The sequence below is a fragment of the Oncorhynchus masou genome, chromosome 3 (assembly GCF_036934945.1).
Source record: "Oncorhynchus masou masou isolate Uvic2021 chromosome 3, UVic_Omas_1.1, whole genome shotgun sequence".
Lineage (NCBI taxonomy): Eukaryota > Metazoa > Chordata > Actinopteri > Salmoniformes > Salmonidae > Oncorhynchus > Oncorhynchus masou.
The window spans coordinates 20,998,125-21,112,646 of record NC_088214.1 but is presented as its reverse complement, the minus strand read 5'-3'; the positions used below and the strand labels follow the sequence as shown (position 1 = coordinate 21,112,646).

Genomic DNA, 114,522 nt, shown 5'->3' with positions numbered 1-114,522 from the left:
GTGTTCCACAATGGTCCAGATTCACTACATCCATCAGACAGCGCCGTAACAGTAACTTTGCTTATCACTTCAACCCGAAGTCCCTCTTGGTAAAGAACGCACAACCACCAGAACACCACTGGATCGAAGCTAAATCTACGTGCGCATTTTTGCTATAGTGGTCACCAGCTCCTCCCAGCGTCAGATGAGTTAGTCTCAGGCGGGACCACCGGGTCCTTCAAACTATTGGTGCTTCTCCTCGCCACCCTCATCTTCTGGGCCATCCATCTGCAGAAAGACGATGTAAGTAGCCTACAGTGCGACGACGACTACTTTTATGTACTGGTATTCGAAGCGGGCCAACCAGCCAGACAGGCAGAATTTAGTCTTTAAATGTGTATTTCAATATCCTTACAGACAATTGTGCATTTTTTCCTACAGGATAAATTCTATAACGAGATTGGCTTGTGAGTTTCCTCTGTCATAATTCATTGTGAATTCAAAGTGATGTTTCACGTGCATAAAAAAACAACATTGATAACCATTGAATAATTCAGAATTTAAACCCAAATAGCACCCTATTCCACCCACAGTGCACCAATTCTGATGAGGGTGCCATTTGGGACAGATCACCAGTCTTATCTTCTTAGGCTACTCAATTGTAATTGGTTTTATTTGTTAAGCATGTTGAACAGCATTTGTTGTAAGAAATTGTATCTTGCAGAGACCTGGTAAACAAGTTCACAGAGGGTGTCAGCCTCAACTACAAATACCTCCAGCGCTGGAGAGGCGGTTGGGCATGAAGAAGCTTCAGTTAGACATCCTGACCACTGAGGGGAACCTCGCCTACAGCTCTGGTTCTACTGACTCAGACTCCTGCTCTGGGAGGTCCTCCTGTAGCTACATCTCTGACTTCCCCGGGAACATCTAGAACTAAAACACTTTCTAGGACACATTCTAGAACTTCTAGACATTATACACTGCTCAAAAAAATAAAGGGAACACTAAAATAACACCTCCTAGATCTGAATGAATGAAATATTCTTATTAAATACTTTTTTCTTTACATAGTTGAATGTGCTGACAACAAAATCACACAAAAATTATCAATGGAAATCAAATTTATCAACCCATGGAGGTCTGGATTTGGAGTCACATAGCATCAATGCCTTCCTTTTGCAGGAACTGCTGACACACTCAAGCCACATGATGTCGAGCATTGTCTTGCATTAGGAGGAACCCAGGGCCAACCACACCAGCATATGGTCTCACAAGGGTTCTGAGGATCTCATCTCGGTACCTTATGGCAGTCAGGCTACCTCTGGCGAGCACATGGAAGGCTGTGCGGCCCCCCCCAAAGAAATGCCACCCAACACCATGACTGACCCACCGCCAAACCGGTCATGCTGGAGGATGTTGCAGGCAGCAGAACGTTCTCCACGGCGTCTCCAGACTCTGTCACGTCTGTCACCTGCTTTCATCTGTGAAGAGCACAGGGCGCCAGTGGCGAATTTGCCAATCTTGGTGTTCTCTGGCAAATGCCAAACGTCCTGCACGGTGTTGGGCTGTAAGCACAACCCCCATCTGTGGATGTCGGGCCCTCATACCACCCTCATGGAGTCTGTTTCTGACCGTTTGGGCAGACACATACATATTTGTGGCCTGCTGGAGGTCATTTTGCAGGGCTCTGGCAGTGCTCCTCCTTGCACAAAGGCGGAGGTAGCGGTCCTGCTGCTGGGTTGTTGCCCTCCTACGGCCTCCTCCACGTCTCCTGATGTACTGGCCTGTCTCCTGGTAGTGCCACCATGCTCTGGACACTACGTTGATGTAACAGTATAAGACGGTCTAAAGTTATACTGTTACACTGACAAACACAGCAAACCTTCTTGCCACAGCTCGCATTGATGTTCCATCCTGGATGAGCTGCACTACCTGAGCCACTTGTGTGGGTTGTAGACTCCATCTCATGCTACCACTAGAGTGAAAGCACCGCCAGCATTCAAAAGTGACCAAAACATCATAGGAACTGAGAAGTGGTCTGTGGTCACCACCTGCAGAACCACTCCTTTGTTGGGGGTGTCTTGCTAATTGCCTATAATTTCCACCTGTTGTCTATTCCATTTGCACAACAGCATGTGACATTTATTGTCAATCAGTGTTGCTTCCTAAGTGGACAGTTTGATTTCGCAGAAGTGTGATTGACTTGGAGTTACATTGTATTGTTTAAGTGTTCCCTTTATTTTTTTGAGCAGTCTATATCTTCTAGGTCCTCCAGATCTAGTGACAGACACTGTAACAAACGACAGAAACGACCGCTGCAGCCTGACAGGTTGAAGATCCTGGGCGGTAGTCTGGATAGTCCCTACACCATTGGATAGTCCACCTGTTATCTCCAGGCAACCAGCTAGTCCTAGCCCACCAGCCACACTGAAGCCAAGGCCATGTCTCCAGCTACCAGGAGGTGATAAGGGTGATGGCAGACACCATAGTTCCACACACGTCTCCTGCTACTCCTCCCCCATCTCCTTGAGGTTCAAGACTCGTTCTGCTTCTGGAATACTAGCTCTGCCCTCGTCTGCCTGCTATTGGTAATTACAAAACAGGCAAGATGGAGGACAAAGTGGGGTCTGTGACTGTTTCCATGGCTGCTTCGACTGTCACATCTTCACCTGACTGAAAACACGACATCAACAGCTCCAACTCCACTGTCCACTCCAAGACTCCAATTTCAGACCGCGTAGACCATTCCAACACTGATGAAAGTGAGAAAGATTACTATGGTGAGAGAGCTGTTTGAGGTCGTGCCGGGGAAAGGTGACCCTCCCATCCTGCACCGCTGGCAGAAACGACACCTGGAGGACAATGTGTAACAGAAGGTCTGTACAAATTACCAGGCCCATAAAGAATGGCTATGGTCAAAAGTAGTGCACTATATAGGGAATTAGTGTGCCATTTTGGACGTACGCCTTGTCATGATTTGTGGGGTTTGGTGGTAATCTAATATAAAGTCATGTATTCTAAACCAAGGTCCCCCTTAAACGCTGGAGGATTGCCGTGTTGATGATCTCCATCATCAGGATGCTGCTGCCAGCGAGACTGATGGGCAGAGGCACCCCCGCCTCCGGCTACGGCAAGATGGGGAAAATCACAGGCAAGAACATGAGCGACTATGTTGGACGAGGACAGCAAAACACAGAGTTGTGTTTCAGGCTGAGTGACAAGACAAGACCAGGGGAGGAGAGAGAGAAGACTCAGGCCATGAGCCTTGCAGACACTGACCCAGCCAAACCCAAGGACAGCTCCCCTGACAATAGACCTGTGGAGAAGACTCCCACCAGCAGCAACACTAGCACTATTCCCCAGCCAGCCAAGTCTCACGGTACCAAACCCACCCAGACCAGCTCCTCTCTGGACCAGTCCCCCCTCCACATGCCCTCGACCCCGGTGACCCCGACCTGGAAGAGACACCAGCAGGAGATGCGTGTAAGGATGATGTTTCTGGAGGTCCAATCATACCACGCCGCCCTTGCCTCAGCAACCTCCCATCCAGGAGGCAGCCCCGCCCCTCTGAAACACCCCCTTCCACTGAGGTGGAGGGATATGTGTCATCTATGGACTCTGATGCGACACATATGGACCTTCCAGGGACCCTCCAGGGTGCGACTACCTCTTCGGCCCCCTCAGCCCACACTCACAGCCCAGCTCTGATCAGCCAGCCTCTGATTCTCTCGGCCTACCCTCACAGCCAGCCTCTGGTCTTCTTGACCGACACAGTCTTAGGAATCCACACTGCATCCATCACCAAACGGCTAGTGCAGTGATGGAGGCGTCACTCGAAGGCTATTTGTATAGATCAACATGGAGTATTTGTTTTGGTACCAAAGTATTCAGAACTAATACATATTCTATGGGGGCATAGTCATGGTAGTAAAAATAATGGCCTGCCCAGCATTTTTATACATGACCCTAAGCATGATTGGATGTTAACTGCTTAATTAACTCAGGAACCACACCTGTGTGAAAGCACCTGCCTTCAATATACTTCGTATCCCTCATTTACTCGGGTTTCCATTATTTTAGCAGTTATCTATAGCTGGCCTATACTTGGTTATGAGGTGTGCTGAAATGTATACCGCGAAGTTGCTAACTGTATCTGAATGTCATGTAAGCTTAGCTAGCAAGAAATCTCAACATCAGGTGACAAGTTCAAATGGGTTGATTCTTACTGCTCTCTGCTTTTGTACTCTCTTTGAGAACTATCACTGTTGTAGTGGGGTGGCAGTGTAGCCTAGTGGTTAGAGCGTTGGACTAGTAACCGGAAGGTTGCGAGTTCAAACCCCCGAACTGACAAGGTACAAATCTGTCGTTCTGCCCCTGAACAGGCAGTTAACCCACTGTTCTTAACTGTCTTGCCTGGTAAAATAAAAAAAAGTAGTCTTGCTGCTTGGCAAGGCCTGCTGCTCACTCTAATCTAACTTCATTGTGAATAAACATAACACACTGTATTATGCACAAACAATTCTATGAGGATTGTCAATTGATTGAATTTCAATGAGTATACTCCTTTGTCCGCAACAAGATGGTCAACAATGTGCAAAGAATAGGCCTATTTAACCGTATTACACAGATGGTCTACTTTCTCATCTGAGATGTATTTGTCTTATTGATATCCGCCACCAGGTGGCAGACTTGTTATACTCGTATCAATCTCATGAAGCAACAATGAGTATGGGGATGAAAAGGAGGCACCAATATGGAAATTCTGGGTTAACCAATATTGAGCCATCCAATATTTTCTTTTCCATTTCCAGTAGATAATTACTGCCCAAGGAGCAGTTGTTAAATCTCATTCAAATATATTTTGAAAGATTATATAATACAGTGTGAAGTAGACTTCAATCAAAGAAGAGTATTTGTGCTGTAAGGCATTGCCAACATACTACTTTACATCTGAGAATCACACAACCATTTAAAAAGTTTTATTTCTACCATACACAAACTGTACAGCACAGCGCATATCTGCTTATGAAATAGTAAAAGTAATAGGAACTTTCGATTTACAAACTACTTGAACTGAAAAAACAACATTTGAAAGAAAATGTCCAATACAGTTTCATCATACTAATATCATTCCACAAAAATCCAGTTCACATTACAAAACATCAAATACTAAACAGAGAAAAATAAATATTCTTCACAAAACTTCCTGAGCAAACAATGTGTGGTATGTTAATTAAATATTATGAATGATAAATTAACACAATTATTAAGTTAAACAAACCGTCAATGATTACATTTTTAAAGATTACAATTCTTTAGAATGAGTTGAGTATTTGGATAAAATAAAGTATTTTCCTCAACAAGTGTCCTAAATTTGGCTTTGTTTTGCAGATATGCACTTCCTCCTCAGGAAATGTGTAGCAGGCCAAGTCAAACTCAATTTATTGTAACTTGATAAGACTATCCACCCATGCAAACGTCAAAATAATAACATTTTCCTGTGACATCAAGAGCAATGCTTACAAACAAAGAAAGCTTCATCTTTTCCTGGAACCCCAGGGCAATAGAACTAATCTGAAATACAAAATAAAAAAGTGCAACTGATTCACAACTCAATTTAAAAATAAATAATAAACAATTGAAAATAAACAGTTAAGAACTAACAATATCATTGTTTGTTTGTCTCTTTTTGCTTCATAATAGTGATGAACTGAACATTTATATTGACAGTTGTCCATTATTGACAATATGGCCTTGATTTACCAAGGTGCAAACGCTTATTGAATCTGGCCCTAAAGAACCTGCAGTGATATTTACGCCACCAAGAGCTTTGGGGGGATATTTTAAAATTGATGTGACATACATAAACTGAAATGCCACTGACCACCATTAAGTATATATTAGCTAACATTTTATGTATGTAAGGATGTCAGAATAGCTTAAACCAGAGTAAATGTTTGTATGGTGGTGTTACATTTCTTCGAGCAACTTCTGCTTTCCCACGCTGAAGAGATGTAACAAGTAGAAAAGCACTAACACTTCCTACCCTGTGAAACTTCAAGACCTGACTTTGAGATTACAGCTACAGTACCGAGACGATGCTTAAAGATTTGAAATGGCATATAAACATTAAGAACATTTTCTCCTTTGAAAAGTGTACTGTACAATAAATTAGACACCAGCCACATAACTGTCCTACCACAAAACAGAGTACCGTATATTTTATGTATTCATTTACATGTAGGCACATATATGCACACACAGCATGTGCACAGAAGGCAGTTTAATATCTATATCATTTAAGAAAAAAGTTGGTGGATTTTTCCATTTTCTTAGTGCTGTCAGTTGCTCTATTCGAGCGACACACTCAAGTTGAATCTGACATTCATTTCATTGAATGAAATAAAATAATGTTGCATTTTGCGAACAGCTGAAAGCAATTCCCCTAATTGCAGTCAACTTAACATATTGTTGAATTAAGAGATGTACACTAACATTGCATTTTAGATCATACCATACATTCAGTGTTGAATATTAAATAGAAAGCAAAAGCAACAATTAAAAAACATGTTGATTCTGGATTATTCTGGTAGAGTTCTCCACCTTCATGGGAGATACAAATGATTGTATTATGACTTGATCTGATATATAAATAAACCACCACTAGATGACGAAAGAGAGCTATGGTTGAAACTGGAACGTGCTTCAATGTCATTTACAATGTGCAGAATTAGTCAAAAGATTAAATATTTAGCATTTTACAATGATAGAAATAAATACAAATGTGTGGAAATAAATACATTGATGAATAAGGATTATAAATAATAATAATATAAAAAAGACAAAAAATAAATAGATTTAAATCAAGCAAACCATTCAAAAGAATTAAGTGCAAGGGGGGTAGAAATCTCACCAGAAGAAACATGTCAAGTGAATACAGAAGCGTTAAAAAACAATACAAATGATTTTTGGCTGGTAATTGTCTCAGTACAATGTATTCAACGGTGAAATGTTGACCCATTTCCCAAAGCCTTGTCTTATACATGCAACTAAGCCAGCACTGCACACAGCCATCCAGTGCCATTATCCCAACTCAAAGATACCTCCTCTTGATGGCTCGACAGCTTAAACGTGGATTCCCTTCATAGCCTGTTTGATATTATCCAAGAGAGCCTTACACTCGGGAGAGTAGTCATGCTCAGAGCTGTTGTACATATCTGTTAATGTGTTTACATAGGCTTCGAAATTATGCTCGCTGATGGGCCCCTGAAACACAAACATTTTCAAATATTAGTTCACAAACTGAAGCTTATACTGACAATAATAATTTAATGTCACTATAGATATAGACAGTCCAATCTAGAATTATTGCCACTCTTGATAAAGATTAGCAAAAAATACTGTGTAAAATAATACAATACTGAGCTATATTCTCAAAAACATTCAAAAATGATATTATTTTAGACTTACATAATTGCTCAGATAAAGAGATGTTGTTTAAAATGTCATTTGTTTTTCTCAAAAAGATAGGGGTCAACATGTCTGGCATCCCTGTTATCAATACCTCACCTTGCAGGCAGAATGGCACTGAGCCGTTCCTAAAATGTTTGAAGAAATTGAAGGACACATTTGGAAGGATCTTAGACCATTCCTCCACACTCCAGGCATTTACATTGTAGGATGACATGAAAATAGAGCTCTTTGGCCCAGTACACCAGTGGTGGGTTTGGCATAGAAATAGATATACATTAGCAGAAAATACCCCCAAACATATTGTAAAATATGGTGGTGAATCTTTGATGTTATGGGGCTTTCCACTGGTCCTGGGGCCCTTGTTAAGGTCAACGGCATAATCAACTTTACCCAGTTCCAGGGCTGTGTCCAAATACCTATACTTACGTCCTAAATAGTAGCCATTTTGGGTATGCGAAAATAGGCAGTTTTATAGTGTGTGACATTTTGATGTTGTATGCTTTAAATGCCAGGATGTCATACTCATTTGGGTTTCTCATCTAGAATTCACTGCACACTATTGAGGAAGACAATCATCTTTTCACAGCTGAAAACAGCTGATAATCAGAATAGGGGACACACTTTACAAAAATGATGGAATGGTAGGGAACAAGGGCGAATGGGCATTAGATGACGCCTTATCAATATGAATGAGTATTATGTTGATATTTGTTGCTTACAGCATACCTTTTTACTAGGCAGTACGTTCTAAATAGTATGTAGTATGATTAGTACACAGTATGTCGTTTATGTAACTAGTAGGCAAGCCAGATTTCAGACACAGCCCAGGAAATTTTAGCCAAAAACCAGGTTGCCTCTGCCAGGAGGCTGAATCTTGGCTGCAAGTGGATCTTCCAGCAAGACAATAACTACAAGCACACATCAAAATCCACAAAGAAATTGTTACTTGACCACAAAATCAACATTTTAAAATGGCCACCTCAGTGTCCGGACTTGAACCCCATTAAAAACCTGTGGTTTGAATTTGAGGGCAGTCCATAAGAGCAGAAGACTGATATCAAGGATCTGGAAAGATGTGGATGAATGGTCTAAACTCTCTCCAAATCTGTTCTCCAATCTCAAAACATTTTAGAAAAAGTCTCAGTGCCATTATCCTAGCACGGTGAGGCATTTAAAGGTATTGAAAACAGGAGTGCCAATAATTTTGACCCCTATCTTTCTGAGAAAATAAATTATTACCTGTTAAATAAAATAATTTTATTAGCATACAATATAGCTCAGTATTTGTATTTATTTGATAAAAGCTGCATGTGCACGTGAAGAGGTTCGTATGAGGCCCACTGTACCATTTGAGGCAGTTGGATGTCTGTGAGACTGTTGATGAGAGCTTGGCTGAGGCGAGCTAACTCCTTCAGAAGGCTGTCGTTGTGCTGTTCAATCATCTTGTTCTCCTCCTCAATTGTCTTCAGGTTACATTCCATCGATGAAATCTGCTTTCAGGGGAGAGGGAAACTTATCAACCTGAACCGGGCATGAATCCTTTAAAAAATATATCACAGTTGTGGATAGTTACTTGGGTCTGCAGTTGCATCATGTCAGCTTCTATTTTCAGGTTGGATTCATTCAGTTCTTTGATTTCATGATCCAAGTGTTGCACGTCATTGTTGTTGTCGACTCCTGTTTGAAAATAGGAAATACTCGCATGAAAATCAAGCTAAACCTGCTGCTTCAGTGAACTAGCAGGGGGACTAAACATACTTTGATGGTACTGAGATGAAATTTCCATAACATACATTATCCTGCCAAAGCATACATGTACAGTCCACCAGCACAAACAGAACATGTTTGTAAACCATATATTAATGCCTTACCACTGCTGGCTTGAAGTTTAATAGTCATCATCTCCTCTCCTGTCATCTTCTTCTTAATACTCTGAGCATTAAGAGGGCATCCAGACAAACTATTTACAAATAAAATGAAAAAGTAATGAGAAACTTCACTTACAAACTTTAAAATAAACTTGTTTCATTAGTATTGTATGGGACACAGTGAATGGAGTGAATGCAGGCTAACCTTCTATGGGTGACAAACACGTTATTGGCGTGTCCAAGGCCATTGCAACCAGGCAGGGGACAGTGGGGCAGTTCCTGTTTGCAGGCCTTATTCCAGGGGAAGGGGAGGCCATTGATGGATGACTCTTTATGCCTCTTGGCAGCAAGGGGGCAGCTCCCTGCACTGCGGTGAGATGTGTACTTCCCTGATGTGTGGCCCTGGCCATCACAACCCATCACTGGACACCTAGCAGGGAGACAAACAAGGGGTTCGTTAAGGAGGGTGATACATTTCTATCTGAACGTTTTGTAATGTATCGTATAGAACAGATATGCTTATATCAGGTCTATTCATTCTATTTCAGCAACATTCAGAAGGTTTAACATGACTGAATACACCCCAGGAGTCAGGTTTATTACTACCTGGTGTCCCCTTGTACTGCTACTGTAGTGGAGGGAGTCATGTTGTAACACAGACTGTTGACAATGTTCTGAGTGCCCCTGTGAGAGATGCCTATTCTCATTCAGATGAGGCAGAGGAGAAAGATTGTCACCAGTAAGCTGTTTTTTCCTCAGAAAAGTTTTGCAGTTGAAACCATTTGATATGACAGAGGTAGTAAATACCGTATGATCTGAGATATGTCAATATATCGCTGTTCACAGTTTCGGTACAATGGAAATGTAAGTAGATCAAAATGCTGTCGAACTGAGTTGAGACGACTTTACTTAACCTCTTAAACCATACATAATAACTGCATATATACTCAAACAAATCATTTTCACAGTTCATAAACATCCCTCACTTACTAGACCGGAAGATTTGTCAAACCATTATGTTGATTAATCCAGTAAAATGCTGATTAAAAATGTAGTCAACAAACCTGACAACAGGCTCAAATATTCGTAGCAACCAAGTTGTTAATCCACAAAAACGTAGGAATAATTTACACATTCAGATTGAAATAAACTACATAAACAAAACATCTTGTTGAATATTATTAAGAGTTAGAAGGGTAATTACATTTCCCAGGTCAGTAATGGAGTGACATGAATTACACATACTTGTCATGTAGGGTTTCCGACCCCTTCCCTTATTGGTAAAGGTGAAAGGAAGTCTGAGATGGTACATAGAACTAGTGTACAAACAGAACAGAGTGCTACTGTAACAAAGATTGTTGCACTCTGTTGTTCAGTAGAGCACCAGTAGCACTTAGAGGACAAAACAACCCCGACCACATTCATCCATACACTACAGGTATATGTAGACTCCTAGGGAAAAATGCTATTTAGAACCTAAAAGGGTTCTTTGGCTGTCCCCATAGGAGGACCCTTTGAAGAACCATTTTTTTGTTCCAGGAAGAGCCCCTTTGGTTCCAAGAAGAACCCTTTTGAGTTTCATGTAGAACCCATTCAACAGATGGTTCAACATGGAACCCAAAATTACACCTGGAACCACAAAGGTTTATCCTTTGGGGACAGCTGAAAACCCTTTTGGAACCCTTTTTCTAAGAGTATAAGGCATCGGGACAATGGAATAATGCCATATGGCCTACAATTTACAATCATCTACTAACCTTACAGATGCACTACATGTAGGTTCTCTCACCCACCCTCTTGTGCATGAGATATATTCCAGTCTAACTCCTAACGTTTTGGCCCGGCATTAGTATCTCAAAAGAAGGGTAAATCTGTCCAGATGTAGAAGTAAACAAGGTCTCATACATCTGAGCTTGGATTTAAGCAGTAATCAAGTACATCATTTCCCCCCCAATAATACTTTTTTACCAGTGGTGGAAAAAGTACCAAATGTCATACTTGAGTAAAAGTATAGATACCTTAATAGAAAGTTACTCAAGTAAAAGTGAAAGTCAGACATTAAAATACTACTTGAGTAAAAGTATTTGGTTTTAAATATACTTAAGTCTCAAAAGTACATGTAATTGCTAAAATATACTTAAGTATAAAAAGTAAAAGTATAAATCATTTAATATCCTTATATTAAGCAAAGCAGACGGCAGCATTTTCTTGTTTTTAAGATGTATGAATAGCCAGTGTACACTCCAACATTATTTACAAAAGATGCATGTGTTTATTAAGTCCGCCAGTCCAGGGGCAGTAGGGATAACCACGTGTTCTCTTGACAAGTGCTTGAATTTGACAGTTTTCCTGTCTTGCTAAACATTCAAAATGTAACGGGTACTTTTGGTTGTCGGAGAAAATGTATGGAGTAAAAAGTACATTGTTTTCTTTCGTCAGGTAAAAGTTAAAGTAGTCAAAAATATAAATAGTAAAGTACAGATACCCAAAAAAACTACTGAGGTAGTACTTTAATATTTTTACTTAAGTATTTTACATAACTGCTTTTTACAGAGACAACTGCATCTAGAATAATTAAGCTTTGATCACATCCCATAGTATGGTGGACCTTAAATAAACAATACAAGAACACAATGCACACAAGAGCATGATAAGCCAGATGTTCTATTAAGACAACAAAAAATATTGCAACATTTGAAACATGTTAACTTTGTTAATCCTTGAAAGATAGTTTTCCTGTTCATAATTTACTAAAACTATTTCCTTTTTGTCTTTCTGGTATAATGACCTCTTTACAACACGATACAGTACTTTCATTCACATAGGCATGCATGCCAGCACTAGAATAGTTAACAAGAAAATTAAAAAACTAAAACAACAAATATGAAACAGAAATCATATCTTACTTTATTTCTTGGTCGTCTTTTTCATCTCTGTTTGGTGTGAGCTTCAAGCCTCCCTTTCTGGCACGTGGACATCCTGACAAACTACAAATGTTTAGAGACAATATGGTTTAACAATAATGAACACTACTTTAGGGCTAAAATAAAACAAACTCTTTCATCAGTGATAAGATGATGTTCTCACATAGCCTGTCATTGGAAACAACATGAAGCAACAACAAGACTCAATCAGTTAAATCGCAGTTTATTAATTGTCTAAAATGTATAAACTAATCAAAAATAAATACCTAGACAATGAGATTCAAACACATCCCTATTCATCTACTCAGTAATTTGTGTGATCCAGTCTAGACTACCTTCTGTGTGAAGAATAATTCCCTGTCACATGTCCAGATCCATCACAACTAGGTGTTGGGCACCTGCAGGCGGAGAGACCGACAGAACAGGCAAAGCTCAGTGCCACGTTGTCTGGGACAATGATATCATATTTAAATGCATGAATTTAAACAAATAAACGTATGAGGTCAGTAGATACCCAGTACATCGCATAATGTATATGTATGCAGCCTGATCACATGAATTGGAGAAAAGTCCATATTCACTATAGTCAATGTACGACTAAAACGACATGAGACCAGGTGGAATGTATAATGCAAACAAATAAAACAGCACAAAGTTGAATCAGTGAACCCACACAGGTGAATGACATGTCTATAAACAGTGGTAAGATGATGACTGACAGGACAACACGTACTTTAGTTCCTGAGAGTTGGCTGCCATCAGTGATTTGAGAGTCTTGTCAGCCAGGGGACACCCTGATACACTACAGACAGAGGATCCACACCAGAGTTATCACAATGCTATTTGAAAAAAAAAAATCCCTTTCATTTTCAGCAGCATATAATACCGATCAATATGAAACAGTCAACATAGTTCCTCTGAACCAGGCCGTACAGTATTTACTAGCTGGTGTTAAGTGTCTAATTACCTTCGATGTGATGCATAATTTCCTGTAACATGGCCACTACCGTCACAGCCAGGGGTAGGACAGCTGCAGAGAACACAACACTTAGTTAGACCATACTCTACAATACATGGACTTCTGATACAGTGTATTAACCTTTTTAACATGACGTTGAATTGCATTAGTGGAAGCGGAAGTTAGTACAGAAGGAAATTTAGTAATTTCAATGTTTATTTTCAATGTTTATTTGGTGTGGCAAAAGTTGTTCGTAAATCCCTTGGCCGATCTAATGGTTTTCTGTAAACTACTCAATCATACCTTACCATAGAGTGGATACTAATTCCATAGAACATGCAGTCTAACTACAAAGTCAAGAGTGGTAAGCTCATTTTGAGGACATACGGACATGTAAAAACTCACTTTTAACAAGATACATTCTTCACATGAACCTGCAGACATACCAGTCACAACAACATGTAATATATAATAGGTAACAATATAAGAGCTAATAACAGGAAAGATTGTGTCCAGCGCATCTCACTGGGCGTGTATTCATTCACCCCAATTATAATGCCCTATTTAAACAGGTCTGGTTTGGGAATTACACTTTTGTTATTAATACTGACCATCTGTCAGCTGACCTTTTTAGAGGGAAATGCACATGATACACAGAAGACTGAGCAAAGAAGCAGCAAGATGTCAATTTCTCCCTTCCCTGGACCTCCAGAATGAGCAGACCCAACGTTAAACATGATATACCTCATCAGCTCTTTCTTAGAGTCTCTTAAGAGCATATCGGTCTTGGGGCTGAACATGCTTGCGTCTCCAGAGTAGCCCTGGTCCTCCAGAGAAGCGTCATCAAAATCTTCCTGCTGAGACATAGGTACGTTTGAAATGGAACTTTCTCACTATATAGTGAACTACTTTTTAACAGAACCCTATGGGCCCTGGTTAAAAGTAGTGCATTACATAGGGAATAGGGTGCCATTACTGATGCAGTCTTAATAATAGTATCCTTAAAAATAATAATAGTGTCCTTAAAAATCTCCTTAACCCCATTACTTCTTGTGTCAGTCTTAAGTCTTGAACATGATATAAAAGTGAATTATCAATGAAAACACCCCACTTAAAAAAACTCTTAAAACACAAGCATAGGAGTTGGGGGGTAAGTCTGAGTGATTACGCTTAAGAATACTTACAGTAAACCATACATCCATTTAAAGTTGGATAATCCACATGGATGTTATTTATATGGATATGTAATGTAAAACATTTGGATTTACTTTCTCAAAGATTCTGTGTTCAGCACCAGATGTTGTCTGTCAGTGAATTATTTACAGGACAAATGTCAACAACAACCAGGAATACCAGCTATGAAGTACATGCTCTTTAACATGAGATTTATTAGGAACATACACTGTGTTCACAATTATCTATCATTATATATTATATTGTATGCCCATATCACCCTTATAGATCAGGGACCTGTTGGTATGTTAATGTCGTTCTGCCCCTGAACAGGCAGTTAACCCACTGTTCCTAGGCCGTCATTGAAAATAAGAATTTGTTCTTAACTGACTTGCCTGGTTAAATAAAGGTAAAAAAAAAAAAATCATATGTTTATCAATTAGCTATATTTTCTCTTCTTCAACAAATTTAACAAAACAAGCTTTCTTCTTCTGTTTCATAGGTACCTTATACAGTATTTCCTGTGTATTTAAAAGGAGGAACAGCAAAGTTGTAATTTTTTACCTCTCTGTCGTGCATTATTTGTTGCTGTGCTTTGCTGAAGTTGAGAGGGGTGTCCCAGGTGTCTCTCTCGCACAGGGCCTGGTAGAAGGCAGGGCTGATGTGCACACTTCCGGCCTGCTTGGACAGAGTGGACTCAGGAGGGGACTGGGTAGCGTCTCCCAAAGGCACCTGTGGTGGGGCTTTCATCTCCCGACCCTTCTTCATACTCAGGTCCAGAGTGCCGTTCTCATCCACTTCTATGGGCATGTCCTAAAGGAGAATAAATTCACAAGGTAAACTCAGTTATAGTCATAAGGTTACAATGAAGTCCCTTTTATTAAATAGTCAACAGTTCACAAAAAAGGAGAGCCTGATGTCAGTCGGTATTGGAATGAGAAATGAGAGTTACTGTACTGAAATGAATACACCACTATGATAAGCCCTTTTAACCTAACGCAATACTTTAACGGTATACCTTCCTAAAAATAACAACGTGTATAATTCCTGTGAGAAATAACTTCAATTGCCCCTCAAATATACATTTACATGAAAATAAGACATGTCGTGATTATCTAACACCAGGGTAAAGTATGGTGTTAAGCCAGCATTAATTCTGTTGAGCAAAATAATAATCGCTCCTTGGTGTATAGTTTGTCAGTGACAGCTGTGTCATCGGTCTGGTTTCTAGGACACAATACCAAGATGGCAGCTGTGGGTGCTGGTTTTAGGTCATCACCATTAAAACAAAAATGAAAAGCTTAATGTAGCATAAGTTCTCTCATTGACAGATGTGTTACTCATTCTGTCAAACGCTATGTGCACTTGTGGCTTATTAGGTTTTATAGTATTAGAAGTTTTACCTCATTAAATGCTGAAATGTGGCCTACATCTGGCATATGTCCCAATATACCTATGTTCAATTATTTGTTTTATTTTTATTTTTCTACATAAGACAGCCTTTCAAATGAATGCATTTGAATGCATATAATTGTCATGGACATTGCATGTGTGGCTATCCATTTGAATGATGTGTGTGATGATGACGTTTGAATGATGCGTGTGATGGTGATGTGGGTAGACGTGTGCGGTAACATCTCTATCGCAGGAGAGATAGATGAGCATTCCACATTGAGTTGTGATGCTTTTCTTGCCTTTGCATTACTGGTAGCCTACAGAGGTACAGACACATAGGAGTTGCATGGCCCCATACGGAGTATGCTACATAAGTCTTCTGCAAAAGAGGACAGATGATTAACTTGTTAACACTGTTTTATTCATTCAGTGGGTTGGTACCTGGTACAAGGCCACATTATCAGCTCACCAAGCTGGGTCCTGTACTGTGTAGGTGTTGGAAACCTTGAATCATCTATCTATCCATCTATCTATCATTATTCTGACATTAATTACATACTGTAGAGAGGCCTTGTTTGGGTTTTCAGACATTCATCGTCATGCAGTTAAACTTAATGCATAGGAAGGCCATGTTTCAGTTCAGTTGAGAGGATCACAGTTTTCTGCCTAGTGGACAGGGTAGTTGGGGGTTTTCCCACTAGAGATTATATAGGATGTGCACAAAGGGGTCAAATTGTAAACTAAACTGGTGCACATTTAATAAAATCGGGGCGATTTTGATTTTGTGAGAATAAAATATTTCAGCTAATGAGTTCTTCAGCTGTTGTATAGGCCATCTGATTTTGGCAGAGCTTATCCTGGATAATATATTACTAAGCTAAATATCTTACGCCATCTGCAGCATGCAAGACACACTTTCATACAGTTATTCTTTTTCCCCCTCTCTCTCTTTGTCTATTACCATGAAAGTAGAAATTAAATGCATGACCACATGTTTTACAGGAACTACAGACTCTTACTGTAATTGTCATTTCTTCTTATGATGTGATTACACAAATGTTATTTTGTGTACATTAATGCTTTACGGAGGGGGACCTCTTTTATCACCGCCACCAGAGACAACGTTTCCTTTGTCAAAAACTGTACTTTTGATGTTTCACCCTTTTTATAAACAAATCAGAGTTGCTTTAAAATGCCCACATTAAATAATTGGTCTAATTTGACTACCTTTGTGGAGGACGCCAGGGGCCGACCCGAGATGGACTCCATGTTGCTTCGGTAGCGGGTGGAGAGGTTGAGGATGGCAGTGGTGGCAGTGGTGGCTTGGAGCCCCTCACCTCCAGGTTTGTAATGGCTGGGTGGGCTGTGGCGTTCAGGGCCTGGCGTGGGCAGGCGGTTGGCAGGGGCGCCCAGAAAGCCAGTGTACTTTAGAGCTGTTGGATAACAGAACTCAGATACAGAAACTTTCACAAAGATGTGGGAACACGTGATTATACCCCCTACATTATAACATACAGTATGGTACATGTCATCAGCACGTTAAGTTTTACACTGTGGTTGCAGTGGGATCAGTCTGTGCTTGAATAGAAAAGGTCTGTGTTGATAAAAAATATATATATATTAAACAAGCATGAATATCTTGTTTACAGGAACCTTGTAAGTGTGTTGCATACTCTTAGTTGGGTTGTTGTCTGATCATGTATTTACATAGTGTCCTACTGAGCTGCACATTTGTGGCAGAAGATGAGCAACGCTTGCACATTAAATCCCTTTAATGTGGCTTGACACGCTGTTATGGTACAGCCAATCTCCCTCCGCCCCCCTTTGAATCAAATCAAATGTGCGAAACTCACAGTCAGGGAAGTGTGAAGAAGAGATTTCTTGGTCCTGGTTGGGTGCCATCAGAGGTTGCTTGCCGAAGACCTGTGCATCAAAGCTGGCGTAATCAAAGCGGATCTTGCTGTACTTGTCCATGTCCTTGGTGAGGTTGGCTTGCAAGGCGGCGGTGACAGGATGGTGATGGGCGAACCTGTAGTTATACTGATTCAACTCCAACTTCTTCATGAGGGGGCCGAGAGGCCTGGTTGGAGAAGAATCCAAGAAGACGAGGTGTTGTTGGATTTGATGAGGAAAGTGGCTACTGTATGTGTCAAATAAAATGCATGTAAGGATCCAGGAAATTGACACATGCACACAAGTGGGCAGGAAAGTGGCTACAGTGTCAAATAAAATGCATAGGATATGATATTGACACATGAATGCACATTATGCATGGGCTGTGGAAGAGGTGGTGATGATTTTGGAAGTAATCTACATTATAGTGTGAATAATATCCATATGAGGTGGCTGTGAAGTAATGGACACAGTGTTGTTTGAATAATATCAATGTCCTCCTCCTGGATGTGGGATTTGATCTGTATTGTAGACGCACACACAGGCATGTTACCCAACTAATTCATTTTGTATGGGTTGGCAGTCTGCCTGTGATTTTTCTACAGGGAACAAAGAGTTGTGATGCTCTGTGTCCCTAATAGGGAGAATCTCATGGGACCTTAAACCATTGCTTAAGAACAAGTGATAGTGAGAAACCATGTCTGTGAAGTTTTGATAGGCTATGTATTGTAATTCCTTTTACAATACACTGAATAAATAAACTGGATACGATACTGTAAATGTTAACCAACATACCTCCTGATTTTATATGATATTGCAATTGACACACTTTGTTTTGTATCAAAGGGACTATGCTCTCTCCGAACTTCAATCAATTAGTTTCATAGTATAGCTTTCAATGTCTCAATGGTTTACTGTCATCATAATGTATGCGCACATACACATCGATAATTGTCAACAGTCAAAATGACAATATTGCAAAATGACAGCTATAACACATTATAACATACATTCTCCCCTCGTAATTTTACCTGGACAATCGTTCAGGTGCTTGTCTGCATTTGGGGCTCTCCTCTTGAGGTTTGGAGACTTTCACTGCAGCAGCAATGGGGCAACCTGAGAGACTGGGGGAGGAGGAGTAGGAGGAGATCAAACCCATTGAACCTGTCTATGTACAGTATGTCATGTTTAATGGGTTAGACCTGCAGGATGTACCTCCGGTGGGTGCTACGGTTGCTGTTTACATGGCCCCTTCCTGTGCACCCGGGAGTAGGACACTTGAGGACGTTTTCATGCATGGCCAGGACTGGAGACAGACAGGAGAGGGACAGTAGGTGAAACAGTAGGCTCAGTAGAAGGAGAGATTTACTATACAATCAGTGGTGACGAATATACTGTGTCAGTGGTGACGAATAAACTGCGTCAGTGGTGACGAATAAACTGCGTCTTTGGTGACTAATATACTGTGTCAGTGGTGATGAATAAACTGCGTCAGTGGTGACTAATATACTGCGTCAGTGGTGACGAATAAACTGCGTCAGTGGTGACTAATATACTGCGTCAGTGGTGACTAATATACTGCGTCAGTGGTGACGAATAAACTGCGTCAGTGGTGACTAATATACTGCGTCAGTGGTGACTAATATACTGCGTCAGTGGTGACGAATAAACTGCGTCAGTGGTGACTAATATACTGCGTCAGTGGTGACGAATAAACTGCGTCAGTGGTGACGAATAAACTGCGTCAGTGGTGACGAATAAACTGCGTAAGTGGTGACGAATAAACTGCGTCAGTGGTGACGAATAAACTGTGTCAGTGGTGACGAATAAACTGCGTCAGTGATGACGAATAAACTGCGTAAGTGGTGACGAATAAACTGCGTCAGTGGTGACTAATATACTGTGTCAGTGGTGACGAATAAACTGCGTCAGTGGTGACTAATATACTGCGTCAGTGGTGAGGAATAAACTGCGTCAGTGGTGACTAATATACTGCGTCAGTGGTGACTAATATACTGCGTCAGTGGTGACTAATATACTGTGTCAGTGGTGACTAATATACTGCGTCAGTGGTGACTAATAAACTGCGTCAGTGGTGACTAATATACTGCGTCAGTGGTGACGAATAAACTGCGTCAGTGGTGACGACTATACTGCGTCAGTGGTGACGAATAAACTGCGTCAGTGGTGACGAATATACTGCGTCAGTGGTGACTAATATACTGCGTCAGTGGTGACTAATATACTGCGTCAGTGGTGACTAATATACTGCGTCAGTGGTGATGAATAAACTGTGTCAGTGGTGACTAATATACTGCGTCAGTGGTGACGAATAAACTGCGTCAGTGGTGACTAATATACTGCGTCAGTAGTGAGGAATATACTGTGTCAGTGGTGACGAATAAACTGCGTCAGTAGTGACTAATATACTGTGTCAGTGGTGACGAATAAACTGCGTCAGTGGTGACGAATATACTGCGTCAGTGGTGACGAATAAACTGCGATGGTGAGTGAATATACTGTGTCAGTGGTGACGAATAAACTGCGTCTTTGGTGAGGAATATACTGTGTCAGTGGTGACGAATAAACTGCGTCAGTAGTGAGGAATATACTGTGTCAGTGGTGACGAATAAACTGCGTCAGTAGTGAGGAATATACTGCGTCAGTGGTGACTAATATACTGCGTCAGTAGTGAGGAATATACTGTGTCAGTGGTGACTAATATACTGTGTCAGTGGTGACGAATAAACTGCGTCAGTGGTGAGGAATAAACTGTGTCAGTGGTGACTAATATACTGTGTCAGTGGTGACGAATAAACTGCGTCAGTAGTGACTAATATACTGTGTCAGTGGTGACGAATAAACTGCGTCAGTAGTGAGGAATATACTGTGTCAGTGGTGAGGAATAAACTGCGTCAGTAGTGAGGAATATACTGTGTCAGTGGTGAGGAATAAACTGCGTCAGTAGTGAGGAATATACTGCGTCAGTAGTGAGGAATATACTGTGTCAGTGGTGAGGAATAAACTGCGTCAGTAGTGAGGAATATACTGCGTCAGTGGTGACCGAGTTCATGGGGGGATCAAGAGTTAACACAATAACAGAGCACAAAAAGACAATACTGGAAAATAATAATGTATCCAGAGTGATCAAGGTAAACTAAAGGCATACAGTCTGCTTGTTCATTTATAGATACATCAATTCTATTCACACGTTCTTTGTACTGACATCAGAGAAAAACCAAGAGCACAGATCCTTAGAAAAGTCATACAATTATGGACACAAGCATATCTAACTAACACTGTTCCCATTGTCAGTGCACTGTGTGTTGGTCGCATAATATAAATACCTTAGTAGCAATAAAAATAGAACAAAAAGCACTATGTCATCACGCACAGCCTTTTATCCACCATTTGATGGAAACATCTCTGGTGGGGAAAAGCTCATATGATTTCATGCAGATGTTTAAATATTCACATGAAAATCTGTGGCCAATTGGATGGAAACCTACCTAGAGTTGGAGTTCTACTCTGTGTCCTTGGGAACTTTTCTCTTCTGTACATATTTTCCAATTAGTTTGCAGGAGTTGTCTATTTATTTTTGAATACGGCATTAGCAACCACTTTGATTTGCAAACATTGCTTCTGGTCTAAGAGCACATGCTTTCATATTGAAAAAAGTTAATTACTTTTTCTGTTCCTTTTGTAACATTACTGTTTAATGTTGGATGCTTGTTATGTTACATTGAAATGACTAAACCACAGCCAATAAAAAACCTTTACAATATTCAGAAATTACAAGAAAACTGTAGGTGACAACAAGTCTCACTTCATTATTCTATAAATGTAGAATGAATGCCCCTCACTCAGTTTCTGGAACCACTTGATAACTTTGAAGGTTTTATTTAAACATCAGTAAAAAAGCATCACTTGCTATTCTATACATATGTAGGATCTTAATTTCACCTATATTGTCAGAGAAAAATAATCCTGCAGCAACATGATGTGAACATTTAGTCGATAATGTTGCTTGATCGGTGGTTAGGGCATTAGCTGTCCTAAAGTAGGCTACAGGGAAATTACAATTCTGTTAATCTATAATGTATGTACATCACGAAGCTCATCTCCATTTACAGCTGTGCAGGAAAGTTCTCAGCAAGAAAATAGTGATCAAATTAAGATCCTACACCTGTATGTACATGTAGATGTAAGTGAAGATACATTGGTTTTGTCCTGACATTCAAGAATACTTAATGTACATACATGTATGTGTATGTCTGAGTGACTTACTCTCTGGGGGGACTCTGACTTTGTGGGGACAGCCAGACAGACTCCTGTGGTGGGGGTACAGACCAGTGACATGGCCAGTGCCATCACAACCAGGGGTAGGACACCTTATATCCTTCTTATCTGGTCGTGGAGAGTCTGGGAGGAGGAAAATAACAGGAGTGCTTAGATTAATACATAGACAATCACATAAACATTCCATAACAATCTTATGACACCTTTAAGAGTGTTGCAGTATCATTCTTAACATGCTTTGTAACCTTCATTACCCACACAAGCAAAGAGTGCAACAAAGGTAATAGCTTTTGGTAAAATTCTAATGAACTTGAGTTTGATTTTTCATTAAACTTGTAAAGAGTTGCTTGCATGAATGTTCCTCGAAACTATTTTAAGTGAGATTCTGAGAAATGCTAGAATTAATCTGTATGTACATAGAAACAAATAGATTAAAGTACAGTATCATGCATAGAGCCAGACACTTTTTGCAAAATGCTTCTATATTAATCTGTCCTTTTAGTTAAGGCTTCCAGTTCAACACATGGCATTGACTTCTTAATGCCCATCCATCGAAAGATTACATTTGGGATTACACATTAGGCTGCAGTCATTTGAAGAATCAGTGGAAAACATGAGGGGTACTTTGGGCGGATTTAAGACTTATGGTCATGGTTAAATATCCAGTTGATTCCTATCAAAATCCAATATTCTGGGAAGTAGCAATTCCATCAGAAGATTTTGTTATTTTTTTTATTTTAGTCTGGTTATTTATTACTTCAATTGTTGCCAAAATGTGTTTCGTACTTAAGAGGATTTCCCCCGCTGAATATGATTCTTTATTATTTTGACATTTCGAAGCATCTCATCATTGAAATCACAAGTGGTCTAATTCATACTAGATAAACATGCATAATCATGTCTGCTGCATACTTATTTTATGCCCACTACTCTTCATTAGAATAAGTGCAATATTCACTGTATGTAGTTCTATTGTTCTCAGGTGGCCTTAATAGTACACATACAAAAACAAAGGATGGACTTAAAAGGGTCCTCACTGTCATTACGTTGATAAAAAGCTGTTATAAAATAAAACATCTAGAATCTTGAATTAACAAAGAAATAAGATATTTTCAAATGAAGTATTTGTACCTTTGCATCCATGATAGCCCACCCTGGTGTCCACATCCAGTAGCCGTTGGTGCCTCCTCTCATTGGTCATCTGCTCCAGTAGGAACCTGTCCATCTCCCTGTAGGCATTGTGGAGGACCTGCCTCTGCTCTGACTGCAATGCCATGGCCTGTTCCAGGAGACTCAGGTTCACCCTCCCTCTGTCCCAGTCTCTGTCTCCTCTGTCTCCTCTGTCCATCTCCAGGCTCAGGGGTCTCTCCATCTCCTGCAGGCCCAGAGCCCAGGCCTCCAGCCGAGGAGGCCTCTCCACCTCTGGCTCCCCCTCACTGTCCTCCTCACTGGGGGTTGATCGGTAGAGCCGCAGGGTCCCTGTCTGGAAGGGACCTGCTCTGCCCATGTTGTACCCACTAAGGACCGAGTCAGGATCATGGTCTCTCATGTGTAGGTAGTCGTTTCTCCCCAATAGGTATCTTTCTGCGGTGGTGGCTTTGGAGGGGCTGCTGATAGACCCATTGGAGCCATTCACCCTTGCAGAATGAGACAGGGACAGAGGCTCCCACTCGGCTTCCCAGCTGTCTCTGTATGGGCTTTTACGTGGCGACGATCTGCAAGTCATACTCATCCTGTCCTGACTTTGGTCTTCTTCCTCTTCTTCTTGGTTTAGTTCCGCCACTTCTTCGTCCTCCAGAGTTTCCGAGGCTGCAGCCTCCTGATGGGGAAAGTCAGTCACCACTTCAGACCATCCAAAGGAATCATGGGGTTTTGTTATTGCGTCCTGGCAGCCATTTCTCTTGGGCTTGTTAAGTGTTTCTGAGTATCCATCTTAGAAACAAAGTAAAAGCAAATGAGAACAAAAACTATGTTGTGATGTTTTTTTCAAGCTTGAGTCAATTGTTCATATTAAGGCCATGCTTTTCAGAGAACATTTGGTTAGGCAGAGAGTAACAATCTTGTATGTCCTCACTTCAGCTTAGTCATAATGTTTTGTAGAGACACTTTTTCCTATCTAGAAAACGCATGTCTTGTTGTTTGAAATGACTGTTAAGAGGATTGGCAAATACAATATGTAATGAAAATAGTAATAGTATGGACAGGACAGCAACTGCAAGATTTCCTGGCAATTCCTCAAGTACATCAGAGATAATACACAAGACACTTGTTTTGGCTAGCTGAACATGAAACCTAAAGATGAGGAACAAGATTGTCTTCCTCTTCTTTGAAATCTCTAATCAGAATACAACAACTTGATGTGGATTTAGACAGACCAGATAATGACAGAGATTTACATGGGTTGTGGCACTGAACATCAGTTTTAGGTAGTTGAGGTGTACGTCAAGCAGAGCTTTGTGATTTTAAAAGATATTAACTTGTCAATCACAAACAACTCATTTAAGAACTCATATACATATGTAAGCACAAGAACCAAGAAAGAGGAAAACATTTCAGTATTACATTTTTTACAAAAATCCTGATTTCCCTTGATTCTTTCTTTCTTTTTATTAATCTTTTTCAATAGGTCATTATACTGAGTGCACCTGAGAATGAATTTTTACATTGATTCTTTACTAAAAGCTTTTAAAATAAAGCTTTTCTGCTTTTTATCAGTGGACATTTTTATGGACATATCAAAATGTTAACTATATCCCAGGACTGCGTGTAATGGTCAAATATATTTGACATGACATTTGAATTTCTGGTTTCAAGCATTGTTCAGTTTAAGTGAAACAAACAGAAAAGCTAGGCTCTTAGATCTCCAAAATGTATGTTAAATGACTCTTAATATAGTGACACCGCTGATTATATTAATATTAAGTCATGGTCAATGATTAACAATAGAGCGCTATCATCTGGATTGATTCACTAAAATATCTTTTGATCCCCCAAATCATTGAAACTTATTTTCAGTGCTAAAGCTCTTTAGTGAGGACATAAGAGTTGTTACTCTATAAATCACAAGTCATCTGTACAGTACGTCACAGAGCAAATTAAAAGTAAGGGGGGGGGGGGGGGTCCAATAGGTTGATAGATCTGGAGATAATTTAGGATGTAATTATGTAGGCTATATAATCTAAGTGGATTCCACTGAGGATGATAAAGGCATTACCAAACCGATACTACTAGTCATTATCAGGCCATAGTATACAACTTAATCCCCCAAAATAAAAGCTGCTAAATGCAGGAAGTGTATCGCTCTGACTTATCTGGCGAACCTGTTTTGAAGCATTGTGTAAATGTAGGGATGTGATGTATATTCACTCCCACAATACAAGGCAGGTGAAGACAGACCAGCAACAGAGGAAGTAGGTGAATGGAATAGACATGGTTAAACTCATTTTTTTGATGCAAAATATGAAGCTGGATTTTTTTGAGACATGCAATGACGTGGCTGATAATATTTTTGTTGCTAGAGACATTTCATTCTAAACCAAGGGATATGAATATCAGCCACTTCAACAAAGATTAAAAGTCAGTTATGTTTAGTTACAATTAGCAAAGCAGACAGAAAATAATTTATTTTTGTACAGATGGATGACACACACATACAAGTTGAAGTCAGAAGTTTACATGCACCTTAGCCAAATACATTTAAACACAATTTTTCATAATTCCTGACATTTAATACTAGTAGAAATTCCCTGTCTTAGTTCAGTTAGGATCACCACTTTATTTTAAGAATGTGAAATGTCAGAATAATGGTAGATAAATCTTTCTATTTCAGCTTTTATTTCTTTCATCACATTCACAGTGGGTCAGAAGTTTACATACACTCAATTAGTATTTGGTAGCATTGCCTTTAAAGGTCAAACGTATCGGGTAGCCTTCCCCAAGGTTCCCACAATAAGTTAGGTAGGTGAATTTTGGCCCATTCCTCCATCCTGACAGAGCTGGTGTAACTGAGTCCGGTTTGTAGGCCTCCTTGCTCACACACGCTTTTTCAGTTCGGCCCGCAAATTTTCAATAGGATTGAGGTCAGGGCTTTGTGATGGCAACTCCAATACCTTGACTTTGTTGTCCTTAAGACATTTTTCCACAACTCTGGAAGTATTCTTGGGGCCATTGTCCATTTGGAAGACCCATTTGCGACCAAGCTTTAACTGATGTCTTGAGATGTTGCTTCAATATATCCACATCATTTTCCTCCCTCATGATGCCATCTATTTTGTGAAGTGCACCAGTCTCTCCCGCAGCAAAGTACCCCCACAACATGATGCTGCCACCCCCATGCTTCACGGTTGGGATGGTATTCTTCAGCTTGCAAGCCTCCTTCTTTTTCCTCCAAACATAACAATGGTCATTATGGCCAAACAGTTATATTTTTCTTTCATCAGACCAGAGGACATTTCTCCAGAAAGTACGATCTTTGTCCCCATGTGCAGTTGCAAACCGTAGTCTGGCTTTTTTAGGGTGGTTTTGGAGCAGTGGCTTCTTCCTTGCTGAGCGGCCTTTCAGGTTATGTCGATATAAGACTCGTTTTACTGTGGATATAGATACTTTTGTCCTTTGCTGTTGTTCTGAGAAGGATTTGCACATCTCTAGGAGACAGAACGCATCTCTTTCCTGAGCAGAATGACGGCTGTGTGGTCCATTGGTGTTTATACTTGCGTACTATTGTTTGTACAGATGAACGTAGTACCTTCAGGCGTTTGGAAATTGCTCCCAAGGATGAACCAGACTTGTGGAGGTCTACAATTTGTTTTCTGAGGTCTTGGCTGATTTCTTTTGATTTTCCCATGATGTCAAGTAAAGAGGCACTGAGTTTGAAGGTAGGCCTTGAAATACATCCACAGGTACACCTCCAATTGACTCAAATTATGTAAATTAGCCTATCAGAAGTTTCTAAAGCCATGATATCCTTTCTGGAATTTTCCAAATGTTTAAAGGCACAGTCAACTTAGTGTATGTACACTTCTGACCCACTGAATTATAAGTGAAATCATCTGTATGTAAACAATTGTTGGAAAAATGACTTGTGTCATGCACAAAGTGGATGTCCTAACCGACCTGCAAAAACTATAGTTTGTTAAAAATACATTTGTGGAGTGGTTGAAAAACGAGTTTTAATGACTCCAAACTTCCCACTTCAACTGTACACACACAGTGAGAAGTGCAGTGGAAAAGAGACCACATGGGAGAGAAAAACATGAATCCCTCCTGTGGTTTGTGTATTGGAACAGGTGAACAGTTTGTACTCCAGAATAGCCATTACAGGCGCTCTGCAGTGTGGTTGGAGCTTGGCTGGAGTTGAACGCAGTGCGGCTCGACCAAATTAGCGGCTTATTTTTCCCTCTTGTTTTAAAATGCAGATATGAACAGTATCCCGCTGTTACATTCTTATTGCTTTTTCTATCCACTTTAACTGTCATAGACATTTCACATAAAATATCCCCAGACCTGATTGTGACAAAAATATATTTACAAATGTATGTAGGCTTATGTAAATCACACAATGTTCAGTCATTGCTTTGTGTTGCCTGCCTTTTGATACATGTTCACTGTATTGTATAGGGCTTGCTGTTTGCAGGTGCCTTCTTTTGATAAAAAAGAGAAACTTTTCTGCATTAAAAGGTTATAATACAGTACAAGTAGGTAGTGGTGACTGAATACAGACACATAAAAGCTCTGCTTGAAACACAAACAGACCATGAGAGGGAGGTATATGAACAAAGGAAGATATCAAAGGGGAAAAAACAGATAGCGAAGCTAGTGCAGAAAGGGTTATGATAATTGTAATGTTATATGAACCCCAGAAACAAATACATTCCATTTCCAATTAATCTGCACAATTCATTGAGCTACTCTCTTGGTCCATTTAACTACCCACATGTGTACTATAATGAGCTGTAGACATTATGCCTAATTATGTATATTTGGACTGTGTTAAGAGGGCCTAACAAAAGCTTTCGAAGGGGACAATTACGTTTGTTGCTTAGTTACATCGTTAAAACTATACCAAATAAGTGCAGATTATAGTGGGTGAGAATGCACATGTAAACCATGGGTATTGTTGCCAAAATGCTCAAAATTCAATTCATTTGGAAATAGAAATGTTTTGCTTGGGGGGGGGGGGCTCAATGAAATAAACAAACATTTCCTTAGGTCATTGTTGAGTACACACCTTGGTCTTAGTATCTTTCGACAAATAATCACAAATGTATTATATTTGTATCAGTGACATTGGTTTTATAAGAAGATGGTTAAGCAATAGCATACTTCAGAAGGGAACCTGGTTCTGTTTAAGATGCAACATTAGCTTGTGTTAATAATCAATAAATCGTGTGTATATTCTAAACTCAACTCACTTTACTAAACAAACATCAACAGATGACATCAGAATGGCCTAAAGCAAACATGATCATTATTCAATTATCTGTGTTTTCAACCCATTTTTGAATGGCTTTTCAGAAAAACCAAACACAGACAAAAAGGAAAGGAGGAGTCTGAAATCTGGCCTCATCAAAAATAGGGGAAAAAGCCATGCCAAAAATATCATGGCAGATAAGCTGTCAAAAGTAGGACTGAGGACGTGAGACAGACACAACTAATGTGAACCCAGCAGTCTCGTCTTTCACTTCCAATACACAATGACTATGGGGTCTGGCTGATGGCGAGCAGACATGCAATAGAGAGGGAGGGAAATATGAATGCAACAGATGGGATTTTAAAATTCAGCGTCAATTGTTCATCAAAACAGACAAACAACAGGACATCTGTCTACCTGCTGGAGTGTCAATGTTCCTCAGCTCTTCTTTGTCCTGTGGCGGTGCCAGGTCCTCGTTCTCCTCCTCACAGCACGCCTCACTGGGGCTGTAGTGGCGGGGCCTCATCAGGAGAGACTTTCTCTTGTTGACGGGGGCGCCCTGCACCCCTTCCTGGGCGAGCCTCTTCCTAGCAGCCATAGACCCATATGTGCTGTTGTGGGGGGGATGAATGAATAAAAAGAGCAATGGGGTCAACAAAAGGCCATAGCCGTTACTTTGAACTGAAAGTGAACGTAAAATGTAACATTGTCAGTTTATTCCCCAACTGTATTTCAGGATTCAGAAAGTAAAATCAAGTGTTTTTTTGTAACTTGATTGAAAAGGTAAACATAAGGTTGAAGAAACTGTATATGGTCGAGATGATTAATACAAATGAAGTACCTAGAAGCGCAGTGAAGAGCTACAGGGCCAAATTCAATTATAACCGGTATTATCAAGATAAGAGAATGGCCAGCATACCACATCTACTAACAAAGGATGCCTATTTCATTCTGTATGCAAGTGCATAGAAACCTGGGGTGAATTAGAGGATACCTGTAAGTGTTTATTTTCACAAAGAGGTCGTGAACCCTTACCTTGGAGCCTGGGTGATGCAGTCAGCTGGAACTGTAAACAGAAACAGAAGTACGTCAGGTAAATAGTAATGTTTACATTTCCACTGTGGAGTGACTACGCATCTGGCTACTGGAGAAACACAATCCCGATCAAAGCTACCGATCAAAGCTACCGATCTACTGTACGAGCTCCATGTTTTTGATAAGCAGTTGTGGCCTACTACACTTATGGTAGTGGGGTGTTCCCCTAGTATGATTTTGGATTGTACTCTATCAAATGTTCTATGAAAAGATGACTTTTACAGCCACTTATCAAAATAGATTTATTGCAACCTTTTATAATGAACTATTTTACTTCAACAAAAGCCTTCTGATATGATTAAAATCATCGTCAAGGTACCCTTTATATAGATTTTTTTTTTAAATATCCACAACCCCAATCTGCTCTCCTCTTTCTGAGATTTGCTGTAGCTCATCCTCCTGACAGCTTTGACAACATCATCTGAAAAGGCAAATCGATTTTCCCTGAGGGCCATGCACCACAGATGCAAATCTCATTCTCATTCAAGTCCACCGTATTCCCATGAAGCACAACCCCATAATAAAGCTTCCATGAATTTCCCAGACATAGTAATGGCTCTGGTGCCACCAGCCAGACCTTAGAGGCTTGGAACACTAGCATAATGGCATCCCCCAGTCTAGGGGTTTTCAATCACACTATATATATTCACTCCTTAACGAATTTGAGCCACAGATCCAATTTGATGAAGTAATTCCCCATCTGAATAAAATAATGGCAATGCAGTGCTCTTCAAATTGGTAAGATAATTTGTAAAACTGACAGTTGTAAAGTTGGATTGTTGAACTGATTCCTCCCTAGACCCCATAGATGTATAAGTGGAATGTGCGTGAATTGCTGAAGTGCTTAGTTACTGCTATTGATGTGCTTGCTTGAACATGGTAAGAGTTGTCAACGCTGCTGACCTTTACCACCATTGCATGTTTGGAGTGTGTTTTCCTCTCCTTCTGAATCCATCTGTTGATAAAGAACACACAATGTATTCTTTAGCGTGTAACACAAATTTTTAACAAAATACAGATTCTGTTGACAACTGGGACTGGAATAATGATGTTGACGTTTGCTCAGCAGATGCTGTATCCATCCAATTTGAGGGTTCTTGAAGTTTATTTGAAGTAACTTTGAACCTTCCTATCAACATTACCCTATATTTCCCGGAACATTTATGTATTTATGTGTTGATTATCTGCGGCATTTAATGGGTGAAGTCATGAAAACACGTAAAAGCAAAACACCAACCGAAGGTGAAGTTAATAAAACAAAATAAACTTTGAGGTGGAAAAAACGTCATAATGCAAAATAATGACATTAAAGTGCAGGTGGTGGTACAGACAGACAGCAGTGTGTTTAGACCAAAATAGTTGTTCAAATCCATCCACTCTCCCTCGTCACCATCTCATGTGGATCCCAAATAAAACCTATTAAAGGTAATTATTCTGGGCTGATGGCAGTGTATAGTGGTCACAGGCCAGTGAAATTTGTGAGTCACAGGATAGATACGCTGTTACTTTTCCTGGTAATGGGAAACATGACTTCTCTCTCTGGTTTGCTGTTGTGATTGAAGGCACTGACCTGTCATACATTTATAATAGGGGAGCAGGTGTGGCAGTGATGGACCTTAATTTACTTTAATAAACCTTTTATGTGCCACACTCTTCAATGCCACGCCGGGCCCTCGGAGGACCTGCTCATAATAGGTTCATTACTTTTGATTACTAGGGCCCTATTGAGACAAACAACTACCCAAACACTATAGATTACATTCTGTAAAAACTAATTTACCTCATTAGTTCATTACAATTTTTCCATCATCGTATGAACAGACAAACAAACAGACAAGATATACTCATTCATTTTGTATACATTTTTTTATTAAACAAGATTTGTATAGATAGTATATGTGTTACAATGTCTACAATAATACAAATTAATTTCAATTTCAAATTCAGATAGTGTAATTTCACAGATTGACTAATATTTTCACATTAGGCACTTCTGTGTTACTGAGAGGCAACACTCACATTATGCAAATCTACTTGTTTTAAACACTTTTTAAATATTTCATAACATAACCTCTGATTTAATGCCTTTTTAATGCTCTGTACATGAACCATTTAAATGCCTCTATCTTACAAGTAAAGCCAAAATATCATGTATTTTGAAAATACTTATTTGAATATATTGAAAATACTCTATTGAATATAATAATGCTTCTATTTCGTAAGATACCTGATGAACTTGGTTTTGACCCTGAGGAGTATACACTTGACTGATATTTTGTCAGTTCATGATTTTTCAACTGCGCTCAATATGTGAGTTAGAACGTTCAATTACATACTGTATTCCTTCAAAGGCCTGTATCTAGTCTTTCTAGGGAGTTTTTCCTAGCCACCGTGCTTCTACATCTGCATTGCTTGCTGTTTGGGGTTTTAGGCTGGGTTTCTGTACAGCACTTTGTGACATCAGCTGATGTAAGAAGGGCTTTATAAATAAATGTGATTGATTGTCATCTGAGGGGAGATGGAGAAACAGCTCAAACTTTTTGTGTTCAGGTATTATATGTTCTGCTTTGTGAGCAGCACAGAGGTTCTGAGAGGGTATAGAGCATGTGCTTTTGACACCCATTCGACAAAAGCTATTGTTGGTCCTTCACAAACTCAAAGCTGTACCTAATTCTGCAGAGGATGAATCAGAAGTAATGGAGCAATGTGGAAATCTCCTATGGACGTTTCCGAGTAAGAGAAGTAGACATGGAGAGAACACATGATGTTCAATGAATATATTTACACAGGCAGAACAAATACTGTAGATATAGTACATGCAATTCAAATAAGGCTTTGTTTGTATTAAATATTTACTACACTCTCAGGTGGGGATTTGTTTGTGTTATATATTCCTGACAATGCACAAAACTATAACACATACACATGATAGATCTTTGGTGGTCATTGGTACAAAATGTTTTCCCATTTCTTTATGGTTGACATTATGGTCATACTATTTCATCCAAGGCTGTCTGGACATTGTCATGGTTTCAGCCAGCCATTTTGGACTTAGGAACGGCTTTCAAAAGTAGAACACTGGGGCTACGATTACACAGGCAGCCCAATTCTGATCTTTTTCCCCACTAATTGGTCATTTGACCAATCACATCAGATCTTTTTCATAGTTGATCTGATTGGTTAAAAGACCAATTAGTGAAAAAAAAGATCAAAATTGGGCTGCTTGTCTAAATGCAGCCTGGGAGGCACAGTCACATTCAACGTACAATAGGCTACAATACAAGTGCTGTGGTATAAAAATAAGGCAGCAGACTCAACTTACTGCATATGTAAAACAATATCTGTGTCACATATTTTGCGGGGGTCAAAAGAGCATTGACACGACACTGCTAAACATGCTGCTTATCCAGACCATCATGGCTACCACTTTCATTAGCCATACAAATACATGACTGTATCCGTTCACAGATAAAGTTAATTGGTAAAATACCCCCCCCTCCAGGAAAATGAACTTGGCTATATTTCAACCTTATTGTAGAGGGCATCAACTAGCTCCATGCTCTTTCATCCAAATGTATAGTATCCAAACCCATCACTGGAAAATATATCATCAAATTATATTAAGCCTACCTTTATTTGCAGTTTTTTTGGCAATATATACGACGTGCTGCAAGGTCCACGCAGTCCACCTTGGTTGATTTGTGCACAATTCTTGACTTTTTTCAGGGTGTGAGCATGAAATTCATTCTCTGTAACAAACAAAAAAACAAAATAAATATACCTTTAATAAAAATAGATATAGGCCTACAAATCAAATGTGGAGTGGCAAGAAACTAACTTTTTACTGATTCTCAATTTCCAAGTTTTCCATCTTAATTGTTGTATACTGTAGGTTGGTTAACTAATTAATCATATTGATAATATTGTTCTCAATGCTAAAGGTGCTGGTGGTGATAGACATTGTTGGTGAACGTGCAGTCAGTCAGAGATAGTGATGGGCAGGAAACAAGATAATACCTCACATGGTTGAATAAGGACCAAGATGCAAATTGATTGCTTGACAGAGATCAAATTGCTCACAGTCTCATTAACACAAAACATCCAAGAGGGAAAACAAGGACAAACACAATGAGTACATTAAGCCTCTTCACTTCACAGATCTTATTACAGGAATTATTTATTTCTGTTAGCTTTGGGAAAAAAAGGAAAAAGAAAAAAAACATCTTAATTACAGCACTCAGAGCATTTCCCCTCTGCAAACCAAAAGGGGGGGACTCGGAATCATTAGCATAAGAAAAAGAAAAAAGAGACTCACTACTATTTAAGGAAGGCCGGTGGGTTTGTCATCTGCTGAATCATTTTCCTGCCCCCCAACACAAATAGACAAATAACGTCTTGCTCTCTGAGGACTATTTGCCCATGTATGGGGCAGATTTCTCTGGGGATACTGAGCAGAGTTGCCTAATGCCTGATGCGCAGGGTTTCTATGTGATTCTCTATGTGCTAATCTGGCTGCTTTGCATGCTGTCCTTGGGACCAGCCCATTCCCCACCCTATTCCATCTGCTACCTTTCCCACCACAGAGGATAGGAGAGAATGGGCTGTGACGGACTGAGACTGGGAGAGGAGAGGGCTTCCCAGTCCAACAGTCATGAATAACCATGGCCTCACACACCGTTTGGAGAGGGGTTGAATGGGGACTGCATATACGTTGGATCTGTTACTTTGCATCCAACTGTGGTTTTCCATGCTCTAATACAAAATATAAATGCAATCAACCATATTATTGTTCATAATTATTGTTCCTCATAGCCATACAAACAAGTGGCTAAATATACAAGTATGAGGTTATTTGTGTTATTGGAACTTCAAAAAGGTTAACCATTGACAAGGTCATGCAGTTTTGTATATTGCTGATACTGAAGCTGCATTCTACTGTTTAAAACAACTACTACTACAGGTGTAGGAGTGTAGTGTATTCACGATTTAAAAAGGCTTCTAAAGACTTGATTTGCCCTAACAAAAAATGGACCAACCCCTACAAAAATGTCCATTAATTATAATCCACACAAAAATTCACATTTCCTGTTGCTGCAGGATTATTTTCCTGCTGTGAGAAACTGGTCAAATTAAGATCCTACATCTGTGCAACTATGACAACTAATACTGTGACTGATTCCTAAGCCAAACGGTACTTGTATGTCACCATCAATACAAGTGGTGCTGTTACAATTTTTACCCACCCAACAACAACTGTAAAGCTACTGCTCCAACTAATAGTGATATTCATTAGTATAATAATAATCATCATTAACCTTGTCATTCAAATGTCCCCTTGTTCCCAGCTTATCCCTGCACTTGGGACACCCTTGTGTAATTAACAGACACTATAGTGATAAAGTAAAACCGAGTCAATGGTACTAGTGGTACTTAATTTAGAAAACAATAAAACCTTACAGTTGGGTAAGTAAAAGTGCGAAGACCATAAACATGAATTACTTTGCTTACATTTCTTTTAGATTGGGGCAGATGCAAGACGATAGCTAGGCAAATGAGAATAACACCAAATAAGGTTTTAAAATGTCAGCTCCCGCATACTCCCCCAACCAACTGCTATGATTAGATTACACTTTTAACATAATTACTGTCTAAAGCTGTGTGGAAACAATGCATGTAGACAGAAGGGCTCTATCTGAACTGATACCATCCATTCTCTTCTCATTGAGCCTTTTCTCTTAACCTTTCTTCAGCAGTATCATTTTGAATTATGGGGATGGGTAGATGCTCTATGCAAGGTCACTGTCTGTTCGGTACCCGCTCCCTCCCCTCCCCTCCTCCCTTGTTTTTGTTTCCTCTTCCAGAGGCAGACTATACGAATGAAGGGTTAAAACTGGAATGAATTTAATTATGGAATGAATGGAATTATAATGCGCCCGCAGCAAGTTTTCCTCCTTATTTATTAAAGCAGCTGATGGGCCAGGTTTGATGAGCCACTTCTGGCATAATTGAGTCATCACACAAAGAGGGTTCCTCGCATTCAGAGAGGTTTTATCAGCAGCAAACAGACCTGATTACTGGCAATTACACTCTGATCTAGAGGAAGGAGAAAAAAGGAGGGTAAATGTGCGGGGTAACTTCTGTGTTTATAGTTTACCCGGGAATAATTTCCAGATTAATTTGACATGCTAAGTGTTTTCTGTTTCTGCATAATAAAGTGCAAACAGCAAACGATAGATAGTACAATTTACTTTCATATTTCCTTGTAATGAATGTCTAAGTCTATACGGTAAACTGATCATATTTTTATATGTCCACCGTGCTTAGAATCAGCAATATGTCATGTTAAAAAAAAAGAAAAGTGTGCTTTACAATAACGCTGGTTGCTTGTGTGCAGACAGTGATTCCTTGTCAGTGGAGAGCCAAACTGAGATGGTATATGATGATAAGGAACACAACTGATTTCACCACCTTTCATTGAAATGCTAATTCATTCATAGTGTAAGAGACTATTTTGATAAACAAGTTTTTGAAATAATTATTTTCATTTGCGGTGCTGCGACCAAGCAGCCATCAGATGCCCTCTGTTTAAAAAGCTAGCAGCTGGACATTAGAATAATAGCTAAGAAACGTTTTAGGAGGGGGAGGGTGAAAGCGAGGAAGGGGGGGCTCTGATTTTCCTATTCATATCAAAGCCGGCGCTTAAAATGATGGTGATTCTTTTTGCATTTTATAAACTCTTGAAAATAATAATAGTGTAATGTTCCTATAAAAGTAATATATGTAATATTCCTTAAATATAAACAAATGGGTCCAAAGATTTTCAGTTATTGGTGTCTTTCTTATGATGCAGAATTAATAAAGATATGATTGAACTAATAGTTTGACCTCTCAAGCAACACCTCTGTGAGATTCAAATGTACTGAACATAGAACATAGTACTTAAGGGTTATACAAGTTTAAAGTGTCATACAGAGTAGTTTGCTCTTTGTAACACTCCAAACTCATCCCATCAAAAATGTCACAGTATACCTCTTCCAATGAAAGATTGAATATTCAGTACCATGAGAAGATGATGGAATGGTGCTAAATACAGTAGAACCAACTGTGGACAGTGACAGCAAATAGGCTAAAGAGACAACACAAGCTAAGCCAGGTAAGGTATGGAGGTAACCATACCGGACTTGCCCAATTCCATGCTATTTCTGTACTGATAATATAAGTTCAAACACAGAGTGAGAAGGAGAGAAAACGTATGAACAATCGCCAAAGTGTAGAACACCAATCCATTCACATAAATAGAGTAAAAGGGAAACAGAATATCTTCTGATCAGTGGGCACTTTTTACACACCAAAATCCTCATAGAGGGGCGCTTCCGGACTTCCAGAAACAACTGTGATTTCAGACATAACCATCTCCAATGCAGCCATCCTGGCCGCCAAGCAAAGTGTTTGTCTCATGCCAAATGAGTACTTTTATACGGGGCTCTACAAACTGGCTTCTGTCTTATCACTTCCCCAAGACTGAGAAGCTTCAATAAAGAGAACGAGGCTCCACAGAATTCTTAACAGACAATTAGGAGCCTGGCTGGCCAGCCACTATCGCTTCAATGATTTGTTATGATGGCATAACTACAGGGGAAACTTGTTATTGGAGCCAGTTAGCAAAGCACCCCATAAAAGAGTCAGACGGTGACACCTGCGCTGAGGTGATTTAAAAATCTTGTAATCGCTTTCCAAAGTCATCCCAAAGCCTTCCCTTCTAAATTGAGTTAATCTGGACCAGGTCCACACAGTCACAGTGGCACAAAGTCCAGATTGGTTCTTCTTATTCAGCCATCAGAGAGACATTTTTTTCACTAAATTTGGGGTACTTTTATAGTTATATTATTCTATGAAAGATGTCTTTTTAGATGAATTGCAATTAATTATCAAATATCAATCTCAATCAGAACAGAAATGTTGAATATTCAAAAACAGCATATTGCTTTGTTTTATGGAATGGTTTCCTTCCATGCTATCTATAACTACCAAGACTAATAATAACCCAAAGGAAATGAAACCTGTATCACAGGATTGCAGCTTCTACACAATCAATTAACACCTACAGTGCCTTCAGAAAGTATTCATACCCCTTAACTTATTACACATTTTGTTGCGTTACCGCCTGAATTCAAAATTGATTACATTTGTTTTTCTCTCATCCAGATTCAAACAATACCCCATAATGAAAAAGTGAAAACATGTTAATTGAAATGTTTGCTAATTTATTGAAAATGAAACACAGAAATATTGCATTTACATAAGTATTCACACCCCTGAGTCAAAACATGTTAGAATCACCTTTGACAGCGATTACAGATTACAGTCTTTGCACACCTGGATTGTACAATATTTGCATTTTTTAATTTTTTTTATTCTTCAAGCTCTGTCAGTTTCAAGCTGATTTAAGTCAAAACTGTAACGAGGCAACTCATGAGCATTCAATGTCGTCTTGGTAAGAAATTTGGCCTTATGTTATAGTTTATAGTTATAGTTTTGCTGAAAGGTAAAATTGTCTCCCAAGACTGAACCAGGTTTTCCTCTAGGATTTTGCCTGTGCTTAGCTCTATTCCGTTTTTTTTCAATAAAAAAAAATGTATAGTCCTTGCCGATGACAGGCATACCCATAACATGATGCAGCCAAAACAATGCTTGAAAATGTGTTGCCCCAAACATAAAGCTTTGTACTCAGGACATAAAGTAAATTTATTTGCCACATTTTTTGCAGTTTTACTTTAGTGCCTTATTGCAAACAGGATGCATGCTTTGGAATTATTTTTAATTTTTTAATTGAACCTTTATTTAACTAGACAAGTCAGTTAAGAACAAATTATTATTTATAATGGGGCGGCAGGATAGCCTTGTGGTTAGAGCATTGGACTAGTAACCAAAAGGCTGCAAGTTCAAATCCCTGAGCTGACAAGGTACAAATTGACAAGGTTAACACACTGTTCCTTGGCCAAAAATAAGAATTTGTTCTTAACTGACTTGTCGTAATAAATAAAAAATGACAGCCTAGCGTCAACAGGGGCAGAACAACAGATTTGTACCTTGTCAGCTCGGGGATTCAATCCAGCAACCTTTTGGTTACTGGCCCAATGCTCTAACCACTAGGCTACCTGCCGTCCCAGAATATTTTTTATTCTGAACAGGCTTCCTTCTTTTCACTCTGTAATTTAGGTTAGTAATTGTGGAGTAACTACAAAGTCGGTCCATCCTCAGTTTTCTCCTATCACAGCCCTTAAACTCTGTAACTGTTTTAAAGTCACCATTGGCCTCATGGTGAAATCCCTGAGCAGTTTCCTTCCTCTCCAGCAACTGAGTTAGGAAGGATGCCTGTAGGTTTGTAATAACTGGGTGTATTGATACACCATCTAAGGTGTAATTAATAACCTCACCATGCTCAAAGGGATATGAAATGTCTGCTTTTTAAAAATTTGTACCCATCTACCAATCGGTGCCCTTCTTCACGAGGCTTTGGAAAACCTCCCTGGTCTTTGTGGATGAATCTGTGTTTGAAATTGACTGCTCAACTGAGGGACCTTACAGATAATTGTGGGGTACAGAGATGAGCTAGTCATTATAAATTATGTGACTTGTTAAGCACATGTTTACACCTAAACTTATTTAGGCTAGCTACAACAAGGTGGTTGAACACTTATTGACTCAAGACATTTCAGCTTTAATTTTTAATTAATTTGTAAAATGTCCAAAAACAGAGTTCACTTTGAAATTATGGGAAAAAAGTCAAGGGGTGTGAATACTGTATGCTACGTTAGTTTGCATCTTTCAAATCGTTATTGAACATAAGTTTTTCAAAACACTAACAAGGACTAATTCATTGACAGGTGTTTGGGAGAAAAGAAGTTCCAGCCCGGGTGTCTGTCATCACTACAGAGTAATCCTGGCCATTGTTTCTTTCCAAGGAGACCCTTTTCATGCAGGAGGAGGGTTGCCTGAATGCTACCAGGTGGTCGGCAAATTGGAGAAACGTAGTAACCGTTCGAGCTAATCCGGTGCCACAAACGGCAGGTCTCCCATGCCCAGAGGCCTCCGGGTGGGAAAAGTTTACCTAGAAAAAACACACACAGTACACACACACAGTGTGTCTGAAAGGAGCCAGGCAGCGCTGAAGCATTGATTCCTAATCAGATTGCACTGAAGTGAACAGCTCGCATGGCAGCTGTAGTTTTCCCAGGGTTAATTACCTTTCACTGCTCTCTAAACAAGTCAGCTGTTCCTGTCATTAAACAACTCCACTCCATCTCTGCTCCTCTATCCTGTCCTCCAAACACACACACTTTAAGTGTGCACGTGCACACAAACACGTGCACGCACATACAAACACACAAACTATTCCCGTCTTCTCATCCTCCACAGCCACACACATCCAAACATTTACAGTACATGGAGCTCATAGAGAGCAAACTGGGAAAAAGGGAAATGTATCCAATAACCACTTGGTCACTTTACTAATTAAGAGGTGGAGTCAACGGCTGTTAAAATAGAGGCCATTATCCTTTACTTTCAGCTACAAACATTTATTTCTGCTTATGCAGATGGGATGCTGAATTCCCAATACTATCCACTCGCCCTGTCAAAGGAGGATAATACCAATCTGTCAAGGTCTCATGTCGTTATCTGGCTCCCAATCTTACTAATTGAGTATATAAAAGGAAGTAAATTATCCAAATAAACACACACACACACACACACACACACACACACACACACAGGTGGACAGGCGCTTGCACATGAGCGTGCACAGTTCAGCTGTGCTGTCATAAATTCGGAAAAATCTCCCAGCTCTCTGAGCTCCATGGCTCAGAACGTTGGGGGAGTTTTAAGTGATTTCACTGTGTGGCAAAATCCCCTGGCCACCTGGATTACAAACTCTAGTCCTTTAACTCATGCCAGTATAAATCCGTGTTAACTGGGATTTACCTCTGGCATATGAATTCTCAGTCTGCGTAAGCTTTGTTTGGAATGAGTTGTACATAAGTATTTTATGCCTGATGGTGAATTTCTTATTTTGTTGAAAAAAAGGCAAGAAAATTGTTATAAAAGTGTTGTAATTTACTTATTCTAAATTGGGAAAGTAAATAAAATAGTTTCCATTGACCATGTTATGAACATTATTCCAAACCAGGAAAAAGAGTGAAATAATACAAACCTCTGTGCAGTTAAATGCCTGAAACCATGGCAATGTAGGTTGTAGTCCTACATGTGTCAAAAAGTTAGTAATGTGTACTCTTAGCCAGGCTGTTGCTAACATTGATCATGCTTAATATCATGATGGTTATCGAAGTGACCGTGATATATTTAACACACATGGTAGGAGCAGCCCTAGAGGATCTGAATGAAGTATTATGCAAAATTTATACAATCTCCTCTAACACACACACTCTTCTGGGATAGCCGAGTTAAACTCTGACTATAGTATTTTGTACTTAAAGGTTAGCAGGACTGTTTTGTGAGTTTGAACCGAGCTTGCCAGATCAGCAGATGGTCTGTGATTATGATTATATGCATCAATAAAATGTAAATTTGAATTAACTCTAGGGTTTAATAAAAAATATGGACTTTAACCCACGCTGTAGTCTGCCGGTCGTGCATGATATTTTGATACAATATAAATGATGTAGGATACATAATATACTTATATGTAAAACAACCAGTTTAAACCAGTTGCGAGTACCTGCAAGCATAGGACAAGTACAAGGCAGTGACAGGTCTAAATGTCAAATTCAGGAGTATGGTTATACATACAAAAAAACGTCTACATATTGAATTCTCACGCAATAACAAAATGTCTAAGCCAGAAATGAATTTAAGTCAGAAAAAAGACTATTATGGACACGAATTGAACGCACGAACCAGAGATGTCAATATGAAACTACCATCCTGGGATGGAAAATAGAAGCTAAGGCACAACTTGTAGTAAAAACTAACTTAAAAAACATACATTGATAATATTTTCTGAGTAGAGCTGGAAGTAGAGCTGGAAAAAGACAAAACTACAGTACTTCCATAAAGAAGACATCAGACATAAGTTCAGGGGGAAAAGAATAGAGAGGGTTGCTTGCGAGTAAAGTTACAGTTAGGAAGCAAGCAAGAGGAAACAGCTGGGTCTTGTCCTCTGTCACATTAGCCAACATGTCTGGAAGTGACAGTCTCCTTAGGCACTGCGCTAACCTTTCATGAATCTATTTATCTGTCGAGAGCACTATTTACTCTGAGACTGAAAGCTCTGCATTCACTAAACAGGCACAGATACACTCACTCACTCACTCACTCGCACTCTCATACGTAGACACGGAGACACAGAGACATTAACATTTCCGACAGGGCAGAATTGTTAGCCTGACTTACCATGCCCCTGTTAGCCTTTGTTTTGCCTTTCATAGAGGTGATGGTGTAGAAGGAAATCGAGGTGGGGTGGGTGGGTAGCCAGGCTAGTCCAGTGTGTCACTGCCGCGAGGTTTGTGTGTGTGTGTGTGTGTGTGTCTGTGTGTGTGTGCGAGAGGACACTGTAATATTCAACGGAGCCACTAAGCTCTTTTTGTAGCCTTTGTGTCATTCACTTAACGACCAATCTCATTAGCTAGCGGGCTACAATGGGCTGAATTATTTTCGGTGTAAATACACCACATGGTGACCCTCAAGGTACGAACTCTGAAGGTCATTTTAAATCACATAAAATATGGAATCCCCCTCAAAAATCTATACCAAAATAAAGAACAGATTGCCCCTAAAAAGGCTTGGAAAATGGTAGATATTCAGTATGAGGTTTGATATTGACAGTTCATGATGGCTTTATATATTTAGAACACGTGTTATATTTATACATTTATAAGTTAGTGTATGTATGTATGTATGTTTGTATGTATGTATGTAACGATAGATCTGTGTATGTATCTGCATAATAATAATTTTGGGGATGCTTATATTGCAAGAGCGCTTATACACGTGTGAAATTTAAATGCGTTTTTTGCAACTCCCTCTGAGACAGCCTCGGAGATTGGGGTCATGGCTAGGGTCAGCCATTAACAATACCGACCCTGGAGCAAATATGGTTAAGTGCCTTGCTCAAGGGCACATCGGCTGATTTTTTCCCACCCTGTCAGCTCTGGGATTCGGACTAGAGACATTTTGGTACTGGCCCAACGCTCGAACCTAGGCTACCTGCCGCATGCGTAGCTATGTATTTACAGCATGTATGTATGTATTTACAGTATGTACAGTGGGGCAAAAAAGTATTTAGTCAGCCACCAATTGTGCAAGTTCTCCCACTTAAAAAGATGAGAGAGGCCTGTAATTTTCATCATAAGTACACTTAAACTATGACAGACAAAATTAGAAAAAATGCAGAATCCAGAAAAGCACATTGTAGGATTTTTAATTTATTTATTTGAGAATTATGGTGGAAAATAAGTATTTGGTCAATAACAAAAGTTTATCTCAATACTTTGTTATATACCCTTTGTTGGCAATGACAGAGGTCAAACGTTTTCTGTAAGTCTTCACAAGGTTTTCACACACTGTTGCTGGTATTTTGGCCCATTCCTCCATGCAGATCTCTTCTAGAGCAGTGATGTTTTGGGGATGTTGCTGGGCAACCCGGACTTTCAACTTCCTCCAAAGATTTTCTATGGGGTTGAGATCTGGAGACTGGATAGGCCACTCCAGGACCTTGAAATGCTTCTTATGAAGCCACTTCTTCGTTGCCCGGGCGGTGTGTTTGGGATCATTGTCATGCTGAAAGACCCAGCCACGTTTCATCTTCAATGCCCTTGCTGATGGAAGGAGGGTTTCACTCAAAATCTCACGATACATGGTCCCATTCATTCTTTCCTTTACACGGATCAGTCGTCCTGGTCCCTTTGCAGGAAAACAGCCCCAAAGCATGATGTTTCCACTCCCATGCTTCACAGTAGGTATGGTGTTCTTTGGATGCAACTCAGCATTCTTTGTCCTCCAAACACGACGAGTTGAGTTTTTACCAAAAAGTTATATTTTTGTTTCATCTGACCATATGGCATTCTCCCAATCTTCTTCTGGATCATCCAAATGCTCTCTAGCAAACTTCAGATGGGCCTGGACATGTACTGGCTTAAGCAGGGGGCACTGCAGGATTTGAGTCCCTGGCGGCGTAGTGTGTCACTGGTAGGTAGGCTTTGTTACTTTAGTCCCAGCTCTCTGCAGGTCATTCACAAGGTCCCCCCGTGTGGTTCTGGGATTTTTGCTCACCGTTCTTGTGATCATTTTGACCCCACAGGGTGAGATCTTGCGTGGAGCCCCAGATCGAGGGAGATTATCAGTGGTCGTGTATGTCTTCCATTTACTAATAATTGCTCCCACAGTTGATTCTACAAACCAAGCTGCTTACCTATTGTAGATTCAGTCTTCCCAGCCTGGTGCAGGTCTACAATTTTGTTTCTGGTGTCCTTTGACAGCTCTTTGGTCTTGGCCATAGTGGAGTTTGGAGTGTGACTGTTTGAGGTTGTGGACAGGTGTCTTTTATACTGATAACAAGTTCAAACAGGTGCCATTAATACAGGTAATGAGTGGAGGACAGAGGAGCCTCTTAAAGAAGAAGTTACAGGTCTGTGAGTGCCAGAAATCTTGCTTGTTTGTAGGTGACCAAATACTTATTTTCCACCATAATTTGCAAATAAATTCATTAAAAATCCTACAATGTGATTTTCTGGATTTTTTTTCTTCTCATTTTGTCTGTCATAGTTGAAGTGTACCTATGATGAAAATTACAGGCCTGTCTCATATTTTTAAGTGGGAGAACTTGCACAATTGGTGGCTGACTAAATACTTTTTTTGCCCCACTGTATGTATTTACAGTATGTATTTACAGTATGTTTTTTATTTAACCTTTATTTTACTAGGCAAGTCAGTTAAGAACAAATTCTTATTTTCAATGATGGCCTAGGAACCGTGGGTTAACTGCCTGTTCAGGGGCAGAACGACAGATTTGTACCTTGTCAGCTCGGGGGTTTGAACTTGCATTGCAACCTTTCGGTTACTAGTCCAACGCTCTAACCACTAGGCTACCCTGCCACCCCATGTATGTATGTATGTATGTATGTACATACAGTATCTATGTATGTATCTCAGGTCCCAGTCAAAAGTTTGGACACCTACTCATTCAAGGGTTTTTTCTTTATTAGTACTATTTTCTACATTCTACTATGAAATAACATGTGTGGAATCAAAAGTGTTAAATCCAAATATATCTGAGATTCTACAAAGTAGCCACCTTTGTCTTGATGACAGCTTTGCACACTCTTGGCACTCTCTCAACCAGCTTCATAAGGTAGTCAACTGGAATGCATTTCAATTAACAGGTGTGCCTTGTTAAAAGTTAGTTTGTGGAATTTATTTCCTTCTTAATGCGTTTGAGCCATTCAGTTGTGTTGTGACCAGATAGGGGTAATATATAGAAGATAGCCATATTTGGTAAAATACCAAGTCCATATTATGGCAAAAACAGCTCAAATAAGCAAAGACAGTCCATCATTACTTTAAGACATGAAGGTCAGTCAATACCCAAAAATGTCAATACCCAAAGTGCTGTCGCTAAAACCATGAAGCGCTATGATGAAACTGGCTCATGAGGACAGCCACAGGAAAAGAAGACCCACAGTTTGCTCTGCTGCAGAGGTTAAGTTCATTACAGTTAACTGCGCCTCAGATTGCAGCACAAATAAATGCTTCACAGAGTTCAAGTAACAGACACATTTCAACATCAACCGTTCAGAGGAGACAGTGTGAATCAGGCCTTCATGGCCAAATTTCTGCAAAGAAATCAATACTAAAGGACACCAATAAGAAGAAGAGATTTGCTTGGGCCAAGAAACACAAGCAATGGACATTAGACCAGTGGAAATCTATCCTTCGGACTGATGAGTCCAAATTTGAGATTTTTGGTTACAACCGCAGTGTCTTTGTGAGATGTAGGGAAGACAAATGGATAATCTCTGTACGTGTGGTTCCCACCGTGAAGCATGGAGGAGGTGGTGTGATGATGTGGGGTGCGTTGCTGGTGACACTGTCTGTGATTTATTTAGAAGTCAAGGCACACTTAACCAGCATGGCTACTACAGCATTCTTCTGGTTTGCACTTAGTGGGACTATCATTTGTTTTTCAATAGAATAATGACCCAACACACCTCCAGGCTGTGTAAGGGCTATTTGACCAAGAAGAAGAGTGATGGAGTGCTACATCAGAGAACCTAGCCTCCACAATCACCCGACCTCAAACCAATTGAGATGGCTTGGGATGAGTTGGACTGCAGAGTGAAGGAAAAGCATCCAACAACTGCTCATATGTGGGAACTCCTTCAAGACTGTTGGTAAACCATTCCAGATTAAGCTGTTTGAGAGAATGCCAAGAGTGTGCAAGAGAGGTTTATTTTTTACCTTTATTTTACTAGGCAATTCAGTTAAAAACAAATTCTTATTTTCAATGACGGCCTAGGAACAGTGGGTTAACTGCCCGCTCAGGGGTAGAACGACAGATTTGTACCTTGTCAGCTCGGGGATTTGAACTTGCAACCTTTCAGTCACTAATACAACACTCTAACCACTAGGCTACCCTGTTTGAGGGTGTGAGCTACCCTGCCACCATAAAGGCAAAGGGTGGCTACTTTGAAGAATTTAAAATAACATATTTCGATTTGTTCAAATCTTTTTTGGTTACAACATGATTGTGTTATTTCATAGTTTTGATGTCTTCACTATTATTCTACAATGTACAAAATAGTGATAATATAGAAAAACACTTGAATGTGTAGGTGTCCAAACCTTTGAACCAGACATGCAGAGATCATCCGTTCACCTACTCTGCGTCTCACAAAGACACGGCAGTTGGAACCAAAAATCTCAAATTTGGACTCATCAGACCAAAGGACAGATTTCCACCGGTCTAATGTCCATTGCTCGTGTTTCTTGGCCCAAGCAAGTCTCTTCTTATTGGTGTCCTTTAGTAGTGGTTTCTTTGCAGCAATTCGACCATGAAGGCCTGACTCACGCAGTCTGCTCTGAACAGTTGATGTTGAGATGTGTCTGTTACTTGAACTCTGTGAATAATTTATTTGGGCTGCAATCTGAGGCTGATAACTCTAATTAACTTATCCTCTGCAGCAGAGGTAATTCTGGGTCTTCCTTTCCTGTGGCGGTCCACATGAACCGCTTCATCATTGCGCTTGATGTTTTTTGAGACTGTTAATGAAAAACTTTCAAAGTTCTTGAAATGTTCTGGATTGACTTATCTTCATGTCTTAAAGTAATGATGAACTGTCATTTCTCTTTGCTAATTTGAGCTGTTCTTGCCATAATATGGACTTGGTCTTTTACCAAGCTTATCTTCTGTATACCACCCCTACCTTGTCACAACACAACTGATTGGCTCAAACACATTCCAAAAACTAACTTTTAAAAAGGCACAGCAGTTAATTAAAATGCATTCCAGGTGACAACCTCATGAAGCTGGTCGAGAGAATACCAAAAGCCAAAGGGTGGCTACTTTGAAAAATCTCTTAAAATATATTTGGATTTGTTTAACACTTTTTTGGTTACTATATGATTCCATATGTGTTATATAATCGTTTTGATGTCTTCACTATTATTCTACAATGTAGAAAATAGTAAAAATGAAGAAAAACCCTGGAATGAGTAGGTGTGTCCAAACTTTTGACTGGTACTGTAAGTAAGCATGTGCATTAGTTTGTTCAAAATTTTTCAAAGTTGCACTTTTTATCATTAAAGTATTAACTCTTACAACATTTAATTTCAATTCATTCCAAAACTTTCATACACAAGTAGATTAAAAAAAAACATTGAAAGAAATTGTGAAGAAACATGAAGTGAAACCATTCGACAATAAAATGTCAAACAGACAAAGGCTGGACATTTTCAGAGAATGTTCTAGACATTTTACTTATCTTTTCACTATTTCCCTGATGCTGTGTTTCTGGTGCAGCAGAACTATAAGTCCATGTAACATAAATTTTTGTAAGTACTTGCAGTCATGACAGCTGTCTATAAGCATCAGGGACATGTCTATCGGCCAACTTGACCCTTGTTAGAAAACAAAACACAAAAAGAGAATAGTGCAGCCTGGGACTGTTGTGCAGGGTCACTGGAGATTTTCCAGACAAACGCAGCAGAGGGGAGGGGGGGGGGGAGAATAAAAAGGACAGGCTCAGAATCTCATTTTAACAGACCGCACACAATCTGGGCTCCCACAGAACTATCTCTGCCTGACCGCTTTCTATTTATCCCTTATCAGTGTTTACCAACCGCTAGTTTTCTTTCATTCACACTGTGAGGCAGTTCTCTTACTATCAGTCAACAGCTGACACCGTGGAACAGCCTCAAAGGCAAGAGGAAGGGATCAAAACTAAACCAAAGCTGTTTAAACAATACAACAGAGGAAATAAATTCATAAATCCTAATTCTTCTCAACCCACAAGGGTACAAGCAGATCCTTTATAGTTAGGCCAACAAACAAAACCACAGCCAATGAGGTAACATTACAATCAAGGTAAATTCTAAAATATATTTTGAATTAAAAAAGAGCGGAAAAAAAATCCCATGTAATTTTAATTAGGGACATTGCTTATAGCGCCACCATGTCAAGCATATAAAACCCCTCACTAAAAAAAACCATTACATTTTACAAGTATTCTATTTAAAAAGAATACTACCTGTAATGTATTTATAGATCAATTATATTCAGATGATCTTGGTTTGGTTACTATACATGTTTTAAATCATATTTCAATATTTCCTATTTATGACTAAATACTTCATAGTCTGTGCATCAGGAAACCTCTAACTGCAACATGGCAATCAGGAAAGTATAGTCTATCCCAGTCAGAATCATTTTAAAACAGATATAACCTTAAGTAAACTTATCTTCAGAGGAGTACTGCTTGATCATTATATAGAATCCATTGCATATATTTATGTGGGTTTCAAATTAAGTTGATATAGCCAAAGGACCAACATGGGTTACTAAACAGATAGTATTTTTATGCCTCCTTTCTGAAATCCTCTGCATATAGATCTATTAGAGGGCCTGTTTTAGACATTAAAAACACTTGTTTTCTGTCAATTCAAGTGATATTAAATTGGCCCAAACAAATCACACGCAGCAAAAAGGATCATTCAGCATTGTCATAAATACATATTTATGTTGTACATTTAGGATTGCAAATGTATTCCCAATCATACAAACCTCACAGTTTCTCTGGAATACTGTTCAAAAGTGAAGTAATTAATTACATGTATCCTTTCCCCAGCTGCTCAAGAGCAGATGGAACATTTCTGAAACCTTGCTGAATTAAATCCACATAATTCATTTTCCTAGATTAACTAAGTGAAGTTTGAGTGGGGAAAAACAGGTAACAGTACATATTGGATGGATATTTACCACCATGTTTGCTACTGTAACTCTTTGCTGCTTGCAGTGTTTCACAATGCATGACAGCTACTTTCTCTATATTTGACTCAATCTGGAAAATGAAAAGTAAAGAGTCTTGAATAACTCTGTTTTAATCTATTTGTTGAGTTATGGAAAGATTTGTCAAGTGAAAAGTGACAAAGTTAATAAGTCACAGCAGGGCACTTGATATCCTATAGAACAATCATGTTATCATCATACAACTCAATAATCAAGTTTTACAAAAATAAAGTGGAGTTTGTAATTTCAGCTGCCCCTCTGGACGACACAGTCTTTATTCTCTAGGTACCATGGACAGCTCCTGTTGTCGTACTGGAGTGCAGGCAAAGAGAGCTAACATTACTCTGTTGTGTAGCAACTGCATTAGTATCCTGCTTGGAGCAGGAAGGGGGCTGCATACAGTACAGCAAGAGGGTAGATGACTTCACTTCAATACCATATCATTTGTCATCTTTGTGTTGTTGTAACTGTGGTATTAAAATAACCTCCAAAGATTGACCATATACTCATGATTTCAGTGGTTTGTCTCAGTATTATCACATTTCCAACTCTTTGTATTGGGCATACCTAACTTTGAAAAGATTTCACCTTGCAGCAATAATTATTAGACAAGGCATATTATATATTATACATGGAAGATTAAATATATTATATTTGGCATATTATATATTACACATGGCATATTGGTCTGTATATCACATTGCCTTGTTGAAATATCACAGCTCAAATGGGAGTCAGCTATTTGAGAGTTGATTAACAAGTCTTTTTTTTCAGTATGGTTTTTCATAAACATGACACAAAATGCAATATTTGAGCAATTTCTGAAAATCTCTAACATCTATTCAAATGTATGTTCTAAACAGTTCCAACAGGAACAGACTTCGATTTAACAGATTTAAATTACAAGTTGGGATGTTAATTTTGCTCTGCACACTTACTCAAGCTTAAAATAACATAGTAGGTTGCAAAGACAGAACTACACAAACAACTATTTTTTTAAATGACATCTTGAAAATAAGTTTCCGCTGGAGGGAACTGACTAAAATTAAAGTATTCTTACCCACACAACATGTTACGCCTGAAAATATATTCATTTAATCATGTGGCCTATGCAAAGGCCTCAAAAAACAAGTTGTTTTTCTCAATACACAACTCACTTATCAACCCACCAGTTGTCTTGACAAAATCCCTAGCTGCAGTATGTTATGAAAAAAATGTATACATTTTCTTCCAAATTAGCCCTTAACATATTCTTCTATCTTTACCCTTCTGAGGCATAGGCTTAAGTCTATTGACGGTCCTGATGATAAACCTTTGAAACATCCATCCTTCCCCCTAAATCAACAGTTTCCCTGGAGACCTTGTACTGTGTCTCTTCAGAGTTTGTTCAAGTGTAAGGTCTGGACCATGTCTGCCACAGAAGTCTCAATGATCACTTATTATCGACCATAATACAGCATTTAGAATACAACAGGATTTCAACAAGCATTAATGCAACCTTCACCCAGCACAACCTGACAAAGCATTGCCTTCAACACAATACTAACGTGTTCTTCTAAGACCTTAGCTTATACTCCACCTGAATTAAACATACAGCATTTGTGTCGACAGCATTTAACACTATCTGGATGATCCAAATATAGGTTGTGCTTCTTAAAACCCCATTTGAGCAATATAATGTCCTCTCTAGCGGTCTGAGACCCTTGTAGAAGCTGCACTTTTACTAAGAGCACTGATCCACATCATGGCAACAATCCTGTATTTAGCAGACAGATACTTTCTTGATGTATGACATTTATAAATATAACAATTTATATTATTTCTATATTCATATTGTACAATTATAGCAAACTTTTTAACACATTAGTAGTTACTGTCCTATAGCAATAAACATGTGCATTAACTTTTAAACATATATATATATATGACCTTTTTATGAAGTCATATGACAACATCAAGAGGATAAAATTCTTGTCTTTCACATGCACTCACACTCAGCGCTTGATGTCAATGACAAAAAAACAAACAAACACCATAACCACTATACATTATTATTATAAAATTACTTTTGACACAAACCTACTTCTATGATCCAGAAAGTTTGATTTCCCCCCAGTCGCTTGATGGCCGAGCTGGTGCAGTGTCTTTGAAAGGTAGTCCCCAGGAATATGACATACTATGCCTTTGACAGCCTGGAGATAAGCACCTGCGTTCGGGTCCCTTTTTACGTCACACCTCCCCATTCACAGTCCTTCAATATGATGCACATTTGCACATCAACAGCAGACAACCCCCTCCTCATTCTACTCCCACATCCGCAAAACACACAAACAGGGAGGCAGATGCATGCGTTAGCCCTCTACACACACACACATGCTTGATATAAGTATATATATATATAAGTATATATATATGTATATATATATATATATATATATATATATATATATATATATATATATATATATATAAGTATATATATAAGTATATATATATATATATATATATATATATATATATATATATATATATATATATATATATTGTTTTTCTTACCCCTTATATTCTGCTTCAAAAACTTTCACTTGCTTTGTCATAGGACTGAGTGGGGCATACGCCCTCCCAAGCTTCCCATATCACTCATCATGCAAATGAGCAGGAATGTCAGTCCTCGGCAGCAGATGGCCAGGGATGATAACAATGGCTCAACAGACGAGTTTCAATGTCTGCGACTTTATCGCTACGGCAACAACAACCAAAGTATATGTCATGAAAGCCTTGTCGGTTAATTGGAATTTTTTTCCCCTTCTGTATCTTAGTACCTGTCTGTCTTATTTTATTTCCCTCTCTCCTATGTGAATGAATGAAATCCCATTTTGTCCTAGATCTTTTCTGTTACCAGAGACGACTAACTATCATTAAAAGCCAGGGATCTGGAAATTATTTTTGGTGACTAAGGAAGGAAGGCTAGCTGCTGCACAGCAGTTATTTAAGTAATTAGGTGTAATTCCTCCCTGTAGGCCATGTTAGCCTCCTGAGTTAGCTCAGGCATTAGACAAGCCTGGATAGAGAAAATGGGGAATAAAGGGAGAGAAGACAGGGGCCTCGAGACATCAGAAACGCAGCTCCTACAAAAGCCCCCCAGCCCCAGCGCTAGTGATGTCATGCGCATCCTGCTGACTCCTGGTAATACAAGCCCCCGTAGCAGAGAGTAAACATTGGAAGCGTTTAGCAAACAGGGCAAGATTACAATGACAAAGGCAAGCCACACTTCTGGGTGGAGCCTGGGGCGGGAGGAGAGGTGAGGGACGGGGGAGTGGAGAGTGGGTGTATGGGGGTAGGGGGCCACGGTTTAGCATTTAAAAATAAGTGATACCCATAAGGGGGCCTCTTAGAGATGCAAGCATCTCCTTCCCCAGCTGATGACAGAGGCCACCCAAAACACGCTTATCTCTAGGTTGTGTCATCCCAGTCTCTGGGGTGAGACATGTGAACACAGTGTGTAATAATAATAATAATAATAATAATAATAATGTAATTTCTGTGCTTTTTGATATCTGCGCAATTTGTATAAGCAAGGCTGGGGACTTGAGGATGGCTGAGGCATATCATTACTTAAGGTTTGGCAGTTGATCATCACCTTGTTTAATGCCTAATTTAACGTTTAATTTTGTCACTGTCTTTCAAGAGCCATTTCATGGTACATACTGAAAAGCGGGACGTCAAGAGTACATTCTGCTTGATCTTTCTTATGCACCATTCGTGTGTGTTGGTGGTTTAGAAAATATGAAAGCATAGAGCCATCACTTTCAACATCATATAATAATAAAAACATGTTTTCTTCCTTAGCTGATGCAGACAATCATAGTGAAAGAACATCTTAAGCGCTTGTCCAAGAAAGTACTGATTATGTCATGGTCTGAACTATTGTAAGACAGCAATCCTAACTAAATGAAAAACATTACAGATGACAGTGTAGTAAGCCCAACAGCTCAGTTATTCACAAATTCAGTGAAAGTAAAACGCAAAAATATGCGTTGTCCCTGATTAATCTACAAAAAGGTTTATTCCAAAGCCTACAACATGACCCATGAACCAGCATATAGTGTTTTTCAAAACTATTTCATCAACAGGAAAACTGAGGGGAGATAGCGGAGGAATGAAAAGAGGAGTGGGTTGGATGAAATTACATGTCAGACAAGGGTTCACATTTAAAAAGTACTGCTCATGTTTGTAGAAAGTGTTTGATTGCATTTAGAAAAGTATTACAACGGGTCACATCTGTGTCTAAAAGCTTTTTGCATTCTGCTGCAAATTATGTAAGCAAAGAAGTGAAATGTCAAAGCACCCCATTGTTTTTGAGCACGATACGGGCTGTGTGTAAAGCCTACACAAATATAATGTTTTCCGGAATTCTTCTAATGTACTGTAAGAACAATAAATTATCTTTATGAAGTCAACCAACGATGTTTTAAAACAATCTCAATTCAAATCTAGGCAACCGGCAACCCAAAGCTGGTTCTAGTTCTAGGTTTCCATGTAATACAACAGAGTAGGTATGAATATTCATTCAGTCATTAATCTAAAATGTTGAAATCATTATATACTAGAATAAAGTGAGGTTAATTTAAGATAAAATGCTTCAGAATTGTGCTCAAATAATAGGAATAGCCAATCACCACCTCCTGGTTTATAGTGTGAAACCCAATTTACTCATCTGTCTGCCATTGTGCAACCACTTGATGCCTTGTTCATCTCAGAAATAGTCACATAAAATTATTGGAATTAAAAAAGGGTTTATCAATTTGCATATGCAAATAAAGAGCAACAGAGCATACAGTTCCTTCTGAAAGTATGCACACCCCTTGACTTTTTCCATATTTTGTGTTACAGCCTGAATTTAAAATGGGTTCAATTTAGATGTTGTGTCACTGGCCTACATACAATACCCCATAATGTCAAAGTGGAATTGTATTTTTTGAAATTTGTACAACTTAATAAAAAATGAAAGCTGAAATGTATTCAGTCAATAAGTTTTCACCCACTTTGTTATGGCGAGCCTAAACAAGTTCAGGAGTGAAAATAATCTGAAGTCATAAATTGCATGGGCTAACGAATGAACCTCATCTCAGTACCCCACACATACAGATAATTATATAAAAGGTGAATTTCAAACTTGCTTAGTTATATATATATATATAAAAAAACACAGATTCAACCACAAAGACAAGGAGGTTTTCCAAAGCCAGACAAAGAAAGGCACCGATTGGTAGATGAAAACATCTAAAAAATAAAGCAGACATTGAATATTCTTTTGAGCATGGTGAAGTTATTAATTACACTTTGGATGGTGTATCAATACACCCAGTCACTACAAAGACACAGGTGTCCTTCCTAACTTAGTTGCCGGAGAAGAAGGAAACAGTTCAGGGATTTCACCATGAGGCCAATGGTGACTTTAAAACAGTTACAGAGTTTAATGGCTGGAATAGGAGAGAACACTGAAAATTGATCAACAACATTGTTGTTATTCCACAACACAAACCTAAATGACAGATTGAAAAGAAGTAAGCCTGTACAGAATATAAATATTCCAAAACATCCATCCTGTTTGCAACAAGGCACTAAAGTAAAACTGGAAAACAATGTGGCAAAGAAAGGAAGTTTACTTCCTTTTTAAATTTTTATTTGTTTTATTTCACCTTTATTTAACCAGGTAGGCTAGTTGAGAACAAGTTCTCATTTACAACTGCGACCTGGCCAAGATAAAGCATAGCAGTGTGAACAGACAACACAGAGTTACACATGGAGTAAACAATTAACAAGTCAATAACACAGTAGGAAAAAAAAGGGGAGTCTATATACATTGTGTGCAAAAGGCATGAGGTAGGCGAATAATTACAATTTTGCAGATTAACACTGGAGTGATCAATGATCAGATGGTCATGTACAGGTAGAGATATTGGTGTGTAAAAGAGCAGAAAAGTAAATAAATAAAAACAGTATTGGGATGAGGTAGGTAAAAATGGGTGGGCTATTTGCCGATAGACTATGTGCAACTGCAGCGATCGGTTAGCTGCTCAGATAGCAGATGTTTGAAGTTGGTGAGGGAGATAAAAGTCTCCAACTTCAGCGCTTTTTGCAATTCGTTCCAGTCACAGGCAGCAGAGAACTGGAAAGAAAGGCGGCCAAATGAGGTGTTGGCTTTAGGGATGATCAGTGAGATACACCTGCTGGAGCGTCCTGAACACAATGCATTATGTTTGTCAAATCCAACAACACATCACTGAGTATCACTCCTCATATTTCAAGCATGGTGGTGGCTGCATCATTTTATGGAAATGTTTGTCATCGGCAAAAGACTAGGGAGTTTTTTAGGCTAAAAAGAAATGGAATAGAGCTAAGCAAAATCCTAGAGAAAAACTTGGTTCTGTCCGCTTTCCTAGATGGCTAAGTTATAATTTGGACTTAAATCGTCTTGAAAATCTATGGCAAGACTTGAAAATGGCTATCTGGCATTGATAAACAACCAACTTGACAGAGCTTAAAGAATAATTTTTTGTACAATCCAGGTGTGCAAAGCTACATAACACCGTTGGGTGATCTGCTGCTGTAGTAGTGAAGAAGTCAGATTGCAGACAAAAGTTTCTGACTGTTCTTTCGTGCTTTACCATGGCATACACAATCTCTGGAAAAAGTTGTATGCTCAACCGTTCTGAATATCGTAGTATGCTAGGTGATATTAAAAGGGACTAGTTGTTCATCTTTTAGGGAAATGTAGCAAAGATGGAGACTTGATCTCATGGTCTAGGTCAACACCACTTAAGACTGCATAGACCAGGGTTTCAGTGCCCAAGTTGTATGGATCGGTGTCTTTGGATCCAATACTTCTGGTCTGGGCTAATGTTTGGACAACATGGTCTTCGTAGTCACTCAACCTGTGGTCAAGACATAACACTCAATACCTCCTCTTGCCAGAGTTATGTGGCCAAGTAGGAATGATTTAACGCACAAGTGCCAGGGTGCCTTGCTTCCCTTATGTGTGAGCTGGTAGGCAATGCAATGGCTTATGTTTAGGAATAAGATGCCTGACTTCTTACAATTGTCTTGGCCTGGATCTCATTTTCAACATTTAAACTGGTCTTGATCTTGTCACAGTTTTGAAACACTAGGTCTAGTTCTGGGTCTAAGTGTTGGGTCTCGGGGACTGGTTTTCAACTGGGTCTACTCTAGCAGTCTCAGATATTGACTCGTTGCAACAGACCGACATAACCCCCGACCCATCCACAAAGTGGCTCACCTGGGATGGCCAGGCAAAATAATGGCAACAGGTGAGTCTGTGGATTCTGTAATGATCATGTTGATGAGCAGTAGATTGTCTTGATAATAATAATAATGAATAATAAGTAGCATTCAGCAACACATTCTGTAGCTTACAGATTTGTCTCGATTTTATAACCAATGATCTTTAGCAGAAACTCTGCAGAGGTGGATTGCTTGTACTTGTGCTTAAAGGTCAGTATTATCAATGCCAGAATCATAAGTCTTAAATCACTAGACATAAGAGTCTGGCACAATGTTCCACCTTGATACCTTTTGTTGTTGACAAATCAACACATGACCCTTATCAGTAGCGCAGTGGTCCATGTTAAAAACAGCTTTTTACAGCAGTTTGTAAGACAGCCACCGTTTTTCATGATGACTATTCAGAGACACTTGAAAACACAAAAATACTTTCATTAATGTGGTTTACAATATTTTGATTGAGCCCAATACAATAAGCTTGCATCAGAATGCAAATGCCCTTTTGAGCAAAACAAAGAAATTGATTATGAAGTAAGTTTCTTCAGCACAAGTAGCTTGGTTTGAGTGATTAATGGGCTTGGCCATTGATTTCCTTTTGTTTAGATCTTTGTTAACTTTCTGGAGACAGAATTATAATTTGTTTCCAAACAATGAACCCAATCTAGCTGGAGCAAATTAAATCTCCCAACTGGCTCTTCCCAGTTATTTTACATATTTTCAACTGGATAGATATTACAAGGCACTTCCATATAAATGTGTTGCTGTTTTATGTTTTTATTAATTTCATTCTTGATTAAATCTTGTTTTCTACAAAATATTAGAAGGACTTGTGAGATTGGGAAGGGTTTTTGTTTATAGAAGTCTGAGATTGGGATGGTTGTTATTTATAGAAGTCTGGAAGATTGTCAATGACATGTAAGGTTCACCCATTGTGCCAATAGTTAAATCTTCATATGCTCAGTACAAAAGCTGTATATCACATGGTAGAACATTTTTGATAAGCTATCTACCTAGCACACATTTGAGACTTCTGTACAGCCATTGTCTAGTTTTCTGAATAACATCACAGAAGGTATTTGATACATTCTGAGATCTCTCGATACAATGTACTATCGATATTTGCAAGTCAAATGTTACTGTTCTTCATAAATGGTCTTTTGCACTTAGAAAACTTCTACAGATCCAGACATTTATAGTTCCTGATTTCTCGCATCATCTCTCCAAGATAGTGATAATACGATTTCTGTGTTTTTCGCTGTTGAGAAACAAACTGGATTATGAACAGATCACTACATAAACAGCTTTCTAAAAGAAGGCAGCTATTTTAAAAGAGGCTGAAGAAATGCAAAGAGGGATTTAAATTTTAATTTGAATTTATTCCAGCAAGTGAAAGGTTCTTTTGAGAGGGGATTTCAGCAAAGATGATGGCATTTAAAAGAAACAAGCACCTAAACCTCCAGTGGAAAAGTATTTTTGCTTCGTTCTAGTGCAAGGCCTTGCTATAGTCACATCCCAAAAATAAGTAATAGTAGTAATTCAAATGTAAATAAGTGGGATGCGTGGAGATATTTCAACTGATTTGTACTGTAAATTGAGTGATTAAAGAAAGATCTCGCCACACCTTGGTATTCTAGTCTCTGTAAAATACTCGGTGTACAGTACACATGTGGGCCATGTACTGTATGCATTGTACAGTATACTATACAGTATATTGTTTTTATGCATGATTGCAAAAACAATGTGTCCATAGGAAGGGCTTAAAGGAGAACACCATATCAGCAAGACATGTGTTTGCAAAAGAAGGCAACAGTATTAATAACTTGTCTCATACTAGTTCCTTTAATGTAAAGTACTGTATGTGTTACTATAAGAGATTGCTTCCATGGATGGTTGCCCAATGGGCAAGGGTATCTCACTCAGCAGCTCTCTAGTTTAACATGGTGCATTTTGGGGACAGACGTTTACAGTCAATTCATGTCCAATGATAAACCACAGAAGAGACAATTAGTCATGTATATTATATAGTGATACTTGTCTTATGGCTGAACTGCATGTTGGTTCTGTAACATCCCTGGCAACATACATTTTGAGCTGACCACTAAACTCATACAGAGGAAACCTATGCCACACAAGCAGACAAAGACTTACATCACTTTGTTTTACAGTTAATACGATCAGGGGGCAGTGTTTGTGCATTTGCTATCTTCGGAAAATGCCAGCAAAGGCGCTAAGTAAACCCATTTTACAAGACTCCCTCACAAGGACACAGTGCCAGTATCGGGATACAATTTCACACAGAAACCATGGCTCAGTCACATAACCTAAGCCAACAAGCTCTCACAGTCTCACTGCAGAATTAGATGTTCATCCACATTTTTCCAAAGACCAAATTTCAAAGTTGCTCCAAACATAACATTTGGAAGTGTTTTGGACACCCTACTCTGTATCGTTCCATTTTGCCAAACGTCAAATTTTGAAGCTGCTGCTCAGTATTGTTCAATTTCTCCAAAAGTTTTGAATTTAAAAACGCCCACACGAATAGAAATGCACATTTTTCAGCTGAAAGACGATGGCCGGAGCTTACCCATAGTACCATTTGATAATCAAAGTCCTGGAGCCAAAACAGCAAGACATGTGTCACTGTCCCAATACTTTTGGAGCTCACTGTATTTGAAGTGCCAAATTCGAATGTGTGACTTCGAATGTTTTCGTGACTCTTACATGCTGACCACAACGCCTGCGTTGCGTGCGCAAGCTTTGCAAAATAAATGTACACACACATGTTATTCAATCATTGCACCCACACGTCTGCGCAGCCAGGCAATAAAATAGAACTAGGTTCTAAACTCAGCAAAAAAAGAAACAGCCCTTTTTCAGGACCCTGTCTTTCAAAGATAATTTGTAAAAATCCAAATAACTTCACAAATCATCATTGTAAAGGGTTTAAACACTGTTTCCCATGCTTGTTCTATGAACCATAAACAATTAATGAACATGCACCTGTGGAACGGTCGTTATGAAACTAACAGCTTACAGACGGTAGGCAATTAAGGTCACAGTTATGAAAACTTAGGACACAAAAGAGACCTTTCTACTGACTCTGAAAAACACCAAAAGAAAGATGCCCAGGGTCCCTGCTCATCTGCGTGAACGTGCCTTAGGCATGCTGCAAGGAGGCATGAGGATTGCAGAGGTGGCCAGGGCAATAAATTGCAATGTCCGTATCGTGAGACGCCTAAGACAGCGCTACAAGGAGACAGGACGGACAGCTGATCGTCCTCGCAGTGGCAGAGCACGTGTAACAACACCTGCACAGTATCGGTACATCTGAACATCACACCTGCGGGACAGGTACAGGATGGCAACAACAACTGCCTGAGTTACACCAGGAACGCACAATCCCTCCATCAGTGCTCAGACTGTCCGCAATAGGCTGAGAGAGGCTGGACTGAGGGCTTGTAGGCCTGTTGTAAGGCAGGTCCTCACCAGACATCACCGGCAACACATTTGCCTATGGGCACAAACCCACCGTTGCTGGACCAGACAGGACTGGCAAAAAGTGCTCATCAATGACAAGTCGCGGTTTAGTCTCACCAGGGGTGATAGTCAGATTCGGGTTTCTCGTCGAAGGAATGGGTGTTACACTGAGGCCTGTAATCTGGAGCGGGATCGATTTGGAGGTGGAGGGTCCGTCATGGCCTGGGGCGGTGTGTCACATTATCATTGGACTGAGCTTGATGTCATCCTCCCTCAAGTGGTACCCTTCCTGCAGGCTCATCCTGTCATGACTCTCCAGCCTGACAATGCCACCAGCCATACTGCTCGTTCTGTGAGTGATTTCCTGCAAGACGGGAATGTCAGTGTTCTGCCATGGCCAGCCAAGAGCCCGGATCTCAATCCCATTGAGCACGTCTGGGACCTGTTGGATCGGAGGGCGAAGGCTAGGACCATTCCTCCCAGAAATGTCTGGGAACTTGCAGGCACCTTGGAGGAAGAGCGGTGTAACATCTCACAGCAAGAACTGCAAATCTGGTGCAGTCCATGATGAGATACACTGCAGTGCTTAAAGCAGATACCGACTGTTACTTTTGATTTTGACCCCCCCCCCCCCCCTGTTCAGGGACACATTATTACATTTCTGTTAGTCACATGTCTGTGGAACTTGTAAAGTTTGTCTCACTTGTTGAATCTTATGTTCATACAAATATTTACACGTCAAGTTTGCTGAAAAGAAACGCAGTTGACAGTGAGAGGATGTTACTTTTTTTGCTGAGTTTATTTTTGAAGCTTGACGTGCTGCAAGTCCCACCTCTCCCATCTCCTCATTGGTTTGTAGGAGCATATACCCACGTGGTTGATTGAAAGATGAACTGAGGTCGACACTCCAGTCCAGTTGGTGGTGGTAATGCATCTTAAAAAGTTGGTTGCAAACCGCCATATAAAGTCCAAAGAAGAAGAGGCCTGAAGGAGAGATTATGAGAAACCTGCATGTCCTGATCGCATCTGGTGTGGGTTGACAAAATCAACATGCGCGAATGGTGTTGTCAGCATGTTACAGGTATTTTCCTATGAGATATGCATTTTCTTTTCAGCCTTCGTTTCATTTCAGGGCTGGATTTATTTAAAATGTTACAACCACCAGCATGGCATGTTAATTAAATCAGAAACACCTGCTGCAAAGTTCTTCCTAATCATGAGTTGTCTGAGAGCCAAATAGCTTTTCTCTGTAGCCTACACTTGGGTTTCCATTCAACAAAACAGTCAGTCGAAATCAAATCAAATTTTATTTGTCACATACACATGGTTAGCAGATGTTAATGCGAGTGTAGCGAAATGCTTGTGCTTCTAGTTCCGACAATGCAGTAATAACCAACAAGTAATCTAACTAACAATTCCAAAACTACTGTCTTATACACAGTGTAAGGGGATAAAGAATATGTACATAAAGATATATGAATGAGTGATGGTACAGAGCAGCATAGGCAAGATACAGTAGATGGTATTGAGTACAGTATACATATGAGATGAGTATGTAAACAAAGTGGCATAGTTAAAGTGGCTAGTGATACATGTATTACATAAGGATGCAGTCGATGATATAGAGTACAGTATATACGTATGCATATGAGATGGATAATGTAGGGTATGTAAACATTATAGTAGGTAGTATTGTTTAAAGTGGCTAGTGATATATTTTACATAATTTCCCCTCAATTCCCATTATTAAAGTGGCTGGAGTTGAGTCAGTGTGTTGGCAGCAGCCACTCAATGTTCGTGGTTGCTGTTTAACAGTCTGATGGCCTTGAGATAGAAGCTGTTTTTCAGTCTCTCGGTCCCAGCTTTGATGCACCTGTACTGACCTCTCCTTCTGGGTGATAGCGGGGTGTACAGGCAGTGGCTCGGGTGGTTGTTGTCCTTGATGATCTTTATGGCCTTCCTGTAACATCGGGTGGTGAAGGTGTCCTGGAGGGCAGGTAGTTTGCCCCCGGTGATGCGTTGTGCAGACCTCACTACCCTCTGGAGAGCCTTACGGTTGTGGGCGGAGCAGTTGCCGTACCAGGCGGTGATACAGCCCGCCAGGATGCTCTCGATTGTGCATCTGTAGAAGTTTGTGAGTGCTTTTGGTGACAAGCCGAATTTCTTCAGCCTCCTGAGGTTGAAGATGCGCTGCTGCGCCTTCTTCACGATGCTGTCTGTGTGAGTGGACCAATTCAGTATGTCTGTGATGTGTATGCCGAGGAACTTAAAACTCATTACCCTCTCCACTACTGTTCCATCGATGTGGATAGGGGGGTGTACCCTCTGCTGTTTCCTGAAGTCCACAATCATCTCCTTAGTTTTGTTGATGTTGAGTGTGAGGTTATTTTCCTGACACCACACTCAGAGGGCCTTCACCTCCTCCCTGTAGGCCGTCTCGTCGTTGTTGGTAATCAAGCCTACCACTGTTGTGTCGTCCGCAAACTTGATGATTGAGTTGGAGGCGTGTGTGGCCACGCAGTCGTGGGTGAACAGGGAGCACAGGAGAGGGCTCAGAACGCACCCTTGTGGGGCGGAGATGTTGTTGCCTAACCTCACCACCTGGGGGCGGCCCGTCAGGAAGTCCAGTACCCAGTTGCACAGGGCGGGGTCGAGACCCAGGGTCTCGAGCTTGATTGGCTATAGCGTACAAATTTATGAGAACTAAAATGAGCTTTTACTTCTTAATTTAATGTTAGGCTAAGGTTAGCAGTGTGGTTAAAGTTAGGGTAAATGTGAGAGATTTAAAATGCAATTTTAAGAAGAGAAAAAGTAAAAAATAGATGGGGTTTGTGACTTTGTGGCTGTGTTAACTAGTGACGACCCTACACAGTGACGACCCAACCCTGCTTTTCCATTAAGATAGAGGGTGCAAACTAATGTTCTTGCAGCTCCCCTTTTTTTAACCAGCAAATAATCATAATCCTTTAGATACTTTAAGATTTTCAAATTGTATAGCTAGTCTGCATAAAATAAAATAAAATAGATGACCATTTTATATTTATAAATGTTTGCTAAATCTAGCTTGTTATCTTTTCGTGTCTTCATGGTCATTGTTTGGCTGGAAGCAGGTTGAGCATGGAGTGGGCATTTTAGTACAGCTGTAGCAGTCAACAGGCAATAACAAGCTATAGGAGATTAATTCATTCATGTTTTAACCTATTTTTTCTGGAATTTGTTTTTCAGTATAAACCTGCTCTCCGCCACCAATACAAGGAGATGATCGAGGGTGAACAAGCAACACTTTACGTATTTTGTCTTCAATCCACTGGGATTGAACACGCAGCATTCTGACCCAGAGTTATGGGCCATATCCTCCAGCCATATACACCACCCAAGCCTACTTGACCGTAATAGCTCTCACCGTTTCCCCTACTGACAGTTTTGAAGGCATTTCCCGACATCATAAGGAAATGGATAGACATCCAATATTCAAAATTAATCTTGAATGATCTCCCTGACCTCAACAGGCTTAGGAAGAATGGAGCACCAAAGTATTGCGCTTTCTCCATTTCCCTCATGTTTTATTTTTATCAGCAGACAAATGGCTGATTTCAGGTTTCAACAAGAAAGAGAAATCTAAACTAATTACTGCTGACCTTAGAGATTAGGGTACATATTGTAGGCTACATAGTTACGGCTCTGTGAGTTTGTGGGAATGGGAGACACCACCAGTGTGTACCTGGCATTCTGCATTATAGCCTGACAACAATCCTCCTTTATAATTACACTGAGCACACAGTAATTCAGGGTTGGAGCTGGGTTAGGAACACAGCATGTCATTTGTGGTGGTTGGTTATACAGAAAATATGCTAGAGGTGCAGATGTTTAATGCTGCCTTTGATGCTATTAATAGAGTTCACACTAGAAGGTATGGAAATGTTTCTAGTACAGAGGAGCCATATATCCCTTTCCAGAAACTGAATTTGAAAGAGGCATATGCACAGATAGATACATGTTTTTACTATGATGAAAGCTTATGATATCTTTTAAAGTTAGCTATTTACTGTAAGGTTGGAATTATGTGAGAGTAACAAAATGAGTATTGGTAAAGGCATGACAAAACCTATTCCCCCTCAGGAGACTGAAAAGATTTGGCATGGGTCCTCAGATCCTCAAAAGGTTCTACAGCTGCACCATCGAGAGGATCCTGACTGGTTGCATCACTGCCTGGTATGGCAACTGCACGGCCTCCGACCGCAAGGCGCTACAGAGGGTAGTGCGAACGGCCCAGCACATCACTGGGGCAAAGCTTCCTGCCATCCAGGACCTCTATACCAGGCAGTGTCAGAGGAAGGCCCTAAAAATTGTCAGACTCCATCCACCCTAGTCATAGACTGTTCTCTCTGCTTCCGCATGGCAACAGTAGCGGAGCGCCAAATGTAGGTCTAAAAGGCTTCTAAACAACTTCTATCCGCACATCATCTATGCATAGTCACTTTAACTCTACCTCCACGTACATACTACCTCAACTAACCGGTGCCCCCCCGTACATTGACTCTGTACCAGCACCCCCCTGTATGTATGTATATATATATATATATATATTTTTACTGCTGCTCTTTAATTACTTGTTACTTTTATCTCTTATCCATATTTTTTGAAACCCCTGTTGGTTAGGGGCTCGTAAATAAGCATTTCACTGTAAAGGTCTACACCTGTGCATGTGACTAATACAATTTGATTTGATCTGCCCTTTGCAAATATTTGGTGCCAACAGTGTATGCTGATAAGCCAAATACATGTTACTGTAATCGTAGACAAAATAGAGTTACATCAATTAAGGATGGAAAGTCAGACCCTACAGTACCAATAAAAAGGCCTGTTAATCTTTATGTAACACTGGATTGCCATCCTGCACACTAATTCAATTTCAATGCAGATCATCAATTATTACATTGAATGTAAACGAGTTATCCAAATGCTTCTGTATGTTTTACGTTTTTCAAGTTTCAAGATGCATTCTTTATTAGTCGTATGTGCAGGATAGACATGGTATACACTATCCAACAAAAAGCTTACTTGCAGTAAGTTATAATAAAATATCAAAATACGAACATAAAGTAAATGGCTAAGAAGAATAGAATATGCATTTTTGCATAAGTATAGTAAAGGAAGGCACAATTTATATAATAAACAAAAATAGAAATGCAACATGTATAGTGTTGGTCCCATGTTTCATGAGCTGAACTAAAAGATCCCAGACATGTTCCATATGCACAAAAATGTTATTTCTTTCAAATGTTTGTTTACATTCCTGTTAATGACCATTTCTCCTATGCCAACATAATCCATCCACCTGACAGGTGGAGCATATCAAGAAGCTGTTTTAACAGCATGATCATTACACAGGTGCACCTTGTGCTGGTGGCAATAAAAGGCTACTCTAAAATGTGCAGTTTTGTCATTCAACACAATGACACAGATGTCTCAGGTTTTGAGGGAGCGAGCAATTGGCATGCTGACTGCAGGAATGTCCACCAGAGCTGTTGCCAGAGACTTGAATGTTTATTTCTCTACCATAAGCCGCTTACAACATTGTTTTAGAGAATTTAGCGGTACGTCCAACGGGCCTCAAAACCGCAGAAGCACGCGTAACTACGCCAGCCCAAGACCTCCACATCTGGCTTCTTCACCTGCGGGATGGTCTGAAATGAGCCACCCGGACAGCTGATGAAACTGTGGGTTTGCATGACCGAAACATTTCTGAACAAACTGTCAGAAACTGTCTCAGGGTGCTCGTCATACTCACCAGGGTACTGACCTGACTGCAGTTCAGCGTCTTAACCGACTTCAGTTGGCAAATGCCTACCTTCGATGGCCACTGGCATGCTGGAGAAGTGTGCTCTTCATGGATGAATCCCAGTGTCAACTGTTCCGGGCAAATGGCAGACAGCGTGTATGGCATTGTGTGGGCAAGCAGTTTGCTGATGTCAACGTTGTGAACAGAGAGCCCCATGGTAGGGTTATGGTATGGGCAGGCATAAGCCACAGACAACAAACACAATTGCATTTAATCAATGGTAATTTGAATGCACAGAGATACCGTGACGAGATCCAGAGGCCCATTGTCGTGCCATTCATCTGCTGCCATCACCTCATGTTTCAGCATGATAATACACGGCCCCATGTCACAAGGATCTGTACACAATTACTGGAAGCTGAAAATGTCCAAGTTCTTCCATGGCCTGCATATTCACCAGACATGTCACCGATTGAGCATGTTTGGGATGCTCTGGATCGACATGTACGACAGCGTTCCAGTTCCCGCCAATATCCAGAAACGTAACACAGCCATTGAAGAGGAGTGAGATAACATTCCACAGGCCACAATCAACATCCTGATCAACTCTACGCGAAGGAGATGTGTCGCACTGCATGAGGCAAATGGAGGTCACACCAGATACTGACTGGTTTTCTGATCCACAGCGCCACTTGTTTTTAAGGTATCTGTGACCAACAGATACATATCTCTATTTCCAGTCTTATGAAATACATACATTAGGGTCTAATGAATACATTTAAATTGACTGATTTCCTTATATGAACTGCAACTCTTTGAAAAATCTTTGAAATCATTGCATGTTGAGTTTATATTTGTAAGTGTAGTACAATATTTAGTGGGGATAAACGTAAACTAAAAGTAAAGTTTTGCCACATAGAGAAGTCAGATTGTAGGTACATTAGCATGTGAAAAGAATAAACAGGAGCATTCACAGTTACACACTCCACCTGGCCGCTCACCAATGTCCTTGTCAGAAGTCCACCCACTGCACTGGCTTACACTGAAAGACCTCCTGGGGACTGCGGTGACCATTCACTGGGTTCTCTCTCAGTCCCATGCACCTGTGACTGTTTTTGTGTTAGCTATTTTTTGCTTTGTCTTTTTCCTGGCAGAGTGGTATCATTGGAGACACACTTTCCCTCAAAAGGAATTCTCCTGCCCAACAATGTGGTTTGTTTGTTTGTTTGTTCACTGGCTGGAAAGAGCAGGCTAGCTGGAGAGTCAAATGAAAAACAATGTTGCTAGTAATAATTAAAATGGCCACAAGAAAAATGAGCCGAGAGACATAGGCCTATGACTATTTGAAATAAGGTAGAGGCACTTTTCCTCCATGTTGGTTCCTTACCTTTTCGCAGGGACTCACAGGTGCAGCTGGAAAGGTTCTCCTTGCTCTCCTCGGACGACTCATCCGGCTTCTCCATGGTCCTGGACCTTTGAGAGCTGCTTTTCCATATTCCAAAGGACTTTGCCACAATTGCTTTGTCTGCTCCTTTCATTGTTTCCTGTAAAACACATTTACAGCATGACTTCCCAGGTTTATCCCTCTTGTGAGTTATGTGCCCCCTTTTCTGGCTCTCGATAAACCTGTGCTCATCTTTCCCCATGCCCAAAGTAAGAGAGAATTAGGGCATTGGGCATTGTGTGCATATCTTAAGCTTTCCAGAAAATGGCCCGATTGCCCTGGCATATTTTCTTTAGAGCACTTGAATATTGTTTCTTTGCTTGACATTTTGCATCTATGTGTGCAGAGCAGAGCATCATTGCCTGAATAAAACTGCTATAAAACAATACTTCAAAAAGTAAACAGTAGATATGCAAAAACTGCACATGATTTCAAATTTAATCCAACTTAAAGGAAATTTTAAAAAGCACATTATGCCCTAATTGAGTGCTGTACAGTCCACAAATACTATTACAAGGCCGATCAGGATTAGCGGTGGAACGTACCTAGTTATCTATCCCTGGGTGCCAAGACAGCTAGCAGTGGGCAACTCAATTTCAAAAGCTGGCAAATCCAGTTGTCTCTTAAATACAGAAAGTACTTAAATCCAGAGCTAACACAAGAAAAAGACGGATAAAGGGTGCTCTGCATATCACGGCAAAAGCTTGTGCACTTTTCAGAATCACTGGCTAGGTTAAACAAATATGCTAAATAGAGATCAAACCAATCCTTTGATCTGCAGCCTAGTTTCCAGAGGAATGGTTTGGCTGTTGTTGTAAATAACTTGTAGAAATCTGTACAATTTGCCTTCAGGTAATATCAAAAGGGCCAGGGATTCATAGGCAAATACCTTGTTAGAAAATAGATCAGATAAAAAAAAGCATATAAATATTTTAACTACATAGCTTATACTCACTGTACCATCATTTGTATGCATTATATTCTGAGGGTTATATGATGATTGTAGGCTACTGTACACAACTGTAGTAGATATATTTGAGAAGTGGCTGACTACGGAATTAGAATCTAGTTCTATCTAGTATTGGGGAGGTAAACAAATCTCTCCTACCTCCAGCATCCCAGTCCAGTCAAACACAGTGTCAAACATTGTTTCCAAACTTGATACAAGAGAGGCTGGAAGAATTAGAATGCAGATAGCTATGCAACTTGCTGACTAACTTTGCCCCTCTGTTTTGATCGAGCACACAAAGAAAAACGCTGTCCATTCAAAGCAGACAGCATAACTCTTTTCAGAGATGGGGGACCATGAACAAACAAGGCCATGTCCTGAGCTGTGGCCAGCCATTAGCCACTCTCCCTCCCTTCAGCAGAGCATAGTTCGGCGAGGGCCACTGGGTCTGGGACCGGCTGACACCACACTCAACAGGCCAACAGTGCAACTTCTGTTGCAAAGAATCTTCCCTCCCTCCCAATTTGAACAGACAGTGAGCTTTTCAGTTTAGCAGCTGGCTTTAACACTTTACCTCTGCTCCTCATTCTTCTTTTTGGGGACACAGCCATGTTTGTCCTGTAGTCTCTCTATGAGTTGTGGTGGTCACTTGGAAAATAGCTGTAACAAATAAAGAAACAGGATGGATAAATTGTATCAACACATTGATTTCCGTAGCTACCTCTGGTGGTGTTCAGAAGTAGTATAGTTAGCTTTGTAAAGTTGTAGCTCATGTCACAAAAACATATTGAAGATTACAAATTAACAAGTTATATTTTCACTTCTTATAGTTAAAAAAAGTCTTGATAAAACATTCTTTCTTTTTTATAATGACAGCTGCGACTATTAATCGTAGTATAAGCTATTTTAAAATAGTTTTCACAATGCAAATTGTTTAGAATAATAACAATAATAAAAGGTCTTTTATAAGATACGTTCACTGCTAAAATTGACGTCCACGATATTTTATGTAAAAAATATATATATCCAGGACTCCGCAAATAGTGGTTCTTTTGACGGAGATTTGGTGGTCCCTGGAACGGTTGCGAAAGGTTGTAAACCAGTTCAACTTTGGGACGGCAGGTAGCTTAGTGGTTAGAGCGTTGGGCCAGCAGGTTGCTGGATCGAATCCCCGAGCTGACAAGATAAAACAAAACTAAATTAAACTGCCATTCTGTCCCGGCCAGTGTACAAGGCACGTAACCCACTATTCCCCGGTAGGACATCATTGTAAATAAGAATTTGTTCTTAACTGACTTGCCTAGTTACATTTTCTTCTTTAGAAATGCCTAGTCGATTTCTGATGGTCTCCGCCTACTGTGACTGTTTGGAGGGAACTTCTCTGACCTGTGCCACCTCCTAAAACACCCCACAATGCTTATAGCTCATACTGTTAAAGTATGAGGTTAAGGAATTTAAGAGGCATAACTGTATGTGGATGTAGAGGTCTTCAGCCACTGGAAAGACACTATCAAGTAACACGTCAGTGTTAAACTGAACTAAAAAGCCTAGAACTTCTGTTGACATCATTTTTAGAGTCTACAATACATCTTCTATTGACGTCATATTTAGTCTACAATACATCTTCTATTGACATCATACAGTGCCTTGCGAAAGTATTCGGCCCCCTTGAACTTTGCGACCTTTTGCCACATTTCAGGCTTCAAAAATAAAGATATAAAACTGTATTTGTTTGTAAAGAATCAACAACAAGTGGGACACAATCATGAAGTGGAACGACATTTATTGGATATTTCAAACTTTTTTAACAAATCAAAAACTGAAAATTGGGCGTGCTAAATTATTCAGCCCCTTTACTTTCAGTGCAGCAAACTCTCTCCAGAAGTTCAGTGAGGATCTCTGAATGATCCAATGTTGACCAAAATGACTAATGATGATAAATACAATCCACCTGTGTGTAATCAAGTCTCCGTATAAATGCACCTGCACTGTGATCGTCTCAGAGGTCCGTTAAAAGCGCAGAGAGCCTCATGAAGAACAAGGAACACACCAGGCAGGTCCGAGATACTGTTGTGAAGAAGTTTAAAGTCAGATTTGGATACAAAAAGATTTCCCAAGCTTTAAACATCCCAAGGAGCACTGTGCAAGCGATAATATTGAAATGGAAGGAGTATCAGACCACTGCAAATCTACCAAGACCTGGCCGTCCCTCTAAACTTTCAGCTCATACAAGGAGAAGACTGATCAGAGATGCAGCCAAGAGGCCCATGATCACTCTGGACGAACTGCAGAGATCTACAGATGAGGTGGGAGACTCTGTCCATAGGACAACAATCAGTCGTATATTGCACAAATCTGGCATTTATGGAAGAGTGGCAAGAAGAAAGCCATTTCTTAAAGATATCCATAAAAAGTGTTGTTTAAAGTTTGCCACAAGCCACCTGGGAGACACACCAAACATGTGGAAGAAGGTGCTCTGGTCAGATGAAACCAAAATTGAACTTTTTGGCAACAATGCAAAACGTTATGTTTGGCGTAAAAGCAACACAGCTCATCACCCTGAACACACCATCCCCACTGTCAAACATGGTGGTGGCAGCATCATGGTTTGGGCCTGCTTTTCTTCAGCAGGGACAGGGAAGATGGTTAAAAGTGATGGGAAGATGGATGGAGCCAAATACAGGACCATTCTGGAAGAAAACCTGATGGAGTCTGCAAAAGACCTGAGACTGGGACGGAGATTTGTCTCCCAACAAGACAATGATCCAAAACATAAAGCAAAATCTACAATGGAATGGTTCAAAAATAAACATATCCAGGTGTTAGAATGGCCAAGTCAAAGTCCAGACCTGAATCCAATCGAGAATCTGTGGAACGAACTGAAAACTGCTGTTCACAAATGCTCTCCATCCAACCTCACTGAGCTCGAGCTGTTTTGCAAGGAGGAATGGGAAAAAATTTCAGTCTCTCGATGTGCAAAACTGATAGAGACATACCCCAAGCGGCTTACAGCTGTAATCGCAGCAAAATGTGGCGCTACAAAGTATTTACTTAAGGGGGCCAAATACTTTCGCAAGGCACTGTATTTAGTCTACAATACATCTTCTATTGACATCATATTTAGTCTACAATACATCTTCTATTAACATCATATTTAGTCTACAATATATATTTTATTGACATCATATTTAGTCTACAATATATATTTTATTGACATCATATTTAGTCTACAATACATCTTCTATTGACATCATATTTAGTCTACAATACATCTTTTATTGACATCATATTTAGTCTACAATACATCTTTTATTGACATATTTAGAGTCTACAATACTTCTTCTATTGACATCATATTTAGTCTACAGTACATATTCTATTTACATCATATTTAGAGTCTACAATACATCTTCTGTAGACATATTTAGAATCTACAATACATCTTCTATTGACATCATATTTAGAGTCTACAATACATCTTCTGTAGACATCATATTTAGAGTCTACAATGCATCTTCTGTAGACATATTTAGAGTCTACAATACATATTCTGTTGACATCATATTTAGAGTCTACAATGCATCTTCTGTAGACATATTTAGAGTCTACAATACATATTCTGTCGACATCATATTTAGAGTCTACAATACATCTTCTGTAGACATCATATTTAGAGTCTACAATGCATCTTCTGTAGACATCATATTTAGAGTCTACAATACATCTTCTGTAGACATATATAGAGTCTACAATACATCTTCTGTAGACATCATATTTAGAGTCTACAATACATCTTCTGTAGACATATTTAGAGTCTACAATACATCTTCTGTAGACATCATATTTAGAGTCTACAATACATCTTCTGTAGACATATTTAGAGTCTACAATACATCTTCTGTAGACATATCACAGTGGACGACTGGTGGGCTACATCTTGATTCTGAACCCTAGAAAAACCTGGAACTGAATCACATCCCTCTGTATCAACTTGTGAGATGGCAGTGGCTGTTGTGACGTGAGTGTGGTGTGAGGCACATATGCATTATAGAAGGAAATGGTGAAGTGACAGCTAGATTCTGGGTGTGATACTGTACATGTTGGAATGACTAACTAATAAGGGATGCATCAGGCTGTTAGCCTTTAAAAAAACATCTATGTGTTATACTTTATCTTGTCAATCAGATGCCTGGAGGGAGAGGTGACTGATAACTTGAATTAATCATTAAACATTATTGCACATGTTAATTAATTAATGGTAATTAATGCCTCTTAATAACATATCATGACGAGGGCAATATTCAAATGATCAAACTGATGTTTTGTCTGTCTGGCTTGCTACATGTCTGATTAATTACTGTCATAATGAGCTATAATGGGTAATGTGTTTTATGGGCATGGGAAAGCTAATCACTAATGTCATTGTGGGAATCAATGGGATACTTCTATAGCTGTAGATGTGACGTGACATAGTGCCCTTGATTAACCTACTTACTTAATCTAGAACGTAGAGTGCATATCTTCCATAATTTCATACAAAAGCATTCTAAACCGTTTGACAAATCCCAAATCTCCCCCCTAGATGAAAACGCAAATGAGGAGAGAGGAGGGAAAGAAACATCTCTCCATCTCTCTGACGACGAGAACAGAAACAGCAAGAAGTTCTAACAAGGAAAAGCCTGCCAGGTGGCGAACTGGCTGCACCAACAGAACGCACAATCTGTCTGGCTTCTCCTTCCAAACCATTGACAGCTGCCATCACCAGCCTCGCACACTCGCACTCAGTGGCTCCTCAGCCTCTCTGCCCATCCCTCTTTAGTGGTAATCCTGCTAACCCGAGACAGGGTCACCTGGGCCCCATAGATGGCCGTCTGGGGCCCTGCTGGCCCCCTGGATACCTGCCTGTGGATGGGTGTGAGGCCCAATGCTGGGGCTATGGCTCAAGGAGGACCACGTTATTATATATACAAAGCAAAAAGATGCCTCTGACCTGCAATCATAGCTTTTTCTCTAAAATGAAACATCTACAGACCTAATGAGATGCATGATTTAGAAATGATTTTCGGTTGAATCCTTGATTTAATTTAACCTCAAACTGAATCCACAAGTAACATAAATGTTGCTATTTCATTGTCCATTTTGTACAAATGATATAACCCTCCCATAGTGCAAACCTAGCCTTACAGAGCACACAGGCAGTTTTCTTTTTCACAGTTTTCCAGAACGCTAGCATTGCAACTGGGGCTAAAAATAAAACCTTGGCAAAGTTATTATGATTCCTTATTGGTCCCATAGTTTGATTTCACATTTAGCATTTAGCATTCCCCTCCGTGTAAACAGTTCATTCTTCTCCTCCTGCGGTACAATGAAACTTGAGTGACTTTGGCAGCCGATTTTGGATCGGTGCTCCTGAATCCACCAGTGTATGTTATCAGCAGGTAAACAAGCTTTCGAACAATGCCATGATGGGACTGCAAGCAACATGAAGAGACTCGTCTCAAAAGCTATACAACCCATCAAAGCTGGTGTCATTTCCTCAACACTGCCACTGCAGCTGGAAAATGCATGGCTGTTAGTTACAGTTTAAATCACTGTCTATTTTCAGACACTCAAACTATTTGTATTGATTTCATTTACTTGTCAGTTACTAAGCAGCCAGATTACCCCAATAACACAACAGATTTGTAATGTTTACTGGTTTCTTTGCGGTTTTGTTTCAGAGGAGGAAATGGAAAAGTGTCATGCACACTAATCAATAGGATTTACAGTGTTGTGGTATTCAAATAATTATTCTCATTTGCAAATGGAATAGTTCACTCTATATTTGAGAGGATTACATACAATTCTGAACTGAATGTGAAAATTACTTGAGAAGCACTTCAAATGCATTTAGTTATAATTTTGAATACTTTCTGTTGCACTTAAGATAAGAAAAAAATCTTGTTAACCACACGTTAGAATGTTACTTACCAAACTTTGCCTCATATGTGCCTTTAGGGCACAGCATAGCTACTCAACTACAAACCTACGCACTCTCTCTTGCTCGTGAGTGCAGGAGCCCCAAAGCCTCAGGCTTTCTATGGCGAATTATCTCTACGGTAGTAATTACCTACAAAGCTATGTCATCAGATGTAGATTTACACTAACACAGAAAATGTTTGAATAAAAAAATATCCATATTTATGTGAATGTGTTACTAATAGTGACATTGTGTGTGTGTGTGTGTGTGTGTGGGGGGGGGGTCATGTGGTGGGTAGAACATTTTAGATCCAGATATTGCTGCTTACTCCCTCATATTTCTCACTCGTTTCATCAGGAATTAAATCTGGGTTTGTGCCTGTAGTCGAATGAAAGAAGGGAAGAAGGGACAATAAAGGAGAAGATAGGAGGCATGTCTGTTTGATCATCATTCTGTTTCGGTGAAGTTCTCTGCTTGGTCTCTACAGTCTCTGACAGCAGATGTATAACCTAATCTCTTTCCCTAACCCCATTCTTATAGCATGAATAGGGGGACATTTGATGGCATTAAGTCAATTTACTCCTTGGTTTGATATTTCAGCATTCTTGATGCCACTGGGTGTTCTTCAACAGACTCTTTTCATTTTGATTTCCCAAAAATAAGATTGTTATAATGCATTCCCATTCATTTATCCACCATTTTAAGGGCATATTTACTCTGTGAACAATACTTGTTTATTTGCTGCCCCGCTATCTAATGTATAGTGTCAAAGATGCTGAAAAATCTAATGCAACGTTTGTATGATCTTGAATGAGATGAGTAACAAAGGGTAGAATCTAACACTAAATATGACATTCTTTGTGTGTCCTGTCTTCACTTAATCTTTTTGATATGTCACTATAACTCTCTACAACATTAAGTGTTTCTATAGCATGATAACAGGTGAATAAATGCCTGGAGGAAAGAATCCTTTGACTATGCAATTTCAAGGCAGGGGTGGTTGGTTATCCCTTGCCTCTTACAGTTTGGAGTATCTTTGATGATTATTTTTGTTTCATACATGAGCTGAGAGTCAAGATCGTTCTTGTTGCACTGATGGTATTCATGAGATCAATTCAATATGACAAGCTACTACTATTTTTTGCATAGCTAACATTCTGGCTATTATGCATGTAGCTTTCCAATCTCTAATATCACGTTTTAAAATGTTTTCTTGGATGTTTCTGGAAAAACAGGTTGCACATTACTGCAGATGTATGGTTTTACAAATAACACAACACTTCTTGTATAGTTCCTTGTATGGTTCTATAAATAACTTTGCATTGCAGTCATGTTCTTTTCCTTTCCTTTTCATTCCTACTCCTGCGGCCGACAAATACTGTATTCGACAGCCACTGTCTTCAGATGCTCCTCCACATCCAGAGAACAACCTGTCTATTTAGACAGACAACACTTCCTTCCCTGCTAGCCATTTTTAGCTCATTATTCACCTTGCACAACTACTTGAGATGTTGAATATTTTGTATGGTATAGCTCTAATCTGATGCATTTGGAGCAGCACAAGGACTATATGGTTTTCCAGTAATAAAAAAACAAACACCTCTTCATGACTGTGATGATATATTAAAGCCCATTCAAAGGGTTAGGGGACAGGACCCATAAGCATGACATCGTCACTTCCCCATCGAATTGACTTGAATAATAGACAGGTCTATGTGGTGTGATAGTAAATTTAGCTAGTGTTGAGAGATGCTTGAGGGAGCTAGCAGTCTTAAACTAATACTGGTGGAATCAATGGAACTAGTTTGAGTACAATCCTAAGCCATTGACTGTTAACATGGCAATGCTAAAATCCCATTTAGCCTGATAAGTGACTCCAAGCAGCTCCAAGCTCAGAGGGGGGTCGTAAACATTTACACTAAGAGCCTGTCCAGTGCACATGGTTGGTGGGTGCCAGGCCACCTCGGTATCATCGAATACTGTGTTGTATCGCATATTTTCTCATTCAGGCCCGTCCCGAAAAAAAAATGTAGGAATCACACCATTCATTTATGAAGAAGCTGTCCAAATGTGACAACAGGCTTATGCTAAATGGAGAAAATAGAGCTAAACATTGTTAAAACACCCCTAGACCCACACGGTTATTGAGCGCTTGCTCTGCAGAGAGCTGCGATGCTCCCTGCTGTGATCTGGGAAAGTGATGTTGGTGTGCTTCCTCCTCCATGAGGGCCGCACCGTTCTTGGGTCCTGATTTGAAGCCTTTTTGAAGTCTGTTTCCTGCCATAGCATGCCAACACTACTGCCACGTTAGCTAATGCCTTCCACAAAAGCAGAAATTCTAAATCAAATAAGAATGTATTTTCTTTATAGCTTGTGGGAACTTACACGGATTTCCAAACCAATGATTTCTGAAACAACTGCTATTATCAAAACGTTACACATTTTCTTTGTCTATTTGTCATTTTCAATTGGTCATACATACTGGTGGGGGAAAACACCATGCCATTCAAATAAATCCATAGCAATAAAGAGCCTTTTTCTTTGGTCTCTTATCAATGATTTTGTTGTTGTACAATGAAAATATTCTAATTAAATGTTCTTAGATAGTGAGCATTAATATTGGCCTATTATATTTCCTGAAGAGCCAACAAACCAGGTTTTAAAACAGGCAGGTTGTCACTGAGTGTAATGAATGCGTTGCTCATCCTTTCACTACAGAAGTAGCACTTTCCTTCCTATGTCCTTATGAGCATTCCAAAAGGCAGGATCAGCTCAGTGACATGATTTCTATAAATGAGCTTCCACTGCAATCCTCATGTGCAGGTCATTAGAGGTATATTCGATATATGATATTCTCTCTAATGTTGCACTTTGAGATGTTGCTCATCATGGAAATGTTATGTATTGCATCTTTTTAAAACATTGTCTATCTGTCATGTCTTTTATGTCTATATTTTGTGTGTAAATATTTTGTAAACCACCAATGCTCTTACGGGTGAGTATTTCAGTTATGTATAGAAAAAAATAGTGCAGTAAAGTTTTTTAGGGTCAATCTTTTATTGTTTCAAAACTCTAAACTTTTTTTACAATACAGTCATTTATTGTTACTTGTGTAATTTGAATGATGGGTAATGTACAATGTCATCCAGTAATGAAACACGGTCACAAGCAAAGTATTCCATTCTACATATCAATATTCTATGATAGCGGGAAGTTGAGCTGTTGTAGTTCATTTTTATGTATTTATTTTATTTGACAGCCAATTCCTTCCCTTTTGAATCAACAAAAAGCGTTGTTTTTTTTTGAAAGTGCGTTTTCAAGGACTGTAATGACGACCGCTTTCACCAGTCGGCTAAAATGTACATGTCAGTATTAACACAGGGCCATACTGCGCTGTGAGTAACAAACAGCATTGACTACACTTCCAACTACGACATTTAACTTGATAAGTGAAATCAAAGAAAATATATCAATATGCATGCCATGAACATTCCTTCATAAACATTTATAATAAATGTATATTTTCATTTGTTGTTGGTAATGATACAGTATTTTCCACAAAGAGGACAAATGCTGATAATGAATGATAACTAAATATATAAACATCCAAATACTTTTTGTTCAATTTACACACAGGTATTAAGGGCTTTCTGCCAGGGTTTAGGGCCATGCCCTAATAAAGAAATAGTGTTTGGTCCACAATAACAAATCTTCTGGATTAAAAAGAGAGAGGGTTGATGGAATGTTGAACTAAAAGCCCAAAGAATAGCATGATTATTATATTTTTTTCCCCCATTTTCAAGTTGATAAGAGATATATTTATGAATTATGTATGACGTGAGAGTCTATTTAAAACTTTATTCAATATAAACATACATTTTAGCTCATAACTTGGCTATATTATACTTTCTTGTTCCATGAAACAGCCTTCACCCTGTAGAACTTGGTGCCCAAAGGAACTTTGAACCGGTTTTGAGCCTAAAGGAAACAGTCACCACATAGATGTTCTTAAAACGTCACCATTTGATTGTTGATTATTTTAGTCGGTTATTCATTTACTATTATAATTATCATTTTACCTTCTTTAATGACAATCTATATTAAGAAAAGCTACTGTGCTATACTACTGGACTATTAAATTACTATTACAATTCATTACCTATATACTAATTACCTTTTTCGCCTGGCAATATTCCTTCTCCATCACTTTTCCAAGAACCCACGGCCGTCTTGAGGCTCCTGATGCTGAAGCAAACATAGGATCTGTCAGTGATTGACAGAATAAAACCAATACAATCAACACACAAACATTTTGACAAAGGTTACTCCAATTCAGTTGTCCAAGTTAATCAATTCACCAATAGTTAGAGTTTGTAAAGAGGAGATAAACGCTTGTTTTTGCACAACTTGTTCTACAAAACATATCTTCTTTTATACAATAACTTCGTATAATTGTATATTTTATATTGTATGCAACTTTGTCTCTACGCAACAAAAGTTAAAATTGTATATAACTTTGTAAATTATAACTTAGTAAGTAAATATTCTATAATAACTTAGCTACATATTGTTTTTTAAGTATAGGCTATGATGATTGTCTGACCTGGTTTGAGGTCCAGGGCCGTGAGGGACTCGGAGTGGAGGAAGTACAGGGTGGGACCCACGGTGAACAGTACATAGTTGTCATGTCTTTCATCTAGGATGATCAGAACCAAGTCACCAACCTGGAAACTGAAAAGGACAGAGGTCAACCTTGACACAAAATGGTGCTAGATACTAGATACAACAAAAGGATGAACCAGATATTAAGAGACAAAAATGAAATAAAAAACAAATAAAAAAGCTTTGATGTTCATACTGCTGAAAAACAGAGATTTGCTGGATTTTTTTTTTTTTTTTACAAAGGAGAAAATGTACAAGCACTGTATCTACACACTCTACACATCAGCACTTATGTGGCAATCTTATAAGCTTACTCTCTGATGGCGATTTTCTCTGAATGCCGTGACGACACCGAGGACATGCTTTGAGACATCTACAAAGAGAGAAAGGTAATGGGTGTTATGAGTGAGTATGATCTTCTTGACACTGCTGGTCATGGATGCTTTCCTAGTCTGACTGATCTTTGCATGGCAGCTGTCAATACCACCACCGTATGGCGTGAAATGTATTTGCTGGAACATATACGTTTTGGCACTTATTTTTATGCTATTGTTTTTAGGTATGTGTGGAATAGTGGTGCAATATGTTTAACTGCCTGAAGGACTGTATTGATTTTCCTTTTGATGAAGGAAGTTACTGTTTGGGCTCAGAAATCTCCTCGGTCTGCTGGACAGGGACATAAGCTTTGATGCTACTGCCATCTAGTGGTGATGGGGTAAAATAGTCTGGGGTACACTGACAATACCTGCGTCTAAGCTAAATTAATTAAAATGGGATATACACCAATACAGTTTATTAGGTACTCCACCCCATTCATAAAAATGGTTAGCTCCAACAGACAGTGAGTCACGTGGCCGTGGCTTGCTATAGAACACAGGCAGACAGGCAGAGAGGCATTCAGTTACTGCTCGAGTAAACGTTAGAATGGGCAAAACGAGTGACCTAAGTGACTGTTGAGCATAGTATGATCGTTAGTGGCAGGTGCTCTGGTTCCAGTATCTCAGAAATTGCCGGCCTACTAGGCTTTTCACGCACAACATTGTCTAGGGTTTACAGAGAATGGTGCAACTACCAAAAAACATCCACTCAGCAGCATTCCTGTGGGAGAAAACAGCTCGTTGACGAGAGGTCGAAGAGGTCGGCAAAAATCGTGTAGGCTAATAGGCGGGTCACAAATGGGCAAATAACGGCGCAGTACAACAGTGGTGTGCAGAACAGCATCTTGGAACGCACAACTCGTCAGTCCTTTTCAAGGACGGCAATTCTAGCAGACGACCATACTGGGTTCCACTCCTATCAGCTGAAAACAAAAAGAAGCAGCTCCAGTGGCACACTAACACCAACACTGGACAATTGAAGAAATTAAAAACAGAATCCCAGTTCCTGTTGCGTGACGCTGATGGCAGAGTCAGGATATGGCCTAAGCAGCATGAGTCCATGGCCCCATCCATCCTGGTGTCAATGGTACAGGCTGGTGGCAGTAGTGTAATGATGTGGGAATGCTTTCCTGGCACACGTTAGGTCCCTTGATATCAATTGAGCAATGTTTCCATGCCCTGAAGAATTCAGGCTGTTCTGGAGGCAAAGGGGTGTCCAACCCAGTACAATATGGGTGTACCCAACAAACTGGCCAATGAGTGTATATCCATAAGTAACAAGGCGATAGTAAACATGCTATCCCCCACAAATGATGCAGTGCCAATTAGTGACGATTCAAGCTCAAACGGTACAGGAGATACGGATGCTGAATGTTTAGAATTTCAGTTGATTCCTATAGGACCCCCATTGGGTCTATCAGTGTAACTTTGTAAATGATGCATCATTCACCCAAGTTTAATCAAAATCTGGCAGGTGTTGTCTGACATATCGCGTGTGACTAACGTACAAACGTACCGAGACAGATGCACAGTCCCCTCCCCGATTTCATCGTGGGGGACAACTACACACATGGAAACCATGTGGAAAATGTATGTATCAAGAAATGGCAATATCTGGTTGTTTTTTTGCCCTAGAACAGTTAAACAATAACATTATAAGCAACATTTCCACATTTTCTAATCAGTCATCAAATTGAATCAAACCTACCAGTCTTTGACTGAGGCGCTTGTTTTCCTCTTCCTTCATATGTAAAGTCTGAAATATGACAGCACACATTAGGACAAACAACTCAAGACAACTCAAGAACAACCCATATAAAATCAACAAAAAAAGAAACGCCCCTTTTTCAGAACCCTGTCTTTCAAAGATAATTTGTAAAAATCCAAATAACTTCACAGATCGTCATTGTAAAGGGTTTAAACACTATTTCCCATGCTTGTTCAATGAACCATAAACAATTAATGAACATGCACCTGTGGAACGGTCATTAAGACACTAACAGCTTACAGAGGGTAGGCAATTAAGGTCACAGTTATGAAAACACTAAAAAGGCCTTTCTACGACTCTGAAAAACACCAAAAGAAAGAAACCCAGGGTCCCAGCTCATCTGCGTGAACGTGCCTTAGGCATGCTGCAAGGAGGCATGAGGACTGCAGATGTTGCCAGGGCAATAAATTGCAATGTCTGTACTGTGAGACGCCTACTAAGACAGCGCTACAGGGAGACAGGACGGACAGCTGATCGTCCTCGCAGTGGCAGAGCACGTGTAACACCACCTGCACAGGATCGGTACATCCGAACATCACACCTGCAGGACATGTACAGGATGGCAACAACAACTGCCCGAGTTACACCAGGAACACACAATCCCTCTATCAGTGCACAGACTGTCCACAATAGGCTGAGAGAGGCTGGACTGAGGGCTTGTAGGCCTGTTGTAAGGCAGGTCCTCACCAGACATCACCGGCAACAACGTCGCCTATGGGCACAAACCCACCGTCACTGGACAAGACATGACTGGCAAAAAGTGCTCTTCACTGACGAGTCGCGGTTTAGTCTCACCAGGGGTGATGATCGGATTTGCGTTTATCATCACAGGAATGAGAGTTACACCAAGGCCTGTACTCTGGAGTGGGATCGATTTGGAGGTGGAGAGTCCGTCATGGTCTGGAGCGGTGTGTCACAGCATCATTGGACTGAGCTTGTTGTCATTGCAGGCAATCTCAATGTTGTGTGTTACAGGGAAGACATCCTCCTCCCTCATGTGGTACCCTTCCTGCAGGCTCATCCTGACATGACCCTCCAGCATGACAATGCCACCAGCCATACTGCTCGTTCTGTGCGTGATTTCCTGCAAGATAGGAATGCCAGTGTTCTGCCATGGTCAGCCAAGAGCCCAGATGTCAATCCCACTGAGCACGTCCGGGACCTGTTGGATCGGAGGGTGAGGGCTAGGGCCTTTCACCCCAGAAATGTCCGGGAACTCGCAGGTGCCTTGGTGGAAGAGTGGGGTAACATCTCACAGCAAGAACTGGCAAATATGGTGCAGTCCATGAGGAGGAGATGCACTGCAGTACTTAATGCATCTGATGGCCACACCAGATAGAGATTGTTACTTTTGATTTTGACCCCCCCCCCTGTTCAGGGATACATTATTCCATTTCTGTTAGTCACAAGTCTGTGGAACTTGTTCAGTTTGTCTCACTTGTTGAATCTTATGTTCATACAAATATTTACACGTTAAGTTTGCTGAAAATAAACGCAGTTGACAGTGAGAGAACATTACTTTTTGTTGCCGAGTTTAGATCCTGTTAGTATTGTAATTCCTCATTCAATGAGCCCAACTTCCTCCAGTTCCATTTAGAAGATTTATGTCAGAGGTGTCAACTCACCCTCTCAAGTAACAGTATCCTCTGTTTCTCCTCGGACATCATCAGGATGTTATCGCTGATAAGGAAACAACGGACGAATAATCAGATCACTTTGGTGACAGCTTTTAACACATTTGAGAATCATTCAAACAAATTCTTACTCTGAAATATGAAGATTCAACAAGCATAAATATGAATTTAGAGGGACCTTCTCTGGGGTAATAATGATTACTAGCCTGCTTGATTGTAGTTAAAAGTAAAAAATAAAAATAAATAACTTACATTTTCCAATCCTAGCCTCCCTTGTTCTGTCTTATTTGTCCTCACATTGTCCATCCTTGTCTGGCCATCTCAAACAAGTACTTTCAACATCCTTCTTAATCTTTTACACATTAAAACTGACATGCTACTACTACTCTCTTCAACATTATTCTTTGACAGCTTACAACTTCTATTCATAAATTGGTCTAATGCCTTTCAAAGGCTGCCACTGTCCTCAGTTCAACCAAATACCATTAGACAAATATTTTGACAAGTAGATCTGTCAAAGCTTAACTTATCTCTATAAAATTAAAGATTCATTGCGATGTTAGGGGGTTATTATGAGTCATTGTTTATTGGACTATTTATGTTTGGGAGATGCTTACTGTACGGTCACCATACTGGCCTCCACAGCTGAGTCCACCTTGTCGTCCTCTCTGATGGCGGCCACAGAGGCCGGTCTGTCTGTGTCAAGGAAGGGCTCAGAGTAGCAGGCTCCAGCCCCAAACTCAACTTCAGTCCCAGGACCAGGACAATGCCCAGGTCCAGGCCCGGCTCCAGTGGGCTCCAGAGCTAAGATGTTAGGGCTGTAGTAGGCCGAGGACACCAGGGCGGTGCTGCGCAGCCGGTTCAGGTCCTCCTCCAACTGCTTCTTCTCCTGCATGACGATGGCCCGGTCTTCAGACAGTGTCTCTATTAGACCTGGAGACACACAGTGAACATATCAGGATGAATGGACTGCAGCCAGACTGACTTTCAATACAATCAACCAACATATTCAAGGATTGAACGAACCACAAACCAATAACAGCATAGAAAATGCAATCTAGTTTCAGTATATCCAGCACATTAAGTTTTCAGAAGGCAGAAATCATTCTGTTCTCTCATAGCTGTACGTGTCTGTCCTGTACCTTTGTCCTTCTCCTGTTGCTGGGTAACCTTCCGCAGCTTCTCTGTCAGATCATTGATGATCTGTTCCTTTTTCAGCTTCTCTCTCGTCAGCACAGTGTTGAAGTTAGTCTGGGGAGGGAGGAGGGGGAAATTAAGGCTTTCAGATACTGCTACTGCATTGTCTGGGATGTAAGTTAACACACAGTGAGGCAGTCACAGAAGACAAAGAACTACCAGACAGGTGACAGGCTCAGTGAGTCAACTGAGGGTTGAGTCATGGCTCAGAACAATAGACCACAATCAAGCCTGCTCACTTTAGCATAAGACCTTAGGCTAGCTAGGAGGACCTTAGGTTAGCGAGGAATCAAATCAAATTTTATTTGTCACATACACATGGTTAGCAGATGTTAATGCGAGTGTAGCGAAATGCTTGTGCTTCTAGTTCCGACAATGCAGTAATAACCAACAAGTAATCTAACTAACAATTCCAAAACTACTGTCTTATACACACACACACGTGTAAGGGGATAAAGAATATGTACATAAAGATATATGAATGAGTGATGGTACAGATCAGCATAGGCAAGATACCATCTACTGTATCGAGTACAGTATATACATATGAGATGAGTATGTAAACAAAGTGGCATAGTTAAAGTGGCTAGTGATACATGTATTACATACGGATGCAGTAGATGATAGAGTACAGTATATACGTATACATATGAGATGAATAACGTAGGGTATGTAAACATTATATTAGGTAGCATTGTTTAAAGTGGCTAGTGATATATTTTACATCCTTTCCCATCAATTCCAATTATTGAAGTGGCTGGAGTTGAGTCAGTGTGTTGGCAGCAGCCACTCAATTTTAGTGGTGGCTGTTTAACAGTCTGATGGCCTTGAGATAGAAGCTGTTTTTCAGTCTCTCGGTCCCAGCTTTGATGCACCTGTACTGACCTCGCCTTCTGGATGAAGGCGGGGTGAACAGGCAGTGGCTCGGGTGGTTGATGTCCTTGATGATCTTTTTGGCCTTCCTGTAACATCGGGTGGTGTAGGTGTCCTGGAGGGCAGGTAGTTTGCCCCCGGTGATGCGTTGTGCAGACCTCACTACCCTCTGGAGAGCCTTACGGTTGTGGGCGGAGCAGTTGCCGTACCAGGCGGTGATACAGCCCGCCAGGATGCTCTCGATTGTGCATCTGTAGAAGTTTGTGAGTGCTTTTGGTGACAAGTCGAATTTCTTCAGCCTCCTGAGGTTGAAGATGCGCTGCTGCGCCTTCTTCCCAATGCTGTCTGTGTGGGTGGACCAATTCAGTTTGTCTGTGATGTGTATGCCGAGGAACTTAAAACTTACTACCATCTCCACTTCTGTTCCATCGATGTGGATAGAGGGGTGTTCCCTCTGCCGTTTCCTGAAGTCCACAATCATCTCCTTAGTTTTGTTGACGTTGAGTGTGAGGTTATTTTCCTGACACCACACTCCGAGGGCCCTCACCTCCTCCCTGTAGGCCGTCTCATCGTTGTTGGTAATCAAGCCTACCACTGTTGTGTCGTCCGCAAACTTGGAGGACCTTGGATTTTGCTACCAAGCCGATAATTGTAATGATAATTTATAGAAATAGTACAAAAATATATATTTGTGGGGCAGAATGTGTTCTCACCAATGTTTCTAACAGCTTTTTACTCTCAACAATATGGTTAAGGCCTAACCACGTTACACCAAGAGGGTCACACACAGTGGCCAGTATCATATTCCCATTTAGACAGCAAGCAAGACGACATGAGAACACTGTGCTCTAATTATAATATACACATACTGCCCCACAGACCTGCTTCATTAAGGGGTGACTAAGACTTAGTAGTAGTGATGTAATGGAGTATTTGAAGAATTTTAGATATTGGTCACTAGTGGTCAGTTTGTTTGCAGTTGCCAGTGGATCACAATTAGACCTACTTAGAGGAAAGCTAATTGGAGACAAATGCTAAAAAACTGAAACATTTGGCTAACAATTAGATAAAAGCTAAACATTTTAGGCAGACAAACGACAGAGTATATGATTTAAATTGTAGTGTATCTAGATAGGTGCTGCTCCTAGATTTGGTGCTGGTCAATATTGACAGAGGAAGCTTCTGAAGATCTGGGGAGGACTAGCCTAACACTGACCTGTTGTTCTGCAATGAGGGAGGTCTTGAGGTTCTGCATCTCCTCGTTCTTCCTCCTCTCCAAGAGCTCCAGCTGGGTGTGCAGCGAGGCTGTCTCCTGCTGCAGATGCTCCTGCAATGCAGAGTCCAGGGAGAGAGGAGCCCCTGCATCAGACCCCCGACCCTCTGTCTGTACCTCCGACAACCCTGCCTCTCTGAGGGACACACACAGACACAAGTAACAGGCGGGCAGACACAGACACAAGAAGCAGGCGGGCAGACAGAGAGAGACGGGCAGACAGAGAGAGACGGGCAGACATAGAGAGACGGGCAGACAGAGAGAGACGGGCAGACAGAGAGAGACGGGCAGACAGAGAGAGACGGGCAGACAGAGAGAGACGGGCAGACAGAGAGAGACGGGCAGACAGAGAGAGACGGGCAGACAGAGAGAGACGGGCAGACAGAGAGAGACGGGCAGACAGAGAGAGACGGGCAGACAAAGACGGGCAGGCAGGCAGACAGAGAGAGACGGGCAGACAAAGACGGGCAGGCAGGCAGACAGAGAGAGACGGGCAGACAGAGACACAGGCAGGCAGGCAGAGACACAGGCAGGCAGGCAGACAGACAGAGACACAAGCAGACAGAGACACAGGCAGACACACACACACACACACACCAGGTCAAAATAAATACTAACTCCTCACAACTTAAACTTACATTAATCCATTTGGCAACAGGTATGTCAAAAACATCCAACCACATGCACGCTTGACACAGTATACTGTAAAAGCACTGGTTTCCCCTTGCATTTAACACAGGCCCTTTTTTCATGATGAAAACATTGCACTTAGCAGTACCCCAACCCAAAATGCAGCTATGCCACATTACAAAAGTGCTATTTTCAGCGTAAACTACAGCTCACTGAAGTCAACACAGACTGAGGTCTGGGTGGGATTCACTCAAATGTTTGCTATATTAGATACAGTATATCGCATGGAGAAGCTAATGTCACAGCTAATAATGATCTGTATAAATAGTTACCTTGTTCATTACAAGGCAATGACATGTTTATAGCAAATCACTGTTTAATGCAAGTAGAGAGCAGTGGGGCATTCATCAGCTCTTACCTTTCAGAGGATTGTCTTTCCTGAAGGTCACATTCAAGTTGTTTAATTTTGTCTGACAGTCTTTTCTCCATCTCCACCTTCTGTTGCTTCAAGTCTTTAAAGTCATCTAGTACAGCAGCCTTCAAGGCCTTCTCTTTCTCCAAACGTTCCTGGGCTGTTTGTGTGTCCTGCTCTATTCTTTTGGCGAGCAGGTCGTTCTCCACCTGCAAATCGCAGATAACAGTCCTTAAGTGTTGTTCCTGCTCCTCAGAACTCCCCCGCTGCTTCTCGTTGTCTTCGCACAGTGCCACTGTCTGCAAGTCGAGGTCTCGCTGGAGGTTCTGCAGCTGCTCAACGCGGCTCCCCTCGCTGTCCAGGGTCTGCTGCTGCAGGGCGGTCAGCTCTCTGTGGAGTTGGTTCCTCTCCTCTTCGTGCCTGTCCACCAACTCAGAGATACACTGGTCCTTCTCCATCAGCCTCCTCAGCTCAGCCAGGTCGGTCTCGTACTCCTCGTTCCTGGCCTGCAGCTGCCTGTTAACCTGGGCTAGCTGTTCGCTGAGGGACTGGGTCTCAGCCTCCACGGTGGCCTTCCCCACATTGGCCTCCTGCTGCCCCTGCTTGGCCTCCTCGTACAGCAGCCTCACCTCCTCTGTCTCAGACTCCTTCAGGGCCAGCTCCACCTCCAGCTTGCAGCGCAGGTCAGCCAGCTCGATGACCCGGGCCTCCAGGTCCCTCAGCTGGCAGTCCCTCTCTGTCAGGGTGGCGGTGTGCAGGTCAGTGACCTCGCTCAGCTTGGCCCTGTTCTCTGTGGCCAGATGCTCCAGGGCCTCCTGGTTCTCCCGGGCCAGGGTATCTAGCTGGGCCTGGTGCTGATGCCTCATCCTCTCCTCCAGCTCCTGCAGGTGGGACTGCTGGGCTCCCTCCAGCTCCTGGCGGATCTTCTGCTGGCCGCGCTCGATCTCAATGTGCAGCGTCTCCAGCTGGCTGGCCAGGGAGTCTCTGGAGGCAGCCAAGGTCTGCACCTCTTGGGCCTGATCGCTGATCTTCTGCTCCAGGACCCTGGCCGTTTGAGTGTGTCTGTTCTCTGCCTCGGCCCAGTCCTCTCTCTCGACCTCCAGCTGGGTGAGCTCCTTCTTCTTGTGCTCCAGCAGCCCCTCCAGTTCCAGCATGGCCCGCTGCACGTCTTTCACAATGTTCTTGTTGACCTGGTTCTCTTCCATCAGGGCCTGAAGCTGATTCTCGTGGTCCTGCTGCATGGAGAGGAACTCGGCCTGGTGCTCCTCCTCCTCTCTCTTACGGATGGTGTCCACCATGTTGAGCACCTCAATGGTCATGGTCTTCAGGGCGAAGCCAAAGTCTCGCTGCTCCTTCAGCAGCAGGTCTCTGTGGCGGTACAGGTCATCCTTGACGCTCCACAGGTTGGTCTGGGACTCCTCGGCAGCAGTGCGGTACTTCTCCATGCTCAGCTTTAGCGCGGCCATCTTGGAGTTCTCCCTCTCTAAAGTGGTGGTGTCATGCATGCGCTTGCTGTCGATGGCGTTGATGACCGAAGAGTACAGCGACTCCACCATCATCCCTGGGCTGGTGGGGTCGCTGATTGGGGTGGGCGAGTTTTCGATCACAAACTCGTTGACCGCCGACATGAAGTCTGACTCGGGGCTCTCAGCCAGGGAGTCCAGGTCTAGGGAACCGGCCTGGTGCAGGACAGGGTCCATGTTGGGGTGGCCAATGGTCTCAAAGTCGAAGGTTTGGGCGTCGATGCTGTCTGGGGACAGGTCCTCCAGCGTGGTGGGGCCGTGGCCAGGGAGGGGCTGGCAAAGTGGGCCCGGGAGACTGAGAGAGGATGGGATCATGGAGGAGGTAAAGGTGGTCCCAGGGGTGCTGTTGGACCGCATGGTTAACGGGGTCACCGCTGCCGTGGATCTCTGAGCACTCTGGCTGCACGACACCTGGAGGAACAGAAATGAGAAGGGGAGTGAGTGAAGAATATGCAATTAAGGGACAGTGATCTCTGTGCTTTGGGATTATTTCCAGTGCATATTCCATTGTAGATTGTGATTACCCTTTGTTCACTCAGTAAGTCAGTGATAGTTCGAGACATCTCGTCCACACTGGCAGCTTGAGTAGCTAGCACCAACTGTTGAAGCATCTCCACGTGCTGGTGCAAAGGCTCAAAGTCACACAGTGTTGGAAGCCTGGGGAAAAGTACCAGGTTTATTGCACTGCATATTGCGTTATTGCACTGCATATTGCGTTATTGCACTGCATATTGCGTTATTGCACTGCATATTGGGTTATTGCACTGCATATTGGGTTATTGCACTGCATATTGGGTTATTGCACTGCATATTGGGTTATTGCACTGCATATTGCGTTATTGCACTGCATATTGGGTTATTGCACTGCATATTGCAACAGATAATACAGCCAAGTGTTCACAAGTTAACTAAAATGCCTGGTTATTGCTTCACGATGCACAAGAGAAACCACGGCCTACCTGAGGAAAGGCTGCACCTCTGTAGGACAACAGGTCTTTAAGTACTGCAGGTCACCAAGGGAAATATCTGGAAGCTCAAAGTCAAACTTTCTGGGCTTTCGCGTCTACACGATAAAAGAGGGATAAACAACAAAAACAAGAAAATGGATTAGATTACAATATTTTGGGAATTAAATGGATGTTTAAAAAAAAACACAATTGACTGACTACTTACGCAAAATGAAGTGGGGGGCCATGAGTCAAGTCCTCTAAACAAGCGATTTCTGAGAAAAGATTTCCCTGCAAAGAGGATCACAGAGCTTTATGTCAGCTCAGCTGTTGGTAGGAATGAACGTATGTTAATTTCAGAGGGGACACTCGTTAAATATCATCAAATGGGATTATTTATTTTTTTAAATAAAGGAACTTACTGAACAACTTGCCAAACGTTTCCCTTTTATACTTCTCAGTCTCATAGAGACGTTTTCCATCCTTCACGAGAGCACAGGCCCACTGAGGAGAGAGAGAAGAACAGAAGAGCAGAATTTACAACATTTTCCCTCCAATTTGAGTTTCACCGCATATCTGTAGGCCCAGCTGGAGGTTGAGGGTTGCTTCAGGTCTGCAAGTTGGAACTGAGGGGAGATGTGGGTTGGGATTGGGTTTTGAGAAGTGGTCACATGATGGTCCTGTGCTCTGACCTCTCTGTAGTGGCCTATGAAGATCTTCCTGCGGACCACCTCCACCACGGCCAGGCAGTACATCTGAGGCACGGTGCTGAGGGCGTCCACCACCCGGACCCTCTCCATCAGCTCTGTCAGCAGCCTCAGCAAGGCCTGTAGCTTCTCTCCGTCCTGATCCGCGTGCAGCATCACATAGCAGCACCATCTACATTCACAGTGGTCAGGATGCTTTAGCTTGGCTAAGTTGGCATTATTTCTACAGTGTTAGCTTAGTTCGTTTCGTGCTTTCAATGACTGTATTTGACCAGTTACACATCTGGAATCAGTAGAGCAATTTGGTTAATTTCAAGAAGATGCACGGAGAACATCCTAATAAAACATGACACAGATGAACAGATGTCTTACTTGAGTCGAACTTGTAGGTTGTTCGCCAGTTCCTGTTTGGCAGTGGTGCACTTCTGTTTGATGTCCAGCAGCTTCCGGTGGTTGGTCAGCATGATCATCAGCTGGTTGGCGTGACTAAGACACAGGTCAGGCAGCACGGACGTATCCTTCAGGTTCTCGGCACGCTTCTGATTGGCCAGAAATCCCTAACAGCCAATAGATTGATTAATAGGGAGTTTAGTTAGATTTCATGTACACATTTTCAACGAAAAGCTTGATTGCAATATACCGTAAATCATTTTATCAAGTGGTCATTTGAATGATTAGGCACATTTCTATACAGTGTTTTATTCACTATTGGCATTTGGTACAATAACATAATTTAGATAAGATTTATTTTGCTTACCTGAGCAAGTTCCTTCTGTTCATTGACCAACTTGTTACAGCTTGCTATCATTTGGTCTAGAGCGTATAACCTGTCTTCAAGCCCTTTAATGGCTTTCATGTTCTGATTATCCAGTTTGGCTATCGTGTCTCGACATTCCGACAAGAATGGTTGAATGATCCGTGGGTCGAGCTGAAATAGAAGGGATGATGTGGCTCCATCCGAACTGTTTCTGAATAAACTCTCATAACAGACTGTGGACTCATTTTGATACAGAATTACACTGTGGAGTCATGGCAAGGCCACTGAGAGGCCTATTCAGTCACACATACACAAATACAAACAGGCAAAGTAAAGACAAAATACAGACACAAACAACAACAGTGACTCACCCTATTGATGGAGTCAAAGCATTTCCTCACAACTGATTCCACGTCATTGGGCCGGTCTTGAACGTTGATCCAGTCCAGCAGTGTGACGTTGAAGGATGGGGCGTTGGCCCTCTCTGGAGAGTCTGCCTCCTGAAGAGCTGCCCTCAGCCCACTACTGTCAGTCATCTCACTGCCTTCCTGGGCTTGGGCGGTGTCGGGTGAGCCCCCCGCCCCCGGGGCACAGACTGACGTAGGTAACTTGGTGGAGCTCCTTTGTGTTTCGGTGGGGGTGGGGCAGAGCACAGAGTCAGTCGACTTCTCCTCCTCGGTCTCATCGGAGTCCTTGGCAGGAGTGGAGCAGGACTTCTCTAGACATTCTCTGTAGCTGTGGCGGGTCAGACACTCCAGTAGGGGGATCTTGGCCATGACTGAGACTGCTGTCCCCAGTCTTGAAAAGGAGATTCCAAATATGTAAATCTAAATTCTATGGTTGCGAACTGAGATTTGGCAACAGATTCATTAATGCAAGTGTGGCAGGGGGAGGACACACACACACAGACAGACCGAGAGAGAGAGAGAGACAGACCGAGAGACAGACCGAGAGAGAGAGAGAGACACAGACCGAGAGAGAGAGACCGACCGAGAGAGAGACCGACAGACCGAGAGAGACAGACCGAGAGAGAGAGAGACAGACCGAGAGAGAGATAGAGACAGACCGAGAGAGAGAGAAAGAGAGAGAGAGAGAGAGAGAGAGAGAGAGAGAGAGAGAGAGAGAGAGACAGACCGAGAGAGAGAGAGACCGACAGGCCGAGAGAGACAGACCGAGAGAGAGAGAGACAGACCGAGAGAGAGAGAGAGAGACCGACAGGCCGAGAGAGACAGACCGAGAGAGAGAGAGACAGACCGAGAGAGAGAGAGAGACAGACCGAGAGAGAGAGAGAGACAGTAACTCTCTCAATTCAATAACTCACGGTACCAAAACAATAAAGATGGTGTCAATTCAGCTACTCAAAACATACTACTGCTACTGCATATTCCAAAAAGCAGCATCGAAAGCAAATTTGAGAAAACCAAAGAAATGCAACATCAGAAGCAAAAATCAAAATGTTTCTGACAAATGGTTTGATAATGAATGTAAAACAATTAGAAAACACTTGAGACAAATGTCAAACAAAAAACATAAGCAGCAAAACAACCCAGAGCTACGATATGAATACTTTGAAACTCTGAAACAGTATAAACAAACACTGAAACGCAAGAAATTTAATTATACCAACAGGACACTTGATGAAATTGAAAACGCAATTGACCAAAATCAGTTCTGGGACATGTGGAACAATTTAAGCACAACAAAGCCACAAGAATTAGCAATACAAGATGTAGGAATTTGGAAAACTTATTTTGATAATCTATACAAAAACATCCCACAAAAAGACTTGCAACAGAACCAATTAGAAATTAAAGAAAAATTGAACATCCTTGAATCAGTCATTAAAAACAACCAAAATCCATTAGATTACCCAATAACCCAACAAGAACTAAGTGAAAAGCTAAAATCTATTAAATCAAAGAAGGCTTGTGGTCTAGACAACATCAGTAATAATGAAAATACAGAAAAGATCATTAAAATTTTGGCTACATCTGAATTCAAACATATTCCAAATTTTTACAAATTGAACCCAGAGGAAAAACTAAGAATACTCATGGGCGAAGGAGCAATGGCTCCTCTTGCAGCCAAATATGTATTTTCCTGCCATAGCCTGAGGGACACTGAATAATAACATCTGCATAGTAAGCAGTAACTTAATTGTTATTGCTATTATTGTTATTACTGTAATTATTATTATTTTTGTATTTAATTTTGTATTATTATTTACTACACTTTTATATTTTATATTTTAGAATTTTGTTACAATGTATATTGTATACATTGTTGCTTTGGCAATATTGACACAATGTTTTTCATGCCAATAAAGCAGCTTGAATTTGAATTTGAAATTTGAGAGAGACAGACAGACCGAGAGAGAGAGAGACAGACAGACCGAGAGAGAGAGAGAGAGACAGACCGAGAGAGAGAGACCGAGAGAGAGACAGACAGGCCGACAGAGAGCGAGAGACAGACAGGCCGACAGAGAGCGAGAGACAGACAGGCCGACAGAGAGCGAGAGACAGACAGGCCGACAGAGAGCGAGAGACAGACAGGCCGACAGAGAGCGAGAGACAGACAGGCCGACAGAGAGCGAGAGACAGACAGGCCGACAGAGAGCGCAGAGACAGACAGGCCGACAGAGAGCGAGAGACAGACAGGCCGACAGAGAGCGAGAGACAGACAGGCCGACAGAGAGCGAGACAGACAGGCCGACAGAGAGCGAGACAGACAGGCCGAGAGCGCGAGCGAGACAGACAGGCCGAGAGCGCGAGCGAGAGAGACAGGCCGAGAGCGCGAGCGAGAGAGACAGGCCGAGAGCGCGAGCGACAGGCCGAGAGCGCGAGAGAGACAGGCCGAGAGCGCGAGAGACAGGCCGAGAGCGCGAGAGACAGGCCGAGAGCGCGAGAGACAGGCCGAGAGCGCGAGAGACAGGCCGAGAGCGCGAGAGACAGGCCGAGAGCGCGAGAGACAGGCCGAGAGCGCGAGAGACAGGCCGAGAGCGCGAGAGACAGGCCGAGAGCGCGAGAGACAGGCCGAGAGCGCGAGAGACAGGCCGAGAGCGCGAGAGACAGGCCAAGAGCGCGAGAGACAGGCCGAGCGCGAGCGCGAGAGACAGGCCGAGAGCGCGAGCGAGAGAGACAGGCCGAGAGCGCGAGCGAGAGACAGGCCGAGAGCGCGAGCGAGAGACAGGCCGAGAGCGCGAGCGAGAGAGACAGGCCGAGAGCGCGAGCGAGAGAGACAGGCCGAGAGCGCGAGCGAGAGAGACAGGCCGAGAGCGCGAGCGAGAGAGACAGGCCGAGAGCGCGAGCGAGAGAGACAGGCCGAGAGCGCGAGCGAGAGAGACAGGCCGAGAGCGCGAGCGAGAGAGACAGGCCGAGAGCGCGAGCGAGAGAGACAGGCCGAGAGCGCGAGCGAGAGAGACAGGCCGAGAGCGCGAGCGAGAGAGACAGGCCGAGAGCGCGAGCGAGAGACAGGCCGAGAGCGCGAGCGAGAGATGCAGGCCGAGAGCGCGAGCGAGAGAGACAGGCCGAGAGCGCGAGCGAGAGAGACAGGCCGAGAGCGCGAGCGAGAGAGACAGGCCGAGCGCGAGCGAGAGAGACAGGCCGAGAGCGCGAGCGAGAGAGACAGGCCGAGAGCGCGAGCGAGAGAGACAGGCCGAGAGCGCGAGCGAGAGAGACAGGCCGAGAGCGCGAGCGAGAGAGACAGGCCGAGAGCGCGAGCGAGAGAGACAGGCCGAGAGCGCGAGCGAGAGATGCAGGCCGAGAGCGTAATGAACATAATTAGTTGATGTGGTATGCCACACACAGAGAACTATAACCTGATACAGCCCTTTATCTGTGAGATACATTCATTTAACCTGAATAATTAATTGAAATTGAACCTATTCACTGAAGTATCACAGCAGGCCAACACATCCAAATTGCATTATTCAGCCCCCACCCCCTTTCCAATTGCATTGAACTTCAAATGTATGCAGGGAGTCACTTACTTTGTCAGTTTCAATTTGATATCCTCAAAGTCTTGTTGATAATTCATGTATGCCGTGTCAAATTTCCACAGTAGCTTCTGATAGGACAGCGTGCAGTCATCCAGGTTGGCCATGATGGCAGCCCAGCCTTGGTGTTGGAGGTGTTCATCATGAACCAGGCGTTCGCAGAAAGAACAAAGTTTCTTGGCAACTTCAAACATTTCCTAGAGAAGCATAATAAAAAAGGTAGTCAGAAGTTTGATCACACTAAAAATGCCAAAACAATCATACACTTGATTAGCTACACTGCCCTTCTCTCAGCACATTTCAAAGCTGCAGGCAAAAGTTAAATCTAGACTTGGTTTCCTCTGTTGTAATCGCTCCTCTTTCACCCCAGCTGCCAAACGAACCATGATTCAGATGACCATCCTACCCATGCTAGATTACGGAGACATAATTTACAGATCGCAGGCCGAGAGCGGCTACATGTTCTTCACCATACAGCCATCAGATTTGCCACCAAATCAAAGTGTATTTGTCACGTGCTTACTTACAGGCTCTAACCAATAGTGGAACAAATGTATTAGGTGAACAACAGGTAGGTAAAGAAATAAAACAACAGTAAAAGACAGGCTATATACAGTAGTGAGGCTATAAAGGTAGCAAGGCTACATACAGACACAGGTTAGTCAGGCTGATCGAGGTAGTATGTACATGTAGATATGGTTAAAGTGACTATGCATATATGATGAACAGAGAGTAGCAGCAGTGTAAAAGAGGTGATTGGCAGGTGGTGGGTGGGACACAATGCAGATAGCCAGGTTAACCAATGCGTGGGAGCACTGGTTGGTCGGCCCAATTGAGGTAGTATGTACATGAATGTATAGTTAAAGTGACTATGCATATATGATAAACAGAGAGTAGCAGCAGAGTAAAAAGAGGGGTTGGGGGGAGGACACGATGCAAATAGTCCGGGTAGCCATTTGATTGATTTCCTGTTCAGGAGTCTTATGGCTAGGTGGTAAAAACTGTTGAGAAGCCTTTTTGTCCTAGACTTGGCACTCCGGTACCGCTTGCCATGCGGTAGTAGAGAGAACAGTCTATGACTGGGGTGGCTGGGGTCTTTGACAATTTTTATGGCCTTCCTCTGACACCGCCAATGCTCCTTAAAGAACACATCACTGCATTCTATACTCCTCTGTAAACGGGTAATTTCTGTATGCCCGTCGCAAGAACCACCGGTTGATGCTTATTTACAAAACCCTCTTAGGCCTCACTCCCCCCTATCTGAGATACCTACTGCAGCCCTCATCCTCCACATACAAGACCCGTTCTCCCAGTCACATTCCGTTAAAGCTCCCCAAAGCACACCCATCCATAATCGCTCCTCTATTCAGTTCGCTGCCGTTAGCGACTAGAACGAGCTGCAAACACACTCTCAAACTGGACTGTTTTATCTCAATCTCTTCATTCAAAGACTCAATCATGGACACGCTTACTGACAGTTGTGGCTGCTTCACGTGATGTATTGTTGTAATGTTTGTACCATGTTTTGTGCTGCTACCATGTTGTGTTGTTGTCTTAGGTCTCTCTTTATGTAGCATTGTGTTGTCTCTCTTGTCATGTGGGTTTTGTCCTAAATATATATTTATTTTTAATCCCAGCTCCCGTCCCAGCAGGAGGCCTTTTGGTAGGCCGTCATTGTAAATCAGAATTTGTTCTGAACTGACTTTCCTAGTTAAATATAGGTTGAATAAAAAATAAAATACCCTTATTTTAATATTGAGTATGGTAAAACAAGGTAGAGCGACATTGATGGCTTATTTTGAGAAAGTAGTAACTAGACCAGAAAGCAACAAAACATTTACCACAGCAAGTTGTGTTCGCGAGGCGACGGTGTGAAAGACTGCTGGCATCATTAGTGACTCCTCCACCTTGAGCTCCATCTCGTTCTCAATAGAGAAGGTGGTTTTCGGGATAGTCGGAGCCCGGTCACACAAAATCATCTCTTTGTTGAACAGGAATATGGGGTTGGTGTCCTGGGAAACAAAATCAATGTCTCAACTTTGCACATCTGGAATTATGAGGTCCTTTTTCCCCCCATCTTTCACAGAAAACTGCCATCAATCAAGTCAAAACCATCTCCTTTCTGCAACACAATCCACACCAAAAACACACAATCACCTCCAAAAACACACAATAATTCCAAATGATGCAAATTTACCGTGCCAGCACTGTAGCTGCAGACACGCCTCTCTGCAACCATACACTCCCCTCCATTCACAACCAGGACTTGATGCTGGGTTGCAATCTTGTACTTGACCTGGATGGCATGTTTGAGGTCCAACACTCTGCAAGAAGACAGGTTCAGAGAATGTTTTAATTTCCGCACAAATTACATTTTCCATAGAGACTATAGTAGAAAATGGATAAGGATCATCTGAAAGATTAAATAAATGGGTCTTACGTTTGGACAGCAAGTTCTGTGTCAAATGTCAGAGTGCTTCCATTGTTGACCTGGAATACATACAACTTCATGTTGAATCCTCCAGCGATCTTCACACTCTTTTATCTTGATCATTTAGTCATTCAACACCATCCTGTGAAGATAAAAAGAGGTATTAATAGCTAGGTATTTACTATTGGTTGTGATTTTCTATACTGTTTACTATTCATACTACTGGAAGCTACCGCAGAGATTTATTGACACATAAACCACAATCTCTAGGTAATTTTCTTTGAAAGACAGTGGTCCTGTACAGGTAAGAAAACTAATCCCAAAAAGATCATTACAAACTGGATGGTTCGAGATCTGAATGATTGGCTGACAGTTGTGGTATGACAAAATATTTATATTTACTGGTCTAATTCCGTTGGTAACCAGTTTATAATAGCAATAAGGCACCTCAGGGGTTTGTGATATATGGTCAATATACCATCGCTCAGGGCTGTGTCCAGGCACTCCGCGTTGTTTCGTGTTTAAGAACAGCCCTTAGCCTGGTATATTGTCCATATACCACACACCCTTGGGCCTTATTGAGAAGAGAACTAAAAAGCAGCCACACATGTGGAGCTTCTAACCTAATTCAGTAGTTGCTTGAACTCAACTAAATAATGTTTATTTCAATTTGACAGCATTTGGCTAGTTCCAAAATGAATAGACGCTGCTTACTTTCCTAGTTGAGCAAACGTTCATTGTCCAGCAAAATTATTATCAGGCGAAATGTACAATTAGACACTCACTAACTAGGCAGTCAGGGGGGTTAGCTACAGGCTGAGTCATGGTGGCAACTAGCTCGCAAGCAAAAGCTAACGTCGGCGAACTACATTGTAAACAAGACTGAGGACGCCTGTCTCACATTGAAACTGGTCTAGAAACAACAAGCAATATGGCTAGCTGCCAACTAAATTAGAGGTTTGATCAGCCAAACACAACAGACACGTAAAAACATTTGAAATACGCCCCGAGCTAGCGAACACACTGTGTACGTTAGCAAACTAGCTAACATGGCACGCACCATCGGGGATAACTCAATTATTTGTCTACATGTGAAACATGCCCGTATGGCTCTCCGCCGATCAAATACGAAGCCTTGACACTAGCACGGTGGCTAGCAAGCTTTAACGTTAACTCGCTATGCCTGCGTAATAGACCATTAACGTTAGTAGCTAACGCTAGCCAGCTATCTTGAAGTCAAGGTTGGACAAAATAAAAGGCAAAGAAAAGTACGAACTAAAGACAAGTTTATATCGATATAGCTATTTGGTTAATGAACTAACTAATAAATGTCTTAAATCCCTTTCCTCTGATGCTTCTCAGGAACTTAGCGTTGGCAGACGTTGCCTAACCACTACCTACTGTTAGCTAGTTTAGCTAACGTTGGCTAACTAACTAGCGTTATATTTCTGCAAGTTTACAACCATGACAGTGAATGGGTCCGCAAAGTGCCCTCTCATATGTATATAAATGTTACATGACTGACATGTGCCTAACAATAAGACAAACTCTTACCTTTTTTGTTTAATCCCATCTCCTCCTCCGCCTTGGCAAGCTACCGGTAGCACGCTAACTTAGCTGGCGAGCTTGGTTTAGCTTTAACGACATCGAGTTAGCTGACGTTACAAGCTAGCTGGATTTAGAAAGCTAGCCGACAATATAGCTAGCTGTGTGGAATGACTAGCTAGTCTGACTCAATCTTAGTTTTTACGTTCGATTCATATTGCTATGTAACTACACATTTGCATGGTTTGTTACGGGTATCTTTTTTTGCCCAGGGTTATGTGACAAGACTTAAGGTTTATTTCAAGTAACGTTAGCTAGCAAGCTAACACCCTACTCTGCAGCTGTGTTTTGTTGTTGTCTTCGTCGTCACTGCACAGCAAGGTGCATTCTGGGAGAATAAAAAGTCATGGCTGTGTTTTGCTGCAACATGTGAAGGGGTGTGGTCGAGAGAGGCTCCACATAAACTGGGGACCTTTAATTAATTATCTACCCCACCAATTTGATAATCCAACGACAAACACATATGGCATTGTATGTAGAGATTGCTAACTCTCCACCTCCAATACATATTTTCAATTTTATGTAATTTTAGCAGATGCTCTTATCCAGAGCGACTTACAGGAGCAATTAGGGTTATGTGCCTTGCTCAAGGGCACATCAACATATTTTTTTTCACCTTTTCGGCTCAGGGATTCAAACTGGCGACCTTTTGGTTACTGGCCCAACACTTTAACTGCTAGGCTACCTGCCTGCCTACACATTATACTTGAAAGCAGACATCCATGCAGCATTAGCATGCATAAAAAACTACAGAATTTCAATATAGTCATCTTTAAATATGGCAGGCATGTCACTGGATTCGGGTTCACAGTCTTTCCTGGAGAAACTGTCTAAATGACTGTCGCCCCGTAGCACTCTGACGGACTTCCTGGCGGGCCGCCTCCAGGCCATGCTGACCCTCAACACGGGGCCCCTCAGGTGCGTGCTTAGTCCCCTCCTGTACTCCCTGTTTACACAAGACTGTGTGTCCGCCCACGACTCCATCACCATTAAGTTCGCTGACAACACAATGGTGGTATGGTTGATCACCGACAACGATGAGACGGCTTATAGAGAGGAGGTCAATGACCTGGTAATGTGGTGCCAGGACAACAACCTCAACATCAGCAAAACAAAGGAGCTGATCGTGGACTACAGGAAACGGAGGGGTGAGCACACCCCCATCCACATTGACAGGGCTGTAGTGGAGTGGGTTGAGAGCTTCAAGGTCTTTGGTGTCCACATCATTAAGGAATTAACATGGTCCACACACACCAACACAGTTGTGAAGAAGGCACAACAACATCTCTTCCCCCTCAGGAGGCAGAAAATATTTGATTTGGGCCCTCAGATTCTGAAAAAGTTCTACAGCTTCACCATTGAGAGAATCTTGACTGTCCGCATCACCTCTTGGTATGGCAACTGACCGCAAGTGCGTATAGCCTAGTACATCACTGGGGCGAAGCAAGCTCCCTGCCATCCAGGACCTCTATACCAGGTGGTGTCAGAGGCTCAAAAAATTGTCAAAGACTCCAGTCACCCAAGTCATAGACTGTTCTCTCTGCTACTGCATGGCAAGTGGTGCCGGGGTACCAAGTCTGGAACCAGCAGGACCCTGAACAGCTTCTACATCCAAGCCAAAAAACTGCTATATAGTTACCCGGACTGCTATATAGTTACCCAAATAGCTACCCGGACTAGCTGCATTGATACTTTTGACTCATCACATACACTGCTGCTGTTTATTATATGTCCTGCTGCCTAGTCACTTTACCCCTACCTATATATACTGTACGTATCTTCCTCTATTACCTTGTACCCCTGCACATTGACTCGGGACTGGTACCCTGTGTATATAGCGAACTTATCGTTACTCATTATGTATTTATTCCTTGTGTTATTTACAGTTGAAGTCAGAAGTTTACATACACCTTAGCCAAATACATTTAAACTCAGTTTTCCACAATTCCTGACATTTAATCCTAGTAAAACTGTCCTGTCTTAGGTCAGTTAGGATCACCAAGTTATTTTAAGAATGTGAAATGTCAGAATAATAATAGAAAATGATTTATTTCTGCTTTTATTTCTTTCATCACATTCCCAGTGGGTCAGAAGTTTACATATACTCAATTAGTGTTTGGTAGCCTTTGAATTGTTTATCTTGTGTCAAACATTTCAGTTAGCCATCCACAAGCTTCCCACAATAAATTGGGTGAATTTTGGCCCATTCCTCCTGACAGAGCTGGTGTAACCGAGTCAGGTAAGTAGGTCTCCTTGCTCGCACACTCTTTTTCAGTTCTGCCCACAAATTTTATATGGGATTGAGGTCAGGGCTTTTTGATGGCCACTCCAATACCTTGACTTTGTTGTCCTTAAGCCATTTTGCCACAACTTTGGAAGTATGCTTGGGGTCATTGTCCATTTGGAAGACCCATTTGCAGCCAAGCTTTAACTTCCTGACTGATGTCTGTGATGTTGCTTCAATATATCCACATAATTTTCCTCCTTATGATTCCATTTATTTTGTGAAGTGCACCAGTCCCTCCTGCAGCAAGGCACCCGCACAACATGATGCTGCTACCCCCGTGCTTCACGGTTGGGATGGTGTTCTTCGGATTGCAAGTCTCCCACTTTTTCCTCCAAACATAACGATGGTCATTATGGCCAAACAGTTCTATTTCTGTTTCATCAGACCAGAGGACATTTCTCCAAAAAGTATGCTCTTTGTCCCCATGTGCAGTTGCAAACCGTAGTCTGGCTTTTTATGGCGGTTTTGGAGCAGTGGCTTCTTCCTTGCTGAGCAGCCTTTCAGGTTATGTCGATATAGGACTCGTTTTACTGTGGATATAGATACTTTTGTACCTATTTCTTCCAGCATCTTCACAAGGTCGCAACCAGGGGTGGAAAAACCTTGAATCACTGTTACTCTAACTTCCGCGACGCATATAAGGCCCTGCCCCGCCCCCCCTTTCGGAAAAGCTGACCACGACTCCATTTTGCTGATACCTGCCTACAGACAAAAACTAAAACAAGAAGCTCCCACGCTGAGGTCTGTCCAACGCTGGTCCGACCAAGCTGACTCCACACTCCAAGACTGCTTCCATCACGTGGACTGGGACATGTTTCGTATTGCGTCAGATAACAACATTGATGAATACGCTGATTCGGTGTGCGAGTTCATTAGAACGTGCGTTGAAGATGTCGTTCCCATAGCAACGATTAAAACATTCCCTAACCAGAAACCGTGGATTGATGGCAGCATTCGCGTGAAACTGAAAGCGCAAACCACTGCTTTTAATCAGGGCAAGGTGTCTGGTAACATGACTGAATACAAACAGTGCAGCTATTCCCTCCGTAAGGCTATCAAACAAGCTAAGCGTCAGTACAGAGACAAAGTAGAATCTCAATTCAACGGTTCAGACACAAGAGGCATGTGGCAGGGTCTACAGTCAATCACGGACTACAGGAAGAAATCCAGCCCAGTCACGGACCAGGATGTCTTGCTCCCAGGCAGACTAAATAACTTTTTTGCCCGCTTTGAGGACAATACAGTGCCACTGACACGGCCTGCAACGGAAACATGCGGTCTCTCCTTCACTGCAGCCGAGGTGAGTAAAACATTTAAACGTGTTAACCCTCGCAAGGCTGCAGGCCCAGACGGCATCCCCAGCCGCGCCCTCAGAGCATGCGCAGACCAGCTGGCTGGTGTGTTTACGGACATATTCAATCAATCCCTATACCAGTCTGCTGTTCCCACATGCTTCAAGAGGGCCACCATTGTTCCTGTTCCCAAGAAAGCTAAGGTAACTGAGCTAAACGACTACCGCCCCGTAGCACTCACTTCCGTCATCATGAAGTGCTTTGAGAGACTAGTCTAGGACCATATCACCTCCACCCTACCTGACACCCTAGACCCACTCCAATTTGCTTACCGCCCAAATAGGTCCACAGACGATGCAATCTCAACCACACTGCACACTGCCCTAACCCATCTGGACAAGAGGAATACCTATGTGAGAATGCTGTTCAATGCTGTGCAACTGGGTACTGGACTTCCTGACGGGCCGCCCCCAGGTGGTGAGGGTAGGTAACAACATCTCCTCCCCGCTGATCCTCAACACTGGGGCCCCACAAGGGTGCGTTCTGAGCCCTCTCCTGTACTTACTCCCTGTTCACCCACGACTGCGTGGCCACGCACGCCTCCAACTCAATCATCAAGTTTGCGGACGACACAACAGTGGTAGGCTTGATTACCAACAACGACGAGACGGCCTACAGGGAGGAGGTGAGGGCCCTCGGAGTGTGGTGTCAGGAAAATAACCTCACACTCAATGTCAACAAAACTAAGGAGATGATTGTGGACTTCAGGAAACAGCAGAGGGAACACCCCTATCCACATCGATGGAACAGTAGTGGAGAGAGTAGCAAGTTTTAAGTTCCTCGGCATACACATCACAGACAAACTGAATTGGTCCACTCACACAGACAGCATCGTGAAGAAGGCGCAGCAGCGCCTCTTCAACCTCAGGAGGCTGAAGAAATTCGTCTTGTCACCAAAAGCACTCACAAACTTCTACAGATGCACAATCGAGAGCATCCTGGCGGGCTGTATCACCGCCTGGTACGGCAACTGCTCCACCCTCAACCGTAAGGCTCTCCAGAGGGTAGTGAGGTCTGCACAACGCATCACCGGGGGCAAACTACCTGCCCTCCAGGACACCTACACCACCCGATGTTACAGGAAGGCCATAAAGATCATCAAGGACATCAACCACCTGAGCCACTGCCTGTTCACCCCGCTATCATCCAGAAGGCGAGGTCAGTACAGGTGCATCAAAGCTGGAACCGAGAGACTGAAAAACAGCTTCTATCTCAAGGCCATCAGACTGTTAAACAGCCACCACTAACATTGAGTGGCTGCTGCCAACACACTGACACTGACTCAACTCCAGCCACATTAATCATGGGAATTGATGGGAAATGATGTAAATATATCACTAGCCACTTTAAACAATGCTACCTTATATAATGTTACTTACCCTACATTATTCATCTCATATGCATACGTATGTACTCTATATCATCGACTGCATCCTTATGTAATACATGTATCACTAGCCACTTTAACTATGCCACTTTGTTTACATACTCATCTCATATGTATATACTGTACTCAATACCATCTACTGTATCTTGCCTATGCTGCTCTGTACCATCACTCATTCATATATCCTTATGGACATATTCTTTATCCCCTTACACTGTGTTAGTTAGATTACTTGTTGGTTATTACTGCATTGTCGGAACTAGAAGCACAAGCATTTCGCTACACTCGCATTAACATCTGCTAACCATGTGTATGTGACAAATAAAATTTGATTTGATTTGATTTGAGGTCCTTTGCTGTTGTTCTGGGATTGATTTGCACTTTTCGCACCAAAGTACATTCATCTCTAGGAGACAGAATGCGTCTCCTTCCTGAGCGGTATGATGGCTGCGTGGTCCCATGGTGTTTATACTTGCGTACGATTGTTTGTACAGATGAACATGGTACCTTAAAGCATTTGGACATTTCTCCCAGAGATAAACCAGACTTGTGGTATTTTCTGAGGTCTTGGCTGATTTCTTTTGATTTTCCCATGATGTCAAGCAAAGAGGCACTGAGTTTGAAAGTAGGCCTTGAAATACATCCACAGGTACACCTCCAATTGACTCAAATTATGTCAATTACCCTATCAGAAGCTTCTAACGCCATGACATAATTTTCTGGAATTTTCCAAGGTGTTTAAAGGCACAGTCAACTTAGTGTATGCAAACTTCTGTCCCACTGGAATTGTGATACAACAATTGTTGGAAAAATTACTTGTGTCATGCACAAAGTAGATGTCCTAACCGACTTCCCAAAACTATAATTTGTTAACAAGAAATTTGTGGAATGGTTGAAAAACAAGTTTTAATGACTCCAACCTAAATGTATGTAAACTTCTGACTTCAACTGTACATACAGTGGGGAGAACAAGTATTTGATACACTGCCGATTTTGCAGGGTTTCCTATTTACAAAGCATGTAGAGGTCTGTCATTTTTGTCATAGGTACACTTCAACTGTGAGAGACGGAGTCTAAAACAAAAATCCAGAAAATCACATTGTATGAATTTTAAGTAAATCATTTGTATTTTATTGCATAACATAAGTATTTGATCACCTACCAACCAGTAAGAATTACGGCTCTCACAGTACTGTTAGTTTTTCTTTAAGAAGCCCCCCTGTTCTCCACTCATTACCTGTATTAACTGCACCTTTTTGAACTCGTTACCTGTATAAAAGACACCTGTCCACACACTCAATCAAACAGACTTTCCACAATGGCCAAGATCAGAGAGCTGTGTAAGGATATCAGGGATAAATTGTAGACCTGCACAAGGCTGGGTTGGGCTACAGGACAATAGGCAAGCAGCTTGGTGAGAAGGCAAGTTGCCGCAATTATTAGAAAATGGAAGAAGTTCAAGATGATGGTCAATCACCCTCGGTCTGAGGCTCCATGCAAGATCTCACCTTGTGGGGCATCAATGATCATGAGGAAGGTGAGGGATCAGCCCAGAACTACACGGCAGGATCTGGTCAAAGACCTGAAGAGAGCTGGGACCACAGTCTCAAAGAAAACCATTAGTAACACACTACGCCGTCGTGGATTAAAATCCTGCAGCGCACGCAAGGTCCCCCTGCTCAAGCCAGCGCATGTCCAGGCCCGTCTGAAGTTTGCCAATGACCATCTGGATGATCCAGAGGAGGAATGGGAGAAGGTCATGTGGTCTGATGAGACAATAACATAGCTTTTTGGTCTAAACTCCACTCACCGTGTTTGGAGGAAGAAGGATGAGTACAACCCCAAGAACACCAACCCAACCGTGAAGCATGGAGATGGAAACATCATTCTTTGGGGATGCTTTTCTGCAAAGGGGACAGGACGACTGCACCGTATTGAGGGGAGGATGGATGGAGCCATGTATCGCGAGATCTTGGCCAACAACCTCCTTCCCTCAGTAAGAGCATTGAAGATGAGTCGAGGCTGGGTCTTCTAGCATGACAACGACCCGAAACACACAGCCAGGGCAACTAAGGAGTGGCTCCGTAAGAAGCATCTCAAGGTCCAGGAGTGGCCTAGCCAGTCTCCGGACCTGAACCCAATAGAAAATCTTTGGAGGGAGCTAAAAGTCCGTATTGCCCAGCGACAGCCCCGAAACCTGAAGGATCTGTGTGGAGGAGTGGGCCAAAATCCCTGCTGCAGTGTGTGCAAACCTGGTCAAGAACTACAGGAAACGTATGATCTCTGTAATTGCAAACAAAGGTTTCTGTGCTTTTCTGATGTATCAAATACTGCTGTCATGCAATAAAATGCTAATGAATTACTTACAAAGCATACAATGTGATTTTCTGGATTTTTGTTTTAGATTCCGTCTCACAGTTTGAAGTGTACCTATGATAAAAAAAATTACAGACCTCTACATGCTTTGTATGTAGGAAAACCTGCAAAATTGTTCTCCCCACTTTATATATATTTTTTAATCTGTTTTTTTCTCTGCATTGTTGGGAAGGGCCCACAAGTTAGCATTTCACTGTTAGTCGACACTTGTTTACGAAGCATGTGACAAATCAAATTTGATTTGATGATTTTCATTTCAGTATAATTGCAATCAACCCTTCAAGTAATAAAGTATTTGCTTTCAGAATCAACTTAATTCACCATGAAGTTGCCTACACATGTACCAGGAATACGACCTGGTGAAATGGTGCTGACCACAACAAGCAGAATATAGAGACAGAATAGATAAGAAAAGGATTTACACATAATCCACATACAGTATATGCACTATAGATACAGCAAAATAGAACAATTACACACCAATGAAACCAATTTCACCTACCATACTCCTAGTCCTACTTTTGGTCATCTGAATATTCAATTCGGGATGGTTTATGTACAGTTAAAAATGACAACAAATAACTAGAGGGGCTTCTACAAGGCTTATGTCAGGAAAGTAGTCGTCATAATAGCATTTATTTGTAGTTCGCAGTCATAGACTGAGTTCTAGACCAATTTACAATCATTCATTTCAATCAACAAGACAAGGCTATGCTAATTACAGTTTTTCCCAGTTTATACACATTTGCTGAAACTACATCTCAGGTACTCAAAACTTTAAACAGTCAGCCAATTTCCCCAAACCCCACAGACATCTTGCAGAATTTAACACCGCAATGTTTTGTGTGTACTTAAACAAGAAAGGAACACATGTATTTTTTTATATTACAACATGACTTTTGGTACATAGTCAAACAGCATACTGTAAGCACAAATATAGTAAAAATGCAAACATACAGCACATATATTTTTTGCAAATGCAAAGGAAGATAGTCTTATTTGTACTACTGTACTGTATGTTAGATCAATTGTACAGAATAGATAAAGAATCTGTCAAAATACAGTCAAATTAAAATCATAAGTCAAGAAAGAAAGAAAGAAAAAGGAGAAGCATGCATGTCTGTTGTATTGGTCTGACCAAAGCTTTTCATCAATATCACAGGCGATATTCTCCTTTGCCAGACAGTGGGGGAAATATCTTCTGGCATGACGCATCCACCCCTGACAGGACTCTGTTGAAATGTCACCACAGGCCTCCTCTATTGCCTGGAGAAGGGCCATACGTTCATTGAGTTTACGATCATACACCTTCCACCGCCATGCTGAAAACAACTCCTCAGTGGGGTTGAGAAATGGGAAATATGGTGGGTGATAGAGAATTGTAAATCTGGGATGGTCATGGAACCAGTTGAGGACCTAAGCAGCCCATTGGAAAGTCACGTTGTCCTAAATTAGAACATACATTTGCTGCTAAGTTTCACCTGGCCCTCTCTGCTCTGGCTGAAAAATATTGTCATGTAAGGTGTTCAGGAAATGAAGGAGATGGTCAGTGTTGTATGGTCCAAGGGAGGACGCCATTGTGGCTCATAGCTGCTCATGTGGTGATATTTCCCTCACACTGGCCAGGTACCTCAATGATGGTGCTTTCACCGCTTATGTTCCTACCTCTGCTCCTCATCTTTGCTAAATTGAATCCAGCCTCATTTATGAATATGAGTTGCTGGGGGATGGGACTTGCATCCAACTCCATGATTCTCTGAAATTACTAAATACTGTAATTGCTGTTTAGTAAAGTTCACTGGCAACATCAATGAGTCTCTCATGTTTCAAGAGTGTAATACTAGTACATTACTTACTTACATGCACATATTTGCACCGTTTATCCTTCACTCTTTGGGAATTCCTTTCAAATGGGATTTGCTTCATCCTGTGATGGTGTTTCTTAAGGTTGATAAGCTCACTCTGATTTTATGGAAGATGGCAGGGTTTTCAATCATCTGTTTTTTGATTTCCCGCAGTTTTATGGCAGAATTTTCAACTACCATTTGTCTCCTGTTTGTCTGAAAATAGACACGTTCTACCACCACTTTGTGGTTGTCTTTCAGTTCAATAAAACCAAAATAGCTTACAGTACAGTAAACACTACAGTTATACAGTATACAAGATAAACATGTGACAAAGTAGTATAGCTCCCAATTTCATACATAACAATAATACATGAAACAGTTTCCCCATACAGTATGTATTGGAATCTACAGTCTTTACTGTGCTGTCAACTAGTAAAAGTAGTATATAGGTACAGTATGTACTACAGACATAGGACCTATTCTCATTTAGGAATGTCCGGATGATGGATGCGTCGGTGAAGTGGTTCAGATTGGGCTGCACTCTCTGTCCAGCCTCTCTCAAGGTCAATCCATGTTTGACCACATGGTCCACCACCATCGCCCTTGTTCTTGATCAGTTGGTAATTGAGCTTAGCTTGTTGAACAGTGTTGCTTTTCATTTGCACACAAGAGATTTTAGTTGTGAAGGTTGTGCCAAATGTTTGTTATAGAATTTCAATCTGAGTGTAAAGCAAAACATGCCAGTAGTATTGCAGATGCGGTGTATGGTTCTGCTAAATGAGTTACAGGTCTGGGTCATTGTGCCTCATGGGCCAGTTTTAGTTTTGGGGAAAACTAATGTAGTCAGTTCTGTGGTGCAGACAGCTGTAGATTGATGGTGATGTCAGAGACTCTGTTGCTCTGATGACCCAAGAGACGAAAAGCACAGGTGTTGCTACTGTTGGCAAACTGGGAGAGAATATTTGAATGTATTACATTTGCCTTTCAGCCATTTGATGTCATTACAAAGTGGCTTCAAATCAAATTATATTGATATCATTGATAGCAATGGGAATTTTATTTGGTTTGAAACACTGTGCACAAGGTATGGGAAAATACAGTATGCACAAATCACTTACTGGCAGAAATTCCAACAGAATAGTAGAAAAAGTTAAGGGAAAGAAAGGAGAAACTGTTTGTTTGTAGACCTCACATTAAATCTCACAGATGGTTACTAGAGATAAAATAAATAATTATGTACCATATTCATTTGGAAAACAACCAATTGGTTGCCATCCCACTCAAAATCCACTTTTACTGGGAAGAACAGTTTAATACTCCCCCATCCCTTGGAAACAACTTTTTGGTTTGATTTATTAACAGACTCCACAATCCAAATGTTTCAGTTGAAGATATTGTACACATTTCTGGCAACTAAAAATATGTTACAGCTACAGGACATCAACAAATCGCCTTTGTGACATTTTTGTTGTGTGGAAGTGGAGGATTTGTTAAATATTTTAACTTATTGTCCCTTTTGGGCAAATGTACAAGTGGGGTTACTTCCTGTTTTACCCGTTTTTGTTATTCCTCCACAAACATTTAAAATGGGTGACTTTTAAGGGACAGACGCAACACGATATATCTCTTGATTCTGCTGGGAAAGGTTTTCATTTTTAAAACTCAGAAAAGTAATATGCTAGTGTTGGATTCTTTCAAAATAACTGTCAACACTATTATACACTAAAATCATGGATTGCAAAAGAAAGTGGGAGGTCTAACATTTTTACTGATATACACATTCATATACAAAGGAAAGGTGCTCCAAATCGCCAGTAATATGACAATTCCAGTTATTGTTTGTTTTTGTTTGTTGAGTTGTACTTATTGTGGTTGTTAATTTTTGTAATTCCTTTTTATATCATTCCTTAGTCTGTTAGATTGCTTGTGTTCACCACATCGAGGTAGTGGTAGTGGGCTGGGTGGGGTGTGACGGGAATTCTGGGGGACCATGAAACTTTAGCTCCCACTTCCCTACGGTGTGAAGGTTATTCGTAATGGCTGTCAATGGTGTTACTTGCCTACGACTGATTTTTTTGGGAGGATGAAAGACAAGGAAAGACAAAAACAAGACATCTCCTTGCAACAACAAAAATAATACAGAAACAGATATTAAGACTAATAAATAAAACACATAATAATAATAGTTTTGTCCCCCAGATGTGTGGGGGAGGAGGGGGTGGGTTTAATTTTTAAAATTATAATATTTGTCACAAGCGCCAAATAAATTGGGTGTCGACTTGACCGTGAAATGCTTGCTTACGAGCCCTTCCCAATCATGCAGAGTTATAAAATCATAATAAAATAAAAAATAGTAACAAGGAGGAATAAAATACTATATATGGAGCTATATACTGGGAGTACCAGTACCAGATCAATGTGCAGGGGTATGAGGTATTTGAAGTAGGTATGTACACTACTGTTCAAAATTGAGGTCACTTAGAAATGTTCTTGTTTCTGAAAGAAAAGCATATTTTTTTGTCCATTAAAATAACATCAAATTGATCAAAAATACAGTGGAGACATTGTTAATGTTGTAAATGACTATTGTAGCTGGAAACGGCAGATTTGTTTATGGGATATCTACATAGGCCCATTATCAGCAACCATCACTCCTGTGTTCCAATGGCATGTTGTGTTAGCTAATCCAAGTTTATCATTTTAAAAGGCTAATTGATCATTATAAAACCCTTTTGCAATTATGTTAGCACAGCTGAAAACTGTTGTGGTGATTAAAGAAGAAATAAAACTGGCCTTCTTTAGACTAGTTGAGTACTTGGAGCATGAGCATTTGTGGGTTCGATTACAGGCTCAAAATAGCCAGAAAAAAGAACTTTCTTCTGAAACTCATCATTCTATTCTTGTTCTGAGAAATGAAGGCTATTCCATGTGAGAAATTGCCAAGAAACTGAAGATCTCGTATAACGCTGTGTACTACTCCCTTCACAAAACAGCGCAAACTTTCTCTAACTGAATAGAAAGACGAGTGGGAGGCCCCGGTGCACAACTGAGTAAGAGGACAAGTACATTAGTGTCTAGTTTGAGAAAGACGCCTCACGAGTCCTCTACTGGCAGCTTCATTAATTAGTACCCGCAAAACACCAGTCTCAACATCAACAGTGAAGAGGCGACTCTGGGATGCTGGCCTTCTAGGCAGAGTGGCAAAGAAAAAGCCATCTCCCTGTCCAGTGTCTGTTCTTTTTCCCATCTTAATCTTTTATTTTTATTGGCCAGTTTGAGATATGGCTTTTTCTTTGCAACTCTGCCTGGAAGGCCAGCATCCCGTGGGTCGCCTCTTCAATGTTGGCGTTGAAACTGGTGTTTTGTAGGTACTATTTAATGAAGTTGCCAGTTACTTTGGACCCTGATCTCTCTTTTAACAAACATATAAAAAATATTTCAAGAGCAGCTTTTTTTCTATCTTCGTAACATTGCAAAAAAATCGGAAATGTTTTATCACAAAATTATGCAGAAAAACTAATCCATGCGTTTGTCACTTCAAGATTAGACTACTTGTTACGGATACAGTTATCCTGTGTGTGTGTATCCTGTGTGTGTGTTTCTTTTCTCTCCTTCTCCCCTCTCAGGTGAAAATCATCACTCCCCAATCAGTCACCAATCAATCATCAATCAGAAGACACACCTCCTCATATTTCCTAACCTATCACAGTTCCATCCCCATGGTTTAAAAACCCCATCATTTGTTTGTTCTAGAGCTCAGCTCAATCTCTCTGTAAATGTCATGTCTGTAGGTCTCTGTGGTTCACTCTCGCTTTGTGTCTTAACCTCTCTTTTGTTTAAGCACCTCATAGCACTTTGTCATCACCTGTGAGTATTGTTTTTGGTTATGGTGTTTGTGTTGATTGCTGGTGGGAAAAGGGGGAAACCAAGACAAGTCGCCCATGGGCATACACTACCCGTAGGTGAACTTTGTTAAATACACTAGTTAGAACTGGGCGGACCACCCACTGTATTTTTGGTTAGTTAGCTGTTGTTAAAGTAGGCTAGTCTAGCTTAGGGGTGTTTTTGAAAACTTATTGTTTCTTTCCTTGGGTCCAGCTCAGCCCCTTTTCCTGCTCCCCCCATTACCGTGTGTTTATAAATAAACCTAGAGTTTGACGGTAGATTTCTGTTGTCGTGGTTATTTCGTTCACACTTTTCCTTTGTCACAATAATAATTTGCATGAGTTATGTTACGGGTCTCATTACCATCCCCCCTAGACTGTCGGGCCAAAAGGGATTCGTAACACTACTGCAATGCGCTACTCTTCGGCTACCCGGATAAAGCACTAACTAAAACTTCAGCTAGTGCAAAATTCGGCTGCTAGAATCTTGACTAGAACCCCAACATTTTAGCATGTTACTCCAGTGCAGGCCTCTGGCTTCCTGTTAAGGCTAAGGTTGATTTCAAGGTTTTTACTGCTAACCTAAAATGCATTACATGGACTAGTTCCTATTTATCACTCCGATTTGGTCCGTACATACCTACACGTCTCTATGGTCACAAGATGCAGCTATCCTTATTGATCCTAGAATTTCTAAGCAAACAGCTGGAGGCAGGGCTTTCTCCTACAGAGTCCCATTTTTATGGAATGGTCTGCTGATCCATGTGAGAGACGTACTCAGTCTCAACTTTTAAGTCTTCAGTAAGTCCTATGATTGAGTGTAGTCTGACTTAGGGGTGTGAAGATGAACGGTAAGGCACTGGAGTGACGGACCACCCTTGCTGTCTCTGCCTGCCAGGCTCCCCTCTCTCCACTGGGATTCTCTGTCTTACCCTATTGCTTTTTTTCGCTATACCCGGCTTGAGTAGATTGAGTGTGCCCCCTTTTGCTTGAGCGGTGGGGGAGATCTTCATGGGCTATACTTTGCCTGGTCTCAGGGAAGTAAGTTAGTGGTCTGTTTATCCCTTTGGTGGTGGGGGGACTTTTCTTTGGCAAAGTAGGTGAGGTTATATCCTGCCTGGTTGACCCTGTCTGGGGGATAACTTTGGACAGGGCCAGTGTCCCTAACCCCCCCCGTCTGTCTCCAGTATCTATTCTGCAATAGTCAAATCCAAATCAAATTGATTTATATAGCCCTTCGTACATCAGCTGACATCTCAAAGTGCTGTACAGAAACCCAGCCTAAAACCCCAAACAGCAAGCAATGCAGGTGTAGAAGCACGGTGGCTAGGAAAAACTCCCTAGAAAGGCCGAAACCTAGAGAGGAACCAGGCTATGAGGGGTGGCCAGTCCTCTTCTGGCTGTGCCGGGTGGAGATTATAACAGAACATGGCCAAGATGTTCAAATGTTCATAAATGACCAGCATGGTCAAATAATAATAATCACAGTAGTTGTCGAGGGTGCAGCAAGACAGCACCCCAGGAGTAAATGTCAGTTGGCTTTTCATAGCCGATCATTAAGAGTATCTCTACCACTCCTGCTGCCTCTAGAGAGTTGAAAACAGCAGGTCTGGGACAGGTAGCACGTCCGGTGAACAGGTCAGGATTCCATAGCCGCATGCAGAACAGTTGAAACTGGAGCAGCAGCACGGCCAGGTGGACTGGGGACATCAAGGAGTCATCATGCCAGGTAGTCCTGAGGCATGGTCCTAGGGCTCAGGTCCTCCGAGAGAGAGAAAGAGAGAATTAAAGAGAGCATACTTAAATTCACACAGGTCACTGGATAAGATAGGAGAGGGTACTCCAGATAACAAACTGACCCTAGGCCCCCGACACAAACTACTGCAGCATAAATACTGGAGGCTGAGACAGGAGGGGTTAGGAGACACTGTGGCCCCATCCGATGATACCCCCGGACAATAGTCTATGTGCCATGGGGCTAGGGTCAGTCTGGCCTATCTGGTGTAATTCTCCAGTCTTGCTTCAGGAATACCTGGCCTGACAACTCCTAGTTGTCCCGTTCCCAGTCCACCTGGTCATACTGCTGATCCAGTTTGTGCTCTTCTGCCTGTGGCTATGGAACCCCAAACTGTTCACTGGTCGTGCTACCTTGTCCCAGACTACCATGATTATTATTTGACCCTGCGTCTATGAAGATTTGAACATCTTGAAGAACGATCTGGATATCTTCCTAGGTTCCTGCCTTTCTAGGGAGTTTTTCATAGCCACCATGCTTCTACATTGCTTGCTCTGTGGGGTTTTAGGCTGGGTTTCTATATAAACACTAACAACTGTTGATGATTGATTGAATGTATTGTGGATTAACTTGCATCTGGTTTTAATCTCTTTATATACTATTTGGAGTTGTACTGTAGTAATTCAATATAATGACACATTCAATTGCTTAAATATGAAAGGATGGAAACCTTTGTTTTTGTCACTATTTCTGATGAGACTAATTAGCGTGGAACAGCTAAGTATAAAAGCATGCCCCTTACAGCCTCTTTTACAGCTCAATGCTTATGCTGAGTTCATAACCAAGGAAGAAGATGGAAATTACCAGTTGCGATGTCGTAAATACCAATTGGATGCATTCTTGGTCCTTCAGCTCCTCGAAATGAGACAAAAATAGCCACAGGACAAAATTGTTTACCTGACT

At 41.2% G+C, this 114,522-nt stretch overlaps 2 protein-coding genes across 11 annotated transcripts; both read right to left on the bottom strand.

Moving 5' to 3' along the window:
- Positions 1-4,943: 4,943 nt before the first annotated feature.
- LOC135512532 (suppression of tumorigenicity 18 protein-like) lies at positions 4,944-68,140 on the bottom strand. Of its 9 annotated transcripts, none has more exons than XM_064934655.1 (23): positions 68,102-68,140; positions 66,937-67,093; positions 33,097-33,215; positions 30,370-30,421; positions 29,407-29,437; positions 28,789-28,982; positions 23,094-23,894; positions 21,951-22,085; positions 18,879-18,969; positions 18,695-18,787; positions 17,624-17,910; positions 16,998-17,203; positions 14,940-15,188; positions 13,947-14,059; positions 13,212-13,274; positions 12,978-13,046; positions 12,580-12,642; positions 12,227-12,307; positions 9,526-9,750; positions 9,324-9,412; positions 9,026-9,129; positions 8,799-8,945; positions 4,944-7,245 (listed from the first exon to the last, which is right to left on the bottom strand). In XM_064934655.1, the coding sequence occupies exons 1-23, from the start codon at positions 68,138-68,140 to the stop codon at positions 7,105-7,107; spliced, it is 3,549 nt and encodes a 1,182-aa protein (XP_064790727.1). In that variant the 3' UTR covers positions 4,944-7,104. The 9 variants fall into 9 exon arrangements, with proteins under 9 accessions (XP_064790727.1, XP_064790734.1, XP_064790744.1 ...); XM_064934662.1 differs by having other exon boundaries at positions 8,799-8,942; XM_064934672.1 differs by having other exon boundaries at positions 13,947-14,056.
- An 8,799-nt stretch (positions 68,141-76,939) lies between these two features.
- Positions 76,940-99,009, bottom strand: LOC135512523 (RB1-inducible coiled-coil protein 1-like). Of its 2 annotated transcripts, none has more exons than XM_064934634.1 (23): positions 98,641-99,009; positions 97,096-97,228; positions 96,853-96,979; positions 96,497-96,667; positions 94,650-94,852; positions 91,033-91,459; positions 90,662-90,832; positions 90,277-90,461; positions 89,890-90,076; positions 89,620-89,701; positions 89,424-89,488; positions 89,210-89,313; positions 88,775-88,907; positions 86,734-88,661; positions 85,629-85,821; positions 83,485-83,593; positions 82,960-83,275; positions 82,334-82,388; positions 80,649-80,696; positions 78,878-78,936; positions 78,505-78,632; positions 78,076-78,164; positions 76,940-77,879 (listed from the first exon to the last, which is right to left on the bottom strand). In XM_064934634.1, the coding sequence occupies exons 2-23, from the start codon at positions 97,164-97,166 to the stop codon at positions 77,802-77,804; spliced, it is 4,929 nt and encodes a 1,642-aa protein (XP_064790706.1). In that variant the 5' UTR covers positions 97,167-97,228; positions 98,641-99,009; the 3' UTR covers positions 76,940-77,801. The 2 variants fall into 2 exon arrangements, with proteins under 2 accessions (XP_064790706.1, XP_064790716.1); XM_064934644.1 differs by having other exon boundaries at positions 78,076-78,146.
- Positions 99,010-114,522: the final 15,513 nt, after the last annotated feature.

Excerpts from the sequence above, each read along its gene's own strand:
- LOC135512532 (XM_064934655.1), bottom strand. The coding sequence starts at position 68,140 with ATGTTTGACACTGTGTTTGACTGGACTGGGATGCTGGAG. Across the intron at positions 67,094-68,101 it reads ACTGGACTGGGATGCTGGAG|GAAACAATGAAAGGAGCAGA; the intron begins GTAGGAGAGATT and ends TGTGTTTTACAG. Across the intron at positions 13,275-13,946 it reads TCTAAGAAAGAGCTGATGAG|CTGTCCTACCCCTGGCTGTG; the intron begins GTATATCATGTT and ends TGTTCTCTGCAG.
- LOC135512523 (XM_064934634.1), bottom strand. The coding sequence starts at position 97,166 with ATGAAGTTGTATGTATTCCAGGTCAACAATGGAAGCACTCTGACATTT. Across the intron at positions 78,937-80,648 it reads AGCGCCTCAGTCAAAGACTG|ATGTCTCAAAGCATGTCCTC; the intron begins GTAGGTTTGATT and ends CTCTCTTTGTAG. Across the intron at positions 78,165-78,504 it reads GGCCCTGGACCTCAAACCAG|ATCCTATGTTTGCTTCAGCA; the intron begins GTCAGACAATCA and ends AATCACTGACAG.